The 144,179-nt window shown below is 43.6% G+C and overlaps 1 protein-coding gene across 1 annotated transcript; it reads right to left on the minus strand.

Moving 5' to 3' along the window:
• Positions 1–24,097: 24,097 nt before the first annotated feature.
• KLF3 (Kruppel like factor 3) lies at positions 24,098–86,290 on the minus strand. The gene is made up of 6 exons (XM_040418989.1): positions 86,155–86,290; positions 47,032–47,119; positions 31,531–32,014; positions 30,712–30,859; positions 28,138–28,298; positions 24,098–24,941 (listed from the first exon to the last, which is right to left on the minus strand). The coding sequence occupies exons 2-6, from the start codon at positions 47,086–47,088 to the stop codon at positions 24,760–24,762; spliced, it is 1,032 nt and encodes a 343-aa protein (XP_040274923.1). The 5' UTR covers positions 47,089–47,119; positions 86,155–86,290; the 3' UTR covers positions 24,098–24,759.
• Positions 86,291–144,179: the final 57,889 nt, after the last annotated feature.

Below are 144,179 nucleotides of genomic sequence, written 5' to 3' on the forward strand. Positions count from 1 at the left end.
TGCATATTTTATAGTTAAATGCATAAAGGAAAAGGAAGGAAATCAAAAAGGCAAGCCAGCAAGCATGTGATGCAAACAGACAACAATCCATTCAGGCCAAAAAAAATAATAAAAAATTACCCTGAGATATATATATCTCGTACAGGCTAAGCTTAGTTCAAGTAGTTTTCCATCTTGTCATTTTTGTCATTTCTGGTCATTTTTTCTGTGACTAATAAAAATAAAAAAGGAAAAAAGGAAAAAATCTAATATGATAATTCTGAATGCTGAACAACATCAACTATTTACAAAAATGCTCTCAATTCATACTCTCGGTTGAGACCCTTTGGTTCAAGAGTTTGCAAAGTGTGGATCCAAAAACTTTCCCGTTTTTTAAGCATTAGTAACCTGTTGCCACCTCTACGCGGTTGCTGATCCTGCTCAATAATCTGAAATCTAAATTGTGATACATTGTGAGAACATCTATCAAAATGAAAGGGAATTGGTAATAGTAAATTTTTCTTCCGTATACTGGACTTGTGGTTACTGAACCTGTCTTTCATTCTGGTAGATGTCTCACCAATGTACACAAGGCCACAAGGGCACTTCAACAGGTACACTACATAATTGCTGTCCCAGCAGATTTTTAAGCAGGCCCCCACCCCAGCAACTTAATTGCAACCCCCTCCTCCAGTGCAACTCCCACTCCTGTGGCTAGTAAAGATCTCTCTCAGACCAGGCCCGGCAGCTGCTCAGTCCGGTTCCTACAATGTCACCATATATAATGTCATTGTGTATACTGTTGAGGGGACCCTGACAATAAAATCTTTTAGTCCTCTTCTCATTTTGGGCCCCAAAGCAGCCACTTCCCCTGCTTCCATTATATCTACGCCCCTGGTCAAAGGCTACCTTCAGGTTTCTGTCGAAGATTCTAGAGTGGACAGAGTTTTCATAGAACGAGACAATCTGATATGAGAGATTCTCCAATTTATAATGACTATTGACAAGCGGCATAAATGTCTTTTTTTCAATTTTTCTGTATGGGGTTGTTTTGGTGGCAAGCATATGGACTTCTGCAAGGCCTGGTCGGATGATTAGGACAGTCGCAGAAATGTCTTCAACAGATCTACTTTGTGTGAAATACCCCTTTAGGGAACCTAGGATATAGGAGCATGCTTTTAAAAAATGATACCATTTGAAAAATTTGCTGTTTAATGGCGGGTCAATCCTTTTAAAGGAAATCTGTCACCAGGATAATTGCTATTGAAGTAAAGCCATGGCCTAATAGCACTTAGTACCTTATTTCCAGATGTGCCTTTTTTTCAGCAATAGATGTTTTCTATCTTCTGAAAATCCAGTTTATTTGGTATGCAAATGAGCCAGTAAGGTGCCCAGAGGGGCGTCACTCTTGCAGAAAGGAGCCCAGGCACGCCCTCTGCCACAATGTGTCCACCCACCCCTCCTACATCACATTCAGGCCATAACTCTGCCCCCCTTTTCCCGGCTCCCAGCATGAGGATGGGCTTGGGCACTAGCAGGGGGCTGTTGCCTGTACTCTTTCCTGCAAGAGTGAAGCACATCTAGAAATAAGGTGCTAAGTGCTATTAGGCCATGGCTTTACTTCAATAGCGATTATCCTGGTGACAGATTTCCTTTAAAGGACATCCGTCAGCAGATTTGTACCTATGACACTGGCTGCATTTGAGTATGGTAGCTGACGGCATCTGTGTTGGTTCCATGTTCATATGTGTCCACATTGCTGTGAAAAAATGAAATGTTTAATATATGGAAATGAGCCTCTAGGGGCTACAGGGGCGTTGTGTCATTATTCCTAGAGCCTCTGATCTCTCTGCAACTGTTGCACCCTCTGCACATTGATTGACATGGCCAGGCACTGAAAACATCATCATGCCTCATAGCTATCATGTCACCTAGTTATCCATCTTTTGTATTAAAGTTTTTTTTCCCACTTGTAGAGCAATGCATGCTGGTAATTATATTTCCGTAGTACCATTATTCCCTATAGCTTTTTATACTACTTGGCATTGGCATAAAACCATAAAGCTGCAACCTGGTAAATATATCAAAGAACAAAAAGTAAGACATGACAAGTTAAAGGGGTATTCCAGTGCAAAAAATAGATTCCGATGAGCTGCACATGTTGTACAAAACTAATAGAAGTTTTACTCACAGATTCCCCCCACTGCCATTCCAACAGTGCTGGTCTGACAGGTCCTCACTGTTTTCAACTTATTGCTCCTGTCTCAACATGGAAGAAATGGCTGTGGGCGATGATCAGCCAGTCACCTGCCTCAGCCGGCGATTGGATGAGCGGATATCCCGGTCATTTTCTACCATGTTAAGACAGGAGCAGCAATTGGAATGTATCGTGGACCCTGGCACTGTCAGATCAGCAATGTCAGGGGATCGGTAAGGTGAGTATAAGTTCTGTTTTTTTTTTTAACAGCATGTGCAGCCTATAGGAACACTTTTATGCACTGGAATACCCCTTTAAAGGGGTTGTCCGGGTTCAGAGCTGAACCCGGACATACCCTTATTTTCACCCAGTCAGCCCCCCTGATGTTAGCAGCGCTCCCTTGCCCTGCGCTAGATTGTTTTCAATAACACACTGCCGGGCGGAAACTTCCGCCCGGCAGTGTGTTCGGTAACGTCACCGGCTCTGATGGGCGGGCTTTAGCGCTGCCCTAGCCGTTTTACTGGCTAGGGCAGTGCTAAATCCCACCCATCAGTGCCAGTGACGTCACTGGGCTTCCTGGCAGCCCCATGGAGAGCCCCGGTACGTCACCGGATCTCCAAAAAATGCCTTTGCCCTGCGCGATTTAGCGCAGGGAGAAGGAGAGCATCGGAGCATGAACTGCACGATGCTCAAGTCAGGGGGGCTGCCGGGGTGAGAATGGAGGTATGTCCGGGTTCAGCTCTGAACTCGGACAACCCCTTTAAGTGGCAAATCAGGTGCTTACTTTCTGGCAATATCCCGTACATTTTTATTTCTAGAAATGATAAACAGATTAATGCTGCCACCTGGTGGTAATCACCTTCATCAGGCTCCAAAACTATTTTGATGGTTTTTTTTGAAAGCACATTAAAATTACTTACTCAAACCCCAATCAAAAATAATCCTATGAAAGCTTAATCTAAACTCGAACTACAGGCTGATATTGATTTACAGCTTTTGGAAGGACGGAGCAAAAGTGAGCAGCAGGTTAGGGAATGATAAGGTGTAGGAATAGCAAAGTTGAGGGGAACACATAGTATGGATACAGAGATTGTGTCTATATTTTTATCATTTTGTTTGCTTATTTTATTTTCCTTGTTTTTAGGTTTTAAATATATTGTTGTACCTAAGTACAATTTAAAGGGGTTATCGGATCCTGTTAACACCCCCTGAAATGCCCAGGTCCGTCACTCCAACGCCTACGTCCCTCTGGATCTCTGCATGGCCGCTGCTGCATCTCCCCGCCGTGCAGATCACAACATCCAGTGACAGGGGGTGCAGCCAATAGCAGGCCATGATGCAAGGAGGCAGGTGAAGTTTAATGGTTTTACTTCAATTAACCTGCGATAATCTTGTCATCCAAACAATGTTTGATCTGTCTCTTTTTCTCAAGCAGGCTAAGGGTAAACTGGCAGGTGAGCTTGAATACTTTGCTTTCTCTCTCTCTCTGCTGTGCTAATCTCTGACTTCTGTCTGGTTACTAGACTTTCTAGAGGTTCTTGTACCGTTGAGTGGGGTGTCTTTGGCTGTTGACCCCCTTGCAATACTCAGTCTATGAACTGCAAGGAGTTGGGGTGCTTTGCAAGCTGCCTCCCCTGGAAGACTCCTGCTGCAAGAGGGGAGAATGTCCCCCTCACGGCACCATGTTGACTCCTTCCAGCTCTCAACAACTACAGCTTCCTGCAACCCCTCCCTTGGTAGGAAGCAGTCCACTTCTGACCAAAACGGGGGAGAATGGAATGGTCAGTTCCATTCTGACTAAAGATCTCTGCCAGATAAACTGACACCTGCTGGACAACCAAACACATAACATCTGATAACAGTTTTTGCATATAACAAAATGACACTTTTCTGGTGGTGATACAGTTGGTGGTGCAAACCAATACAATGGCGGCAAACAGGCTAGCAATAGGAATGTAGTAGTGGTAGTGTCCCCCTGGGCCACTGCTTTTTAGAGATTCTTGTACCGTTGAGCCTTTGGCCGTTAACCTAAACATTTATAAGAATAGGTGCACTGTTGTGGTGGATGCAATCAACCAAATCTGACTAAAGGGTTTAGTCAGATTTGGTTGACTGCATCTACCACAGCAGTGCACCTATTCTTATAAATGTTTATTTCATATAGCCAATTACATCCACACATTTTGCTATCTGGTGTAGGATGTTCTTGTGGCACTTGTGGTCCGCTGCGGGCATACTCCATTGTAAGCATTCTTTGCTGGGGTTCGCTATTAGCAAAGGACCACATGTGTAGGATTTGCTCCCCCGGGTATAGATGCACAACTGCATATGGGGTTGAGCATTTCCTGCCTCTTAAGACCACGTTATTTTGTCATGTAGTTTGTATATGTATGGGGAAAAACGCTATTGGAACAACTAATTGCAACTGGTGTGATATACCAGTTGCCCCCCCAAAAAACTGATTGAGGCAGGGGTGTGATTTACCTATATTATACTTTCTATATAGTGCATTTGTATTGTGCCGCAGTTGTGTGCAGTTCTGCTGCGATACCGCATCTATAGAGGGACAAACGCTATTGGAACAACTAATTGCAACTGGTGTGATATACCTGTTACCTCAAAAAACTGATTAAGGGGTTTGATATACCTGCTTCCAGCAAATAATTATTGAGGGGTTCTATATACCTGCTTCCACAAATACTGCTCTTCTATAGGGACTTTGTCACACGGTCATTTTGAAAATTACAGGCAGAGGAAGAGGCAGGCCATTCCACAGGGGTGGTAGGGGTCGGGCAGGTGCACCAAGCCGGAGCCTAAGTGGGAAGTTGCAGAAGGTACGTGCGATTATGTCAAAGGACGCACCAGACTTGGTTGGGTGGCTCATTCAGCCTTCCGCTTTTGCACCCTCCCCATCCTCTCTATCTGCACCCTCTTCACTCTCTGTTGTGTGCACGCTCAAAGACACCACCACCACCATAGCCCCTCCACTCGAGTCAGAGGAATTATTTTCCCATCCATTCCCAAACCTTACTGATGCGCAGCCATTCTTGGCATCGGATCAGGAAGAGGAGGTAGCAACGGCCGCCACCCCGCGGTCTGACGACAGTACCCAGATCAGCCTAAGGACGAAGGTCCTCGCTGTTGCTACCTACTCCGAGATGGCTGAGTAGGAAGATGAGTAAGTCGCAATGATGAATGAATTCCCAAGGGTGGATTCATGCTCCAGTGTTTGAAGAGGGACCCCTGTATAAAAAGCATAAAGGGCAACGTACTTAGACCCCGGGTACAAACACAAAATGGCGGACATATTACCAGCATCACAGAAGGCTGTCAGAATGCAGCATTTCCAGGTCTTGCTTCGAGAGATGCTGCATTTTGCTGTTGCGAGCGCTGGTAGAGGAATTTCCACCCACAGAGAAACAGTTGCGGGTACCAATCCTACCGCGCATGCAAAAAGAGGGCCATTTGAAGATGTGTTGGTCACTTCGGATATAAGATCATTCTTGCATCCAACCCATTGACAGCCGTCCTCCGGATCCAGCCTCAGGGAACGCTTAGACCGACAGGTGTCCCACTGAGAAGCGAGGAACCCCTTGACTACTGGGTGTGCAGGCTTGACCTGTGGCCAGACCTGGCACAATTTGCCATGGAACTCTTGGCTTGCCCCTCGTCAAGTGTCCTGTCCGATAGGACTTTCACCGTGACCGACTCATCTAGCTCACAACAATGTGGACTACCTTACATTTCTAAAAATGATTAAAGGCATGGATCTCGGAGGAATTCAATACTTGTGACGACCACGTTTAATTGAATTTCACCTATTACCATTGTTTTTTTTTTCAAGAGGGGGGATTTTGTAAGCCATGTTTTTAATCCACTTTTATATTTTTTGCTCTTTTAAACATATGTATTTGACATGTATTTGTACTGGCCTGCGGTAAAATTGATATCCAATGACTGTCTAATATACCTCCAGCCACATAATCACTTGATGTTTTCTGTCCGGTGAATGCCTAATGTTTGGGGCCTGTACTCCACTGGCCTGCAGTAAAATTTATATACAATGACCGTCTAATATACCTCCAGCCACATATGACTTGATCTTTTCTGTACGGTGAATGCATAATTTTTGGGGCCTGTAATCTAACTGGCCAACAGTAAAATTGTTATACTGTGACCGCCTAATGTACCTCCAGCCACATTATCAATTGTTCTTTTCTGTACGGTGAATGAATAATTTTTGGGGCCTGTAGCCAACTGGCCTGCAGTAAAATTGATATCCAATGACCGCCTAATATACCTCCAGCCACATAATCACTTGATGTTTTCTGTCCGGTGAATGAATAATTTTTGGGGCCTGTAGTCCACTGGCCTGCAGTAAAATTGATATCCATTGACCGTCTAATATACCTCCAGCCACATAATCACTTGATCTTTTATGTACAGTGAATGCCTAATGTTTGGGGCCTGTACTCCCGTGGCCTGCAAATATGACCTGAAGGTTATTCAGGTGTGCCTGCCATTAAAGTGAATGGGGCCTGCCGCGAACTTGCGGTTCGCGAATCGTCCCGGCCGATGTTCATCCATCACTAGTCAGGAGTGCAATGCAGTTGAGACAATTTCTTGGGACTTTTCCTGATATCCCAATGATAAGGCAAAAAAAAATCAATGTGCTCAATAGGAACGTCCACAAAACGCAGACTATTATTGAATTTGCCTTACAAGTAAAACAACAGAAAAGTCGCAATTTATCTAAAAATAAATACAAAACCAATTTGATAAATCAGAGCCTTTCTCATCATAGAAAAGGATAATATATTGCTAGGATCTGGTTGCTTGGGGTCCAACAGCTTGGATCGCCACTGTTCCTGTACAACATGTGGTCAGGACCACTGTATTCTCAGAAATGGTGGGGGTCCCAGAGGTCAGATCGCTACAGATTAGAATGTTATTGCATATTTTAGCCATAACATTCATTTGTGGGATTACCTCTTTTTTTATAGTGCAGAAATGTTCATCCTGAGGTGTAATAATTAAAAAAAGAATCTGACCTGCGTGTCAGAACTATACTGTAAAATGATGGATTTTTCTTTATCTGACAATAAAAACTTAATGTTTAAAAAAATTATGAAAATAACTAATTGTTGGTGGGATGTTGCAAGATGTAAGAGCAGCGCCACCAAGTGGTCAAATATGAATAAAAGGAAATAATAATGGTAAAAGTGTACAATTACCTGCTAAACACTTCTATTATTTAGTACATAGAATACTATATAATATATAGAATACTTTTTATTCATTTTCTATTTTTTTTTACTTAACCACTTGCCTACCGCCGCACGACTTTACAGGGAGTGCAGAATTATTAGGCAAATTAGTATTTTGACCACATCATCCTCTTTATGCATGTTGTCTTACTCCAAGCTGTATAGGCTCGAAAGCCTACTACCAATTAAGCATATTAGGTGATGTGCATCTCTGTAATGAGAAGGGGTGTGGTCTAATGACACCAACTCCCTATATTAGGTGTGCATAATTATTAGGCAACTTCCTTTCCTTTGGCAAAATGGGTCAAAAGAAGGACTTGACAGGCTCAGAAAAGTCAAAAATAGTGAGATATCTTGCAGAGGGATGCAGCACTCTTAAAATTGCAAAGCTTCTGAAGCGTGATCATCGAACAATCAAGCGTTTCATTCAAAATAGTCAACAGGGTCGCAAGAAGCGTGTGGAAAAACCAAGGCGCAAAATAACTGCCCATGAACTGAGAAAAGTCAAGCGTGCAGCTGCCAAGATGCCACTTGCCACCAGTTTGGCCATATTTCAGAGCTGCAACATCACTGGAGTGCCCAAAAGCACAAGGTGTGCAATACTCAGAGACATGGCCAAGGTAAGAAAGGCTGAAAGACGACCACCACTGAACAAGACACACAAGCTGAAACGTCAAGACTGGGCCAAGAAATATCTCAAGACTGATTTTTCTAAGGTTTTATGGACTGATGAAATGAGAGTGAGTCTTGATGGGCCAGATGGATGGGCCCGTGGCTGGATTGGTAAAGGGCAGAGAGCTCCAGTCCGACTCAGACGCCAGCAAGGTGGAGGTGGAGTACTGGTTTGGGCTGGTATCATCAAAGATGAGCTTGTGGGGCCTTTTCGGGTTGAGGATGGAGTCAAGCTCAACTCCCAGTCCTACTGCCAGTTTCTGGAAGACACCTTCTTCAAGCAGTGGTACAGGAAGAAGTCTGCATCCTTCAAGAAAAACATGATTTTCATGCAGGACAATGCTCCATCACACGCGTCCAAGTACTCCACAGCGTGGCTGGCAAGAAAGGGTATAAAAGAAGAAAATCTAATGACATGGCCTCCTTGTTCACCTGATCTGAACCCCATTGAGAACCTGTGGTCCATCATCAAATGTGAGATTTACAAGGAGGGAAAACAGTACACCTCTCTGAACAGTGTCTGGGAGGCTGTGGTTGCTGCTGCACGCAATGTTGATGGTGAACAGATCAAAACACTGACAGAATCCATGGATGGCAGGCTTTTGAGTGTCCTTGCAAAGAAAGGTGGCTATATTGGTCACTGATTTGTTTTTGTTTTGTTTTTGAATGTCAGAAATGTATATTTGTGAATGTTGAGATGTTATATTGGTTTCACTGGTAAAAATAAATAGTTGAAATGGGTATATATTTGTTTTTTGTTAAGTTGCCTAATAATTATGCACAGTAATAGTCACCTGCACACACAGATATCCCCCTAAAATAGCTAAAACTAAAAACAAACTAAAAACTACTTCCAAAAATATTCAGCTTTGATATTAATGAGTTTTTTGGGTTCATTGAGAACATGGTTGTTGTTCAATAATAAAATTAATCCTCAAAAATACAACTTGCCTAATAATTCTGCACTCCCTGTATACGTCACGGTGGTAGGCTCTTATCTGTAACCCGACATATAAAAGCATCAGGTTACATCGCGATCTGCCGGAGACCCGTGCTGCCGCAGATCACTGTGACCATGGTGTCATTAGACAGCTGTGGTAACAGGGGATGTGCCGTGGGCAGCAGGAGTGGTCAGGGAGTAATAGACGCTTGTAGCATCCAAAAGTCATCAGAGAGCGCTTTTTGTTATGTAAGAGCGCCACCTGCTGGCTATAAATTGAACTGTCAGCCTGCATGCTGGGAATTAACATCTTCCTGCCTTGACTCTGGCAGGAAGGGGTTAATTCACTTTTAAAAAAAATTGAAAATAAATAATTAATACAAAAATGTTATAAAAAAATAATAAAGAGAAATACAGAAAATTAAAAAAATTATAAAGTTATAACAATAGTTACTAGTATTAGCAATAGTATAGCAGACTATGTACACACCCATGCAAACATCCCACCCCTTTTTCGTTCATAAAATATATATATATATATATTTATATTTATTATATTTATATATATTTATTCGTTTTAGCAAGTAGTATAGTGGAATTTCTGCGTAAAATATACAAACGCACGCGTATTTTTGTAATTTATAAAAATAAATTACCAAAAAATCCTTAAAATGTCCAAATTTCCCCAAGATGAATACCTTAGGGGAATAACATAAAAAAAAGTCACTTTGAAGGGGCTTGTAATGTTTTGGCACTGTACAAGATTTTTCTGGCAGTACGGTGCCCTAGAACCAGCAACAGAAAAATAGGCCACTAAAATCCAAAATGCGCTCCAGTCTTTTGAAGTCTTGCGGCGAGTCCAGCCTGTAGATAAATTACATAAATAGCGTCCGTTTTCAGTGTACAAGCGTACAGTAATGGTTTTAGAAATGTTTTGTCTTGAAACCTTTTGTAATAGTTAGAAAAAAAAATTATAAGAAAGGGAAAATATTTTTTTTTCATAATTCAGTTTTTCCTTAAAATAATAATAAAAAAAAATATTATAGCCATTACCTAATGGCACAATAGAAAGGTCTAAGGTTCCCAGAGAAAAATAATATGAAATACATGTAGGCTGGCTCAGAAATGAATCAGTTATTTGCAATTAGATAGGCCCATTGCTACAACTGAAAACTATGTATGGTGCTATCAGTAAACAACAATAATAAAAGATAGTTACTGCCAGAACTTTTAATCTTAATTCTAATATTGATAGGATGTGACCAGGGCCGATTCTGGCCTTTCTGCTGCCTGAGGCGAAAGTTGAAAGGCCCCCAATCCTCCAACCAAATTTTCAATCCAACCCCTCCCTGCAGCCCTACTGTTAAAGAAATATGGTAGATCAACATTACATACAGTGCTATCACACATAAAGTAGACCACAGCACCACATACTTCTTATATCCAGTGATGTCTCTGTTTTCATCTTCTTTTCATTTTCTCCATTGGAAGCAGACCGCCATGATGATTTATTTCAGTCGCATCTCATCTCTGCGAGTTTGAAACACAAACAAATTAGATGCCTCACTTTTCCATCATTCTTCCCACCCTGGTCACCCCTAAGTAGTAATAGTGCCCCTACAGTACCCCTAATAGCAACCTCGTTAGTAGTAATGCCCTCCATATTGTGCCCATTATTAATAATGCCCCCATAGAGCATTAAGGCCCCCCTATAGTGCCCCCAGCAGTAATAAAGCCCCTATAGTGTCCCCTAAATTGATGCAAGTATTTATAATGCGGCCTGTAGTAGCCACAGTATATAAGAAGCCCCCAAACAGTGCCCCTGTAGTTATAGTGACCCCCTGTAGTCTACCCTGTATTATAATGCCCCCTGTAGTGCCAGTATGTATAATGTGACCCCCTTTAGTGCCCACATGTATAATGCCCACTGTAGTGCTTCAGTCTGTGTTATAATGTGCTGAGGTTATGACTAAGACTCGATGCCGAAATGCGTCAACCTGTTATGGCTCGTGTTCCTGTACTTTTAATGTATACCGAATAAAACTTGGATTTTAACAGTGGTCGACAGTGCTCGAGGACAGTGCTTTTTCCCTATAATGTGCTCCCTGTATTGTAATTCCTCCTGTAGTGGTGTGGCCTGTATTATTATGCCCTCATAGTGCTCCCTGAAGTATAATGCCCCCCTGTAGTGGTAGTATATATAATGCTCTCTCTCACGGTAGTGCCCCCATAGTATAATGCTCCCATATATAAAATGCTCTCCTCCCATAGTATAATGCCTCATATATATAATGCTCTCCTTCCGTAATATAATGCCCCATATATATAATGCTCTGCCCCTGTAGTATAATGCCTCCGTATATCTAATGCTCTCCCTCCCGTAGTATAATGTCCTCATATATATAATACTCTCCCCCCTGTAGTCTAATACCCCCATTGCCCCCATACATCTAATGTTCTCCCCCATGTTATAGTGTCCCCACACATATATACAGTCAGGTCCATAAATATTGGGACATCGACACAATTCTAACATTTCTGGCTCTATACACCACCACAATGGATTTGAAATGAAACGAACAAGATGTGCTTTAACTGCAGACTGTCAGCTTTAATTTGAGGGTATTTACATCAAAATCAGGTGAACATAGACATCATCAGATGCTAGGTTTCATCCCTGGTGATGCTCTGCCAGGCCTCTACTGCAACTGTCTTCAGTTCCTGCTTGCTCTTGGGGCATTTTCCCTTCAGTTTTGTCTTCAGCAAGTGAAATGCATGCTCAATCGGATTCAGGTCAGGTGATTGACTTGGCCATTGCATAACATTCCACTTTTGTCCCTTAAAAAACTCTTTGGTTGCTTTTGCAGTATGCTTTGGGTCATTGTCCATCTGCATTGTGAAGCTCCGTCCAATGAGTTCTGAAGCACTTGGCTGAATATGAGCAGATAATATTGCCTGAAACACTTCAGAATTCATCCTGCTGCTTTTGTCAGCAGTCATATCATCAATAAATACAATAGAACCAGTTCCATTGGCAGCCATACATGCCCACGCCATGACACTACCACCACCATGCTTCACTGATGAGGTGGTATGCTTAGGATCATGAGCAGTTCCTTTCCTTCTCCATGCTCTTCTCTTCCCATCACTCTGGTACAAGTTGATCTTGGTCCCATCTGTACATGGGATGTTGTTCCAGAACTATGAAGGCTCTTTTAGATGTTGTTTGGCAAACTCTAATCTGGCCTTTCTGTTTTTGAGGCTCGCCAATGGTTTACATCTTGTGGTGAACCCTCTGTATTCACTTTGGTGAAGTCTTCTCTTTATTGTTGACTTTGACACACATACACCTACCTCCTGGGGAGTGTTCTTGATCTGGGCAACTGTTGTGAAGGGTGTTTTCTTCACCAGGGAAAGAATTCTTCGGTCATCCACCACAGTTTTTGCTATCTCTCTGATGGGTTTGTTTTGTTTTTTCAGCCTAATGATGGCTTGCTTCACTGATAGTGACAGCTCTTTGGATCTCATCTTGAGAGTTGACAGCAACAGATTCCAAATGCAAATAGCAGACTGGAAATGAACTCTGGACCTTTTATCTGCTCATTGTAATTGGGATAATGAGGGAATAACACACACCTGGCCATGGAACAGCTGAGAAGCCAATTGTCCAATTACTTTTGGCCCCTTAACAAGTGGGAGGCACATTTGCAAACTGTTGTAATTCCTACATCGTTCACCTGATTTGGATGTAAATACCCTCAAATTAAAGCTGACAGTCTGCAGTTAAAGCACATCTTGTTCATTTCATTTCAAATCTATTGTGGTGGTGTATAGAGCCAAAAATGTTAGAGTTGTGTTAATGTCACAATATTTATAGACCTGACTGTATATGTGTTTTTATATATATATATATATATATATATATATATATATATATATATATATATATATATCTTATGCTCTCCCCCTGTAGTATAATGCTCCTGTTATATATAATGTTCCCCCCGTAGTATAATGACCCTGTTTATATAATGCTCTCCCCCGTAGTATAATGCCTTCCCTATAGTCCCCATGTAGTAAAGTGCCCCCTTATATAATGCTCTCTCCCTCTAGTATAATGCCCCCATTTATACTGTTTAATACTCTTCCCCAATGTAACCTCCTGTAGTATAGTGCCTAATATATATTGCTCTCCCTCCGTAGCATAATGCCTCCACATGTATAATGTCCCCCCTTACACAGTAGTTCCTTACATATATAGATATAAAAAAACCACAAACATAATACTCACCTGCATCCTGCTCTCCGCCGCCATCTGCAATGCAGGCCACAGTTTTCTTCATGCCTGTAGCCTCAGAGCAAACTGACCTACAAAGACCTGGAAATGCGTCAAGCAATGAGGCCCGTGTCAGGCTGCAGACATGAGCAGCACACAGCCTGCAAATGATTCTTCTGTACGTCATCTTAAACTAAGATGGGAACTGATTTACACAAACACTGAGCTATCCTTATTTTCCATGATGTGAGTGCAGCCAAGAATTCCTGGATAATTGGGTGGGTCATGCTTTGGTTTGCCTTTGATACAGGAAACATAAGAGTCCTATGGCCTCATAACCTTTCTCTTTCACAATCTCCTTGACTTTATATGTATCCTCACATGCACACATCCCACTAAATAGCTGTGGTTCCACTGGAATGGTATCATGTCCCTGGGTCACATGAAGCAATGACATAAAGTGCACATTCCAGCCTCCCGCAGAGATTAGGAGCGTCCTCCCTGCCACAAGCCGCCTCGCTTCTCACTCCTTATCATGCCCTGCTACTGTCCCAAGTGGGTGTTGAATGGCAGGTTCCTATTCCTATGAGATATTTCTAAACTGCAACAATCCAACTGTGACCCTGACATGAGTGTTTACTGACATGTATTTATCACCTTCACATTTCTCTATAAAATGATATGGTCCAGCAATACTGCCCATAAACAGTACATAGCTGAAATGAACAGGCCCCATAAGGAGCACCTATGTTAACCTCCCCAAATAGCCTTACACCCTACACCAAAGAGGGAAACAACATGACACAGGGTTTGGTGGGAATAGAACGCCACTTTATTAATTTGTTACACACCAGCATTGCCACCACTTAGGGGAGCCCGGCCCAAAATGCAGCACCTCAACCAGCTCTGTTGCCAGCCGGACCATGTGTCCAAAACCAGTTTCTCCACACAGTTCATTGCCAGATGGACTGCCTCATCCAAAGCCAGGTTTTGGGTCAGCTGCTGCCTACCTGTGGCTACTTGACCCCCATGGGACATGCTGCCCAGCTGTGTCCCCTCTCACAGACAGCTGGCACGCTCCTCACTAATGCCTAGCCCTGACATGGGAGTATCACCTGGTACTAACTGCCTGGCTGGAGCACCGTGATTCTACCAAGAAAAGTAGGGATTCCAATTGCCCTACCTTTCGGCCAAACCTCTGTAATACCTCCCATACCCTAAAGAGCTCATATGTACTGTTCATTTATATCCTCAGATGGTTTCTTTCCAATGTGTCATGGAAATAATGTCCACACCTATATCTGACAGGTGCACACTGGCAGCCCTGTATAAACCAAGGCAGTTCAGTTTGGCCTTATCGTCCTTGTTAATCTTTATTCTAGATCTTGAGTGTTTTACCATGCTGATGCAGTTTGCCAAAACGTGTTCTGCCTGAGACCTCCTCAGCCTCAACTTTTATACCTTAGATCCCTCCCACGCTACCCCTAGCCAATTGGCTTTCTGCTACCTAAATTACCTATTGTCCCCATGACCTCTCTCCCACCCCAACCTCTCTCGAGCTCCATTTTGTCCTCACTCAACCCTGCTGCTTCCAGACCCACAGTTCCCTCACTCCCTGTAGCTATATCAGGGAATTTCAATGGCTTCTTTATTGCGTCCCTGCACGTCTTGCGCTTTACATTGTAGGGCCAAATCCTATCTTCAAAGTTACAATATTTGGGTATCAGTGAGCATCTACTATAGAGATTGTGGGCCATGTTCTGGCCATCTGCTCAACAGCGCTGTATGGCGTGTGTGCCGAACGCGCTGTCACAAGATTTCAGGGATCGGCATGATTACATCTACACTTCCTGACCCTGTCAGTCAAGGTGGTGTTGGTGGCACGGCCAGCAGTGAAGGTGAGTGGAGCTTCTGGGTGCAACGAGGTGCAATCCCTCATTGGGCCAAGGGCTTCATTAGCACATCATAAAAACATGTTTTTCTCAAAATTGAGAACACGGATCAGGATGGGAGCAAGTACATTGTATTCAGGGTGAAAGTGCACATCTACAAAGTGGCTTCATTTACTGGTATGTGCTGACAGAATCCCTTTGGATAATGACAGACGATTTATAATGTGCCTTAATAATTGGAAGTACAAGCTATGTTACCAGAGAATTAATCTAGGATTTCTTAAAGAATGTTAAAGCCTTAACCCCAGAAAAAGGAGATGAGACACAGAATAGTTTCCTGTCTCATTACCCGCTATCCATATTGCTTAAATAAGATTTCACCCAGTTAAAGGGCTATTCTGGTTATTAGAAGTTATTGTCTAGATTGGTGGGGGTCCTAGCATACAATTGCCTAAAATGCCTCGCTATGTTAAGGCATTGAGATTTCCTTTCACTGGAACTAAGGGGCCTTAACCAACTCTTGAAAAACAACCCCATGGCATTGTCCCTCCTCTACCAAACTACAGCTGGTACAACGCAGTCAGGCAGGTAACGTTCTCCTGGCATTGGCCAAACCCACACTCATCCATCAGACTGCCAACCCCGCTCTGTAACTTCATGTGGTCTCCACTTCTCAGCTAAGTTGCTCTGGTTCCTAAACACTTCTACTCTGTAATATCACTCACAGCTGACGGTGGAATATCTAGCAGGAAAGAAATTTCATGAACTGACTTGTTACAATGGTGACATCATATTACAGTACCAGGCTGGCATTCAGTGACCTCTTTGGAACGACCTATTCTTTCACAAATGTCTGTAAAGGTAGCCTGCATGGCTAGGGGCTGGATTTTATACATCTGTGGCGATGGGACTGAATGAAGTACCTGAATACAGTGATTAAGAACTGTGTCCATACAGATGTAGTCAAGCTAAAATTGACTCTGATAACTCTGATAACACATGTCACAGTGTTATCTCGTGCCATCTTGTGACAAAAGCCATTGAAAGAGTTAGTTAATCTTTTTGTGCCATTTTTTTTCCTAACGCATTAACCATTTTATCGGCTGCATCTGTATATCTTCAGTAATATTTTGCTCTCCTGTCAGTAGGAACTGTCATATTGCTGGTTTAGTAGCTATGTGGGATATTGAAACATACTGTAATATTTTTTCTTGGCAAACAGAAGCAAACTATTGTTTGTAGTCGCTTCCTAATGTGCTTGGTTAGGTAACGACGATCTTTCATGCATAGCACTATTGCTGTGGTCCTTAACATGTACTTACAAAACTCTTATTTCCTATTTCTTTCCCACTAGTCTGTAAGAAGCTGCAATAGGAGTGTTATATACAGTAACTGTATGTAGACTGCCCTCTAGCGGTGGCCACAGGCCCCACAGCGGTATCAAATATATTAGGTAAACTGAAGGTGCACGTTCTTGATAAAACATACTACTACGTGTAACCCTACACTAAATTTTTATATTTACACGTGAATGGATGATATAAGTCTAAAAGGATGTGTTGACATGTGTGATATGTCTCATCCTGCTGTTGTTGCATATGACACGTAGTTTATTCACAATGACTGTAGATATGGGGCTGGAGCTGACATCCTGCTGTAAGGATCTGTGCCTCCTATTTTTACACAAATAAATACACAAGAAGTCAGCTCTACTCCATGTTCTTGGGAGTTATCTACACCTGCACAAACTCTGATACCTAACACCTGTGACACAAGGGTAGAGTACATGCACATGATGCACGGCAAATCTGCGGAATAATATAGGACCAGCTGAGTAGATGAGATACGGAGAAGAATTTTTATGTTTAGATATTGACCCACGGTGCGGATTGTCAATGTCAATTCTTCTTTTGGATTTTCATTGCGGATTTCAATCTTTGCAATGCAAAGGGTAAGAACTGAGACAAATCTGAGACAAAATCCACGTCTAACATATGCATATTTTGACGTGGATTTAGCAGAAAAAAGTATTTGCAATCATCTATTTCCAGCCCCATGAATTTTCTTACAAACGGCTAACAATGGTACAAAATAATAAAAGGAGTAATAATACGTTAATAACCCCATTACCACTCCCATACCAATGCCTCACTGTTTTTCCCAGCTCTTGTGTTGTGCCATATTGATATGTGACCACTGTAGGCAATCACTGGCTGCAGTGTTGACCTCAGCGGTGCTGACATTTAGCCTCTACAGCCATTGATTGGCTGCAGCAGTCATGTCAAGCCACATCAGCTGGAAACCGATGAATAAAAAATGTTAGGGTGCAGGGCAGCATCACCACGGGAGTGACGTGAGATTGGTAAGGTATTACTCCTTTTGATATTTAATTTGTACCACTGATATTTTGTACCATTAAGGGTGAAAAATGTCAGGCCTCCATAGCACATACACAAGAGCCATTCAGACTCAAGTGGCATCCATTTACCCCTTCTTATTTAGGCAATCAGCACTCTGTTTTGTTTCACCTTATGTCTGATTGAATGCAAATGCTGCCACTGATTATGTTTGCAGAATGCTATATCTGTTCTCCATCACTTTGCAAACTGTATACAATGGGATGTACATGTTAGTGTCGGCTTGCACATGTTTCTACTATATTTCTACAGTTGGTGGATCTGAAACAGCAAAATAAATCCTCAGTCAATTCCTTGAGATTTCTCCTTTCCAACAAATTCCGTCTATCTATCTATCTATCTATCTATCTATCTATCTATCTATCTATCATGTATCTATATCTCATCTAGAACAATGTTTATCAACCTTTTCCCTCCAAGTACCCCCTAGTGACAAGAAGCTCCAACTGAATACCCCCGAGGAAGCAATCAGTATTAGCAGTGCTAGTGTTTCTGTCAAACTGACAGATACCACATTTGTACCCATGTAAATTACCTTCAGTGCTAACGAAATGCAGAAGAATACAGCATTACATTCCTATTACACCCAGTGATGTCTCCTCTGGCTAAAGATATTCTATTTCTCATTTTCAACAATCGACCCAGACAGCCATGATGACTTTTTCCAGCCATGTCGCATATCTGCAGAGTTTGCCATACAGACATCTTAGGTTCATCACTTTTCCATCATCCTTCCCACCTTCTCAACTCAGACTCCCCATCCAGGTGCACCTGTATTGTCACCCTGCTGCAAAACCTAATACTGTGCCTGCTGTGCTCCTTAATGCCCCCACATGCTTTATTGCAGAAACAGTGCCCCTTAAAATGTTACTATCAAACATAGCGCCCCTTCAATATTTATTGCCAAATAGTGACCTCAAAAGTAATTTTGCCCAGAAAATAGTGCCCCGACAGTATTATTGCCACAAAAATAGTGTCCCCCAAAAATTATTTTACCAAGCTGATATTGTGCCAGGATTCTCATTATAGTAGTGCTCCCAAAAGTCCTACCAATAGTCATAATTCTCTCCTAGAGTGCCCTCATTAGTAATAATTCCGCTACAGTGCTCCCCCACAGTGCCACTGTTCATAGTAGTGTCCCCATAGCAGTAATCTTTTCCCCATAGTCCCCCCCGGTAGTAATAAAGCCTTTATAGTGTCCCCTGGTAGTAATAATTCCCATTATAATGCTCCAGTGGTAGTAAAACCCACCATAACATGACTTCAGTAGTAATAATACTAATCTTCAAATATAGGTAAAGAAAAAGGGGCGGCACTCACCATTGCTGTCCTGAATAAAATAGAGCTGGGCGGACCATTTCGCGGTTGCGCGCTTCCTCGGGCCAGTGACTTTGGTCAGTAGCCCGAGGAAGCGTGCAAGCGTGAAACGGCCGTCGCCACTCAGCGGTCTGTGTAAAGGTGAAGTCCGCCCCAGCTCTATTTTATTCAGAACATTTGTAAGAATAAAAGAAGTTTGTTACAGCAGTGCTGAGGGCCGCCCCTTTTTCTTTACCTATATTTGAAGATTACATGCATCTCTAACATTGGGCTGTGCACCACGAACCACTGTGGGAGGACTGGGATACGTGGGAACCCACTAATTACTGTACGGACATTAGCAGTGCCGCCTCATTCATCTGATTATACTTAGACAGCAGTAATAATAATAATAATGTTACCCATTGTCCCCCATTAGTAATAATGTCCCCTATACAGCCCCATGTACTAATAACCCCACCATAGTGCTCACCAGTAGTAATAATGCTCCATACATCACCCCAGTAGTAATAAAGCTCATCATCATGGTATCCCAGTAGTAATAAAAGTAAAATAGTTCCCTAAGTAGTAATAAAGTCCTCCTAGGGGGCCCACATTAGTAATAAAGCCCCACTAGTAATAATGTCCCATATAGTGCTTGATTAGTAGTAATCAAGCCCACCATGTTGCCACTAGTAATCATGCCACCCTATAGTTGTTTTAGTAGTTATAAAGCCAACATAGTGGTCCCCATAGTGCCCTGCAATAATAATTTCCACATAGTCCCCCAAGTAGTAATAAAGCCTCCATAGTGCTCCAGTGGGCTTAGTGGCCCATGACATATGGGAGTGAACGGTGGGGCAGGAAGCCATCGGCCCCCATATCCTACGGCAGTCTTCAATGTCCTGAGGATGGAGATACAGTTTAATGTGGCGCAACCCCATTTCAGTGTCCTAGCAACCATTAAAAAGTATGCAAGAGAGTATGCGTACCGCAGGTTGAGAAACACTAATCTAGAATGCTACCTATTCTTGCTGGTTTTATTTCCTTGTGGACATTCTTCATAGGATGTGACTGAGTCGGTCTAAGGACCCAGACTGACAGCATCATAGGGATCTATGATGCTGTCAACTTGGATCACTCGACCCATAGTCAGGCTGGATTTGCAGCTGTAATGCGCTTAAATGTGCCCACATTATGGCCATTTCAATGAGGTCGTAGGGTCCTTCTACATGGGACAGGTTCAGCCAAATAAGCACTGAACAATGATATACAAGTTGATCAGCGCTCATTTATCCACAGCCTGATACATACTGAATGGGGGACGAACGACCATTAGTCAGGATATTTTAGGCAGCACATCCATGTCTACATGGGGCGATGTTGAAAGATGATGCTACATGAAAGATGCGATTTTCTGACAAATGAGAATGTGCTTGCTTATCAGATGATCAGTGACGGATTTACACAAAGCAATGATAGGGGGTGAGCGCTTTTCATTCTCAGTCATCAGCCCTGTAAAATGGCCCTTGATGTACTTGATATTCTTTATTAAAGAGGTTGTCCTACAACAAATATTCTACACTTTTCAAACCAGCAGCTGGATCCGAATACTTTTGTAATGGCATGTAATTAAACATTTAGTTATTCAATGAAATCTCTCTGTATAGCGCCACCTGCTGTTTTTTCTTTTCCTTTTTTTCTCTGTCCACCTCACTGAGGTGGACGCACATGTTCAGTTCGATCCTTCAACTGCCACCAACCATATCTACTGTGACAGTTACAGGGAAAGGCGAAGGACACATCCACTGACAAAGGAAAAAAAAACCTAAGCTGCCAGCCTGAAGATAATCCATCAGAAAAATTGACCCAGGATCCATGTAAGGTACAGGGCAGGTTCTAGCTGTGTTAGAAAGATTGTTATGTAATATGCAATATCCGATTTTCATTTTTTTACATCACGGCATAACTCCTTTAATGCATCGGCAGGCCATAGCGACAAAACATTCCCTAATGATACCAGAACAGTAATTGTGCTGACCTGCTTTATCTTAATTTTGGATTATAAATCTAGGATTCAATATGTTTTAGCTCAACTAATCTTTTCTTTGGATTTGTAAAGTTCATTTTGGGGGATTCTGAGGAGGAATGCAACCACAAGTTTTCGAGTCAGCATAACTACTTTTACATTGTACAGCTATGTAGGTTTCTTTACACTTGCCAACATTCCCTCCATGAAGGTCGATGTTTGGCACTTTTCTAAAATATCCGCCTCCTGTTTAGTAGAATGGACTAGACTGAAATATGTAACTACCATAAAAGTTAGGACATTAATACAAAGCATTCACATCACAGTATTCGGTATAGCAATAGGCTGAAATTCCTAATATCACTTCACCTTGTACCAGTGCAGGACAGTACTTACAGGGCTAAATAGGCCTATAGGACCTTAGATATGGTTGGCGACATGGCAAAATCACCATGTAGATATGGTTAACTAAAATATAAAACCAAAAATGCTTCCACATACTGCTTTTTTTTTTAAACGCCTCAATTTTTGTGTCAATTTTTTTGATGCTCTATTTTTTAAAGCCACAAATCAATCTTTCTTTCTTTTTCTCTTTCTTTCTTTCTTTCTTTCTTTCTTTCTTTCTTTCTTTCTTTCTTTCTTTCTTTCCTTTCCTATGACCACCAACCAAACCATCAGGATAATCCAAAGTGTATGAACAGATCACAGCATTGCCGGTTCCAAATCTTTCCCCAATAAATGGTTTGGAGAAATATTTGGAGCCTGCAAGGCTGTGATCTGTTCATACACTTTTATCTATCTATCTATTTATTTATCTATCAATCATTTGGGCATACTGTAGCTTGGCCCACTTAACAGTTTAATCTGACCCATGGTGTATGGAATGCTTCTATGTGCATTCCTCCAGCTTCTGAGGAGCACTGTCCTATGAGATTCATACAGCTTCTGATTTCTTAGATTGGTGTCATGTACTCTTGATGCATTGTTACATAGATGGTTGATCCAATCACATAAATTTTTCATGCATACACATAGCTCCAGATATCTCATTCTATACCAAAGTGGGCTTTCATAGTCTTTAGGCGTATTCTTTTGGGGTCTAAACAATGTCCTCCTTCCTGCCGCATCATCTTGTCATTGGTTCCAACTTATCCTCAAAGGTAAGTCACTCAAATTGCAGCAAGAGGTCAATGCAGAACCTTTGATGTTACCCTTGGTTTCTTGGAAACTCCTGTGAGCATGTACATGGGCTATATTTAGTCAGTCTGGCCTTGGTAGTTTGCCAGTCCTAAGACTTTCTTTCTGTAGATCACGTATTGTAGAATGCACCGATGAACTTCACATTGCCTTCCAGATGAAAACACAATCTTTCATCTGAGATTTCGAACTTAGGCCATGATGGGTTTATATTGTAAAGTTTAGACCAAAGGCCAGTTTTCTACTTTGTTTGTAGATGTGATTAATAATATGGCAAGTCGGTACTTTCCTAGTATAAAGACAACAAAACAGGCATTACTAGGACTTAATAGGTCTGGGATCAGCAACCCCCGGCACTCCAGCTGTTTCTAAAACTACAACTCCCAGACTCCTCCGTTCACTTTTATAGGAGTTACAAGAACAGCTGATTAAGTGTGCATGCTGGGAGTTGTAGCTTTATAGCAACCGGAGCGCCAAAGGTTGCTGATCCCTGTAATAGGTGGCAGATTATCTGGTATTCTGGATTATTAGATGGCCATAGAATACGTATAATAATAGATAGCCTTCAGAAGGATATTCGTTTCAACAAATTGCAATAAATCCAGCACATCGGACCCATTTCTTCATAATCCAATAGTGGAACAATTCAGTTTGTGTTGGATTTTCAGTTATATAAAAAGTGCTAAAGGATAAGCCCTAAGGAAATTATTGATGGGGAAAAATTAAAGGCATCACCAATGTGACAAGTCAGAACATTATTTAGGCTGCTTTCGCGTCTGCACTTTGGTTTCTGGTTTTGAGACCCGGCAGAGGATATAAAAACCAGACCAAAACTGTTCTATTTGATTTAACTAATCAGGATGAATCCGTTCCATTAGGATGCGGTTGTGTTAAATCGTTCATCGAAACGGAACAAGCCGGATACGTCACTGTAAGTCAATGGTGATTGTTGTTTTTTTGCGATCCTAAAAAAACGGATCCTTTACCCATTGACTTACATTGTTTTTAGTGACGGATCCGGTTTGTTCTGCTTTGATGACCGGACACAATACATTGGCCCTAAAGAGAACTCGTTTTGGCCCGGTTTTGAGATCCTCTGCTGGATCTCAAAACCGGAACGCCAAACGCTGATGTGAAAGTAGTCTTTTTTCACATTTCTTACAGGTTACATCTTTCATATCACTTTTGTATAGAAATATAATGTGCTAGTTATGTTCTGTTCACACCTATGTTATTGTCCCCTTTATGATGTACTGTAAGTTACAGTGCTCTACCGTTGACTTATAATGAGGTACATTGTAGTTCTGCTGAGGTATCTGTCATTGTGATAGAAAAATAGTGCTGAACACAATGCTGTTTTTTCTGCCAAAATATGAATGTGAACATAGCCTTATATTTTAAAGGTATATTTCAGCAGCAAGCATGTAAAGAGGACCTGTCACCTCTCCTGACATGTCTGTTTGAGTAACTAGTTTAATTTCCCATGTAATAACAATTCTGGAACATCTTTCCTAGAACTCATTCTTGAGTTGTTCCTCTGTTATGCCTACTAGGAGTCTATGAATGATATGCCAAACGGGTTTTACCGGCTGGTGGTTGTGTCCCTGCACAGTATGACACCGGCAGTATGAATGGATAGTGTCAGACTGAGCAGGAACATTCAGTTGGCAACTCATTCATAAGCTTCTTGTAGGAATAATAGAGCAATGGCACAACACAAAGTTATAAGAATAGACGCTACATGGACATTTCATGTGAAATACAATTATTTTCTAGACATGTCAGGAGCGATGTCAGGTTCTCTTATCAGGCACTGAATTTCCTTCTAAATGGACAAGATATTTTCTTTAAAAATATATATTTTTAATATTATTCAAGTACATTTCACATCATAATACATGACATAGACAAATTGTACTTTTTATGTATAGGTAGATAGATATGTTGGATACATGGGCTATTTAGAAAACAGGTAGAACCTCAAAATTTATTTCGATTAAGGCACGGACCAAGAGTATAGACCCAAATAACTGTGCATTACAAACCAAACAAATTATTCAACAAAATTAGATATATCTGTGTTTTTCATTAAATTTTTTTTTTGTTTTGTAAAAGTGCACTTTTTGCATTCAGGCATCATGGCATACAATACAAAGACCTGAAAAAAACCTTACTTTTCCATAGCTGTTTCTTTTAGGAAATGTATTTAATCGTGGACAGTAGAAAATAAAAAAAAAGTATAACATTGTAGCACTAACAAGTGTGAGGAATGTGGCAAGACGAAGCAAACTAGGCATGGTGTTTACAATTAAATACAGGTATAAGTTATTTTATATAGATATATGGCTTGAAAGTACATGTGAAGCAGTAAATTGTCCGTTTTCTGTATTTCCTGAGGTGTCATTAAGAGCAGGAAGTTACTGCTAAGCCTCTGTATTACAAAAAAAAAAAAAAAAGTTCACATTCTTAGGTCTGACCCGTGGCGAGTACACTGAGGTTAAGAGAATACAATCTACTGAATGGAATTGTATAGATTCAGGCCAGCTGAATCCAGAATTTTGTGTGTACAAAAAATGAACAAAAAAAAAATAATCTGTTCAGACAAGCATGTGTCTCTTTCTGTGGAGGGCAAGGTGGTCCGAGCGGGAGAAGCTACGGTCACAGTCTGGACACTGAAATGGTTTGATTCCAGTGTGTTTACGGAAATGCCGAGTCAGTTCGTCAGAGCGGGCAAACTTCCACGTGCATCCTTCCCATGTACACTGATAAGGTTTTTCCCCTGGAGAAGAGAACAGGAAGATCAGTTAATTACACGAAGGAGCAGGTTGAGTGCAAGCGATATCAGCTTTTTTTTACTTTTTTTCACATAAACAATAAAAAGAGGGGAAAAAACAGTCACTTTACAAATCAACAACCGTCCTGTGCGAGAAAACAGCAGCTGTGCAGAGAACTGCTGAGGGTTTCAAAAAGTACGGGAACTGCATATTGACATACTGGTTTCAAGATGGAAGCTGCTTATTTTACTAGGAGTTCAGGAAAGAGTTTTAAAGGCAACTTGTCAGACCCTGTCACACTATTGGCTCTTGACTACTGCGCAGACGCATACTTCTGGGCCCTAAAGGGATTCACCACTTTCTGGAGGGGTTGGCAAATGCCACCCTCCTGGGCAGACCCGCGAAGGGAAGTATAGTTACCTGCTCACCAACACTGGTGACTCCTTCGCTCACTGGGTCATGTCAATTGGTCACGTGATGCAAAGGAAGCAGGTCACTGCTGCAGCCCACGATTGGCTGCAGCGGTGTCAAAGTGAACGCCGACAGAGATGGCAGCCAAATGAGGCAGCCAAGACTGGAGAACGAAGAAGCCGGGACCCAATGGCAGGGAGTAGGCGAGTATGCTTCTATTTGCAGGTTTCCGCAGGAGAGTAATTTGCCCCAAAAAACCCCAAAAGGTGGCTAAAGGTTCTCCTGGACCTTTATATTGATGGCCTATCCAGTAGGCAACCTTCAGTACCTGACACCAGACACAGCCTGGTGATTTTTCTAATTTAGAACTTCTATAGGAGTTGACTTGCCAGGCTCCAGAATTTATACAAAACTTAATAATGTGTATACACTCCCAGTATATAATATGTGTATAGAAATATATATATATATATATATATATATATATATATAGAAAGAAACCAAAAACAAAGCTCAGCAGCACAAGACCAAAAACAGCGGGTGCAAGTCCTCTCAGCCGCAGGCTAAGACGGCTATGAATAAGTATAGTTTCCAAAGATGAGGCAGCACTCCAATAGACGTAAAAAAGTGGATCCTTTATTCCCCTCTGTGCGACGTTTCAACCGTCTCAATGCGGTCTTTCTCAAGCATGAGAAAGACCGCATTGAGACGGTTGAAACGTCGCACAGAGGGGAATAAAGGATCCACTTTTTTACGTCTATTGGAGTGCTGCCTCATCTTTGGAAACTATATATATATATATATATATTTACAGTGCTGCCCATAATTATTATTATAAAAATTTTGACTTAAAGTTACTTTTATTCAACCAGCAAGTAATTTTTTGACGGGAAATGACGTATCTGTCTCGCAAAAGATAATAAGATGATGTACATGAGGCATTATTGTGGAAAAAAAACATTTCTCAGCTTTTATTTACATTTGAGCAAAAAATACAAGATGTTCCGCACTGTGGAAAATCTCAGAGGATGTGGTCGGAAGCCAAAAGTGACACCTGTGCTGGCCAGGAGGATAGTTAGAGAGGTGAAAAAGAATCCAAGGATCACCACCAAGGCCATCCTGGTGAATCTGGGCTCTGCTGGTGGCAATGTCTCAAGGCAGACAATCCAACGGACACTGCACAATACAGACCAAGGAGGACGCCACTTCTCCAGATAAGGCATACAAAAGCTCGCTTGGCCTTTGCAAAAGCTCATCTGGACAAAGAAGAAGACTTCTGGTCTTCTGTGTTTTGGTCAGATGAAACTGAAAATTGAATTGTTTGATCACAATGATGTTTCCTTCATTTGGGTAAAAAAGGAGAAGCTTTCAACCCAAAGCCCAAAGAACACCATCCCCACTGTCAAACATGGTGGTGGGAACCTAATGCTTTGGGGGTGTTTTTCAGCCAATGGACCAGGGAACCTAATCACAGTAAACGGCACCATAAAAAAAAGAGCAATACATGAGGATTCTCAACGACAACATCAAGCAGTCTGCAGAGAAACTTGGCCTTGGGCACCAGTGGACATTTCAGCATGACAATGACCCAAAACACACAGCAAAAGTGGTGAAGAAATGGTTAGCAGACAACAACATTAACGTTTTGGAGTGGCCCAGCCAGAGTCCAGACTTGAATCCAATTGAGAATCTGTGGAGGGAGCTAAAGATCAGGGTGATGGCAAGAAGACCCTCCAACCTGAAAGATTTGGAGCTCATTGCTAAAGATGAATGGGCAAAAATACCTGTTGAGACATGCAAAAAGCTGGTCTGCAATTATAGGAAGTGTTTGATTGCTGTAATAGCCAATAAAGGATTTTCTATTGATTATTGAGAAGGGTATAAATAATTTTGGACTGGACACTTTTTGCTCAAATGTAAATAAAAGCTGAGAAATGTTTTTTTTCCCACAATAATGCCTCTTGTACATCGTCGTATTATCTTTTGGGAAACACCTATGTCATTTCCCGTCAAAAAATTACTTGCTGGTTGAATAAAAGTAACTTTAAGTCAAAATTTGCCAGGGTATGAATAATTATGGGCAGCACTCTATATGGTGAATGCTTCTTCAGAAACTTGTAATCAGTGGAGCCTCTAACAGTAAGCCTAATTATTCCAGTCAAATACTCACATCTCTGGAAATGCAATAGATTTACTAATGTATCTGTGTTATTGCACCAAAAATCTGCCTAAATAAGTGGCACAAAATGGTACAAATTGAAGCATCTAGGGTTTCTACGCTTTTTCCCCTGACATGCTTGAAAATTGGGTCTCCAAAAATGTTCTTGTCTGTATATTGTATTACAAATGATGATTGGCAATTTTGTGAACCAATAAAATGTATTTAGAAAAAAAAAAGTAGGAGGAACTTGGCAGAAGTTGGGCAGAGCTTCAATGGAAAGCTGACCTAAGATGCGCCATTTCGCACCAAACTTTCGATGTAATCCTGGAGTAAAAATCTGTACGAATAGTTGGTGTAGAGTCAGTGAAAAGTGTCTATCCCTGCAGCACATTTATCATCCAGCCTGAGCCCCTGTGATAAATCTGGCGCGGGTCTAGACAGCCTGTCTCAAAAGGCCGATCCATATTTCTCAAACTACATTGTGGCTACTATTGCTTCATCTTGTACTGGGATATTTCTCATTTTGTTGCCCAAACTATAACTCTTACGGCATTTTCACTAGCAAAATATTCATAAACTGAGTTACAACTACTGCCCCATAAACCAGACAGATACGGAGTGCCACTGACCTGTATGTGTTCTCCTGTGTGCCTTTAAATGGGAACTTTTGGTGTAAACTTTATTGCAGCCATCATAGTCACATCTGTGTATTCTTCGCTTCCTCTGGGTTTCTGGAGATTCCACGGGTAATGGCCTCTTTCCGGGGTGTACTATAACTGATGGGTGATGTCTGCATAAGATCAGAAGTATGGCAACGTTACCACGTACGTCAAGCAATGAAAACGAGCAGCACTGTAATTGTTAGCAAATATGTAACACTAAGGCCTCATGCACACAGCCTTGAATGGGTCCACAATTCGGAATAGGCCCGCAATCTGGAAGGTCGGTGAGGAACGGATGCACAGAACCCCACAGAAGCACCACAGAGTGTTTCTGTGGGGTTTCTGTCCGTGCCTCCACACCGCAAAAAAGTGTGCATGCACTACTTTTTTGTGGTGCGGATCGACAGATGCGGATTGTGGACCCCATTCAAGTGAATGGGTCTGCGTCCGCATGCGGCAGCCCTACGGTCGGTGCCCGTGCAATGCAGCACGGGCCTGGTTGGCACACCTCCGTGTGCATGAGGCCTAAAGGTTAGTAATTCCTCCAAATTATAAGACATATTAGATATTAGGTATGTCTTTATTTTATTAATTATTACAATCATCTTCACTGTAAATATTCACGCGAGTTGTCCAAGACATTCTTTTGTTGGGAAATCCTTAGGATAAGTCATCAGTGTTAGACCAGTGGCGGACGGCGGTCAACTTGTTTTATGTTTCATTAAGAAATTTAGTGAAATAAAATAAACGATCCAAGGGGACATAATCTTCACTTGATCCGACTATCAATTCTTTGCATACACATAACGGTGGGGGCCACATAGCAAATATCAAACTGGGCTAACCACTGTGGTGCTAGGCTTTGCCAACTACGACACATGAGCCTAGTGATGCTCCTCACCCACCACCTTTCCATGACTCTTGGGCCAGTTTTACATAATTATTGGCAAATAACTCAATTTCTCTGGAGAAGGAAGTCCTGGGTAATAAAAGGAATGGGATGGACCTCCTTCACTATAAAGAACCCATAGCAATCTCATGGGCTACCTACTGTATGTATTCCTTTGGCTGAAGGTTAGTATCACAATGGAAAGCATGCTACTTGTATGAAGTGCATGCACAGATGAGGCGGAGGAGTTTGTTCATGCGCCAAGGAGAAGAATAGTTTTGGCCCTGTCCAAATGCCAACAGCATAAGTGCCATCCCTTCAATAGCCCAGGTGAGAAACCTGGTAAAGTAAGTGACATTGGTGGAAGCTGTATTTTTAGAAGAGGAGTGTCCTGTGACATGGTTCCTAGGAGGCCGATCCATGGAATTATGGAACGGTAAGTATATAACAAACATTCTCCTGCAGGCTAAAGTATGTATAATTAGGGTGGGTTCACGGGACTTGCAGGGTCCTGGAAAACCCAATTAAGCCACTCCCTCATTTATTTAAATTTTGTATCTCCCCTAACAAGAGCCGTCTTCTCTTTTAATGGAAAAAAAGAGATTGGTGCCTCTTAGGGGGAGTTTATTATTTTTAATAATTAACAAGGTCATGCTCCCTTTTCCCACGCAAACATTTTCAGGATTGCAAAACCCAGTTACGTCTCAGTTTGCTTTCTCTAAGAGTGTTTACACAATCTATTTCCTTTAGAAATAATAAGAAACAGCTTTTTCTTGCTCACTGAAGAGGAAAAAAAAACTTTTTTTCCCCTCTCTGTATTTTATAGAATCAGAAGAAATATTTACTATTGTATCAGTCACTCCTTTTTCAGAGCAATTAAGTATTTCCTGTTGTGTTTTGCCAAAAGGAGGGTGCGGTCCCTGACGTCAATTCCAAAAGAGGAGATCAGCCCTTGTGCCCCACCCACGGGATGTTTTAAAATTGGCTCTTCGCATTCAAAACTTATTTGCACACCACAGGTAAAACAAACCAATGACCACATACACATTCTGTACATCCAAGCCTTCTTTTTTCTTTTTACTAAACTAGATTCTTCTGAAAATGCTTTTCATTTTCACTCACGTCATGTAAAATATTATTCAAGAAGCCTTTTTTTTCTTCTAGAGCTTTCTAGCTATGTAGAGGCAAGGGTGGCATTGTAAGTTGTGGTACACAGGGTGTTCTGCTTAATTTTTAAAAACAATTTAGTATTTGCTAAATTGTAGTCAACATAGTTTTCAGTAAACCAGAAGGGATGACCAATAAAAGTGGCCTAGGTGCTTCAAAATACAGATCCAGACTTGGATACAGATGGCACATGAATGTGAGTAATGGTCTTTAGCCCTGGTGAGGCTTATCATATGAATAGGAGTAAAGAAAAACATGAGATGGGCATGTATTGAGCTAAAGCCATGTCAAGGCAACCAAAGTTTTACCATCTTTCCCAAAACTTTTGTTCACATGACAATGGCATTGGAGCAGGAGACAAAATGGATGCCCCCTGGGGAATAGGACTATTTTTAAGAGGACTGTGATTAAAATCAAGGAAGGGGAAATACCATTGTCAATTCTATTTTAATCTGTAAGTCAATTGTCCACATTATGTGACTTACTCATGGAACATTCCCTGTGGAGGGGTACTGATACCAGGTGACATCTCTTCAGGGTAAACTTCGGTCACAGGCTGATCCGTCCCAGGCTCAACTTTGATGTTTTTTATTAGTGGAAGGTTTTCATAACAGTCGGGGATTGTCACTGGTACTGCAATAGAATAAAAATAACAAGTTCAATGAATTAATGTTCATGATCCATTCATAACTAGCCATAATTAGGCTATAAATAATATACGAATATTATCCCCAGGAGTTTTCTTGGGCTTACTGATAACATAGAAGTACAGTTCTTAGTGCTCTTTTTCTCTTTCAGATATATATGTCTAAACTAGGGGTAGTTTATCAACACAAGGATCCGTCAACAGATTATGGTTGGATCGAGTAGCAGAATGTTCCAGTAATGTGACCATTTGAAATTGCAGTGGGGTTGAAATGCAATGGGAACCCACACTGAATTTTTTTCAGAAATAGACAGACCTTCATGGCTACCTTGAAATCCATGGAAGTTTTCATTACAAATGGCTGATAAACTAGGGTTGGACCTGGATAATTTATGACATTGGTGATGGTGCCAGTGGGTGGACCACATCATCACTAAACTTCATTATCCACTGATTGTTACTCCAGTTGGCTAAATTGGCAAAAACATCAGCATATCTATGGCCAACTTAGGGGTTGTCTATCAGGGGTTATCTTCAAGTTTTTATTGAACAGTCTGCTGCAATGTAAGAAGCTGCCCTAAGGAAACGAAGAAATAAGGTCTCTTCAGGTGGATGGACATTCATATTCAATTCTTATGAAAGTATTAAAAGTACTTACTGTGTTTGCTACTTTGATTCTCCAGTTCATCAGCTAGTACCATGATTGAATGCTGAAGATGATGGCTATACACGAAAGGTACAGGCTGTACAACCATCGGCTGTAATATGGGTAAAAGTCCATGGTTCCTATACCCATGTCTTGGAAATGCAGGCAACATTGTGTTAAGGGTTAATGGCATTGTGAAGGGTGGTACAGCAGGTGGTGATGGGGTTAACTTTTTCAATGGTGGACTGGATGAGGGCATAAATAAAACTGGAGAACTTCTTCTCTTGGGAGACGAGTATTTGAGAGGAGATGGAGACCTTCCAGCGGAGGGAGGTGAATTCTTCTTGTGTGTAGTGAGATCCACTGGCTCCATTTGGAATCCAGACAATGTTTCTGCACCGTGGTAAAGTTTACTGTGCAGCATGTTTGGTGTTGGGTAAATGACACTGTATTTAGCATTTGTCTTCAGTGGCTCTATGTAATGTGGTTGATATGACTACAGAGAAAAGACAAAAACAAGAAAAAGACACCTTGAAGTGCAAAATTAAAACAACCAAAGGTAATATATAAACAGTTTGAGATAATTATTTAGGTTATGGAATGCCAGCAGACTGGCCAAGCACGCTCAGATTTTCCGCAAGTATTCAGCGTGATCTATAGACACTGTATTCCAATCTTCAGGAACCATTATATTAACCAGTTAAAGACCACTTGAAGACAGAGGAGGCAACAATATTTTCTGATTATAGAGGGTGCATCCACCATCAAGATGCCTTCACTTGCATCCTCAGGGTCACCACCTCACTGCAGGATCTAACTACCAGTCTCTGACCCTTGCCTTGAAAGCCCATGAGCTGAGCACCATTATATGGGCACTGTGTGGCACTGCTTTTTAGATGTATATATAGTAATTATAGAAATATGTGTGTGTGTTACTAATGTTTTAATAAATTGTAGCTGTATATTTTCATGTTGAGAACAATACCCATGCAATGACAAATCATGGTATTCTGTCTAATGGATATGAATAACCATTTTAACTTCATACAGATGACCAGACAAAATTGCATTGAGAATTTCTGAAAGTATACATAATATTTTGTGAAACAAGAAACAAGAACAAGAAATCTGGTCTGGAGAAGGGGTGGTCTTCTCTTAGAGGTGGATTTTTGGAGAGGTTTTGCTGTAAATCTTTTTGAACTATAGAAGTAAGTTGAATGATTATTTGGATAGTCGTAAAAAAAGCTTGAAAATATACTATAAAGAGTTTAAAAAATGGATAGTCGGTTTAAAAAAAAAAAAAACATTTTGAGATACTCTATTACGGTACTTTAGTAAATAGAGGGGAGCCTATCATTCAAGAGACAGTGAAGAACAGCTGCAAAGAGAATGAAGGTGGAGCACCCAACATGTCCTTGCATTACACGGACAACTCATTGTTTTCATTGTGTTTCCCATGTGATGGCGCTGCAGGGGAATTAATCACTTACTACCGGATTCACTCAGTTATTACAGCTGATTGCTGGGGATCCTAGCACTAAGATATCTTGTGCTCTTTTATTATTGGGGGATCTTGCAAACAAAAAGGGATTGTCCTAAGGAGACAACCATTTTAGGCTACCTGCACACATTAGAGATTAGGGATTTTTTTCCGCACTGATTTTCATGCAGGAAAACTACAGTATAATACAGTGGCATCAAAGTGAACGAAATTAGACAAATCTCATGTACACTTTGCTTTTTTTTTTCCATAAGGAAATTGACTTGTGCGGATTTTGAAATGACAATGCATGTCAATTCTTTGTACGATTGTTTTGTAGGGATTTCACCCTTTTCAAAACAAGGGTGAGATCTGCAAAAAATCCTCATCAAATCCACACCGAAAACTGCAAGTAACACATGCGGTTCTTGATGCGGATTTGGTTTTAACCTAAGGTTACTTATTGTGTAATGTTGAAACAACTTCATTCTCCTAGTGGCTTAATTTGATTATTTTCTGTGCCAAACGATGACATCAAAAATTGAGACTCCTTCTTCCTTTGGCTTTTTATGGACCCACAGGGTGGAGTGATCTCTTCCAGTAATCAGGCTCAATCTTTCAATTTAGGGCAATGATTCAGTGTAACCTAAGCTCAATCATCATCATCATCACAAGCTACTTGTCTTTTGAGGACATACAGTATATACAACCAAGCCATAAAGTGTGGTATGAGCAACCTGCCGTATCCACTTTCTTCAGTCTGCGCTATTCTAATCCAAGGAGTTGGGGTGATTGGTGTGGTTTCGTTATACAAAGGTTCAGACGTAATGTAGAAGTGATAGCAGAAACAGATGGTAGACAAAGCTATAGTTATGTTCTTTCTTAGGCTGGGCAGAGACAGTCTATTCATAATAATAAAAAAAAAAAGAAACACACAGAGAAAAATATGTTCTGTACAGCCAAAAGCCTGCCAAAATCCATGGTGTGGTTCTTGGCACGAACCTTTATATGACTAGATTTCATCCCGTAATAAAACAATTACTGCAACAAACTAACTGTATTGCCATGGAAATATCCATTAGATTATTAAATGTCTCACCTTACTTGGTAAAATTGTAATATGATGAAAAAACACCCCATTCTAATTTCTGGAATAAAATCTCCTGTATTTGTGTCTAGTGCATGGCTCGTGGCGCCATTTGCAGGTCTTTTTAAAACTTTGGCAGAAGAGGACATTGGTGACTTCATGATTGAAAATTTGCAGAGTTTGCTTAAAAAGACTATAAAATAGAGCTGATCCAAGGGAATTTTCACTTTCTAGCCAAATAAACTTGGAATAAGTCTGCCAGGAGGTATTGGAACATGTCTTTAAACAACAGTACTGACCCCACACCTCTAAAAGCTTTGGCAATACATTCGCTGTGTACATGTCACCTTACCTTGAACCAGTGTGACATACTGAGCACTGTTGACTAAAGCAAAGTACAAGGGTAATGTTGTGGGTAGGTTACACATATCCGGAAGAAAAACATATATAGGGAGGTGCCAAAGATAAATCCAGAAGATAGCTTATTTTTGCCACCATATCATTGATGAATATAAGATATGTTATAAACTCAATGAACCAGCAAGCAGCTAGATTAAGATTAGACTGTTTGAGATTTGGCCTTGCTACACTATAGTTCTGAAATTTATAATTTATAGTTACTAGGGCTTAGGACACAGGACATGTATAGTGAGCTGACATCATTATTGTCTCCAACCTATGGCTTTCCAGCTGTTTAGAACCTACAACTCCCAACATGTTGGAAGTTTTAGTTTGAAAATAGCTGAAGAACCTCATAGAGACAACTGAGTATAACAAAAGGTTCCCGACAGGGACGTAACTACTATATCGGGCAGTGGCGGATTACAATAGGGACGTTCGGGTCGGCAGCCCCGGGCCCAGCACCGCTGGGGGGCCCAACGCCGACCCGAACGCCCACACACTGTAGCGGGGCACGCGCTCCCTGTCCCGTCACCGATCAACGCCATAGACTTCAGGCCTAGTAGGCCTGAGGCCTAAGCAGTAGTGAAGTCCCGGCGAGGAGGGCGTGATGACGTCATTGCGCGCCTGTGTCAGGACGCAGCACTGTGACGTGTGTACGCCTGCCTCATCCCGCCTTCCTCTGCGAGCAAGCGGCTGGCCCTGGACATAGGTGAGTATTTAGCTTTTAATTTTTTTTCAGTTTAAATTTTTTTTATTTTATGTGCCTACTTTGGGGGACATGTGGGGGGGGGCACACAGGACATATTAGTGAAGAGACTTCGAGTACATCGGGGGGGGGGGGAATGTGGGGGCTGTGTGGGGCCCAATTTTTATGGGAGGGACTACTATGTGGGGGCAAATTACTATATGGGGCAGTGTGGGGGCAAATTACTATATGGGGCAGTGTGGGGGCAAATTACTATGTGGGGGCAAATTACTATATGGGGCAGTGTGGGGGCAAATTACTATATGGGGCAGTGTGGGGGCAAATTATTATATGGGGCAGTGTGGGGGCAAATTACTATGTGGGGGCAAATTACTATGTGGGGCAGTGTGGGGGCAAATTACTATGTGGGGGCAGTGTGGGGGAAATTACTGTGTGGGGGCAGTGTGGTGGAAATTACTATGTGGGGCAGTGTGGGGAAAACTATTGTGTGGGGGCAGTGTGGGGGAAATTGTTATGTGGGGGCAAATTTCTATATGGGGCAGTGTGGGAGAAATTGCTCTGTGGGGACAGTGTGGGGAAATTGCTGTGGGGGCAGTGTAGGGGAAATTACTGCGTGGGGGCAAACTACTATATGGGGGCAGTTTGGGGGAAATTACTGTGTGGGGTAAAAAATTACTAAGGGGGGATTACTATGTGTGGGCAGTGTGATAGAAATTACTATATGGGGGTGTTGCTATTGGGGAGGCACTGTAGGGGCAATTCTATTATTTTTGGGGACACTATACAGGGATTATTGTCTGGAGCACAGTATAGGGTGTTATTATTACTCGGGGCACTCTAGGGAACATTATAGCTGCTGTGGACACTATAGGGACATTTGAGGTAATTTATCAAACTGGTGTAAAGCAGAACTGGCTTAGTTGCCCATAGCAGCCAATCAGATTCCACCTTTCATATTTGACAGCTCTTTTGGAAATCCAGTTCTACTTTACACCAGTTTGATAAATGACTGATAAATTATGTCTATTAGGGTCACTATTTTTTCAGCAGTATAGTACCTTGGACATTGGGGAGCACAACGGGCACAGTATTGGGGGTGGCAGCAGGATGACACTGTGGGGACACCAGGATGGGGAGGTTGATGGAAAAATTGAGAAATCTAATGTGTCTGTGTTACAAACTGTAGAGATGAGATGTGGCTGAAAGAAGTTGCCATCGTTGTCTGGGTCAAATGGAGAAGAGGAAAGAGAAGGTATACACGACAGGAGATGTCACTGGATGTAAGAGGTATGTGGTGCTGTATTCTCCTCCATGTCTTTTTTCTTATAATTATATGTATTTTAAATTTGGCGACCAAGTTTTTCAGTTTGGGACCCAATTTGGGGTAATTTGGGGTATTTTTTTTAGTCTGAAGATGTCATATGGCCTAGAAAGAGACTGTGGCGCTCATGAAGCAGCCTCTTCATACAAAAAAAAAACTAAACTAAAATGGAAGGAGGGGCCCAAGTTGGGATGACAGCCCCGGGCCTATCATGCACTTAATCCGCCCCTGATAGCGGCAGACTATGCGACTGCTATGGGGCCCAGGGCAAGAGGGGTCCCAGTCTTAGTGGGGATAATTCCCTCTTCTACTGGGGGTGAAAACCTGGTCAGGACTCTACCCTTTAAAGGAGAAACTTTTAGCAAATGAAGCAGTGTAAAAATGGCCCACGGGTCACTGAAAAGGGTTTAGGCAAAAACCCTTCTGTCTTGTGTGGGGGGTCTGGTTTGATCCTTGCTATAGGGCCCTTACTTCTCTATAGTATACCACTGGCTCCCGAATTTAGGATTGTCAAAAATCTCTGGATACCTTGACAAGAATTGGGGGGCCGGGGAGCCAAGGGATCCCAACATGTGCCAAATTTATGGTGACTTTCCATTAGTTTAAATGACGGGGTGGGAAAACAAATTGTATGTATTGTCCACCTTATATGAAAAAAGAAATGTAATCGATCGCATGGCAACAAGTTCTTATCAAACCTCATGGAGCTAAACTCTCTTGAACTGGTATGGCTAGACTGAACCTGCACATTTCCCTGCTGTGCATACCCTGTCCTATTATGGATCAGGTCTTTGGTTCTTTAGAGACATAATACAAGCAGTAGTAAAGTGTGTGTTTTCACTGTTCCCTTTAAGATGTGTGACCTGGAATTTATAGCCTTATATGTAACTTGCTATATAAAATCCCAGGCTGCGAATACATGCCTTCAGGCTAGAGAGACCTTTAACTCCAGTGAGTCAATAAATGAACAGAGGAAGGACTTGTAAATATAGTTCAGACCTAAACAACCAACATACCATAAAAAAGGCAATGTTCCACTATAGTTGTTAATTAACCCCTTAGTGACCAGCCTGTTTTGGGCCTTAGTGACCAAGTTATATATTTTTTTTTTTACTTTTTCCAAGATTTATAACTTTTTTATTTTTCCATTGATGTGGTCATACAAGCGGAACAAGTTGTAGTTTTTGATGGCATCATTTTGGGGTACATATAACGTACTGATTAACTTTTATTAACTTTTTTTGGCGGAGGATGGGAGTTTTTGCATTATGAGTTTTGTGGCATTCATTTTTCAGAATAAATGACAGGATAAAGTTATTCTCTGAGTCACTAGGATAACAGTGATACAAAATACAGATAGTTATTTTTTTTTACCTTATACTACTTTTGCACAATAAAAGCCATTTAAAAAAATGTTATTTTTATCGTTACATCCCATAACTTTTTAATTTCTAATTTTAATTTCTGTGTCGGGGCTTGATTTTTGCAGGACGACTTTTACTCTTCATTGGTGTCATTTTGGGGTGCTTTGATTGCTTTTTATTATGTTTTCTTGTTGGTGAATAAGCAACAAACAGCAATTATTTTTTCTTTATTTACAACATCAACCGTATGGGAGGTGGTGTATTACACTGTCAGTGCTATACTGACAGACATCAGCAGGCTGTGCCAGAGAGGTGCAGCCTACTAGGCATATACTGCAGGCAAGCTTGAGGCTTTCATTAGGTCCCAGGCTGCCATGCTGAGACATTGGCAGCCTGGAATCTCCTTTGTGGGGTGTTGATGGGAGCCACCACTTACATGCTGCAGTTGCCATTGACCGCAGTATCTAAGGGAAGATTGGTGCTTCTACCAGTCAGGGCCGTTAAAGCAGCAAGGCCCTGCTCTTCATTGCACGAGAGACCCGTGCAGCACTTGGACTTAGCCTTTGTTAAAAAAAAAAAAAAAAAGCAACATATAGGTGGTCATTAAGAGGTTAAAAATGAATGTGTTTGTCAAAAGTCAAAACCCTTCATACATGAATCAACAGTTCTGAGAATCCTTATTTTGTCTTGGACGTGTTAATCATATGTTCTTCTGTAGTCGGAAATTCCTCTATTTCTCGGTGTCAGACAGAATCCCATTTTGAACTATGATTTCCTTTTCACAAGAATGTTTACACAGGCAATAAACAAGTGACTGAAGTTATGAATCTGACAGGCACCGGAAGCTTAGTTCATTCAGTTTCAGTTATATATATGTCTAACAAACAACTGAAATCTGGATAATTACCGGTAATACTTTGGTTAGAGGGATTGTCTGTGCTTCAGATACTGACGACTTATCCTCTGGAAAGGTCATCAATTTTAGATCATTTAGGCCTCTTTCACACGGGCGTTGCGGGAAAATGTGCGGGTGCGGGAAAAACATTGTAATGCGTTTTGCACTCGCGTGAGAAAAATCGCACATGTTTGGTACCCAAACCCGAACTTCTTCACAGAAGTTCGGACTTGGGATCGGTGTTCTGTAGATTGTATTATTTTCCCTTATAACATGGTTATAAGGGAAAATAATAGCATTCTGAATACAGAATGCATAGTACAATAGGGCTGGAGGGGTTAAAAAAAAATAAAAATCATTTAACTCACCTTAATCCACTTGATCGCGTAGCCCGGCATCTGCTTCTGTCCCCTTTACTGAATAGGACCTGTGGTGAGCATTAATTATAGTTCAAGGACCTGTGATGACGTCACTCCGGTCATCACATGGTACGTCACATGATCTTTTACCAGCGCTATTTTACTTTGCATTCTGTATTCAGAATGCTATTATTTTCCCTTATAACCATGTTATAAGGGAAAATAATAATGATCGGGTCACCATCCCGATTGTCTCCTAGCAACCATGCGTGAAAATCGCACCGCATCTGCACTTGCTTGCGGATGCTTGCGATTTTCACGCAACCCCATTCATTTCTATGGGGCCTGCGTGACGTGAAAAACGCACAAAGAGGAGCATGCTGCGATTTTAACGCAACGCACAAGTGATGCGTGAAAATCACCGCTCGTGTGCACAGCCCCATAGAAATGAATGGGTCGGTATTCAGTGCGGGTGCAATGCGTTCAACTCGGCGCGGAATACTCGCTCGTGTGAAAGGGGCCTTAGAGTCTGACAACCAGCACCCCCACCAATCACCTCTTTTGGGCTGCCTTGGTGCCGGAAACTATACGGTGTACGAAGCAGAAGGCTCCATATACTGTGTAGTTTCTGACACCAGCTCTCATTCATGAATAGGAGCTGAGCTGCAGCACCACTACACAACGCATGGAGCCTTCTGCTTCCTGTTCTGCACACTGTTAGTTTCTGGTGCCGGCAGATGCTCAAAAGGGTGTGGGAAGCCCACCAATCTGATATTGATAACCTATTCTGAGAATAGCTCATCTATATATGTAGTCTGTAAAACCCCTTAAATTTCTTTCCTTCAAATAAAGATTTTTATAAAGATATTAAAAGATCTTCAGTGCATCTCTTGGTTGGACTTGATGGACATGTCACCGATACTGTGTAACTAAAAGTAAGAAATGATTGCAATCTTCTTTGAATCCCTGTGTCATGCTCTGCAACCTCAGGTTATGTGCATATAACAATTGCTAACAGCCTAAGGGCTCATGCACACAACAGTATTTTGCGTTCAGTATACTGGCCGTTTTTTTAGTTTAGTATGCGGTACATATACTGAACCATTCATTTCAATGGTTCAGCAAAAAAAAACTGAAGTGTCTCCGTGTGCATTCCGTTTCAGTATTTCAGTATTTCCATACCGTGAAAAGATAGAACATGTCCTATTCTTGTCCGCAAATCACGGTGCTTGGCTCCATTCAAGTCAATGGGTCCGCAAAAAAAACGGAACACATACGGAAATGCATCCATATGTCTTCCGTATCCGTTCCGTTTTTCTGAACCATCTATTGAAAATGTTATGCCCAGCCCAATTTTTTCTATGTAATTACTGTATACTGTACATGGCAGACGGAAAAACGGAATGGAAAAATGGAAAGGAAACGGAAACACAACGGAAACAAAAAACGGAACAACGAATCCGTAAAAAACGGACAGCAAAACACTGAAAAAGCCAATACGGTCGTGTGCATGAGCCCTAAAACAAATTCTCACCACCCATTAAGATAAGCAATACAGCCAACCTGGTCTAGACCCTCTTTCTCCAAGAGCTCCATATAGCTACAAGGTCTGCCTCTAGGCACTTAAAAAACATGACGATGGAGCAATCATCAGGAAGGCACCGTTCTTTCCCAATAATTGCCTGCTCATCAGTGGAGGTGAGAGCTACATTTACATGCAGCAATCTCCTCCACTGTAAGGGAATGAGCGATCGCTACTGCAATTGCTTGTCCTTAGGCCTAGTTCACACGAACGTGTGATCAGTGGCCGTATTGCGGCCCGCAAACTGCGGGCCTCAATACACGGCCACAGTTCCGTGTGCATTCAGCATCACGGATGCGGACCCATTCACTTCAATGGGTCCGCAAATCCGGAATAGCGGAACGGCCGCACGGAACGGGACCCCTCGGAAGCACTACAGAGTGCTTCCGTGGGGTTGCGTCCCGTACTTCCTATAGAATATGTCCTATCTTTTTGCGGAACGGGCGGATCGCGGACCCATTAAAGTGAATGGGTCCGCGATCTGATGCGGCTGACCTACGGCCGGCGATCGTGCATTGCTGCCCGCAATTTGCGGGCCGCAGCACGGGCACGGGTCACACACGTTCGTGTGAACGCGGCCTTAGGGCTCATTCAGACGGCCGTATGCTGTCCGCAAAAATACTGAATGCTATCCGTTTTTTTGCGGATCCGCAAAAAAACGGATCTGCAAAAAAACGGATAGCATTCAGTATTTTTGCGGACCCATAGACTTCAATGGGGCCATGTCCTGATTTTCACGGACAAGTATAGGACATGTTTCATTTTTTTTGCGGATCCGCAAAAAAAGGATAGCATTCAGTATTTTTGCGGACAGCATACCGCCGTCTGAATGAGCCCTTATAAAGATTTATTGTTTCTGGGCTGCACAAGCTGCTGTCCAGAAATTATGATTTAATGAGCCGAGTCAAAAATTTATTCAATGATAAATAAGGGTTTTTTACTCCTTCATTGGCTGTTTGACACCACCCTTAAACGGGCAATGCCTGGCAATTATTTGGTGTAAATCCGCCATAAGAATACTTAGTGAACTGCAGATAATGATTTCTTACAGAAGAACTCACACAAAAATGTTTATTCTCTGACCTGCTATAAAGAAATATGATGTAATCTGTAGTGAATGTAATCTTCTCATCAGTGACTGTATTTGTCAGTTATCCCCTCCCTTCTGCTTCTCAGCTGTGTCATGTGACTAACACTCTGACTTTCTAAATAACACAGCAATATCTTATGTGTGGACAGGAAGTCAGTTTCTCTATGTATTCCAATGGGAGCCTCAATGTCAGTCTCATAGGAATGAATAGAGAAGTAACTCACTACCTGTCCTGTGTCAGTTGGAGATCAGAGTGCTGGTCACATGACACAGCTGAGGATCAGAAGGAAGGTTATAAGTCACAAATACAGTCACTGATGAGAAGATTACATTCACTACATTCACAACCTTCCTTCTGATCCTCAGCTGTGTCATGTGACCATCACTCTGATCTCCAACTGACACAGGATAGGAAGTGAGTTACTTGTCTACTTGCAGACCAGAGGTGTACAGTATATAGTAAGAGCACCATACATGCCCTTATCTTTATGTATCAGGACCCATTCTAAATATTAGTAAAGAGAATTCATTCCATGTAGTGCCAGACAAGATGACCTAATGCAGGCAGATCACGGCTATTACTTTTAGAGAATCTATTTAACAGTGTAGTCTGGAGAGTGCCCAGAGCTCCTTTAAGCAGCCCTGAGGAAGATGAGGTCATTGGAAGTAACTGGGTTTGGCAAGAGTAAGAAATGTGCAGTTTGTGCCAATTTAAAAGCCTGCATTACTTTCAGACACAGATAATCTTATGATCGCTCTCATATATGTTGTAGCTGTTGAGAGCATGTCTGGATAATAATGTCATTAGCAGAAGGGGAAGCATGTGATTTCCAGGTCAATCCCCACCCTGGTTCCACACACCTTCAGCATCCTGACTTCATGCGGCTTTACAGGGGGACATCAAAGCTGTAACTTATCTGTGTCCCTACAGAAAATGAGACATTCTGTTTTTTTTTTTTGCTTAACTGTAAAAACTGGTGATTTAGAAGAGTAAGAGATGGTTATAACGTGTCCACCAGACATATGGACTCCTTTGTGCTTGTTGTAGCTATTACACTACATTTATAGCATCAACATATCCTGCTTATGATGCATCCATGTCCACAATGGAGCTTACAGTCTAATTTGCCAATATCAAACACACACATACACATTAAGGGCAATTTCCTAAGAAGCTAAGAAACCTATCAGTATGTTTTTGCAGTGTCCGGAAACTTAAGTACCCAAAGGATTCCCATGCAAAGATGGAGAAAATATGCAAACTCCATGCAGACCTTGCCCCTGGTTGGTTTAAACCCAAGACGTTAAAAGGTGTAATAAATGAGTTTGGTGCAAAAATAAGCTTTCAAACTAATAACATTTGTGCCGATACTATGAATGTACATCATTTAATGACTTTAGAGACGCCCGTGACATATATGGCATGAATAAATCACCTACTGTTAATGGGTATATTAATGTGCTAGGTAGGGACCGGAGACAGCAGTACAAATATACCTTTTGTAAAGCTTTTACTATTAGCAGTAATGTGGATATGAACTTCCATTCTGCCAAAGTCTGCTCCTTAAGTGAACTGGTGGTGGAGCTTCACTGTGAAGTGACGGTTGTAGTGGTCTCCTGGTTGGATGTCGCAGCTGTCACTCAGAGCAGTGGGGCGGGCTTGTGAAGGAACTCAATGCACGGAGCACTTGATAGTGAATCTTTCCATCCTGGGCACTTTCAGGAGCAGATTCTGGCAGAATAAAACTTCATATTCACACTACTCCTGATGTTAAAAACTTCACAAAGGTTTATTTTTACTGCTCTCCACAGCCCCTACCTAGTGTTGTCTAAAGTTTAGCATGGTCAAACCTGTTGACACGGACATGTGACATCAATGGCCTAGAAAGAGGCCGCAGTGCTGCAAACTTCAAACAGCTGATAGACCAGGGTTTCTCAACTCCAGTCCTCGGGACCCACCTACTGGTCAGGATTTGAGAATATCCCACAGAATAAATACCTGTGGTAAGTCCTGATGCATGGACACTAATTATATCACCTGCTCAATACTAAGGAAATCCTGAAAACATGACTGGTAGGTGGATCCCGAGGATTGGAGTTGAGAAACCCTTTGATAGACATATGGTGCTGGGAATTGGAACCCCACCAATCACATACTGATGACTTATTATTAGGATTAGTCATTGGTATAAAACTCTCGGAAAACCAACTCCTTTAATTTACTATATAGATATACAGCGTGTAGGAGCTTCTAGAGAATATGGTTTTTACAGAACATAACACAATACTCCCCCAGCAATGTGGAAACCTAAGAACCATATATATTTATATGTCATACACATTGACGCTGGAAAAAAGTTACATAGCGTCTTGTATATATGAATCCCAGATAAATGCAGCCACAGTTGTCTTTAGAGACCAATGTAAGAAAAATGTAACACTAGCTACTAATAGAGAATGAGTCTAACACCGTAGCATCATCTCCAGACCTTGGCCCACACTCAGTGTAGGCGTTCACTTTAAGCCAACATTTTGGTAGTCTCAAACACAATAGCTGATACGTCTTGTTGGATCACACGTGCTATACGGTAGTCAGAGAAATGTACATGTGAAGGGTTGAAATCTTGACTTCTCAGCATCAGAAAGCCTCTAACATTTGACAAGTCTGCCTCAAATTCATTTTCAAGGATTGTCTCATGTGGAACAGCTATTATTTTCAGGACAACTCAACTTCTTTTCCAAACATTTTCCAGGAGCCGATATATAGAAATGATCTAATTTTATAAGCTCGTCTGTCTTCAGATATAAACCAAATGTTCTTTTGAGAGTGTTTTTCTCCTGCACAGAAGCAAAGTGACATGCAGCTGGCTCCAGTCCCCTCGACTCACAGGTTACACTTACTCGGAATAATGGAATTATCACATGTGGAAAACTCGGCGTGGCTTCCAAGACAAATGCAGTTTACAGAGTGGTATTACAGTCTATTTTTCATTTCATGCTACACATTAAACACAGCAGAGGCAGACTGTCCAGAGTTACAACACACGCCAGTTCTTTCTGCTTTCACAATGTCAGCTGAATTACAACACACACTGATGCAAGTCACACATCAAGTCACAGCTTTACAGCCGCTAAAACTAGACTAGACTGTAGACACTTTTGGCAACGGCAAAACCATACATGAGTTTAAGATCAGCCACAATGTGGCTGAAAACTCAACTGTAATGAACTGGCACATTTACGAAGTGTCAGCATTATGCAATGTATTCTACTTTGGTTTCAAACAAGGGTGAAATGTTGGAAAATAATGAGGGCAGCAGATTTCTCATAAATGGCAGTGGTGGAGAAGACATTTGCTCTTCATCAGGTTCACGCCATCCATATCCTTATTTCATTTCATTGTGCATCTGATTATTTGATTAGGTCATCATATAGACCATGTAATGCCTTCTTAGGTCTTAGGCTAGGTGCACCTCTTGTGGTCAGATTTGTTGGATCAAGCACATACTGCTGATGCCTGATGGATTCCATTCGCTATAATGGGATCCAATAGGTTTCCAAAATGAATGGCAGCATTTTGTAAAAAAAAAATTGACACTGCATGCAGTGTTTTTGGTCCTTTTTTGGCTTTAATCTGTGAAGGAGGCTCTTCCTGGAACCTCTTCGGCAGATGTGAACCTAGTAATAATTGCCAGATCACAAAAGTAATTGCCTGCATGCTGGCTCAGTGATTAGCACTGTTGCCTGCAGTATGGAAGTCTTGGGTCTGACACCAACCAAGGGCAACATCAGCATGGAGTTTGTATGTTCTCCCTAAAATTATACTAATAGGTTAATGCACCCCAGTGAGAATAGGTGAGTTATGACGATCTCTGCATGGTGGTGCAGTTGGAGCTATATAATTGTAGAAAAATATATTGGCATGCTGAAGCAATGTGACCTTCTAGGCTAGGGGTGTACTGAGGGGGACCAGCAGGGCCTGTGTTGGGTAAGGCACTACCATATCCAGGATATTTAGACAGAGGGCAAAGATCACAAAATGAATCTTTCTCCCATAGTGAAGTAAAGCCTACATATGGTATGGCTTTTGAGAGCCAAATAATGAAGCACAAAGTGGTGAAGAACTCCTTTACAGAAGTTTAAAATCTTTGTCCTAGTTCCACACATTGTATCCTTCCATCTTGTGGTCCTTCCTAGGGTTTTTTCTTTAAGTGGCATGGTAGTTCTATGTACATACATGTCCTGGACACTAGTAGAAGAATCCTTAAATAAATCCACACATAAAGCTGGAATATGACAAAGTGTCCATTGAGCAAAGTACATAATAGGCAAGACCATCGTGAAATCAAAGGAACAAGAAAACACCGAAAACATACAATTAAGGTTCTTCTGGGAATAACCATTTTTTTATTCATCTCCTGCAAAAACAATTATTGCTGTCTAAGTATCCACATCCTGCCTTGGGGACAATTACATCCGCTTTGTGAAACTCTCATGTCTACACAGAGGGCAGTGAGAACAGTTCACGAGGTGCTTTGTGTGTTGGGAGCAAAGCCTCCTCTAACTCTTGACTAATTCCTCGTTTTCATCCAAAAAGCTAGACAGAAATGTGAGAGAAGGGTCTGCCAGCTCTGGAAGGAGGCACGGGAGGGAAGCGAGAGAATTAACAGCAGATTTATTCACGCGCTGCCACTTAGCTATGTAGAAAGTCTGCTTCTGGTGCACCAGTGTGTGTGCCTGTTATAACCATCCAGGGAGATGAAGAAACACATACATCATGCTACTCTTGTGAGTTGTGTAATTTAAAAACAGCCTCACACATGGTGATTATATATTTATATATATTGTAGACTGCAGTGGAAAATAGTCTGTCCAGGTAATACGGAGAGGGCCATGCATATACAATCCAAAATCAACAATGACATAACTCGTGGCCCCATAACAGAACATTTACAGAGGTCAGTGGGTTTATATTAAGTTCTAGAAGCAAAAAAATAAATAATTATATATATATATATATATATATATATATAATGGAAACAGCATACACATATAATAGAAAAAATGCTCTTAATATATTTAGGCATTGAGGGATCACATTGTGATTCCCAAGATTAATCCCGTACACGTGCATAAAGTTGGCATGATTTTCAAAATTTCTGGACAGAATTTGTGAACAGAAATCCCCAATAAGCAGCTACCCGTGACATAACAATTGTCCACTTACCATTGACATGGGCTCAATGGCCTCTTGCTTGATAGGAACTGGGTCAAACATCAGCATTATTGCATCAATGCCCCTTGTGAATTCTTGTCTGTAATCAAAGAACAAATAAAAAAAATACGTCATTGCAATGTCCTGATGATACACTGAGCTTCTGCAATACAACCAGCCTCATTGAGGGAGAAAACAATTGCCAGTAGAAAGGTTGCCCCCTCTACGAGCCTGCTCGACAGTCAAAAATCTGGAAAAAAAAGTAGCGGCCCCAACAACAAAACAGAAGGCCATGTGTTGTTCAACCATACAATGTTTAAAGGGCTTTTCTGAGTAGGGATTTTTTTTCTGTGATGGGTTACCATTGAACTGATGAAGGGAAACCAGTGGAAACTCCATGTTATAGCGGTTTGCTTGATAAATTGTTTTATCTTTTGAAATAGTCTTTGCCTGTGTGCCAGGAAATGTCATAGTTACAGACATTGTCAGTTTTAAAGATTTTTCTAGACTTAAGAAGATTGGGTTCCCGTTAATTGACATAAGAGGTATTAATAGTCTTTCATATGAGTGCTCACTTCAGTGCGTAGAATTATCAGCAATCTACTGCTTTGAAGTCCTGTAGACATGTTCAGCCAGGTGGGTAAAGATGGCATAATCCCAAGCTAGATATGTCATCTCAAATGAAGGGTGAAGGGTGGCTGACCGCTATTTTCACGATCAGTATTTAGACTTTTTTTCTTAGACGTGATTAAAGCCTCCAGAGATCCGCCATGACCATACAGCCCGTATAGTATTACTACTACAGTACACCAATTATAGCATTATTTAGACAGAACTGTAATTAGAATACTTTGGTCCAGATTTACTAATGTGTCAGTGCCTAGAATCTATCTAGAATGTGGCACAAATTGGCGTAATTAGGTCTTTTGCAATTTTCCTGGCTTGCTTTAAAAAAATGGGTGGGGCTTAGCAGGAAGGACGTGACATCATGGGAAAGGGGTGGGACTTGCAATGCACCATTTAGTGCCAAAATTGCGCCAAAATTCTGGCATAGCATTCTGTCTCTTAGTAGGCCAACCAATAGTTTGAGTATAGTCAGAGAAATGTGTCTATCCCTGTAACACGATTATCATCCAGCCTGAGCCCCTGTGATAAATGTGGTGCAGGTCTAGACAGCCTGTCTACAGGACTTAGTAAATCTGCTTCTTTATGTATCAAGATTTAAGGGTACTTTCACACTAGCATTAGAAGAATCCGGCAGGCAGTTCCGTTGCCGGAACTGCCTGCCGGATCCGGAAATCGACAAATGCATTGAAATACCAGATCCATCTCTCTGGTGTCATCCGGAAAAACGTATCCGATATTATTTTTTTCACGTTTATAAAGATCTGCGCATACGCAGACCGGTAAACCGGATCCGTCAATGCGGCAATTTCATGAACACTTGGCACCGGATCTGGCATTAATACATTTCAATGGAAATGAATGCCGGCAATCCGGCAAGTGTTCCGGAATTTTGGCCGGAGAAAATACCGCAGCATGCTGCGGTATTTTCTCCGGCCAAATACCGTAAAAGGGACGGAAACGGAAGACATCCTGATGCATACTGAATGGACTGCTTTCCATTCAGAATGCATTAGGACAAAACTGATGCTCAATACCGGAAAACTTTAACGCTAGTGTGAAATTACCCTTATCTGGTCATTGTATTTCGGTATTATTTGATCACTACAGGTAATTATCATTTTTTTACGCAGTGTATGCTGTGTAGCATTTTATCTGCAGAGAACTGTGGGGATGTGTTATTTGGCCTATGTATGGCACTGTGTTTTGGACACCATACTGTATGTCACCTACAAGTAGGCACTTTAGCACTGGTGCTCCTCTGTCTCTTTCCATTTTGTGTCTTTTTGCACACAGAATTGTCTCAGATCTTTTCAGCATTTGAAAATATAAATACCATTTCCTCCTACGATACATAAAATAGGATTTACTGTCCATTTCCTCATTACGGATTAAGATAAACTTGCCCACAGAGTTCATCCAAGAGAGAAGATTTGCTATGTAGCCAATGGACACTTCTACTCTTCACGAAGACTCCATTCTGAAAAATCTACTAGAAACTAGAAAAGCGAATAACATTCCTCTGAATTGTCTCTGTGTTACCAGTGCAGTCAAAATGAAATGTATTTTTATGATAAAGGACAGGACTTCAGAGCCTAATATTGTCCTGTCTATGACCGGCCAGTAGGTGGCGTCTTTTGATGTGCCATAAAAGGCAGCTGCACATCTAGATCTAAAAATTTAGAAAACACAAATCATTTCATTCATAAAGGTTTTTTCACTGCTTTAATAAATGAGGGCACGTTGTGCAATAACTTTCTACCATAGGTAGAGTGAACGTTTGAAACCCAAACAATGATAGAGAATGGTTTGGTGACCTTGTAACAACTACGATACCAATGGTTTCACGTTGCGCAAGAAGCTTATAGCTGTAGAATGTAGCAGGGCTCCTTGTAGGTTTGTAGTGGATCACAAAAACTGAGCAACCCAATAAGCCATGAGAAAGTTGCAGTAGAGCACCACGACACAGTTGTGGACCAATAGAGGTCATGTGATGGCAAAACCAAAGCCATATTGTATGATAAGAACCATGGCCGTCGTATTCATGGCATTATATAGTCTCATATTAGTAGATATTACTCCCTTTATGTAGTGCAGTCTCAACACCACTCCCTGGGCAGAAGCCACCCCTAACAGGGCCCATGTGTACACTGCCAAACATTGAAAAATGTGTCTTTCTGCTGAGTAATGCCCAAGAATTCTTATTTTATAAGCTCTTTAAAGGGACTCTGTCACCACTTTCTAACCCCCCCTTTTCAAAGTATTGTTATCTGCATGGCGCCCCTGTGATTATAAATGTGTTGTTAGAAGTTAAATTCGCCGTCTCCTTTTGATAAAAAGAGCTTTTATCTAACCTGTCAATCTTCTTGATAAGGTGCCCAGGGCGTTTCTTTTCGTCTCAATCTGCCGCCCGCCGCCGCCACCGTTGGTGCCCAGCTCCTCCCCTCATGCTTTCAGCGCCGCCTGAATGTAATCAAATACGCCTCCGGCTCTCTCTCAGTGCCCCCTCCTCCTTTTCAAAGATCCCGCGCGTGCGCACAGGGCTGTGCCTGATGCGCCCGTGCGGACATTTACAATCAGCCTCATTGAGCGAAGTGCGCATGCGCGCACTTCGCTCAACCTCCTCATCAGACGAGCACTGCAGCCAGCCGGCTGCAGTGCTCGTCTGATGAGGAGGTTGAGCGAAGTGCGCGCATGCGCACTTCGCTCAATGAGGCTGATTGTAAATGTCCGCACGGGCGCATCAGGCACAGCCCTGTGCGCACGCGCGGGATCTTTGAAAAGGAGGAGGGGGCACTGAGAGAGAGCCGGAGGCGTATTTGATTACATTCAGGCGGCGCTGAAAGCATGAGGGGAGGAGCTGGGCACCAACGGTGGCGGCGGCGGGCGGCAGATTGAGACGAAAAGAAACGCCCTGGGCACCTTATCAAGAAGATTGACAGGTTAGATAAAAGCTCTTTTTATCAAAAGGAGACGGCGAATTTAACTTCTAACAACACATTTATAATCACAGGGGCGCCATGCAGATAACAATACTTTGAAAAGGGGGGGTTAGAAAGTGGTGACAGAGTCCCTTTAAGACAAACAGGACCAAACAAAGATAGTACTCAAGCTGGGAGATAAAATAAAGAGAAAAGCTGTTAAAAGGGCAATGATCATGATTTTCCTGTGTAAACCTGGTGACCTTTAAACAGATCTGCATAGCCGTCTCCTCAGCTGTTGCATTCCTGGCATTCGGTGGCCCATGTCCCTGCATTGGGAGGGTTGGGGTTCTACTTGTTGCTCGCCTCCATAAATCTTTTTACACAGTCTACTTCCCTCTGTGAGGTATGGCAGGGCTTGGATTTTTTCCGCAAGCTGTTGTTGCCACTGTTGATAACGGAGATGGTGAAAGGTCAGAAGACATCACCGCCTGTTTTCATTCATGGATCTCTGGGTGCCCTTTCATAGACGGATGAATATGGTTGTTATGTTTTAATCTTAGTTGCAGAAAATGTGCCTTTTAAGTCTTGCAGGGCTTTTTTTAGTCATGCAAGAAGGAATCTTGGTTGGTAGCAACTGCAATAAAATAATCAAAATGTCACTTACTCTCTGCTGTCAATGGTTAAAGGGGTTTTCCGGTACTTAGCTACTGATGACCGATTATTATTATTTTACCCACTTATATAGCGCTGACATATTTCACAGCACCTTACACACATTATCATTGCTTGCTGCTCTTAAAGCTGGCCATACATTTGAGATAATGATCAGCCACATTGCGGCTGATCAGTCATCCATGGGATCGTTCGTACGAAGGATCCCACCAACTAAACTGCCTGACCAGGGAATCAATTTTTTTATAAAAACAGACTCCCTGGTGCTTGAGCACAATGGCAACTGTTTGGTTGAATTCAGCCAACCATGCCATCAACATGCAGTTTCACCCGATAAACAGCTGACGTTTTCCAGTACGTCGAATCGCATTTTCGGCAGACAAGGCTAGTTTTTCAAACGACAGTCAGCCGGAATGGTCGAAATCAGCTATTGTGGCCAACTTTAATTCTATGTATATGGCCACCTTAAGTACCCTATCAGTGTGTTTAGAATAAACCGGAGTACAGTGGGAAACCAGCGCAAACACATGCTCCATGCCGATGTTGTCCTTGGTCAGATTCACACCTAGGACCCCAGTGCTTCAAGGTACTAGTGCTAACCATTGACCTATCCCAGGATAGGTCATCCAAATCAGATCAGTGGGGGTCTGACACCTGGCACCCCTGCAAATTAGCTGTTACTGGAAGCCGCCGGACAGTTTACAATGGGCAGAAGCTAGGAAACACAGCTCACATGATGGTGGCACAGGTATGGCATGTCATATCATATATTAATGTGGACTCATCTGATCACATGCCATGTACAATTCAATAGGACAGTGGGGTCCAAAACTCAAATTCGACCAAGTACAGCATACTTCTCCCCATTGTCCTTCCACAGGTCCTACGAAATTTTCCCTGTGTTAGTGAAATAGGAATTGGGAACAGGGACTGATATATGTGGTTGCATTCTGTGTACAGCTCAACGTTGGCGCTACACATCCAATAGAAGACTATGTGGAATTAGGCAATTCAAGACATACAAGACGCCCATTGGCCCGTTGGATATTCCATTGTCTGTTTGAAATGCCTGGTAAAAGTAGGGGCAGAAGTCTTGGCCTATTTTAAAGCATTTTAACCCTTGGTGATATTGTTTGGTTCCCATGTATTTCACATATGAACCAGGAACTGCATCATATCCCATATGTTTTCTAAAGAGAAATGAAATTCTCTGAGCAGAATGACTTATGTCCATATGTTTTCCTGAAGTAATGGAGAAAAACACAGTGCAAACTCTACTCAGAAACAGGATATATTATGGTCTAATCCTATGGGCTGTCGTCGCCCATTCACATAAAGGGAGACCCAGTCCCCGTGAACATGAACAGCTACAGACATGTTCATAAAATCCAATAACACATCTGTGTTTTCCATCAGACATCTCTGCATAGGATATCCGAAATCTCCTTCATTTCATGTAATTGACTCTCTTCCTCCACCTTACAAGGCGAGCACTTCTGCTGGGGATTGCCAGATGTTGATGTGTGGGGGGCGGTGGGATTGTCTGGTTTAGCATACAGACCTTGGAGATCAACAATGAAAAAGGAAGAGGGGGGTATAAACCAACACAATCCCAGCGCTGACCTTTCCAGAGCACTTCCTATGATGTGTTGTAGACATACTGGGCTTTAACCACCTCAGAACAGAAGAGGCCTGTAAATCATTAGAAAAGCACTGCAGGCACCACGGGTGCTGGAGGGTTTAAGGCTGAATTTGGAACTCGGTAAAAAGTGGCCGCTATGTAGCATGACTAAATTAAAGACATAAAAATGTAAAACTTCCATTAAAGTTTGCAATATGGAGAATAGCTGACCAGAAGTTAGATTCAATTGCTCCAAGCGAGAGCTTCACTTTATTACATCAGGAAATTGAATTACTGTGTGCAATTCTTTAATACAGTATGTTTATATAGGAATTAGGCTAGTTGCACATTTGTGTCACAGCATTCTGGCAGGCTGCTCCGGTAGAGAACAGACTGATGGGGTTCTTCAGATCCGGCATTGCCAGATGCAACCGGAATGCTCGCCGGCCCCTATTAACTTTAATGGGGTCTGGCAGAGATCTGGTCGCAACCCGGCAAATAGGCAGAGAAACGGCCGGATAGATAGCGCTGTGCGCTGCGGTTTTTGTCTGGCCAATTCCCGGCACTCTATGCCGGAACAGCCTGCTGGAAGGTGTATGCGAAAGAAGCCTTACCCCATTTGTAAAACTGCACAGTACTGAGATTCCATGACACTACCCTCTAGGCGCCATCCGCAGAATACATGCCGTTTATAGTAGCCTATATTGTGTGCATGGGCTATGGTTGTTGCAATAGCTTTCAGCCTCTATGTCAGTAAAACAATGAAAGGGCCACATGAATCAGGCATTCCATGGATGAGGAATCCTGCGGACCCCCCACTGATGAGTTTATAATAATCCAAGAGATTATAAAATGGGCAACAACCTAAAAGTTTTTTTTATGGTAGATTAGGGGGTAGAGCTGCTCCCTCTACTAGCTAAACCCAAGAGGTTTATCTCACACAGCTTTAAATGCTGGAAGACTACGGGGAGAATTATTATGCCTCTATGCCAGTTTTCTGGCGTAGAAAAGTCACAAATTATGTCACAAGTGCCTGTTTCTTTTAGCTTTCTGATACTGTTGTCCCCAGCCAGACTTATTTAACAACCTGTGCACCAGAAAACTGGTGGTGCACATATTATACTGGAAATTTACTACAGCTCTTGGCTGGAGTAGATCTCAGCTCTGGTGCATGGGTGGGCCAAAATTCACCACAATGAGTAATTGTGATGCATCTCTAACCAGCACAGGACAAATGAAATGGCATCTGTCAGCAGTTTTGTACCTATAAAACTGGCTGACCTGCTACATGTGCACTTGGTGGCTGAAGGCATCTGTGTTGGTCCCATGTTCATATGTGTCCACATTGCTGAGAAAGATGAAGTTCTAATATATGCAAATGAGCCTCTAAGAGCAACGGGGGGCGTTGTCGTTACACCTAGAGGCTCATCGATCTTTGCAACTGCCACCCCCTTTACACTTCGATTGACAGGGCCAGGTGTGATTACATTTTCACTGCCTGTCAATCAAAGTGGAGAGGACGCAGCAGGCGCAGACAGAACTGAGCCTCTAGGTGTAACACCACACCCCCGTTGCTCCTAGTGCTGTCAACATCAAGGGAAAAAGCTGCACCCATCCATCCTGCCACCATACCTCCTTAGCTTGTGCCAGAGAACAACTTGGAACTCCTGTCTTACTGAGGCCTTCTGAATATTCAAGCAGCTCACATAATAATAGCTGCCTCACAAGTCACAGGGAGAAAAATAAGGTTTGGACCTCTGCTGATGTTCATGGACAGCAGCTGAACATCAGCAGAAAGGCATGTCGGACTCAGCCACAGCCCTGCCATAAAGAATAATGAGTTACTCTGTAGTAATTATGGGCAGGGAAGTTTTTGGATAATTGTGCTGCTCATCAGCATTATCAGATAATAAACCTCGCCTTCAGTGCTCAGCCTGTTTGTTTTCTTCATGCGCTTGATTATTGCCCATTATTTTCCTGTCAGGACCAGAGAACTACTGTAAAACTAGCTATCTTGATATACGTCAATGGTTCCACATGGAAGGCAGCCTATGGACTTTACATTGTCGAGACCTGACGTCAATCTACAGTGTAAGGGTAGTATCAGACACCCTCAGGCGTCTCGTCTTGGGGAAAGGAGTTCTGTCGGGTTGGATTGTCAAGGCTGATTTAATTTTTCTCCCTTGATGTTAACTGCACAGGCGATGAATAGTAAAGCTAGGTTCAGGTCCGCAGCGGAGATTCTGGCAAGAGCCTCAATCGTAGTTTCTAGCAAAAAAAGAGCAAAACACCACTGTGGCGGAATTTAGTCTAGGCCAGAAACCAAACGGACCCTATTATAGTCAACGGTGACTGTGGTGTCTGGCGATTCTGACATTCTGTCGGAACAGAAAAATGAAATTTTTCTGCCTATATGAACTTAGCCCAGTGCTTCTCAATTAATTTCTGTCATGCCCCCCCTAGGAAGAAGAAAACATTTCGCGCCCCCCGCGCGACTGTAAATAGTATCATTTGTCTATAAAATTGTTATAAGTACACCTCTGCATAACACTGTATCCTTATTAACGTATAAGAGAATAAAAAAAGAAAGAAATGTGGATCGGACACACACTTATGGGGGGATCTGTGGATGACGGACACTTATGGGGGGATCTGTGGATGACAGACACTTATGGGGGGATCTGTGGATGACGGACACTTATGGGGGGATCTGTGGATGACGGACACTTATGGGGGGATCTGTGGATGACGGACACTTATGGGGGGATCTGTGGATGACGGACACTTATGGGGGGATCTGTGGATGACGGACACTTATGGGGGGATCTGTGGATGACGGACACTTATGGGGGGATCTCTGGATGACGGACACTTATGGGGGGATCTGTGGATGACGGACACTTATGGGGGGATCTGTGGATGACGGAAACTTATGGGGGGATCTGTGGATGACGGACACTTATGGGGGGATCTGTGGATGACGGACACTTATGGGGGGATCTGTGGATGACGGACACTTATGGAGGGATCTGTGGATGACGGACACTTATGGTGGGGATCTGTGGATGACGGACACTTATGGGGGGATCTGTGGATGACGGACACTTATGGGGGGATCTGTGGATGACGGACACTTATGGAGGGATCTGTGGATGACGGACACTTATGGTGGGGATCTGTGGCTGGCACTGTTACAGGGGGATCTGTGGCTGGCACTGTTATATATGTGCCATCCACAGACCCCCCACCCCATAACAGTGCCATCCACAGTGCCCCCCCCAGCCCATAACAGTGCCATCCACAGACCCCCACCCGTTAACTGTGCCATCCACAGATTCCGTGTGCCCGCCGCCGCCATTTAAAGTTATTAAACATGCCCCCCTCACTCCTAATAGTACCATATATCCGAATTTCTTCTGTATAATGCCGGCAGGCGGGCAGGCGGCGCAGGCACGTGACATCACTGAGGGACTCGCCGGCCGCCCGGCCTGCCGGCATTATACAGAAGAAATTCGCACACCCCAAAGGCTGGCCCTGAACGAGCCCCCCTTTATGGAGCCTGGCGCCCCCCCCTGGAAGGCGCGCCCCACTATTTGAGAAGCACTGACTTAGCCTAACATAAATATTTGTCATGTTAGGACAACCACTCTTTGTTTCAAAAGTTCCAGATGAGAAACATATTAAGTCGGGTTCTGCAGAAAGTCATTGACAATTTCTCATTTTCCTTGACATGCCTGGTCTGCCCTGGCTGAGAGACAAGTGGTTTGAAAGAGCAGGCGCAGGAACACCCCTTTACTAATTTAAAGTACCATAATAAGGCATTTAGATGGTCTACCGAAAAAGACAGCTAAGAATCCTTCAATGAAACATGTATTGGCTACCTAACAAACATTAGTAATCTAGGGGGAAAGGAAAATTTTCTATTGAATCCTGACCTAGGCCTCTCACTCAGTTAGGCCAGTACTCTATCCTCTGCTCTGATGAGGTGCAATAAGCCTGAAACAGCCATCTGCAGATGAGATGCTGGCTTAGTTATTTATCCAAGTAGTGTCTCCAGGCCTGTTTAAAAGGTCGTACATTTACTTATAGGATACTTAACTTACAACTGGTGGCATTAGAGGCAAAGCTTACTAAGAGCTCATTTGTATACCCTCTTCCCAGAACTCCAGAAGAGCACTGCCTGGCCTATAAGATTCCTCATAACGTTTAGGTGCTCTCCAAAAGAAGATATAGTATCCCCCGTAACGTAGAATAGGATGTCCTTTTTTGATGCTACATCAGCCATGTCTACTAAAAAAGATTAGTAATATAATATTTAAGATGCTTACAAAATGTTTTGCCTAGATGTAAATTGTGCCTTCCCTGTAAAGGTCTACTCACACCTGGTAGATTTCTAGCAGAAATTTCTGCAACTAGAAATGTGTTAAATACATCTGAATGGGGTCATTTTCCCCATAGGCACATATATTTCTGCTAGTCGCATTCAGAGTTACGGGACAGTTGAATAAATTCTGCAACTGCAGAGACTTAAGAACCTGTCACTACTTTGGTTTGTCTCATCTGCAAAACTGCAGTCACATTGTCTCATACTGTTTAGTGACAGGTGTCATGCAATGCTTTCGCTATATAGCCCCCGATGACATGTGGTATCATCATGCAACACAATTACATCCCATAACAAAGCTAAAAATGCCCTGAAGCCTAATCCTTGCTCAGATTCCTGCTGTGCGTAGGAAACATCTTCCCCCACAATCAAAACTTCATCACAGTTCTCTATTGTTCTAAGTTCCTCTAAATTGTACAGAAATATTTGTGAATCAGTGACTCTTTTATGTAAACTAATGGTTCAAGTTGGAGTTTTTGCAGACCTTGGTCTAGAATAGAAATGGATGCTTCCATGCCAATAATGAAAAGGGCGATGTTCAGAGGAGCACACAACTCAGCAAGTTTGACAGATGGCACCGTTCTGGATAGTTAAGATTGACAGACATAAGACTGGCAGAGTAGACTGTCCACAAAGCCTATAGGGACAATCTTCCTGGGTACATGACTGCACATTAAGAGCTTTCATCACTAGTGAATTGGGTATAAATCTATGTTCTCAGCCGCTGGTGACCTCGAGGTACATTCCCATTCGAGACAATTGCTGAGTAAGCACAATCAGATTGATATAAGAGGCTGCTGAGAGTTACTTCTTGTTTTTGCCGCTGTGACAGATATGAGTTTCATTTAGAATCAGCATCTATAAACCAGCTATAGTGAATTTACATTGTGACCAACATTTTATCCACCTGATCTGCATAGTAATAAAAAATAGTAAGACAAATACCTGCCATAGACAAACAAATCTCCACCCTCCTTTCGTCAGTACTTCACCACCTATCTTCTATGTTATGTTGCTTTTATTTCTTTTGCAATTTTAAATCATTTTGGATTATAGTGCTCTTTGTTTTATTTTACCAGACCCCACTGATAACTTCTTTGGATTTTATGGATTTGGTATAGGACAATGATGAATGTTTTAGGAAATGGCATAAAACAGAAATTTTCTCATACATTATATCAATATTTCTGTTTTCAATCCGGGATGATCCTTTAAGGTTGCAGTAGGTCCAAAGGTCTCACTTTTATCATGCTAATCTGTCTCTAGTCACCAAACTTCTTAAATCATAAAACACCCACCTGAAAGTCTACCTATGGAGTACCAGACACAGACTGTCATAAAACAGCCTAGCGAGAAAAAAAACATTACAAAATTCGCAAGTCTACGTTTTCCCGGACTAAATATTGGATTACGCCTTCTTACAAAGAAATAGGAAAATCTGAGAAATTCTGATAAGAAGAGTATTTTAAGTAACTGCTATTTACAGCGGGCAATCCCCTCTACTTTCTGTCTCCTGCTGTCTGATCTGAGCTGTTTATGTAAGCATCTTCATAACACCTGCGGTCGTCTTTCTTGCCGTTAGTTGCTAGACTTAGATATGTAATACAGCAGAACGGAACTGTACATTGCAATGCTAAATAACAATGTTTTTCTTCCTGGGAAAATTCCCCTGTTTTAAAGGCCATTTACACCTCCCACCATACGCCTCTGCTGTGTTTTGTAATCCTGATTCTTATCCTTTGCGACTATGCTCACCACGTCTTGCAGACACTTCTCTACTTGTATCAATGAGAAGATCATATGGCATAGAAATGATGTCGTTAACATAACATACAGTAAATACGCAACAGCAATTGCAAAGCACAAATGCACGCTTCTCCTCACTGGTGCAGACATGAAACCTGCCTTATATTTTCTTTGAGCCATCTCAAAACTAGTTGGTTCCAATAACCAAGTAACACCAGCTGCTGCCTGAATGATACTGGTATGTACTGTTAGAGTGTGGCCCCATGTCCAGGTTACTTGATGGAGTTATGGAAGACAAAACCAGGAGTGAATTCAAAAAATGAATAAAAAAAAAGAGGGGGTGATGTCAGTCCTTTATACCTTCTCTCCTTTTATGATCCACTCGTGATTTTGACTTCAAAACTGCATTGAAAAACTGATTGTGTGGCCGTCCCCTTGTAGCTCCAATGACTTCAGCAGCAGAATTGATTTGGAGCCTCTTTCTTGTGTATTTCATAAGATTTGGATTAGAGACATTTCTGTGAGAGCCTTGTTGTTCATGGACATGCATTACCCTGCTGGAAAATGCCATTTGGAAGCCCTGCCATGAGAAGCAAAACATGTGGCCACAAGATGTCCTGCACATATCGCTGAGCTGTTGGTGTCCCTTGTATCATTCTAGCCCAGGGATGCTCAACCTGCGGCCCTCCAGCTGTTGTAAAACTACAACTCCCACCATGCCCTGCTGTAGGCTGATAGCTGTAGGTTGTCTGGATATGCTGGAAGTTGTAGTTTTGCAACAGCTGGAGGGCCGTAGGTTGGGCATCCCTGCTCTAGCCCAACTGTCATTGGATCCCAAACAGAACTTGGATTGGTCACTAAAGATGATATGGTTATAGTCCGTAGCAGTCCAGGTTTCTCATTCATAAGACCACTTCAAACGAAAGCGATGGTGGCTGGCTGTCAATCTGGCTGTCAATAGCAGAAGACGTAATGGGCACCATGACCTCAAATTTCCTTCCGCTAAGCACCTGGAAATGGTCCGGGCAGAGACAGGTGGTGTGTAATGAAGGTGCCAACTGTACCAAAAATGTTGGAGCTGGTCGTGCTTGTTACAGAACAATCCTCTCTACCGGTGGTCTGTCTGTGTTGTGTGTGCGTGCCCTTACATAACCACTGCTCCCAATACCTTCTAACAGCTAGGTCAGAACGGCCTAGAGTGGCGGCAATTCATCAGAATGACCATCCTGCTTCTCTCAGTCCAATAATGCGCCCTCTCAAAGTCTGTCAACTAGGCAAAATCTTTGAGTGTGTCGTAGAGGCATGTCTAGCAGTCAATGATCTCTCATCAAGAGATACACTACCCAAAAGTAGCCTCTGAAATTCTAAAATCTATTTTATAGGGAAGCACTTTTTCACCCTCTTGTGGCAACACCAGTGTCTAATCAGACCACTCCTGTAATCATTTACATATGTGCCTGAGACTCAACTGCGTGCCGAGTTTTGCAGCAATCTTACATTTCAACCTGGGTGCGTTATTTTTTGTCATTGAGTGTATTTTCAGATTTTTGCGACTAGGGGTCTGATTTACATGCGGCACAATAAGTTCTGTACATAGCTATATACAGTTTGGCCCTCTATTGGTGGCAGAAGGCACCCAAAATTTGACAGCGATCTAATGTTCACGGGAGCTTCCCAACGGTTCCCCAGCAGATGTAGAAAGAAAGGTTCAGGTATATAGAATGTTAACATGTGTCCACCCTCTGAAACAGAGAGGAGAGGTGAGCATTTATATTTATGGTGGAGTTGGGAGAGATGGTGGTCGGGGGAACCAGCTCACGAGTAAAGCCATCGTAGGTAATCATCGGAGCCATCGGAGGAAATATTCTCAAAAGTTTACAGGGCAGCAGTGGAGGACAGGGCTATTAAAACCCAAAGCGAAGAAAAACCTTGATCAGTTGCCCACAGCAAATTTTTATCATGTTCCCTTTATAAAATTAGATCATCCGTGAAAGCAAAAAAACTCGAGGGAATTAAGCTATGTTCACACACGGCAAATTCATTCCAGATTAATCATGGACATTCAGAGCAGAATAGACACCGAACATCTGCAGCGTATGATACAATGCATGTGAAGAGTGTTTGACTAAACCCCCATGGACATGCTGTGCTCTTATAAATGACTATGATGTGTCTGATAGCATCGTCTTCCAGTTCAAGCCATGCAAGTTGGTAGAATTCACCTCCTACTGTTTACTTAGGGAGCTGCGTATTCCCATATGACCGGATTTAGCTTGGAGAAGTGACACTTATCATTTGCTATCATAGGCATCAAAATTAAATAAAGGAAAATTGAAAGCAAATAAAGATCTATGGTAAGTCTACCTCGTTACTAAACTCACGGTAGTGCCATAGGGCTTAGAGCACTCCTCAACAATACATGGTTCACATGCATTGCCTCTATATGTAACACATTTACCCTCCCAACTATAGATACTGAATGATGTGATCTGCTCGACGGCCCGTTCCACACAACACATAGGATACAACGTCATTTCAATACTTTGTGGCACAGAAAGAAAAAAATCCCTATTTATGCGATGAATTTCTGTCCTTAAAATCAAATGTGGTATCACAATGTCCAGCTGTTTGTGTGCATGTCTTATCAGCCAGGTGGTATGGGGACCAGCTCACGTGCTTCATATTAGATTACCAGTCTAAATTTAAATTAATGACTAATTTTAGTACATATGAAATGAACCAGTGTGCAGCATATGTTCTCAGTTATAGCTGCATAGTGATGATAATCACTTATGCCCCATTTTGCATGTCCTTCTACAATTCCATGTACTGCACATTCAGTTGCAAGCACAATCCATTTCTGGTAAGTAGGTATAACACGGTTTATCCTAGAATGAAATACCAGAACTGCAGTAAAGACTGACACGGTAACAGGCAAATGCTTTTTAAACGACAATAACTTTGCACTTAAAGGGGTCATTCTATTATTAATGTAAGAATGTCATATAGTACATATAGTAGTCTTTCTAACTCTGCTATCTCTCCCTATCACATCCCAAGAGGCAATTGAAGGATGAAACTGAGCATGTGTGTCCAGTGTCCACCTGTGATGTGGACAGAGAAATAAGAAAAAGAACAAACATCATGTCTTATAAAATTCATTGTACTCATATTGGCTTCTGCATGCAGTCCACTGTAATCTTATATTTTAATGATCTTATTTTTATTAATGCAGTATATACCATATTTTACGCCCTATAAGACGCACCTAGGTTTAAGAAGAGGAGAATAAGAAAAAAATATGTTTTATTAGACCTCAGATCAGACCACCAATCAGACCCTAAATGTTAATTAGAACTCAGCTCAGAGCCCCAGACCCCCAATGTTTATAGGACTCTCAATCAGACCTCACCTCAGACCCCAATGTTAATAAAACCCCAATAAGACCTCAGATCAGACCCACAATCAGACCTCAGCTCAGACTCCAATGTGAATCAGCCCAATCAGACCTCAGATCAGACCTCAGCTCAGACTCCAATGTGAATCAGCCCAATCAGACCTCAGATCAGACCAAAAATCAGACCTCAGCTCAGACCCCAATGTGAATCAGCCCAATCAGACCTCAGATCAGACCTCAGCTCAGACCCCAATGTGAATCAGCCCAATCAGACCTCAGATCAGACCCACAATCAGACCTCAGATCAGACCCCAATGTGAATCAGCCCAATCAGACCTCAGCTCAGACCCACAATCAGACCTCAGATCAGACCAACAATCAGACCTCAGCTCAGACCCCAATGTGAATCAGCCCAATCAGACCTCAGATCAGACCTCAGCTCAGATCCCAATGTGAATCAGCCCAATCAGACCTCAGATCAGACCCACAATCAGACCTGAGATCAGACCCCAATGTGAATCAGCCCAATCAGACCTCAGATCAGACCCACAATCAGACGTCAGCTCAGACCCCAATGTGAATCAGCCCAATCAGACCTCAGCTCAGACCCCAATGAAAATCAGCCTAATCAGACCTCAGATCAGACCCACAATCAGACCTCAGCTCAGACCCCAATGTGAATCAGCCCAATCAGACCTCAGATCAGACCCACAATCAGACCTCAGCTCATACCCCAATGTGAATCAGCCCAATCAGACCTCAGATCAGAGTCCCAATATGAAAAAGACCCCCCCATTAAAACCTCAGATCAGACTCCCAATTTAAATGACCCCCAGACCTCATATATGAGCCCCAATATAAATAAGGCCCCCCATTCAGTCCTCAGATTAGTATTCGCCCCATAAGACACACTTTGGGGGGTGCATTTTATAGGGCGAAAAATACAGTTAATGAGTATAATGATTTACAGTAGTGCCAGCATTGATATTTCAGCTAGAAAGACAAATACTCTAAAATGTATAATATGTAGCTCACATGTATGTGTGGGGACATTCTACACAAGAATTAATCATTAAAGGGGCTGTCTCACTTCAGCAAATGTCATTTATCATGTAGAGAATACAAGGCACTTATTAATGTATTGTGATTGTCCATATTGCCTCCTTTGCTGGCTTCATTTTTCCATCACATTATACAATGCTTATATCCAGGGGTTATCCAGCAGTGTGTACTATAGAAAAAAGCACTTTATCCTATAGTGTGCAAGCACGACCACCACTGCTAGATTGCAGGGTGGTCATAACCATGGAAACGAGCAGTGTATAATCTGATGGAAAAATGAATCCAACCAGTAAAGGAAGCAATAAGGACAATCACAAAAGTGCCTTGTATTAACTTTCTATACATGATAAATGCCATTTTCTGAAGAGAGACAGCCCCTTCAACCTTCTGTCTCATACATATGTGAATGGAAAATGGCAGAGAGTAAACAACAAAAACAGAAAATGACCATGTCCTCAGAGGGTTAAGGGAGCAATTACTAAAATTACTTTTTGTGTATTTTTTCAACGTCCGTCAGTACCCAAAAGTCAAAGAGGGAAGATCTATATGCTGTTCCACTGCAGAAGGTACAGCCATATACTCGGAATAAGAGACAGTGTTTGTATCTGCATGAAGAACAGGTGTCGAAATAGAGGGAGCTCTGTAAAGAAGAGCATAGGCTGGCAAGACCCCCAGGAAGAGGAAAGAATCATGTTCACTAAGAGGAGATTGAATATCTTCTTATGTGATACTGAGCTCATTGTTACTTCCCCTGCCATGACCCAGTTCTCCAGTGAGGTCATATAACTGGGCCAGTTCTGACTACTGCTGAAAGTACAATATAATAAATATTGCAATTTTAAAAAAATAATAATTTTATGTTGACCATATAGAGATTCAATGTTTTTATTTTAATGCTAATTATAAATCATATTAATATTATTAGTGTCCCCAGTTTTATATAAAGAGATTTTCCGGGAGCACAATATCCTCAGGATAAGTCATCAATATCTGATCATGGAAGGCGACTCCCGACACCCTAATCGATCAGCTGTTTGAAGAGGCCCCGTTGCTTTTGTGATTGCTGTGGCCGCCTTACAGCTTCCCATGCACAGCGCCATACATTGGATAGTGGCTGTACCTGGTATTGCAGCCCTGGCCCATTCACTTGAAAGGGACTGAGCTGCGCATAGGTCATGTGACGGAAGAACGTGATGTAAGATCACAGATCTAGGATCATTCCCTGGCTGGTGAATTAACCTGTGCGCTCTTCTGCCCAGCTCAGCAGGCGTAATGTGACAGCAACACATCACCCCCTGCTGCTGTGGCAAGTGGGATGTGCTCAGATCATCAGAGTAACGGGGCTGGATGAGTATTACTTTATTTTATTAACACAGAGGGGTTTCACTACTGTAAGGGGCATAACTACTGTATGGGGCAGTAAGGGGGCATTCTACTGTGTGGGAGCACAGAGAGGGCATAACTACTGTGTGGGGGCACCAAGGGGGCATAACTACCGTGTGGGGTCACAGAGAGGGAATAACTACTGTGTAGGGGCACCAAGGGGGCATAACTATTGTGTAGGGTCACAGAGGGGGAATAACTACTGTGTGGGGGCACAGGGAGGGCATTACTACTGTGTGGGGGCACTAAGGGAGCTTTCTGCAGTGTGGGGTCAGTAAAGGGGCATCACTACAATATGGGGGCACTAAGGTTGCATAACTACTAGGGGGGCACAAAGGGGGCATAACTACTTTGTGGGGGCACAGAGAGGGCATAACTACTGTGTGGGAGCACTAAGGGAGCATTCTGCAGTGTGGGGGTCAGTAAAGGGGCATAATTACAATATGGGGGCACTAAGGTGGGATAACTACTGGGGGGCACAAAGGGGGCATAACTACTTTGTGGGGGCACAGACAGGGCATAACTGCTGTGTGGGGCACAGAGAGGGCATAACTATTGTGTGGATGCACTAAGGGAGCATTTTGCAGTGTGGGGTCAGTAACGGGCATAACTTCAATATGGGGACACCAAGGTGGCATAACTACTGGGTGGGGGCACAAAGGGGGCATATCCTAGCTGTTTGTCTCTTCTGAGACTACCCCTTTAAATCTTACTGGCATATTGTTCTGTTCTACCAGGCAAATTATCTGTAGGTCTTTCCTGCTTGGTGTATTGTTTATTCACACCTTCATGTCTGTACCATGTAACTGGACCATACAGTATTTGGTGCATATTTCCTTTAACAGAAATCAGATTTGAACTTCTTTTACATAGTGCAAATGGAGGTCAGAGTTGAGTAGGACATATTTAGGGAAGGCAACGGGGCTCTTATGCGCCCAAGTTGTCTTGCGGTATGCTATGTGGACGTACACTGTCAGGGATGTCACGTCAACCACAAATATGGGCACTTCAAGTTTGCAATGCAGAACTGGTTAATACAAGTCAATGTGGCTCCTGCATGCTGTCAGGGGAAAGGGAGGGCTGGTTACAAAGAAAATAGCCCTGGTCCCCTCCCTTAGACAATGCCATCCCTTATCAGAGCAGACTGCTGTCTGGTTTCCTGTCTCAAGCTTCTGCATTACCGATTTGGACAAGTGAAACAGGGTAGGCTAGTTAGGGAAACAAAGTTGATATCAGATCCCACTGCAGAAAGTATGCAGACTAGTTCCCTCCTCCAAGGCAAACTACACTGACTTAAGGAACAAGGGGCTCTCTTGTCTACAGGGATAGTGCTGGAAAATGTTCCCAAGCACATCTGAGCACATATGAATACGTGTCCTGAAAAAAGAAAACAGGGTTCCGTGCGGAAAATTAAAAGGCACAACTACTGTATTTTACTGATCGCTTCATTGCTGAAATGCAGCATGGTATAATAATTGAGATGTACAGGGACTAGAACTGTGATATTAGGTCAGAGGACCCCTGAAGTGGTAATTGTGGTATAAATGCTAGGTATGCTACTTGCATATACTACATGATCACTTTTCTTTATATATGTTTTAATGATTTTAACAAAAAATTTCCTAACAGACAAGAAAAAAAGTCTTTCACAAAAAAAGGAACTTACAGATATTTGCTTAGTGTGTGTCTGCTTGATTAATATACCAGAAAAGGGGCGGATGAGGAAAGGGTAGAAAACGAAGGGAAACATAAGAAAAACCAGAAACATTCCTCGCTTATCATCTCATTGTACAGTCGTGGCCAAAAGTTTTGAGAATTACATAAATAATGGAAATTGGAAAAGTTGCTGCTTAAAGAGGACCTTTCACCTGTATAAACTATGGTAACTGAGTATGCTGACATGTAGAGCGGCGCCCGGGGATCTCACTGCACTTACTATTATCCCCGGGCGCCGCTCCGTTCTCCCGTTATAGGCTCCGGTACCTTTGCTTCTTAAGTTATAGTAGGCGGTGTCTTCCCTTGTCCTGTGGGCGTCTCCTTCTCCTAGGCTGCAGCGCTGGCCAATCGCAGCGCACAGCTCACAGCCTGGGAGAAAAAAACCTGTGTGGGGTTGCTTCTCATCCAAGGGAGTGGGCTCACTCACAATTTTGCCCAAAAACACAGCCATTAATAAAGAATGTTACCAAAACACCCTCCAACAGCAACTTCTTCCAACAATCCAACAACAGTTTGGTGAAGAACAATGCATTTTCCAGCACGATGAAGCACCGTGCCATAAGGCAAAAGTGATAACTAAGTGGCTTGGGGACCAAAACATTGACATTTTGGGTCCATGGCCTGGAAACTCCCCAGATCTTAATCCCATTGAGAACTTGTGGTCAATCCTCAAGAGGCGGGTGGACAAACAAAAAGCCACTAATTCTGACAAACTCCAAGAAGTGATTATGAAAGAATGGGTTGCTATCATTCAGAAATTGGCCCAGAAGTTGACTGAGAGCATGCCCAGTCGAATTGCAGAGGTCCTGAAAAAGAAGGGCCAACACTGCAAATACTGACTCTTTGCATAAATGTCATGTACATGTCGATAAAAGCCTTTGAAATGTATGAAGTGCGTGTAATTATATTTCACTACATCACAGAAACAACTGAAACAAATATCTAAAAGCAGTTTAGCAGCAAACTTTGTGAAAACTAATATTTGTGTCATTCTCAAAACTTTTGGCCACGACTGTAGGTAGCTCGCTGAGCAGTAGTGGTTCTAGTCACGCACGGGATCCTCAAACACCTCTAGTAAGTGGTGCACCTCAATCACACCATGGCTGAGGCCAAAAGAAGCCCCTCCTGATATCCAACTTTGTCATTATTCTTGTGGGAGCATTGTAATAAAACTTGATGGCAATTAATAGGCGCCCTAATTTAAAGACCCCCAGTGTTGAATCTGTTGTTGCCCACAATGTCAGTTTCCATGTCTGCTTTACATTGAACCCTTCTAGCTCATTAGTGCTAGCTTCCTTTATTAGGGAAAGATGTCATTCTGGATAATAATATCAAAGTACAGCACAAAGATAACGTAACACCAATAAAAACACCAATATAGCAGCAACAACAAATCAATGGTATGTCAGACGTGCGGGATGACTGCTGGTTACACATTTTCATTTCAAATCAAGTTTACTACTAGGCATCCCTACCATATGTAAGCTGTAAAAGGCTTCCCCATACACATAGACATTCTGCTTGGCCGAATGTGGCTGTGTATGCTATGGCGATTGTGGAGAAAGCCGCTGCTAGATATTTCTGAGGAGTCTTATCTTCCCGGAGAACAAAAAGATTGGGTGAAAAAATGTATTTCACTCGATCCTTGTCTCCCACAACATCTTCTGTCAGGGGAGAGTTGGAAGCTTCCCACAAACATTAGTGTGATGGCTGAACCCTCAATTCTTGGTGGCCAGCTTTATGGCTGTCAGATCAGAGGGTATGTTTCCTTTATGGGACTCAAATTCTGTATCTACCCAACATAGTCAAACAGGTTTTAAAAGAAAGTGAGAACCACAAAAACCTCATAGGCTCAAATCCATGCAGTAGGATCTGGTGGAACATAATATATGACACCATATCACAGCATGAAATGATGGTTGAGGTGTTGCTTTGTTGCATAAAAGGTTGCAAAGGGTTGCATAAGATTAGAAATATGTGGCCATTTTCTTCCAAAAACTTGTCACTTTTTGCACAGATCTATTATTTGGCACCTCTGAGTGCTCTGGGTGTGATGTACTCCATCATGAGGAGCTGTCATGCCTCCTGACATGACTGTTTCAGTAACTACTTGCATTCTCCAATGTAATAACTATTCTAAAGCATTTTTTCATCTTTAGAGCTTTATACAGTGTCTGTATGCCTCCAACCTATATAGGTAGATAGATCCTTAGCACTACAGATGGTCAGACTACAATCAGAAGGAAGTATGTATCTGACATGCACAGCTCCTTCCTGGAGGCCACATTTCTAGACTGCTTTTCCAGTTGGCAGCAGTTCTCTCAGTAGAATCATTACTAGCAATAGAGTTCAAAGGTTGAGTTACTAGCAAACTCACTTCTTCCTCCACCAAACCCAAACTACTTTACACCGAAAGTCCAAGATAATACCCAAGCCTGTGAACGGGAGATTGCACAGCAGGTGATCACATTCAGTCAACAAAAGGTTGGCACTGGACTAATGATTCCCACAGATGAAAGATACAGTATCCACTTGAAAATTGTTATTATTTCTTTATCAGTCAATATAAGAAATGTACAGCTGATTATTAAAACCAGGGATGATAGCTAAAGCTGGCCGGCAGGGCAAAAGACTGCTTTACATGGCTGTCGGACAACAGCAAACTGTTTGGACCCCACCGCACTCCCGCTCACACATTCATGGCCAACTGTGCATAAAGGAAAGGAAAAGTAACTGCCTCTGGTGGCAGGGTCTCTTTCGAGAACAAAAAGATTGGACAGGTTGAAGTCCAACAGCTCGATTCTGGTCTGGGTGCTGGTGTAGGTGCCACAAGGTACTCTGTCTTGGCCACAGTATTTAGACACAAGGATATGGCAGCGATCTGACTCTATGCCTTGGTGAAGGAAAACCTAGTTCAACTCTGGTTTAAATAATTTTAAGAAGACTTGTAGGACGAATTACTAAATTGGATAACAAAACTATGGGGGAGAGTTATCAAAACTGGTGTAAAGGAAAGGCGGCTTAGATGCCCATAGCAACCAATCAGATTTCACCTTTCATTTTCTAAAGGGGCTGTGAAAAATGAAAGGTGGAATCTGATTGGACCAGTTTTGATAAATCTCCTTTGATAAATGTACAGTTAAGGGATCTTCCTTCTGGACTATGTCCACCATATCATCTTAAACCTCACAGCACAAATTTAGGAAAAAAACATATGGAGTCTAAGACTGGAACGTAACATAAGGCCCATAGGATGGAGATATAACATTCGGACACAAGGGTTGGCTCCATTAGTGTGGAGCAGGCTTCCATCCTTTAAAAACAGTCCATTGTGTCCAGGGGCCAACTGGGAACTTAAAAATGGCCCTGGAAAAAATACTAAAAGTGGCCCCGTTTTTTAGTTGGGTCAAATTGATGGAAAGCAGGGCCAGCAAAATACCATATTGTGGCACATTATACCACCCCAACAGAGTCAAATACCAGTGTCCATCACAAAATACTGCCAGCAGCACAAAATACATCCCCAAAAACTTCCACTGGCTGGCCGTGAGAAGGGCCCAGGACCCCCCTGGGCATCGGCCGCCCACCGAGAAATTTCCCTGTAAGGTCTATGGCCAATCCGCCCCTGATTGTGTCACCATATTATCCAACTTCTCTTCTGCTCTCTGTAAACCAGAGAGTCTTCCTTTAACATAAGTCCTGCATGTGCCTCATTGGGAACACTTCCATGAGAAAAAAAGTTATGTACTAAAAGAACTAAAAAAAACCTCCATGTTAATCTTTCCAGATGTTCAGAGACAGCGAGGCTACACAAAGACGCTCACAGAAGCATCAGGTCATGTTGACTAATGCTGTATCACTGGTTAATGTTTCACAGCTTTTTTCACAACTATTGCGCAATTCTTAAGTAGTTTAAAAGGAAAAGAGTCCAGTGTTAAACGACACGAGATTAGCTAATCCTAATCAAAGGTACAAAGCACATTTAAAGGAAATGGCATGTGAAGCCAAGGTGTGTCCACGGATCAGACAGTCAGTCACATTTATTCTCTTGATGCTTTTACAATATGGAGCATTAGATGAAGTGGCTAAAGACGCACAGATTGTCTGATTATGCAAACATTTTCCACAAGGATTGGACAATCAGCCTGGAAATTTGCTGATCTCAGCAGGTCCAGCCTCAGAGAACAGCTGGTGTGAGAGATAATGTGGAATTACATGCTGTCCAAAGGACCGACTATATAATATATGGACAGGCCTGGGACCCCCAGAGCTAGATCCGCTCTTTGATAATGGCTCATAGAGGTGTGGTCCCCCTCTCCAGACCTTTATATCTCCTAATAGAACATGTGGTAAGGGACTGTCCTCAAGAGACAACTCCTTTAGGGTGTCATCAGACTAGAGCTTAATTTATCAAAACTGCCTTCATTTATCAAAAGTTGTCCATCGCAACCAATCAGAGCTCACATTTCATTTCCTAAAGAGCTCTGAAAAAAAAAGCGGAGCTCTGATAGGTTGCTATGGGCAACTAAGACAATTTAACAAGTGTTTTTTTTTCACTTCACATTTTGCTGGCATTTTTTCCAGAATTAATTTTATAAAAAAATCAAGGGGAAAATGGCTGAAAAAATTTCCACACCCAGGATGTACTGGTGTTTGAAAAAAACTAACAAAAAACAAAAAAAAATGCTTATATGTTTATAGGGCGTTTTATATTTTACCCCCACGTGACATCTGGGTGGAGCATTTATTAGTGCTAAAAAACACTATTTGAAATGTGATGTTTTACAGAAAAAAGGGTTCTTAGTATCTGTAGGGTGCAGATTCACTTTAAAGGGATTTACTACCTGCTGTGAACAAGATTTGTAGGTTCCTGCATAGTAGATAAAGTGACCATATGGAAGAGCTCCCTGGATATGACACAAGATGATGAGTGACCTTGTATGTGTAGGGGGTAGAGATAATGTCAGTTTGCCATTGCATACAGATGGTTTCCATCATGCCCATATGCCTATGGCACTTCAGATCTTTGGACATATATATATTACCCACACATCCACTCATCTATGGCCAGGCTTAAGGTCCCTTTAGACGGGACAATTCAGCAGGCCATTGGTGGGAAGGAACGCTCGCCGGCTTGTCACATGCAGGGATCTCCTCCACAGTATGAGGAGGAGCGATCGCTAATGCCATTGCTCGTCCCCATACTGTCTCGTTTGTCTACACAGCACGATCCGATGCCAGCAAACGCCGATTTAGGTGCCTACACAAACGATTCAATTACCCAATGAACTAGCATTTCACTTGTTCTTCGAGTAATCATCTGCACCTTTACACCACCAGATAATCGGTAACGAGCGTTGCTATGACTGGTGGATTTTCGGCCTGTATAAAAGCCCCTTCTTCAGTCCATATTTACAACGCTGTAGTCAGTTTATATAGAATCCATCAGTCAGCCATGACTAAAACACACATCTGCAGCAACTACAAGGGTTAAAAGCACAAGGATATTGGTCGATGCAAAAAACAGAGCTGCGGACTGCACAAGTCAGCTTTCTTAAATCTATATTCTTCCTCTTTCTCCAAAGTACTTCCTCATGCCCTTCACTGGTGAACGCTGTCTTCTCCAGGGGAGGTGAAGGGGCAGCTCTGGAGGAGCCTCGCCCAGGTTAGGAAAACAAATGTGGAGCCTTAACAGCAGGGAGTATGAGACATTTCCTGAAGAATCCAGGCAGGATTTTTCCTTTCCTGCTCAGTTACACTGTTACCTTTTCCTCTTTCCTCTCCCACAATGTTGCAGGGTCACATCTTGGAAGAGCTGCTCTGTTTAACCCAATCACCTCTGGGGCGAGAATGAAACTAATTTAGGAAGTTTTGATTGTTGAATGCATCACATAGAGGTCTATGTTGTGTGCAGCAGGAGGGTCCTTGTTCTCCTATGTACAGGCTCCATACACACGTTGCTGTCAAACATTGACTTCAGATGTGTCCCTCACATCCATATGAAACACACCATAGTTGGTGATTGATTGCAGTTGTGATGTCACTACGGCTCTTCAGGTTCATGGTGGTACATTTGCAGTGATCTCTAATGGATGGTGACTCATGCATCGTGTTACTTGATGCACGCTATTGCCCAGCCAAGAGCGCCACATAGCCCAGCCTTCAACTCAAAGCTAGATGGTGGTTGTAGTAAACCATCCAACATGGCACAGTCATTACTTTAGGTAACTGAATTCAACTGTGCAAATTTGCACTTGACTGCAACTGGAATATCTTGGCACAATGGCCACATTTGCAATCCAATAGAAGCTGAAGGGGAACCACAGCAGGTGTGCAGCTTTTGCTATTAATTTCTATTGAAACTCAAGGGAGAAAGGTCACATATCGGGAGTCCATTTCTATCAAGCAAGACACATGCATTTATAGTCATGTAGCCTTGGGTTAACCATCAAAAGCCCACATGAATTACATTGACTATCTGGTGACAATGGCACCTTGTCATGAGGGGGGATACAATAAGGAACAAGTCAGTTATTGAAGTTGTTTTGTTAGAGGTAGGTCAGGTGTGAATGCGTAGGGATCAAAGTTACTTTGACAAGGACAAAATTGATGATTTGGTCATAGGATCTCCAAAAAGGCAGGGAATTCCTGGTACGCAGTGATTAGTCTCTATCAAACAAGGTCAACCGGTGAACCAGCATGGACACCCAAGACTCACTGATGCCCATCCAATCCATTAAATTCCCATATGGCACCTTACAGGACTTATGCCAGATACCACAGGGCACCTTCAGGCCTTGTGGCGTTCATGCTATTTTGGCAGCATGAGGGTACAACCTAAGTGATATTAGGGAGAAGAGTTTTAATGTTATGCCCTTTTTGATGTATGCTCCTATTTCATTGCAAATATAAAATGTCAATTTTTTGGTTTGATTCTTCTTGTTTGTTGCTTCCATCAAGCAGGCCACTTGAGATTTGTATGATGAATGAGGCAAGGAGGTCAACTGGAGTTTTCATAAATTACTAAACTTTTATATCAGGCAAATGCAATCTTTAATGAATCATGGTTCTATCTTTAGTACTCGCAGGATGGATTTGATCTCAGAGTTTACCAAGTGTGCGCTGTTGGCCCACAAGCCATGTTTTCTTGTATATTTTATGATAAAGGAAAAAGTTGGGAGTTTATTTAGTGCGGCAGGTGATAATGCAGCCATTGACTGAAGTATTGCATGGTTAGCAGATTGAAGGGAGGGTCGCCATTGATCAAGGCTGGTGATGGAAAGTTTTGGTCTAGACTTCCGCTTAGGGCAAGTGGGTTTCTAGGGATCAGTAATGTGCCCGACTGTCAAGTTAGGCTACTTTCACACTGGCGTTTTGGCTTTCCGTTTCTGAGATCCGTTCAGGGGTTCTCACAAGCGGTCCAAAACGGATCAGTTTTCATTCTAATACTTTCTGAATGGAAAAGGATCCGCTCAGAATGCATCAGTTTGCCTCCGTTCCGTCTCCATTCTGCTTTGGAGGCGGACACCAAAACGCTGCTTGCAGCGTTTTGGTGTCCGTCAGATGAAACTGAGCCAAACGGATCCATTCTGACACACAATGTAAGTCAATGGGAACGGATCCGTTTTCTCTAACACAATCTGGCACAATAGAAAATGGATCCGTCCTCCATTGACTTTCAATGGTGTTCAAGACGGATCAGTCTTTGCTATGTTACAGATAATACAAACGGATCTGTTCTGAACTGATGCAGATAGTTATATTATCTGAACGGATCCACACAAAATGCGAGTGTGAAAGTAGAAAACACCGGTAAAAACGTAGCTGTGGTTTCACATATCAAATACTAAACAGGCTATTGAGCAATTTTTTAACTGGAAGCTGGGATGGAAATCAGCTGATCCTAGGGGATATAGTTTCTCTAACCCCTCATGATCAGCTGTTATCAGCAGGGGGTGCCACACTTAACCATACAGCTCCTCTCCATCTGTTTTTGTAGAATGAGGAGGGTCACAAATGAACCATTTGGACAATGATGCCCATATGCCCTAATAGGTCAGGGTTGTCTTCAATACAACCTCTTTAATTACACTTGAAGAATACTAATTTTGTCAAGTTGTTCAATTCTATTCAAATGTTCGTTTTCTTGTTACACCGGTTTCAGGGACAGCTGGATTACAACCAGGGCCGGGCCCACACAGAGGCTGGGGAGGCTCCAGCCTCAGGGCGCAGGCCAGCTCCCCAGCCTCTGGGCGGCAGGCAGGCCACTGACCACGTCGCTGCTGCTGCCGCGCTGGAAGACGGAGGGAGTAGTGAGCACTTGGCACTGACTTACGTGCTCCCTCCCCGCTCCGCCTCCTGGCTCGGCCGCTCCGCTGGTCTTTGCTCAGTCGCTTGCCTGACTGGCTGCGTACAGCGCGCACTTTGACCTGACGCGCTGTATGCAGTCAGGTCACATGTGCGCCCTCTGGAGACCAGGAGCAGCGCGGGCAGCAGCACAGCACTGTGTCACGACCTAGCCCAGGCCCCAGCAGGGATAGAGCGTAAGAGTCTACCCTGAAGTGAAGTAAGATAGTTCTTAAATAAAGATAATATTCTTTTCCGTCTGATCTGAGGTCTGATGGGGTTCTGGATGGGGTAAAATTGGATGTCTGATTAATGACAAACATACATATCTAAATGGCGGGGGGGGGGGGGGGGGGAGCGCACTTGGGCAGCTCAGCCTCTGTTGGTGGTGGACCTTGTCCCAGCCCTGATTACAACCACCCCAGGTACATTAAGAGGCAGACACCAGTTTTCCCAGACTCTGGATTGGCAAATGTCTCCAGTTATATAGAAAACCTAGGGAAACATCACTTTGCAAGTAGATGTGTCTGAAGCTTCTCACAGTTGGAAATAAAGTAGTGATCGTGGGGGCAAACTTTTTACTGAATGTCCTTTAGGGCCCTTTTAAAATGACCAATAAAGTGGGCAGTGATTGGAAATGAGGAATATTGATTCTGAATCATTGCCCACTCTTTAGCTCAATTATTGCTGCTACATGGGGATGAATGATCGCTACCATGATTGTTCATCCCCAAGCAGTTTCATTGTTTGTCAGCAGCACATCCCTGTTTACACAGGACACAAACAATATTTTTGTGCTGCAAAAATGATCGGATCATTTGGCAAATGGTTAATCATTGGCACATTTAGGCCCTATGCACATGACCATATCTGTTTTGTGATCCACAAATCAGGGATCTGCAAAACATGGGTTATGGACATCTCACCCTATGTTAAAAATGCCTATTGTTGTCCGCAAAGTGGACAAGAATAGGACATGTTCTATTATTTTTGTGGATGCCGCGGAATGGACAGCACATGGTGCGCTGTGTGCATTTTTTTTATGGCCCCATTGAAATGAATGGGTTTTTTGGTGATTGGATAAGGATTAAAAATACGGTAGTGTACATGGGGCCTTACACAGACCAATTATCAGAAGCCCTTAATGTCCAATGTGTAATTTTCCTGCAGCGTACCTCATTCTAATTTAATTACAAATAACACTACGAGCAACAATAAGAATATTGCAGATCTGGAGATCACAATAGTAAAGGATGTCCTAACTGTGACTGTGGTGGAAATGACTACTTTCAATAAAAAAAGGGCAGCCAAACGCCATTGACCTGGAAATGTGATCAGACTTTGTTTTATTGTCCTGGACATTTTCACTTTCTTATTATAAATGAGCAATGGTAGATAAACTGGTAGTAGAGCAGGAGAAGGTGAAAACTCACATCTACTCAATACCCGGTCGTTTGCCCCTAATTTCCTGGGTTTCCAGGGAAAGTCCTTGGTTATGATGTTGTTTCCTCTGAATGTACAGTTTCCATTTACTACATGTGGCAATTTCTACGTTTCACTGCACGTCTCTTACTTGTCTGTTTTTCATATTTGTGAATATTACATAATAGTCTCATGCCCATTGCTTTTCTCACACTGACAACAATATTTTTATTTGCTATAACTCCCCCAATACATGACGTTACTAAAGTACGATTGTAGAAATGTACTTGTTAACTATTACACATACCATATCAAAAGTCAATGGAATCAGAAGGCTAGGTTCACACAGGGCAGTTTTTGATGCACTTTGTTTAGCCAAAGCCAGGAGTAGATTCTAAAATATAAGTTAAGATGTAGCTTATCCATAGTAGCAATTTGTGACCCAGCAAGGGGAGAAGCAGGGGTGTAACTACCATAGCGGCAGACCATGCAACTGCTCTGGGGCCCAGGACAAGAGGGGGCCCAGTAGGGATCATCCCTTTTTTTTACTGGAGGTAAAAACATGGTCAGGACTCTACCCTTGGTTTAGGAGGAAACCCTTCTGTCCTGTGTGGGGGGCCTGGTTTGATCCTTGCTATGGGGCCCTTACTTCTCTATGTACGCCACTGGGGAGAAGTATAACTTTCCTTTACCTTTAAAGCTGTCCTTTATATTTCTTCTCTCAGGAACCAAGCCCAGTCTTGCCATATAACGTGCGTATCAATATACTGTCTGAACCCAGCCTAAGCCTGATCTAAGGCCTCCATATCTCCCCAGAGGATGATAAATGTCTGCCAGAGAGCTCTGGCACCGCTTATCTTGGAAAGAAAAACAAATGACTGGATGCTATGAAATCCAGCATGTCCAGTTCTTGATAGGAGGTGTCAATGGGCCCTTAAAATAACAGATTATTGGTGAATTTGTATGCAGTACAGGTGTCACAGTATGGCATGGCACCATGTTATCCCCTAGAAGCAATACCCTCCAAAATATAACATCTGGTGGAAGATGCCGCCATGTTTTTCTTGGGGATTCTCATGGAGTCCATCAGAAATAAGGTTCTGTGTTGTCCCATAGCAGACTATGGATGCCACATTACAGATCTGCACAACAGGTAATGGACATTACATGATGCTTGGTCCCATCATCTTATAGTCTTTGTGTCTTTTGCCACCATCACATCCTGCAGATTGGTGGAGCTTGTCGTTACACCTCTCTCCGATTGACAGGTACGGTCTATAAAATTAATTTCTCCCTCCCTCTGCGTGTTAAGGAGTAAAACTAATTCCTAATAAAAGTGTTTTATATTGTAAAAGCTCTGAAGAAGCGGTATTACTGGCCAACCTTACTATATACCAAACAATGTATATAAGCGAAATGTTCAGAATCCAATTCCCTAATGTCTTATGTAAAGTGGCTCCTTCACAGCCTCCTAAGATCTGATTCTAAAAGCTGAAGACTATTGTTCCAGTGGGAATGACGGTTTCCATCTGTAGTGATAATTAGACCTCATTCAGATGGCCACAAAGTGGAAGCATTTTAGCAGTCGTATTACAGCCACAAATCCCAGCCCAACCGGTGGTCTAAGTAACAGCAGCATCGGGATGTATGATGCTGTTCGGTTTTATGGCTGCAATACAGAAGCTAAATGCATCCACATTATGGTCATCAGAATGAGGCCTTCATCTGGGTTTCAGGTGGTTGTTTTATTGTTTGTATTATTGGACCACCCTATGCAACAAAAGTGACCAAAATGTAGATCACCGTGAAACCCTAGAACCACAGGGGTCTGGGTCCCAAAAATGCTAAAAACCAAAATGCTGTGTATGGAGAATTAAAATCTTTTGCTATAGGTTTTAAAGGGTTCTCCTGGCATCTTCTGACCTGTGTAGGAAAGATAGCTTGGTCAGCACTCACCCATGTCTCCACTGTTCTCACATGGTATATGCAGCTGAACAGGAAGACTCAGGAATTCATCCCGTCGGGACCTCAGCGGTAGAACCCACAGCCGGTGTGAGCGCAGTGGAGATAGTCGCATCGACTGAGCAATGGATGGGTTGGTACTGACCACACTATCTTTCCTACAGTGGACAGAAGATGCCAGAATTTTATGAAAAGCCTGGAGAACCCTTTTACAATAACATTTGGCAGCAGCGTTTTTTTGCTGAAATTAAAAATACTGCAAATTGCATGTATGAATCTAGCTTTAGGCTCTGTTCACATCTTATTATGTGAACAGGTTTAGCGTACAGATCAGGAAGCCCCTACCCTAAATGTATTCATAAGGCCCCATACACCTGGCATATGAGATGTCCTCTGGGCATACACTGGACAGGTATATTTCAGAAATTTATATTTTTTTTACTGTATAGGAAAGAGTCAGGGGCGTAGCTAAAGGCTCATGGGCCCTGGTGCAGGAGTTCAGTCTGGGCCTCCCACCATCGCCTTCCCTCAGTGCTTTATGGCAAGGGGCAGGGGTGCACCTAGCCTTTCTGGTGCCTGAGGCAAAAATTGAAACAACCTAACCCATTCCCTCCAGTCCTCTTTTTACTACTGACGACCTATACTACAGATAGGTCATTAATATCAGACCAGCAGGGGTGCCGGGAGATCAGCTGTTTGAAGAGAGGGCAGTGCTGATATGAGAGCTGCTTTCTCTACTCTGTTCACCTGCTGGCCGCAGCAATTGCAGTGATGAGCAGGTAAACAGAGCAGAGAAGGCAGCGCTCGTACGAAAAATAAAGTGGACAACCCCTTTAAGGACATAGTTGGAAAACATTACATACAGCGCTACAGAAGATACAGGGTAATATCCCCAATACTATACTGTAGATACAGTCCCCCTGAAAATACTGGTACCACACAGATAGTGTGCCAGTACAGAAAAATACCCCCTTACCTTTCAGATCAGACTCCCATACCAAACCCCAGATAAGACCCCCCCTATCTTAGACCAGGCCCCTTTAGACCTCTGTCAAACCCCATATCAGACCCCCATTAGACCTCAAAGTCAGACCACGCCCCAATATCAGACTGACCCCCATTAGACCTCCAGACCCCCATTTGACCTCCAAACTCCCATATCTGACCCCTATTAGACCTCTAGACCCCACTCAGATCACCATTAGACTTCCAGACACCCATTCAGACCCCAATTAGACCTCCAGACTCCTAAGCGGACCCCCATTAGACCTCCAGACCCCCAATCGGACCCCCATTAGACCTCCAGACCCGCAATCAGACCCCCATTAGACTTCTCTAGACCCCAGTCAGACCCTTCAGACCCCCAATCAGATCCTTTAGACCCCCAATCAGACCCTTTAGACCCCCAATCAGACCCTTCAGACCCCCAATCAGACACTTTAGGCTCCTAATCACACCCCTAATCAGACCCCCAATCAGATCCTTCAGACCCCCAATCAGATCCTTCAGGCCCCCAATCAGACCCTTTAGACCCCCAATCAGACCCTTCAGGCTCCTAATCAGACCCCTAATCAGACCCCCAATCAGACCCTTTAGACCCCCAATCAGACCCTTCAGACCCCCATATCAGACCTCAGATCAGACTATAAAATAAATAAATAAACTTACCTCTCCTGCTGTGCCACTCCTCTTCAGGTCACGCTGTCTCCTGGGCTCTCATCTTTTCTCAGGTCCCGCGCTGCAGTCACCTGACCTCCTGCAGCATCAGGTCAGAGTGCGCTATGTACGTCCTGACGCTGCAGGCAGCCAGGACACAGCAGCGCTGGCCCCGGGAAGAGCGAGCAGGAGGAGGAGTATGTACTGTACAGCGCTCACAACGCTTCTCTCCCCCTCCTCCTGCAGACTAGTGAGAGCTTTCGTTATGGAAGCGCTCACTAGTATTCCCTTTATAAGATGCGGTGCATCTTATAAAGGGAAATATACAGCACCACTTATAGTTACGCCAGTGGAAAGAGTAGTTTCCTGCACTTACCTACACAGTATAAAAGTAACATGTACCAGGTGGTGTACAATTTCTTTTACAACTGGAGCCAATGGACGACATATGCCCCTCTAGAGGTATATTGTAGCATATGTTGCTGCCAACCGTTGGAGAAATACATCAGGGATTAAACCCGGTCATGTACCTCTGATGGAAGGAAATAATGAAATCTCAACAGAGCCTTACACAGTGGTTGAGGTTCAGTGTAACAAATTCCTTTAGTCGTTTTTGGATCCAATCCCAATTTTGGCAAAAACAAGCAGAATAATATTCAAAAACACTTATTTATTGCAAGAGCAGTATCAAACAGCTTAAATAATCGCTGGACCAGCTCTGTCACACTATTACAATGGCCTGACGTGTAAAAAAGAAGTGGGATCATGTACCTGCTCCTAATTGGTTGATCACCACAAGACATAAATGAGCTTTAAAGAGGCTTGGAACATTGGCTGAACCCCACAACTGAAGTGGGAGCAGTCGGCCATCTAATATGTAGAGGGCCACCTGACTCTACCCCCACGGCAGATGTCGGGGAAATAAGGATTAGGCCTCATGCACACGGCCGTTGTTTTGGTCCGCATCCGAGCCGCTAGTTTTGGCGGCTCGGATGCGGACCCATTCACTTCAATGGGGCTGCAAAAGATGCGGACAGCCCTCCGTGTGCGGTTTGCATCCGTTGCTCCGTTCCGTGGCCCCACAAAAAAATAAATAACCTGTCCTATTCTTGTCCGTGCTTTGCGGACAATAGGCAGTTATAATAAAGGCTGTCCGCGCCGATCCGCAAATTGCGGAATGCACGCGGACGCCATCCGTGATTTGCGGACCGCAAAACACACAACGGTCGTGGGCATGTAGCCTCAGGCAAATATGACCCAATCCTTTTGTACTTGGGGAGATACACTGCTGGCACCAGCTTCTTCATACTCTTCCTACTGAGAACACATTGCTTGCGTGTGAAGGGATCCCAAGTGATACGTTGTCTCATGTGTAGTCAACCTCAGTCAATGGTCACACTACTGCCATTGGTCTTCTGAGCGGAGCCATGACCATTATGACAGCATAAATCCTGATGGATTTTTTTTTTTGCTGTTGCTTAAATATCGCCAACATATTCCATAGCACTGTACAAAGATCGGCACCATTCCCATCTGACCCTGTCCCCTAGTGGGCCTCACATTTCCCTATCTCAAACACGAGAGTTAATTAGCCCAACAGCAAGTTTTCGGAATGTGGAAGGAATCAGCTAAACGCGAGGAGAACATAGAAACTCCACTCAGATCCTTGGTCGTATCTCCAGATCTTGCAATTTTGAAGGCCCAAATGTCGTCACGCACATGGACAAAGGGTTAAAAGCACTGGTGAGCAGAGGTGTTAGCTCTCAGGGTGGAGACTGGGAGTTGCTGGGGCAGTGGCAGAGGTTTGGTCAGGACCTGTGATCTGAAACAGGAAAGAGCACACATATGCCACTTGGAATGTATGACGCAAACTCCAGCCTTGAAACAAAGAAAAGGAAACAGCTCTACTGGCTGAGCAAGGGAGAAAGCACCGAGAGACTGCCGTCAGCCCAGGCTGAGCCATATTCATGAGCAGCTGCTCTCATGGACTGCAGCGGCGGCGGGTGGAGGTGTTTGTTCAATGGGTGTGAATAAAAACAAGGGCTTTATAGGCAGGTCCTGCCCTGTTTACAAATACACGAAAGGTGACCGGCCGGCATCTGCATTAAATAGTCGAAATGAGTGAATGACTAATGATCAGGTCACTAGTCTTTAGGTGAAGCAACGCCCTGACCTATATTTTATCAACTTATTGGGTTTCATCCAATTTATATTTGAAATGGGAATCTGACACCATTTCTATCGTTTTACATCGCGGTGTGACTATATGACGGTAGTACGCCAGTACAAGGCTACACCGCCGAAACAAAGAGATCACTGACTGCTGGTTTTTCTCTATGTTTATCTATGTCTGTAGGGTTGTACGGAGCATAAACGTACAGCAGTCACCGGTGGGCGCTCACAATGGGTCATTGATCATCACCGTGCATTAAACTGTACAGAGACACGCGGGGCCCCATCATATGGAGCCTGGAACAGTGCCGACTTATTGGGTCATCTTCCCCTAGCAAAATCAATTAACTGGATCCAATGGAACAGGCCACACATTTCATACGCTGTGTGCCCGTGTACAAAATCAAAGGCATACAGTCGTGATGTTTATGGCTCCGTATTCTATGCCCTTTATAATAGGGTCCTGTCCTGACTCCTATAGTACATCATACATCATCATCTATAATAAAAATACTACTCACTATAGATTGTACGTCATCCATCAGTCTAAGACTATAACGAAACACGGAGGTTTATCTAGACGGCGCAAAAGTCGTCTAGGTAAACCTTGGCGGTAAGGAAACACGATTGTGGCGCATAGACTTCGTATTTGGTGCAGCAAGCTTGCTCCACTCTTTCTGAAGAATCGAGACGTTTTCCAAGCGCAGTGACATTGATATATCCGTCCCATTGTATCAAGGTAATACAATTCCCGATGTATCATTATGGCCTACCAGCTATATACGTATACTGTACTGTATACAGCGTGGAGGTTTAAGTTGTCACAGCTACATCCACGAAGCAAAGCATTGCTGTAGCCTTAGCAACTAATCACACCTGAACAAGACCAGTTGGAAGGCGTACATAAAGGGCGTCCTCCCCTGTGGACAAAGACTATGCTAACCTGCTTTCTGGACAATGAGTTATATGTTAATAGGACTCAGGGCTTATTCACACCATGTGTTTCTGGCCCAAGTTTCATCGTGGATTCAGTGCAGAAAACAACGCTGAGTCTGCCATGATACAGGCCCAAGTGGTTTTCAATGGGAATCTACGGTGCAGATCATGGACTGCGGTTTCCCAGACCACGCTAAGAAGGTACACGTCCATTCTTGACATGGTGGGGACGGACGGACGGGGGGACATCACAGAAAGCCGCAGCGGGATCCTTAGTTCCATACAGTGGAGCTAAAACCAACACCATTCAAAGTCAAAACCCACCGCAGAAACCGCAGCGGTCAAATTCCGTTGTTTGAACCTACACTCGGGTATGCAGAGAAGGCAGATGCTCCAGATCAGGCTGGATTCACACATGCAGCTTTTTAAGGCTTCGTTCACATGTGCCGGAGGTGCGAATGAGGCCGAATGATGTTTTTTTTTTGTGGTGGTTACAACGGAGAGAAGTACATTATCAGTCCTTACTGGTTCCATTTCTGAGTTTGGCTAAAATACTTCATGTGTGAATCCCGCCATCGCCCCCTATGTAGCTGCAATGCTTCAATGTACATGGGTGGCTTTCAGTGATTCTGTTGGAGTTATGTTTTATTTATTTATTTATCATAATAGGCAACATTGTATCTCACTGGTCAGTTATGCTTAGGAATCGCCTTTACTATTCACATAAAATAAAGACTTCAGTTCTATATTGCAAGACAGGGGCTCAAACTTTCCGCAGGTCCTGCCAAAATAATGATCTCGTCTCCAGCTTCTTGTCCTTCCTGTGCTACTGTTTTCAAAGCCATAAAAACGAATTTGGCTGTAATAAAATAGAGTTACCATTCAGGGATTGCTGGGGTGTAATAAAGCGGCTCAGAAGGTGTCTAGCAACAGTTGTTCTGTGCCAGCCGGGCAGAGACACTATGTGCAAAAAGTGGAGGCTGCGGCAACATCTGTTCCCACCACTGTCCTGCTCGTGCAAGAGTGAAGGGCAGGCCGAGGGCAAAGTCTTCTTTTTTTAGTCATTACAACACCGGGCAGACAACAACTCCATAGTGGTGTGACAGCAGGGACACACAAGATGGGGCACCCGGGGTCGCAGATTTCAGGGGGGGAGGGGGGGGGGGGAACGCGGGTCACTAGAGTTACGACTATCTATATAATGTATATAATGTATGTTGATATGCACATACAAAGCACAAGTCATTCACACTCGCGTTTTGTGCAGATCCGTCATGGACGTTCTGAACGGATCCGTTTGTATTATCTATAACATAGCCAAGACGGATTCGTCCTGAACTCCATTGAAAGTCAATGGAGGAAACGGATCAGTTTTCTATTGTGCCAGAGAAAACGAATCTGTCCCCATTGACTTACATTGTGTGCCAGGACGGATCCGTTTGGCTCCGCTTCGTCAGGCGGACAGAAAAACGCTGCAGGCAGAGTTTTAGTGTCTGTCTCCAGAGCGAAATGGAGACTGAACGGAGGCAAACTGATGCATTCTGAGCGGATCCTTATCCATTCAGAAAGCATTAGAATGCATACTGATCCGTTTTGGACCGCTTGTGAGAGCCCACGACGGATCTCGCAAACGGAAAGCCAAAACGCGAGTGTGAAAGTTTTATCTGTGAACACACGGAGCCGGAACATGTTCTGCACAGCTGTGCACACACCTATCAATCTCCAGTTATCAGGGGCTACATGTGAATAAACGTATACACGATTACAGCTTGCAGATAACCTTCCAAGGGAGCTTTTTCTGTGGCTAAATGCTTTTTCCACTGTCATGTATAGATGTAGCAGAGCCGATTTTCTTTGCTGCAGCGGAGCTGGGTTTATCATTTGGCACAACTCCGTTTCTTATCATAGCGTGTCATCCCTCTCGCTTTATAAAGCGCCACTCTGAACGTTCTCGCGGCTCACACACAATGGAGCTCCCAAGAGCGAAACGACAAATTCAGCTCTGCTCCATCCGTACAGAAGCGTGCAACATCCTTTTATAAAACCCAAGCAGAAAACAAAAGACAACCCTTGGTCGTGCCGATTGTTAAACCCGCCGTAGGTACAATCACAGTAGATAAAACCGCCAAGTGATCGGATACTTTTTCATTGACCCAAGATAACCGATGATAACGACACAAGTCCGATTGCCCGCGACTCGTCTGTTCAATGTCCCATCGTGTGGATCATGGCTCACGACTCATCAGATTACAAAAAACTGTCTCAATCATGATAGCACTAAATAAAAATAAAAAATTCTAATGACTTCAATTGAGCGATTCCGAAGGTGTTGGCAGCATGGATGCCAGTATAACGGGCTCCCCGTCACTGCCTCCGCGACCAGCTGTATACAGTAGTAGTCATACATACAATAGTACAAAAAGGCAAATAAACCACCGATCCGTAAAGTAAACTGCAGTTATAGGTGTTGCTATTGGTATCCAAGAAAATGTATAAAGTTTCGATAAGTTTCCTATAAATGATGGGTCCTCCCCCCCCAACATTAAAATAGAGGCGCCCCCCCCCCCAGAAAAAAAAAATCATAAAATAGATCCAAAACCCAAAAAGTGCTGTTGTGAGATCTCCCATATCTTCCACTGTAACTTTACTACAGTATAAAGAGAGCTAAGAAAAGCAATCATTGGCAGTGCCACCGTCAGATGCCAATCATGGGTGACAAGGGCTGTCTGTGCCTCCCTCCGGAGGGTCCACTGGCTGGCACTGTGCTCCCATCAATCAGCCTTTCTGTTCAGACAGCCCGGTGGAAAATGTAGAGACCAATGTGTGGCCAGGGCTCAATCAGCTGACAGTAAGTTTAACTTGTCCTGGGAATGGTGCCCACCACAGCCAACCAGGTGATCGGTGCCAGCACAGACTCAGCTCTTCTTCTCATTATCCAAGCAGTGGTGTCTTTTATCCAGAAAGCAAAAAAAATAAAAAAATCGCCCATGATCCAGCCGATAACCCATTCCCCAATGGTGCCCAGGTTCACCCCAGCCGGGCACCTGCAGCCTACAGAGTGGCAATACGGACCAAGCTAGCAATGTGCTGTAATAAAGAAGTGGAAACTTACTGTGATCCCGGCCGGAGGGGGGCACAGGGGGTCTCGTCTATGACACGTCGGGGTCTAGGTCCTCTCTCAGCTCAGCTGTGTCTCACATGAGTGTGTGCTGCTGCAGCCTGGAGGTTAGGGACGAGCCTCTGAGGGATGGGAATTCAGGGAGGGAGGATCGGCGGCGGCACTCTACACACCAGGCAGGGTGGGGCAGCTCCTGCCCACAGGGTGGATTCGGGTGGAGGCTTGGACCAGTCAACATTGACACTTTCATAAATCTATATTTACCGAGCAGTCAGCCTCTCCCCTGCCTCCTCCTCCTCCCTCCACACACAGGACCTGATCACTCTGTGACCCCACACACTCCTAGGAATGCAAATCTCCAGGAAAAGGTCCCACAATGGGCTGCATGTCCTCGATTTCTGCTGGGATATCATTTTGGGATAGGAAGCACTTTTTATTTTTTTTTGTGCTCTATAGCCAGCAATGAACCCCCTTGTAACGATACAAAGAAATGAAACAGCGGCGCAGCTGGGCTGAGTTTGTCACTTGGCGCGACTCGTCGTATGATCGCGATAGATTATCTGTGGTTTTCCATAGAACTGCAAGTCAATCGTAAGGCTTTATCTCACGGCGCAACCCAGAACAATGAAAAGACAAACACAGCTCTGCTTCATCTGAATGATAATGCGCTGTAAATAACCTACACTCGGCTGCGTAGGCTCCTGCTGTCGGTTTTAAGTAGATCATGACTTGGCTTTGGGTAATTTAAGAATGACAAAACTGATTACTGATTATTGTTTAGGCTGCGTTCACACTGTCAGTTTTTCATTTCTGCGTATATTCATTTTCTTGCCGTTTGTCCATTTTTAACGGACACTTTGGATCAGTTTTTTTCCTGGCTGGTAAAAGCAGCCATGAGAAACAAATGAATGTCTTTATTTTGGGATATCCCAAACCCCTGCAGTTCTCCCTGTATATATTATACACCCCACAGTGACCCCAGTATAAATAATGGCCACCATACTGCCCCCAGTATCTATAATGGCCCCAGTGTATATACCAACGGCCCCCAACAGTGTCCTCTGGATATATAATGCCCCCTAATCGCACCCTCCAGTATAAACATTACCCCCTGATAGTGCCCTCCAGTATAAATATTGTCCCCAATAGTGCCCTCCAGTATAAACATTGCTCCCAATAGTGTCCTCCAGTATAAATATTGCCCCCAAGAGTGTCCTCCAGTATAAATATTGCCTCCAATAGTTCCCTCTAGTATAAATATTACCCCCAATAGTGCCCTCCAGTATAAACATTGCCCCCAATAGTGCCCTCCAGTATAAATATTGCTCCCAATAGTGCCCTCCAGTATAAACATTGCTCCCAATAGTGCCTTCCAGTATAAATATTGCCCCCTATAGTGCCCTCCAGTATACATATTGTCTCCAATAGTGCCCTCCAGTATAAATATTGCCCCAAATAGTGCCCTCCAGTATAAACATTGCTCCCAATAGTGCCCTCCAGTATAAATATTGCCCCCAATAGTGCCCTCCAGTATAAATATTGTCCCCAATAGTGCCGTCCAGTATAAATATTGCCCCCAAGAGTGCCCTCCAGTATAAATATTGCCTCCAATAGTGCCCTCTAGTATAAATATTACACCCCAATAGTGCCCTCCAGTATAAATATTACCCCCCCATAATGCCCTCCAGTGTAAATATTGCCCCCCAAGAGTGCCATCCAGTATAAATATTGCCTCCAATAGGGTCCTCCAGTATATATATTGCCCCCACTAGTGCCCTCCAGTATAAATATTACCCCCAATAGTGCCCTCCAGTACAAATAGTGCCCCAATAGAGCCTTCCAGTATAAACATTGCTCCGAATAGTGCCCTCCAGTATAAATATTGTCCCCAATAGTGCCCTCCAGTATAAACATTGCCCCCTATAGTGCCCTCCAGTATAAATATTGTCCCCAATAGTGCCCTCCAGTATAAATATTGCTCCCAATAGTGCCCTCCAGTATAAATATTGCCCCCAATAGTGCCCTCCAGTATAAATATTGCCCCCAAGAGTGTCCTCCAGTATAAATATTGCCTCCAATAGTGCCCTCCAGTATAAACATTGCTCCCAATAGTACCCTCCAGTATAAACATTGCTCCCAATAGTACCCTCCAGTATAAACATTGCTCCCAATAGTACCTTCCAGTATAAACATTGCTCCCAATAGTGCCCTCCAGTATAAACATTGCTCCCAATAGTGCCCTCCAGTATAAATATTGCCCCCTATAGTGCCCTCCAGTATACATATTGTCTCCAATAGTGCCCTCCAGTATAAATATTGCCCCCTATAGTGCCCTCCAGTATACATATTGTCTCCAATAGTGCCCTCCAGTATAAATATTGCCCCAAATAGTGCCCTCCAGTATAAACATTGCTCCCAATAGTACCTTCCAGTATAAACATTGCTCCCAATAGTGCCCTCCAGTATAAACATTGCTCCCAATAGTGCCCTCCAGTATAAATATTGCCCCCTATAGTGCCCTCCAGTATACATATTGTCTCCAATAGTGCCCTCCAGTATAAATATTGCCCCCTATAGTGCCCTCCAGTATACATATTGTCTCCAATAGTGCCCTCCAGTATAAATATTGCCCCAAATAGTGCCCTCCAGTATAAACATTGCTCCCAATAGTACCTTCCAGTATAAACATTGCTCCCAATAGTGCCCTCCAGTATAAACATTGCTCCCAATAGTGCCCTCCAGTATAAATATTGCCCCCTATAGTGCCCTCCAGTATACATATTGTCTCCAATAGTGCCCTCCAGTATAAATATTGCTCCCAATAGTGCCCTCCAGTATAAATATTGCCCCCAATAGTGCCCTCCAGTATAAATATTGCCCCCAAGAGTGTCCTCCAGTATAAATATTGCCTCCAATAGTTCCCTCTAGTATAAATATTACCCCCAATAGTGCCCTCCAGTATAAACATTGCCCCCAATAGTGCCCTCCAGTATAAACATTGCTCCCAATAGTACCCTCCAGTATAAACATTGCTCCCAATAGTGCCCTCCAGTATAAACATTGCTCCCAATAGTACCCTCCAGTATAAACATTGCTCCCAATAGTACCCTCCAGTATAAACATTGCTCCCAATAGTACCTTCCAGTATAAACATTGCTCCCAATAGTGCCCTCCAGTATAAACATTGCTCCCAATAGTGCCCTCCAGTATAAATATTGCCCCCTATAGTGCCCTCCAGTATACATATTGTCTCCAATAGTGCCCTCCAGTATAAATATTGCTCCCAATAGTGCCCTCCAGTATAAATATTGCCCCCAATAGTGCCCTCCAGTATAAATATTGCCCCCAAGAGTGTCCTCCAGTATAAATATTGCCTCCAATAGTTCCCTCTAGTATAAATATTACCCCCAATAGTGCCCTCCAGTATAAACATTGCCCCCAATAGTGCCCTCCAGTATAAACATTGCTCCCAATAGTACCCTCCAGTATAAACATTGCTCCCAATAGTGCCCTCCAGTATAAACATTGCTCCCAATAGTACCCTCCAGTATAAACATTGCTCCCAATAGTACCCTCCAGTATAAACATTGCTCCCAATAGTACCCTCCAGTATAAACATTGCTCCCAATAGTGCCCTCCAGTATAAATATTGCCCCCTATAGTGCCCTCCAGTATACATATTGTCTCCAATAGTGCCCTCCAGTATAAATATTGCCCCAAATAGTGCCCTCCAGTATAAACATTGCTCCCAATAGTGCCCTCCAGTATAAATATTGCCCCCTATAGTGCCCTCCAGTATACATATTGTCTCCAATAGTGCCCTCCAGTATAAATATTGCCCCAAATAGTGCCCTCCAGTATAAACATTGCTCCCAATAGTGCCCTCCAGTATAAATATTGCCCCCAATAGTGCCCTCCAGTATAAATATTGTCCCCAATAGTGCCGTCCAGTATAAATATTGCCCCCAAGAGTGCCCTCCAGTATAAATATTGCCTCCAATAGTGCCCTCTAGTATAAATATTACACCCCAATAGTGCCCTCCAGTATAAATATTACCCCCCCATAATGCCCTCCAGTGTAAATATTGCCCCCCAAGAGTGCCATCCAGTATAAATATTGCCTCCAATAGGGTCCTCCAGTATATATATTGCCCCCACTAGTGCCCTCCAGTATAAATATTACCCCCAATAGTGCCCTCCAGTACAAATAGTGCCCCAATAGAGCCTTCCAGTATAAACATTGCTCCCAATAGTGTCCTCCAGTATAAATATTGTCCCCAATAGTGCCCTCCAGTATAAACATTGCCCCCTATAGTGCCCTCCAGTATAAATATTGTCCCCAATAGTGCCCTCCAGTATAAACATTGCTCCCAATAGTGCCCTCCAGTATAAATATTGTCCCCAATAGTGCCCTCCAGTATAAACATTGCCCCCAATAGTGCCCTCCAGTATAAACATTGCCCCCTATAGTGCCCTCCAGTATAAATATTGTCCCCAATAGTGCCCTCCAGTATAAACATTGCTCCCAATAGTGCCCTCCAGTATAAATATTGTCCCCAATAGTGCCCTCCAGTATAAACATTGCCCCCAATAGTGCCCTCCAGTATAAACATTGCCCCCAATAGTGCCCTCCAGTATAAACATTGCCCCCAATAGTGCCCTCCAGTATAAATATTGCCCCCAAGAGTGTCCTCCAGTATAAATATTGCCTCCAATAGTTCCCTCTAGTATAAATATTACCCCCAATAGTGCCCTCCAGTATAAATATTACCCCCCGATAGTGCCCTCCGGTATAAATATTACCCCCCAATAGTGCCCTCCATTCTGCTGGATCCAAAAAAACTAACAAAAAAAAACGCCAGGGAACACTCGCTGTGCACTGGAGTGAGTTTGTGATGTGTACGGAGGAAGCAAGACCTGATGTTCCCAGCGTTGTGATGTCACATATGACATTTTATTTTAATTGGCATTTTTACCCGTTTTTATCAAGCGTTAGACGGGTGCATTCCTGTCTAAACGTCCTTTTAAACCTTGATTTCAATGGTGTTTGTTTTGCTGTGAAAATGGCCAAAACTAGGACACGTTCCCAATGGGCAAGTGAAAAGTCTTGTAGACTGCGATGGTTCTGTAAATAAGGTCCAGTAAGATTAATTCATTAAACTCGTTGGTTAAAGGGGTTTTAGCAACTCAGACTAAGGGCTCATTCACACGTCCGTTTGCTGTATTGCCGTCCTCAAATTGCGGATCCTCAGAACATGGATACCAGCCGTGTGCGTTCCGTATTTTGCGGAACAGAATGGCCAGCCCCTAATAGAACAGTCCTATCCTTGTCCGTAATGCAGACAAGAATAGGACATGCTCTATAATTTTGCGGACGGCACATGGAGTGCTGTCCGCATCTTTTGTGGCTCCATTAAATGGGTCCATATCCGGCCCACAAAACAAATGCGGATCGGATATAGAACCAAACCGCGGTCGTGTGCGGGAGCCCCAACTTCTCACCATGTTCTGTGTTTACATTTGGCGGGACAGATTTCCCAAATGGTTCTGCCGAACATATAGACAGACGTATACAGCTATACATGTTTACCGCGCCATGGACTGCATAAAAAAACAAAAAACTGTTCAATGGAAAGTGCAGTAGATAACACTTTACATTACAGTTAGGAATGCGGAATCCCAACATGTACCTGCCAAACATTCAGACACACACCTACCTGTTCAGCCATTGACGCCTCTTTCACACGAGCGAGTTTTCCGGCAGGGTGCGATGCGTGAAGCAAACGCATAGCATCCGGACTGAATCCTGACCCATTCATTTTAATCTGTTTTATCACACATCATTTTTGCGTTCAGAAAAAAAAATCGCAGTATGTTCTATATTTTACGTTTTTTCACTCAGCCCTGTCTCCATAGAAGTGAATGGGGCTTGTGTGATAAATGGATTCCACTCCGCATGTGCTTTTCACTGATGGTTGCTAGTATTATCAAACTGGTGTAAAGCAGAACTGGCTTATTGGCCCATAGCAACCAATCAGATTCCACCTTTCATTTTTCACAGCTCCTTTGGAAAATGAAAGGTGGAATCGGATTGGTTGCTATGGGCAACTAAGCCAGCTCTACTTTACACCAGTTTGATAAATGACCCCAGTAGTTTATAATTCTTCAGTTTTTTTTTTCACTGATCAAAAACTGATTGCATCCATGCGAAAAAAAAAGCTTACAACTAAGGCCTCATGCACACGACCGTGCCGTTTTTTGCGGTCCGCAAACCGTGGATCCGCAAAAAAACGGAAGCCGCCCATGTGCCGTCCGCAATTTGCGAAACGGGCGGCCCATTGTAGAAATGCCTATTCTTGTCCGCAAAACGGACAAGAATAGGACATGCTATATTTTTTTGGCGGGGCCTCGGACCGGAGCAACGGATGCGCACAGCACACGGAGGGCTGTCCGCATCTTTTGAATGGGTCCGCATCCGAGCCGCAAAAACTGCGGCTCGGATGCGGACCAAAACAACGGCCGTGTGCATGAGGCCTAATCCTTATTTTCCCCGACATCTGCCGTGGGGGTAGAGTCAGGTGGCTCTCTACATATTAGATGGCCGACTGCTCCCACTTCAGTTGTGGGGTTCAGCCAATGTTCCAAGCCTCTTTAAAGCTCATTTATGTCTTGTGGTGATCAACCATAACTACGGTCGTGTGCATGAGGCCTCAATACAGCAAAAACTCCATGGAGGACATTTATCCAAACTGGTGTAAAGTAGAACTGACTTAGTCGCCCATAGCAACCAATCAGATTCCACCTTTCATTTTTCACAGCTCCTTTGGAAGATGAAAAGTGGAATCTTTTCTTTACAATTGTCTCTATGCTGTTAACCACTTAAAGGGCTGTCTCACTTCAGTAGTGTAGCATTTATCATGTAGAGAAAGGTAATACAAGGCACTCACTAATGTATTGTGATTGTCCTTATTGCTTCCTTTGCTGGCTGGATTCATTTTCCCATCACATTATACACTGCTCGTTTCCATGGTTATGACCACCCTCAAATCCATCAGTGGTGGTCGTGCTTTCACACTATAGGAAAAAGCGTCAGACTCTCTGGTGGCCGGGACCATGGGAGCTCACATAGGCTAGTTTTTTTTCCTATATTGTGCAAGCAAGGCCACCGATGGGGGTGGTCTGTAACCATGGAAACGAACAGTGTATAATGTGATGGAAAAATAAATCCAGCCAGCAAAGGAGGCAATATGGATAATAACAGTATATTACTAAGGCTACTTTCACACTGGCGTTTCTGGGTCCGCTTGTAAGATTAATTTCAGGGCTCTCAAAATCGGCCCAGAACGGATCAGTTCAGCCCCAATGCATTCTGAATGGATACGGATCCGTTTAGAATGCATCAATTTGGCTGGGTTTGGTCTCCGTTGCGTTTATTAGGCGGTCACTAAAACGCAGCTTGCAGCGTTTTGGTGTCCGCCTGACAATGCAGAGCCAAACGGATCCGTCCTGACTTAGGCTCCATTCACACATCCGCAATTCCGCTCCGCATTTTGCGGAACGGAATTGCGGACCCATTCATTTCTATGGGGCTGCACGATGTGTTGCCCGGATCCGGAATTGCGGACCCGCACTTCCGGGCCTGCAATTCCGATCCTGAAAAAAATAGAACATGTCCTATTCTTGTCCGCAATAGCGGACAAGAATAGGCATATTCTATTAGTGCCGGCAATGTGCGGATCCGCAAAACACACACGGATGTGTGAATGGACCCTTACAATGTAAGTCAATGGGGATGGATCCGTTTTCACTGACACAATATGGTACAATTGAAAATGGATCCGTCCCCCATTGACTTTCAATGTACGTCAAGACGGATCCGTTTTGACTTAGACTTTTTTTTTAATGAAAATTGCAAACGGATCCGTTATGAATGGATACAAGCGTTTGCATTATCGGTGCGGATGGATCCGTCTGTGCAGATACCAGACGGATCCGCACCGAACGCCAGTGTGAAAGTAGCCTAAGCTGTTCGTATTAACTCTCTCTACAAGATAAATGCAACTTACTGAAGTGACACAATCCCTTTAAGGACAGCTTGCCATACATTTACAGTGCATAAATCCTAATCCTTGAAGAGGTTGTCTCACTTCAGCAAGTGGCATTTTATCATGTAGAGAAAGTTAATACAAGGCACTTACTAATGTATTGTGATTGTTCATATTGCTTCCATTGCTGGCTGAATTGATTTTTCCATCATATTATACACTGCTCGTTGCCATAGTCATGACCGCCCTGCAATCCATCAGTGGTGGTCGTGCTTGCATAGGAAAAAATAGGAAATAGGAAAAAATGTCGGCCTCTTTGGTGACTGGGACCGTGGGAGTGCACATAGGCTGGTGCTTTTTCTATAGTGTGCAAGCACGACCACACTGATGGATTTCAGGGCGGTCGTAACCATGGAAACAAGCATCGTATACAGTGAGGAACAGAAGTATTTGAACACCCTGCGATTTTGCAAGTTCTCCCACTTAGAAATCATGGAGGGGTCTGAACTTCACATTGTAGGTGCATTCCCACTCTGAGAGACAGAATTTTTTTTAAAAATCAGGAAATCACATTGTATGATTTTTAAAGAATTTATTTGTCTTGCATGGCTGAACATAAGTATTTGAACACCTGAGAAACAGCAGAATTCTGTCTCTCAAAGACCTGTTACTGTACCTTTAAAAAGTCCACCTCTACTCCACTCATTAATCTAACTTAGTAGCACCTGTCTGAGCTCTTTAAAGACACCTGTCCACCCACAGTCAGTTAGACGCCAACTACTACCATGGGCAAGACCAAAGAGCTGTCAAAAGACACCAGAGACAAAATTGTGGACCTCCACAAGGCTGGAAAGGGCTACGGGGCAATTTCCAAGCAGCTTGGTGAAAATAGATCAACTGTTGGAGCAATTGTTAGAAAATGGAAGAGGCTAAAGACGACTGTCAGTCTCCCTCGGACTGGGGCTCCATGCAAGATCTCACCTCGTGGGGTATCACTGATGATAAGAAAGGTGAGGAATCAGCCCAGAACTACAAGGGAGGAGCTGGTCAATGACATGAAGAGAGATGGGACCACAGTTTCAAAGGTCACTGTCGGTAGAACACTAAGCCGTCATGGTTTCAAATCATGCATTGCATGGAAGATTCCCCTGCTCAAGTCATCACATGTCCAGGCCCGTCTGAAGTTTGCCAATGACCATCTGGATGATCCAGAAGAGGCATGGTAGAAAGTCATGTGGTCAGATGAGACCAAACTTTTTGGTCTAAACTTCACTTGTCGTGTTTGGAGGAAAAAGAAGGATGAGTTGCATCCCAAGAACACCATCCCTACTGTGAAGCATGGGGGTGGTAACATCATTCTTTGGGGGTGCTTTTCTGCGAAGGGGACAGAACGACTGCACTTTATTAAGGAGAGGATGAATGGGGCCATTTATTGTGAGATTTTGAGCAACAACCTCCTTTCCTCAGAGCATTGAAGGTGGGTCGTGGCTGGGTCTTCCAACATGACAACGACCCGAAGCACACAGCCAGGATAACCAAGGAGCGGCTCCGTAAGAAGCATATCAAGGTTCTGGAGTGGCCTAGCCAATCTCCAGACCTAAATCCAGTAGAACATCTTTGGAGGGAGCTGAAACTCTGTGTTGCTCGGCGACAGCCCCGAAACCTGACAGAACTAGAGGAGATCTGTGGAGGAGTGGGCCAAAATCCCTGGTGCAGTGTGTGCAAACCTGGTCAAGAACTACAGGAAACGTTTGACCTCTGTAATTGCAAACAAAGGCTTCTGTACCAAATATTAACACTGATTTTCTCAGGTGTTCAAATACTTATGTTCAGCAGTGCAAGACAAATACATTCTTTAAAAATCATACAATGCACCTACAATGTGAATTTCAGACCCCTCCATGATTTCTAAGTGGGAGAACTTGAAAAATCGCAGGGTGTTCAAATACTTCTGTTTCTCACTGTAATGTGATGGAAAAATGAATCTAGCCAACAAAGGAGGTGATATGGACAATCACAATACATTAGTAAGTGCCTTGTACTAACTTTCTCTACATGATAAATGTCATTTGCTGAAGGGACACAACCCATTTAATGGGTTTGTCCAAGATTTTGTTGAAAGTGACTATGAGTAGTAAACCTTATAAAATAAAATAAGCTATTATGACCTCTTAATAGTTCTGCCTGCTCCAGCCTGGTCTTCACCATTTCCACTCATGAAGTCCTGCTCTTCTTCATGTGAACACTGCAACCAATCACTGGCCTCCACACATGACTGAATAGCCTTGGCAGTCATGTGTTAGGGTACGGCTACATGGCGACATGCGTCACAGAACAACGAGTTGTGCCACCCCAAAGGGTATGGCTACATGGCGACATTTGTCATGTAACATGAAATTCGCCTGACATTTCTTATAATTATTTAAATAGTCTCGCAATGTAATGCGACAGTTGCAAAAAAATCTGACTTGGTGGACTTTATGTGACTGTCGCATTACAGTCGCAGCATGTCACATTGTGAGACTTTAAAGGGGTTCTACGGGAATTAAGAAAATTTAAATACTTAAATATTACTTAAATAAAAAATATATTGCCAAATACCTTTCATTAGTTATAATGGCTCGTTTTGTCAGAGGAGCAGTCATTATGAAAAATAAAATGGCCGCCATCCTACTAGTCCACACAAAACCTGTCCTAATCACACAGGAGGACAAGTTAAAGATCTGTGCCATCTTCCTCTCTTACTTATCAGGGATTATGATCCTGAACACAGTTTAATATGATCTTCAGATGAATCTCTTCAGGAATGGAGTTTATTAGGAGACATAAAGTACAGAGAGGATAGTGGTGATGTGGATAATGAGCAGCAGCACTTGTATGCAGTCTCCATTACCAGTCGGTCCTGTCCGTCCTCTCTGTACTTCATATCTCCTTATGAACTCCATTCCTAGAGAGATTCAGCTGAAGATCATATTAAACTGTATTCAGGATCATGATTCCTGACAGGCAGAGCAGAGAGGAGGATGAGGCAGCACTCATTGTGGTGAAGTAACTTGTCCTCCTGTGTGATTAGGACAGGTTTTGTGTGTACTAATAGGATGGCAGCCATTTTATTTCTCCTAATGATTTCTCCCTAGACAAAATGAACCATTATAGCTAATGAAATGTGTTTGGGAATATATTTATACTAAAGTAATATTTAAGTATTTTCATTTTCTTGATTCCCAGAGAACCCCTTCAAATAATTATATGAAATGTTGGGCGACTTTAGCAGCTAGGGGCCTGCTGAAGGCCACCAGACCTGCCATGTTGCCTCTGGCAGGGTGTAGTAAAATGCTGGCAATTTTGCTATTCACAGCAATACAGAAATATTCCAGGGTATAGTACAAGCAATCAAACGTTCACAGGTTCAAGTCCCCTAAAGGAACTTAAGAATAAGTAACACTCAATTTAACTTTAAAAAAAAAAACATTAAATGGAATCTGTCAGCAGTTTTCTGCTGCCCTTGTTTTTAAATCCTAACAGCTCCAGTACATACCAATGAGTCCACATATTCATGGCTTTCCCTGCCCACGTGCCTCTGATTGACAGTTTTTTTCCATATGAATCAGCAGCAGGTGGGCGGGGAGAGGCGGGAGCTCATGAATATTCGAGACTCATTGGCATGTGCTGGATTTTAGCAAAGCAGATGGATCAATTAACCAAAGTGACTCAGCATTTTGCTAAGGGGACCTGTCACTAGTTTATGCTGCCCTTAGTTAGGACACCATAAAACTGATGATGGATTCCCTTAAAAAAAAAATATATACATGTTTTAAAAAATCCATCCTTTCCCATTTCTCTTGTATAAAATAAGGTAGGAGGAAACAAAATATAGTCAGAATATAGTGAAACAATACAATTTTATTTTTAGAAAAGGTTTCTTAATTTTTTAAAAGTAGTAAAATATAATAAAAACAAAATAAAGTTGGCATTGCCGTAATTGTAGTAACCCGCAGATTACGGCCTTCATGTCATTTTTACCACATAGTGAACGGTGTAAAAAATTTAACCCAAAGAGGAATGTTTTCAAAAATAAAACCCAAAGGCCCCTTTCACACGGGCGAGTTTTCAGCGCGGGTGTAATGCGTGAAGTGAACGCATTGCACCCGCACTGAATCAGGACCCATTCATTTCTATGGGGCTGTGCACATGAGCGGTGATTTTCACGCATCACTTGTGGGTTGCGTGAAAATCGCAGCCAGCTCTATTTTGTGCGTTTTTCACGCAAAGCAGGCCCCATAGAAATGAATGGGGCTGCGTGAAAATCGCAAGCATCCGAAAGCAAGTGCGGATGCGGTGCGATTTTCACGCACGGTTGCTAGGAGATGATCGGGATGGAGACCCGATCATTATTATTTTCCCTTATAACATGGTTATAAGGGAAAATAATAGCAGAATACAGAATGCCTAGTAAAATAGGGCTGAATGCCTGTTAAAAAATAAATAAAAATAATTTAACTCACCTGAATCCACTTGTTCGCGAAGCCGGCATCTCTTCTGTCTTCATCTGTGAGGAAAAGGACCTTCGATGACGTCACTGCGATCATCACATGGTCCGTCACATGATCCATTACCATGGTGATGGATCATGTGACGGACCATGTGATGAGCGTAGTGACGTCATCAAAGGTCCTATTCCTCAAAGAAGAAGACAGAAGAGATGCCTGCTGCGCGAACAAGTGGATTAAGGTGAGTTTAATAAAAAAAAAAATTTTTAAACCCCTCTAGCGCTATTGTACTATGTATTCTGTATTCAGAATGCTATTATTTTCCCTTATAACCATGTTATAAGGGGAAATAATACAATCTACACAACACCGAACCCAAACCCGAACTTCTGTGAAGAAATTCGGGTCTGGGTACCACATTCAGTTTTTTATCATGAGCGCGCAAAACACATTGCACCCGCGCAATAAAAACTGAACAACGGAACGCAATCGCAGTCAAAACTGACTACAATTGCGTACCTACTCGCGCGGGTTTGCCACAACACATCCAGACCTTATCCGGACACGCTCGTGTGAAAGAGGCCAAAGAGGGGTGTTTGTTTCAAACTACAAATAATGTTTTCATAATACAAATAATCTTTTTACAGCTTTGCAATACATTATATGGAATATTAAATGGTGCCATAAAAAGTACAACTCTTCCTGCAAAGAACAAGCCCTGAAAACACTGGAAAAGTCACTTGAAAAGGCAAGGAGGATAAACTGAACTGGCTACGTCATGAGGGGGGTAAAAAAGTGAATGTAGCTTATTTCATTATTTTATAAGGTTTCCTGTTTTTAGCCATATAGTGCTAAAAATAAATGAATAAAATAACAAGCTCTCCCAAGGGTCTTCTATGAATTTGAGGGCTAGACCATAAAAAAAATAAAAAAAAATAAAAAAAAATTTTATGTAGAAAATTAAAAGAAGCCTACATTGTTCATGAGGGAAAAAAAATATGCAAAAATCACATATTGCTGTGAAACTAACGCGTACCAAAAGTCACCAAACGATATGTGGTCCTGAAGGCTAAAGAACCCTGGACCTGAAACGGTTAAAAAGTTGCCTCTAAAAATAAATGTTGCCAAAATTGCAGAAAAGGTTTGCAACATTTGTATTCTTACTTTTATAATATAAACAGATGAGAAAAGCAGGTGTGGTCCGGATGTAAATGTACTTTGCGTATGTTTACACACGGCAGTTACTGCAAACATTTCTGGGACAATACCCTTCATCCAAATAGGACTTGTAGAAATTCACCAGCTTGCTGCCTACACAACTGCAGTCAGAGGAAGGGAGTTGATTTTCGGGTGCAAATCATTTTTGGAACAAATCTTTCATGTGTGAACCTACCTTAAAGCTTATATTAGATGTGCAGATAATCGTGCAGATCATCACTAACGAGGGTTCATAGGAATGTTCATTAGCGATGATCTGGCAGTGTAATACTGCCGCAAACACTCATTCATCAGGCAACTGGAATCTTTCAGCAGCTTTACGCTGGGTTCAGACCTGAGCGAACTGGATGGAGCGCTCTGTATGCGCGATTCTACGGGCGTCTCACATACGCGGCTCCTGTGCAAGCGAACGCCCGTTGTCGCGCGTTCCCGGAAGTCTATGTACGGGAACGCGCGACACTACGCTTCAAAGAAGCTCCTGTACTTCTTGGGGCGTGGGGCGTAGGGTGTTTTACACGCTGTAAAACGCTCATGTGAGAACCATTCCCATAGGGAATCATTGGTTCTTGCCCGTTGAGCGTTTTACAGCGCGTAGGAACGCGCTGTAAAACGCTCGGGTGTGAACCCAGCCTTAAAAATCATTGTTCGCTGGCGGCAGATTATGGTGTTTAATCATGATCCTGCTGCCGGCAAACAATGATTCAGTATTGGGACGTTCGATGGCATAGCAATCCCTCCTCCCCATACTGTGGAGGAGATTGCTACATGTAATAGTAGCAGTTTCCTCTGCTGACAAACAGGCGATTGCCAGGAAGTAAAGCTTCCCTTCCGAAAATCGCCTGTGTGATTGCCTGCGTTTGCTCATTCATCTGGCAATCAGCGGCAGAATTACACTGCAAGATGATCGCTAACGAGCATTCATGCGAACACTCGTTAGCGATTATCGGCTGAAAAATCAGCCAATGTAATACAGGCTTTAGACTCATTTATCTAAGGGAACAGGCGGTGCAGTTGTAGCAGCGGTTACAAGAAAGTCAATAGTCGGGCAATTCCTGATGCTTTCGAAGAGGCAGGCCCCCATTAATAAACTAGCTCATTGAAGGGACAAAGCGGTTATGGAGATCAAGCAAACCAGAGGTACCCATCTATAAACAGAACTGCTTTGGGGCTCTTGCCCCTCCTTACTACAGAGCAGGGTACCGGACCCCGAAACAGTGCTGTCTACAGACGGGTGTCTCTGGTTTGTCATCCAACCAGTACTCTGCCCATACTGATGAGGGGCAAGACCCCCAGAGAAGCTGTCTTGACGGGCGTCTTTGATTTGGATGTTATGAGCTAATTTGCATACATTCAATTAGTTGCAATTCTTACTCCTTTAGTCATTTCATTAGAGTTAAACTAGCCTCTTAATAATAAATGCAGACCAATGTGTATGGAGAACTTCAGGTTTCCCACTGAAACAGAAAATACAGGTCTGCAGCAATTTTGCGGGAAAAAAAACCTCAGAGAAATTGACCACCACATATATTAGAAATGAACTGAGAGCAGTCACAGCAAAAAGTGTCACTTAGTCACCAGTTTTTCGTTTATCAAAATTGGCACAAATTTTACTAGACCTGTGGCAAATAGAAACAGTCACCTGAAACGTTCCTCAAATGTTACCTAAGAAATGATAATAATTGATCTATCTATCTATCTATCCATCTATTATCTATCTATCTATTTATCATCTATCTATCTATTATCTATCTATCTATCTATCTATCTATCTATCTATCTATCCATCTATTATCTATCTATCTATCTATCTATCTATCTATCTATCTATTATCTATCTATCTATCTATCTATCTATCTATCCATTATCTATCTATCTATCTATCTATCTATCTATCTATCTATCTATCTATCTATCCATCTATTATCTATCTATCTATCTATCTATCTATCTATCTATTATCTATCTATCTATCTATCTATCTATCTATCTATCTATCTATCTATCCATTATCTATCTATCTATCTATCTATCTATCTATCTATCTATCTATCTATCCATCTATTATCTATCTATCTATCTATCTATCTATTATCTATCTATCTATCTATCTATCTATCTATCCATTATCTATCTATCTATCTATCCATTATCTATCTATCTATCTATCTATCTATCTATCTATCTATCTATCTATCTATCTATCTATCTATCTATTATCTATCTCCTATCTATCTATCTATCTATCTATCTATCCATTATCTATCTATCCATTATCTATCTATCTATCTATCTATCTATCTATCTATCTATCTATCTATCTATCTATCTATCTATCTGTCCCTTTCGCACACGATCATCTCACTGGTGACATATGAGCAGCAGCAGCAGGGATGGAATGAAGCGTCTGGGTGATTTCTCACATATGATATTTTAGTTGACCGAGTCTTATGCCAGTTCCCCTTTCTCCTGCCTAAATACACAGCTGGGCAGAGACAGGGCTAACCACAGGAGCGAGGAGGGACGGGAGGGACCGCATACTTGTTTTGGGGTTTCTGGGAGGGAGAGGTGTGCATCTGGCACAGCTGCTTAAAAGTACTCCACCTTAAAAATGCAACAAAAACAACAGGCAGTAACACCCAGGGCTGAAGGGGAAGGAAGGGAGGTGCTCCGAACCCAGCACTGCAAGCCTTCAACTACATCTCTGACACACCCTTATCACTGGCCTCTTAACCCCTTAACTGCAGGTGTCCGTTCTCCTCATCTGTCCAGTTACCCCTACACGTTTCCCATTCCTAGCAGGTCCGGCCACAGCTCAGGAGGACACTTCAGAAGTCTCTACTTAGCCATTAACCATAGGAGTGACGGAGGTATACTAAAGAACTGCTCTGGTCAGGAGTTGCCTTATAAACCATGAGCAGAACTGCCTCAATTACCTGACACAATCTACCGGCAATTATATCAGAGCAGGGTTCTAGTTGTTGGGACAGTTCAGCCTCCAACAATCCAGATTTACTGCAGTTTTTATGATCCCATTAACAGAATACAGACTACATTCAACAAAAGTCTATGGTGTAGTGAAATCAGACATTCCCAATGAGCATTAGAAGATGGAAACTTTAGAACCTTGCGTTAGTGTAAAGTGTGAAGTAACTGCTTCGATTTATTCTGATTTTAGAGGCAAACACCCGAGGACAGTCCGCCATCTGCTGCACTTGGGTTTGGGATCATCTTCTGGATCAACATATCAAAAAACAATAGCCTGACGTGGTGACCTCAGCACAGGTCCTGCTGAATGAAGATAGAAGATCCTTCTACTATATCTTCATTCAGTAGGACCTGCGCTGACGTCACCACGTGGTGAGCGCGATTACGTCATTAAAGGTCCCTTTTGCAGGTACTGAAAGAAGAAGAAAGAAGACTATGCCGGCTGCGCGATCAAGTGGATGAGGTAAGTAAATTTTTTTCATTTTTTAACCCCTCAATCCACATTTTAGTTAGCATTCTGTATTAAGAATGCTATTATTTTCCCTTATAACAATGTTATAAGGGAAAATAATACAGTGAATAGACTTTAATGGGGTCCGGAGTCGCTCATCCCTATCATCTCCTAGCAACCATGCGTGAAAATTGCACTGCATCCGCACTTGCTTGCGATTTTCACGTAGCCCCATTCATTTCTATGGGGCCTGCGTTGCGTGAAAAAGGCAGAATATAGAGCATGCTGCGATATTCACGCAACGCACAAGTGATGCATGAAAATCACCGCTCATCTGCACAGCCCCATAGAAATGAATGGGTCCGGATTCAGTGCGGGTGCAATGCGTTCCCTTCACGCATTGCACCCGCAAGGAAAACTCGCACCCGCGTGAAAAGGGCCTTACTGGTAGTGCTCCAGGATATGCAGGTTTGTTGGTAATACTCCATGGGAAACGAATATGCAAAGAGGTATCTCACCAGTTTCCCATGGAGCATAGCCAATAAGTCTCCATGCTGGACTGGTCTCTTTAAAGGGAGTCTGTCACCTGTTTTTCCCCAATATAACTAAGATTGCAGACACATCCCACGCAGACCTGTGTGTACTATGTCTGTACTCCATGTCCAGGAAAAGCACTTTTATTAAGTGGCCAAAGCAAACCAGACTGAGGAGAGGAGGGCGGCTTCAGCTGCTCATATCTTAGGATTGGTACCAGCTAGAAATATGAACCTGACCTTGTTTGATTGAAAGCCGGCAGTCCAACCTTTCAAATTATACCAGAACCACAGCATTATACCCACTATATCAGAAGATATAGCCATTAGAAATCGAGTCTGGAGTGAAAGCTGTTTTTACTTTCCCTTTTAGCGGGACACTTAGGAGCTGTTTTCCAGCAGAATAAAAGTGCTTTTCATGTATTTCATGGAATACAGACACATAGTACACACAGGTATGTTTGGGATATGTCTGAGATCTTCTATTGGGCAGTGCTCTTAGTTATATTGGTGAAAATTAGATGACAGACTCCCTTTAAGGAGATTCAGCACCCGGCCTAAGCCGCTTCCAAGGCATTGCACTGAGCCAGCCAGAATCCTACTGTTCACCGATGAGGGGCAAACAGCCCGAAACAGCGGTCTACGGATGGATATCGGGCTTGGCTATATTCCATTGTCATGTCCCAAGGTTTGTTGGAAAGCCAGATTTTGACTCATGGGGGAGCCACTTTCAATAGGTGGCGCTGGGGAGATGGTTCTACCTCTTTGCATAAAATCCATAGTGGGCAGCACGGGGGCTCAGTGGTGTCTTGCAGCGCTGGGGTCCTCCTAGGTTTGAATCCGACCAAGAACAACATCTGCATGGAGTTGGTATGTTCTCCCTGTGTTTGTGTGGATTTCCTCCGGGTTCTGCGTTTTACTCCCACACTCCAAAGACATACTGATAGGGACCTTAGATTGTGAGCCCTTCCGGGGACAGCTTGATGCTAATGTCTGTAAAGCGCTGAGGAATATAACAGCGCAATATAAGTGAGTAAAATCAATCAATAAAATAGTGAAAGCCTCAAAACAGAGCACATTTACTTGTTCCATGTTTCCATACTACTTGCTCCCTTACTGTCAGCAGCTGCGGGAATTCACAAGTAAGGCTACTTTCACACTAGCGTTTTCAATTTCACTATTGAGATCTGTCATTGGATCTCAAAAACGGAAGAAAAAGCTTCAGTTTTGTTCCTATTCATTGTCAATGGGGACAAAACTGAACTGAACAAAACGTTCTGTTTGGTTGCGTCCCCATCGCGTACAGAATAACGCTGCAAGAAAACGGATCCGTACCCCATTGACTTTGAATAGTATTGATGACGGATTTGTCTTGGCTATATAAGACATAATACAACCGGACCCGTTCATGACGGATGCAGATGGTTGTATTATTGTAACGGAAGCGTTTTTGCAGATCCATGACGGATCCGCAAAAAACGCTAGTGTGAAAGTAGCCTAAGGTATGCTGCAGTGCAGATTTGTTATCGCAGGGTCTGACAATGTAAATGATATTAGTTGTCCCAGAACATTTTAGAACCATGAGTCGATAGAGTATGTTTATGTTGTTGCTGTCACTTTAAGACTATGGGCAGAAGTGGTAGACCTATTATCATTCTGACCCAAAAGGGAGGAGAGAGGAGTATTACATCCACAAGGGCATAAAGTTGTATAATAAATGGGCAGTTTGTATGTCACAGGAAAAGTCTTAAAGGGGTTGTCTCACTTCAGCAAATAGCATTTATTATGTAGAGGAAGTAAACACAAGCTACTTACTAATGTATTGTGATTATCCATATTGATTCCTGGATTCATTTTTCCATCACATTATACACTGCTTGTTTCCATAGTTACGACCACCATGCAATCCATCAGTGGTGGTCATGCTTGCACACCATCAGAAAAAACACTAGCCTATGTGCGCTACCAAGGTCCCGGCCACCAAATAAACTGATGCTTTTTCCTATAGTGTGCAAGCACGACCACCACTGATGGATTGAAGGGTGGTCGTAACCATGGAAATGAGCAGTGTATAATGCGATGGAAAAATTAATCCAGTTAGTAAAAGAAGCATTATGGATAATCACAATACACTAGAAAGTGGCTTGTATTTACTCCCTCTACATAATAAATAATATTTGCTGAAGTGAGACAACTAGGGGGGCCACTGGCTTCACCCCAGAAAGCCGAACCTCACCGGCCTCGCCCCCAAACCTATAAACCACACCCACCTCTGTGTAGCCACGCCCCACCTCCGTGAAGCCATTCTGCTATCTGAGTGTGAGCTACTGCAAGGGTGGACATCCCTGTGTCCGTCCAGGCCCTGCGCCGGACGGAGGACAGGGAGCCAGAAAACCGGACTGTCCGGCCTAAAACCGGACGTCTGACCACACTATCCCTAGGTTTAGCAACCTTTGGCACTCCAGCTGCTATGAAATTACAACTCCCAGCATGCACACTTGCTTGGCTGCTCTTGTATCTCCCATAGAAGTGAATGGAGCATGCTGGAGTGCTGGAGGTTGCTGATCCCTGATATATGATCTAGAGCGTTGACTGATAGTCCAAGTTCTATTTTAATCAGTTCACATTGTTTTCCACGTTCGCATTGATTATTTGTATTGGGAATCATTGTCAGACTATGAAGAAAACAGTGCAGGTACATTCAATTTTAAAATAGTAACAGAGATTCATCGAAATAAGGCGAGTGGGTGTAGGGTGGGGCTGGAAAACATGGGAGAGGACATGGTAAAAAATAGAAAGTAGGGAGGATGCGTCTCGTTGCAGAGTAGCTTGCCAGGTTATGTCATCCTCGCAGATGAATAGCTGGTTTGGAATCACACAGGGACAGAAGAGTTGTATCTTCAGATATGGACTCTATTCATGCAACATACTGGAAACATGAGTAATATTCTCCCAAAAATATGAAGCCAACATCATTCCTCATGTATGACTCTATAATAAAGACTCTAATATGCAATATGAGGGGTACAATCTAGTGTTGATCAAGCACCAAAGTGCTCGGGTGCTCGAGTAGAACACCTCAGGATGCTCAGGTTCTCTACCGAGCACCTGAGCACAATGGAAGTGAATGGGAGAACCCGAGCATTAAACCAGGCACCCCCTGCTCTGAAAAGGGGAGGGTGTCTGGTTCATAGGAAAAGGTCATAAATTGATGGAAACACCACCGAAATGGTTCAGGAACAGCATGGGGAGGATGTCTGGATGCATCTTGGACTCCCAGGTCGCTGCTGGGAACGATGTTGTCCGAGTAGTACGGCACTTTTACAGACTGACACTAATACACACAAAACCGAAGATAAAATCGATTTTAGAGGAAAAATTGTTAGGAAACATATTTTCCTGTATATTTACTTGTATATAAAGTGCAAATGCTGCCAAAAATTACAAGGAAGAGGCACTCCGATACAACCTGTATATCACATAAAGGAGGGCCTCATTCACATTGTGGTACAATTGTTTAGGTAGTGGGACTCCCACACTCATAAAGCCTATGTACTAAGTGAAAGGGCTGTGTACTAAGTGAAAGGGCTGCCAAAAATTACAAGGAACCGGAACTCCAAAACATCCTTTATTACACATAAAGGAGGGCATCATACATCCTTGAAAAATTATGATTGATGGCCTGCTGGTGACCCTCAAAAACATTAGAAGCAAGGGCCTGCTGGTGACCCTCTAAAACAATACGGGCGAGGGCCTGCTGCTGAGCTGACCCTCTAAAACATTAGGGGCAAGGGCCTGCTGCTGATCTGACCATCTAAAACATTAGGGGTGAGGGTCTGCTGCTGAGATGACCCTCTAAAACATTAGGGGCGAGGGCCTGCTGCTGATCTGACCATCTAAAACATTAGGGGTGAGGGTCTGCTGGTGAGCTGACCCTCTAAAAGATTGTAGGTGAGGGCCTGCTGGTGAGCTGACCCTGTAAAACATTATGGTTGAGGGCCTGCTGGTGAGATGATCTTCAAAAACAGTATATGCAAAGGCCTGCAGGTGAGCTGACCCTCTAAAAGATTGTAGGTGAGGGCCTGCTGGTGAGCTGACCCTGTAAAGCATTATGGTTGAAAGCCTACTGGTGAGCTGACCCTCAAAAACATTATATGCATGGCCTGCAGGTGAGCTGACCCTCTAAAAGATTGTAGGTGAGGGCCTGCTGGTGAGCTGACCCTCTAAAACATTACATGCGAGGGCCTGCAGGTGAGCTGACCCTCTAAAAGGTTGTAGAAGAGGGCCTGCTGGGGAGCTGACCCTGTAAAACATTATGGTTGAGGGCCTGCTGGTGAGCTGACCCTCAAAAACATTATATGCGAAGGGCCTGCTGGTGAGCTGACCCTCTAAAAGATTGTAGGTGAGGTCCTGCTGGTGAGCTGACCCTGTAAAACATTATGGTTCAGGTCCTGCTGGTGAGCTGACCCTCAAAAAACATTATATGCGAGGGCCTGCAGGTGAGCTGACCCTCTAAAAGATTGTAGGTGAGGGCCTGCTGGTGAGCTGACCCTGTAAAACATTATGGTTGAGGGCCTGCTGGTAAGCTGACCCTCAAAAACATTATATGTGAGGGCCTGCTGGTGAGCTGACCCTCTAAAACATTATATGTGAGTGCCTGCAGGTGAGCTGACCCTCTGAAAGATTGTAGATAAGGGCCTGCTGGTGAGCTGATCCTCTAAAACATTATATGCGAGGGCCTGCAGGTGAGCTGACCCTTTACAACATTAGGAGCGAGGGCAGACCAATAAGCATGTTGATATGATGGAAGAGGAGGAGGACGAGAAAAGGAAGCTTGAACCATATACCCTTTTTTGTGGTGGAAGGGGTGCATGGGAATACATTGTATTCAGTACATTATAAAAAAAACACATTTAAAGTGCCTTTATGTTCAGGCGCTTTCTTCTGGTGGAGTAGAGAAATTAGGGACAATCCAGGCCTTGTATATTTTTATAAGAGTCAAGCTGTCAGCGTTTTCAGTTACCGGCGGATGCGCTCATCAGTTATTATGCCCCCAGCAGCACTAAATACCCACTCTGACAAAACGCTGGCGGCAGGACAGGCCAGCACCTCCAAGTCGTTGAGCGCCAGTTCGTGCCACGTGTCCAGCTTGGACACCCAGTAGTTGTAAGGCACTTGATCATTGAGGACGCTGACATGGTCTGCTACGTACTCCTTCACATCTTCCAAAATTTTTCCCTCTTTGTGACACTAGGCCGCGCATCAGGGTGAGGGTGCTGGCGGGGTGTCATGAAACTGTCCCAGGCTTTGTAAAGTGTGGTCCTGCCTCTGTTGGAACTGCTGTGTTTCCCCCTCATCTCCCCTCCTCGGTTGCCCAAGGAACTACGTACTCTGCCGCCAGCGTTGTCAGCTGGAAATTTTTGGAGCAATTTTTCCACAAGGAGCTTCTGGTATTGCACCATTTTGCTCGTCCTCTCCACCACAGGAATGAGAGATTAGAAGTTCTCTTTGTAGCGGGGCCGAGAAGGGTGAACAACCAGTAATCGATGTTGTCCAAAATGCGTAAAACGCGTGGATCATGGGAAAGGCAGCCTAACATAAAGTTAGCCATGTGTGCCAGAGTCCCAACAGGCAAGACTTCGCTGTCGTCATCAGGAGGATGACTCTCAATCTTCTCTTCCTCTTCCTCCTCTTCTGCCCATCCACGCTGAATAGATGGAATAAAACTTCCATGGGTACTACCCTCTGTAGCGGAGGCAACCATCTCTATCTCCTCCTCATCATCATCCAATTCAAGCTGAGAAGATGAACTGAGGGTGGTCTGGCTATCACCCTGCGTACTGTCTTCCCCCATTTCCACCTCTTCCACATGCAAAGCGTCGGCCTTAATTGTGAGCAGCGAGCGTTGGAGTAGACACAGAAGTGGGATGGTGATGCTGATAATAGCGTTATCGTCGCTCACCAACTGTGTTGATTCCTCAAAGTTTCTTAAAATCTCACAGAGGTCAGACATCCGTGCCCACTCCTCACTTGTGAAGAGCGGAAGCTGACTGGAAAGGCGACGACCATGTTGCAGCTGGTATTCCACTACTGCACTCTGCTGCTCACAAATCCTAGCCAACATGTGGAACGTGGAGTTCCAGCGCATGCTCACGTCGCACAACAGTCGGTGAGCTGGCAATTGTAAGCGATTGACAGACCGGCAGAAGCTGTCGATGACTTGCGGAAATGGGCGGCACACCTTCACCAGTAGCTCAGAAAAATTGGGGTAGGTTTTGAAAAACCGCTGAACCACTAGGCATGGTATGTGTGTGAGCTTGCCTAGCTCCAAAGCCGCCACCAAGTTACGGCCATTATTAGACATAATCATGCCTGGTTCTAGGTTGAGTGGAGAGTGCCACAGCTCAGTCTGGTCTCTTATCCCCTGCCACAGCTCTGAGGCGGTGTGCTGTTCGTCACCTAAGCAGATGAGCTTAAGCACGACCTGTTGCGGCTTCCCTCACTGCAGTGCTACACTGCTTCCAGCTACCGACTGATGGCTGACTGCAAGAGGATAATTCTGAGGTGGAAGTGGAGGAGGAGGCGGAGGAGGAGAAGTGGGGGTTGGAGCCACTAATGTAGGTGGTGGCGGAAACCCTGATGGAATTAGGGCCCACAATCCTTGGTGTCAGTAGCACCTGTGCCATCCCACGGTATGGCTCGCTCTCTGCCTCCACAACATTCACCCAGTGTTCCGTCAGGGAAATGTAGCGTCCCTGGCCTGAAAGCACTTGTCCATGTGTCAGTGGTTAAGTGGACCTTCCCAGCAACTGCGTTGGTTAGGGCACGGGTGATGTTACGGGACACATGCTGGTGTAAGGCGGGCACGGCACACCGTGAAAATGGTGGCGGCTGGGGACTGCGTAACGAGGGACGGCCAACTTCAGGCTGCGGAAGGCCTCAGGCGCTTGCGTTCAAATTCCTGGGTTAAGGACATTGATACGCCGCGCTAGGACATGGAAGTGTATGTGGTTGCTGATGGTGCTTGCGAAGGTCCAGGTACAGGAAGGCATCCGGGCCTGCACCTTCGACAGGGGATTGACCAGCACGTAACACAGGGGAAGAGGAGGTAGTGGTGTGACCCGCAGACACAGATTGTGGACCCAGACGTTCAGCCCACCTATTACGGTGCTTTGATGCCATGTGGCAGATCATGCTGGTGGTGGTGAGGTTGCTAGTGTTCACGCCCCTGCTCATTTTTGTATGCCACAGGTTGCAAATTACAATTCTTTTGTCACCCGCAATTTCCTTAAAAAAGTGCCAGACTGCGGAACACCTACCGCTTGGCAAGGGAGATTTCCACAAGGGTGTGCTCTGGGGATGCGGGGCTGTTTGACGTGGCCCACCTTCTCCCTTTTACCACCCCACTGCCTCTTCCAGCCTGTTGCGGTGCTGCGGATCCCTCCCCCTCTGTACTGCTGTCTTCGCTCAGCTTGCCACCTTCCCAGGTTGGGTCAATGACTTCATCGTCCACCACCTCCTCTTCCACTTCCTCACTCTGCTCATCCTCCTGACTTGTTTACCTAACAACAACCTCAGTTATTGACAACTGTGTCTCATCCTCATCATGAACCTAATCATTAGCATCCACCTCGTGAAATACTAATTGCCGTTCCCCGCCGTCATCTTCTTGTGACTGTGGATGCTCAAGAGTTTGGGAATCAGGGCACAAGATCTCATGTCCCTCTTCAAGCGGGCTTGTCGAGAGGCAAAATGAAGAAATGACGCTAAAATAACTCCTCGGAATATCCGAGTGTGGGATCACTCGTTTGGCAAGACTCTGCATGGTGGGAGGAAGGAGGATCAGGGTGAGGATTGTGTTGACCAGACTCTTGGCTACTGAGACTAGACTTGCTGCAATCCAACCGAGCACCTGGTCGCCCTGGTCTGACTTCGAGAGCGTTGTCCTGCGCCGCCCTGCAAACTGGGACATTAAGCTAGGTATTGTGGATTATTGTTTTTCTTGTGCTCTGGCAGCAGGCACAGTTTCAACGCGCCCAGGGCCACGGCCTCTTCGTGCACCATCAGCATCAAGGCCACTTCCCTGTCCCTTACTGCTCGCCTTCTTCATATTAAATGTGATAAATGCTTAAAAAAAGTATGTCACACGTACAGTAGCATAGGATTTGTAAGTGTATGCGCAATAAAATTAAAAAAGGTATTTGGGATGTGTAAATGTTACACAGGACATGTACCCTAGGTAATGTCACTGTCCGCAGCGGACACCGTCTACGGAAAAAGTACACTGGATGTCACTGATATTTTTTGGATGTGCACACATTACACAGGAGATGTAGCGCAGCTAATATCACTGTTCGCAGCGGACACTGTCTATGGAAACAGTACACTGGATGTCACTGATATTTCTGGGATGCGCACACGTTACACCGGAGATGTAGCGCAGATAATGTCGCTGTCTGCAGCGGCCTAACTATTGCACACTATTTAGCACAGGATGCACTAAAAATAGATATTGCTGCCACACACAACAGTCCTTGAAAGGACTTTTGGGTCTGTAAAGTTTTAGCAATTTAGCGCAGGTTGCGCTAAAAATAAATATTGCTGCTGCCACACACAGCAATAGTCCTTAAAAGGACTTTTGGGTCTCTGACAAGTTTTTAAACTTACAAAAAATAAATTTCACTCCCTGCACTATTTTTCCCTTCCTCAGCACAGCTCTCCCCGACTAACACTGAGCCAAACACGTGTCATCGAGGAGGAAACTGCAGCGCTCACCGGCGTGCCTCTTCAAACACCTGAGAGGGGGTGCCAGGAGCAGGACCCCACCGATCAGATATTGATGACCTATCCTGAGCAGAGGCGTAGCTATATTGGAAGCAGGAGAAGTGGCTGCTACGGGAACTCAGAAGGGGTCGACCTGGGAGGAGGACTGAAAGATTTTATTGTTAGGGTTCCCCAACAGTATTTTTACACTACAGTGACAGTATATTCAGTGACTTGACATACAGTATATACGTGTAGGAAATGGACGGAGCAGTTGTCTGGCCTGGTCTGAGATAGCGATCTTGACTAGCTGCAGGGGTGAGGTTTGCATGGGAGAATGTTTTTTTTTCAAAGGGAAAGGGGCCCAGTTAGTTCTAGTTATGCCACTGATCCTGAGGATAGGTCATCAGTCATTTATTCCAAAAATAAAACCTTGAAGGGAAACCTTTCAAACAAATTAAATTTAGTAAAAGCTGTGTAATCAGCAATAGCCACTCTTCTGGTTATGGAAATAGCTCAACACAGATATTGGTGGCATATTGCTACGATATACCACCAATGTGAAAATGCAATGCCATCAAGAAAGAGCTGGCTCCTGTTGGCCTTGCTCGGCTTTCTGTTCGTGGTCGGATGGTCGTCCACTAAAAGCATCTCTTCATGACTTCTTGACTCCACTCTTCTTTATTACGATGACCACATTGACTATAAAACTAGGGAAAAAACAAGGGACCAAGAGGAAATAAGCGCCCACTACCAATCACACATTAGTGGCTTATTTTAGCTATAACCCCTTTAAAGAGAACCTGTCACCACAACATGCAATGCAATCTACAGGCAGCATGTTATAGAGCAAAAGGTTTTGATGATTAATTGATATCTCTGCTTTTCACTGTTTCTAACTTAAGACCTGCCCCCGTGAACAGCTCTCATTATTCAGGGGAAGTATTATAAGTGACTGAGAGCATTCTCTGTGTCAGTGTGTATACAGAGATAGCTGATAGTTGTACATGGGGGAGGTGTTATCAGTGATTGATAGTGGTCTCTGTGTAAGTGTGTCTACAGAGATAGCTGTCAGTCACTGATAGCTGTACACAGTAGGTGTTATCAGTAATTGATAGCATTCTCTGTGTAAGTGTGTATACAGAGATAGCTGTCAGTGACTGATAGCTGTACAAGAGGGAGGTGTTATCAGTAATTGATAGCATTCTCTGTGTAACTGTGTATACATAGATAGCTATGTATGTATGTATATGTATGTATACATACATACACAGCTATCTATGTATACACGGTTACATAGATACATAGATAGCTATGTAACAGTGTATACATACACTGCGTGCAGAATTATTAGGCAAATGAGTATTTTGACCACATCATCCTCTTTATGCATGTTGTCTTACTCCAAGCTGTATAGGCTCGAAAGCCTACTACCAATTAAGCATATTAGGTGATGTGCATCTCTGTAATGAGAAGGGGTGTGGTCTAATGACATCAACACCCTATATTAGGTGTGCATAATTATTAGGCAACTTCCTTTCCTTTGGCAAAATGGGTCAAAAGAAGGACTTGACAGGCTCAGAAAAGTCAAAAATAGTGAGATATCTTGCAGAGGGATGCAGCACTCTTAAAATTGCAAAGCTTCTGAAGCGTGATCATCGAACAATCAAGCGTTTCATTCAAAATAGTCAACAGGGTCGCAAGAAGCGTGTGGAAAAACCAAGGCGCAAAATAACTGCCCATGAACTGAGAAAAGTCAAGCGTGCAGCTGCCAAGATGCCACTTGCCACCAGTTTGGCCATATTTCAGAGCTGCAACATCACTGGAGTGCCCAAAAGCACAAGGTGTGCAATACTCAGAGACATGGCCAAGGTAAGAAAGGCTGAAAGACGACCACCACTGAACAAGACACACAAGCTGAAACGTCAAGACTGGGCCAAGAAATATCTCAAGACTGGTTTTTCTAAGGTTTTATGGACTGATGAAATGAGAGTGAGTCTTGATGGGCCAGATGGATGGGCCCGTGGCTGGATTGGTAAAGGGCAGAGAGCTCCAGTCCGACTCAGACGCCAGCAAGGTGGAGGTGGAGTACTGGTTTGGGCTGGTATCATCAAAGATGAGCTTGTGGGGCCTTTTCGGGTTGAGGATGGAGTCAAGCTCAACTCCCAGTCCTACTGCCAGTTTCTGGAAGACACCTTCTTCAAGCAGTGGTACAGGAAGAAGTCTGCATCCTTCAAGAAAAACATGATTTTCATGCAGGACAATGCTCCATCACACGCGTCCAAGTACTCCACAGCGTGGCTGGCAAGAAAGGGTATAAAAGAAGAAAATCTAATGACATGGCCTCCTTGTTCACCTGATCTGAACCCCATTGAGAACCTGTGGTCCATCATCAAATGTGAGATTTACAAGGAGGGAAAACAGTACACCTCTCTGAACAGTGTCTGTGAGGCTGTGGTTGCTGCTGCACGCAATGTTGATGGTGAACAGATCAAAACACTAACAGAATCCATGGATGGCAGGCTTTTGAGTGTCCTTGCAAAGAAAGGTGGCTATATTGGTCACTGATTTGTTTTTGAATGTCAGAAATGTATATTTGTGAATGTTGAGATGTTATATTGGTTTCACTGGTAAAAATAAATAATTGAAATGGGTATATATTTGTTTTTTGTTAAGTTGCCTAATAATTATGCACAGTAATAGTCACCTGCACACACAGATATCCCCCTAAAATAGCTAAAACTAAAAACAAACTAAAAACTACTTCCAAAAATATTCAGCTTTGATATTAATGAGTTTTTTGGGTTCATTGAGAACATGGTTGTTGTTCAATAATAAAATTAATCCTCAAAAATACAACTTGCCTAATAATTCTGCACTCCCTGTAGATAGCTGTGTATGTATGTATGTGTATACATAGATAGCTGTCCGTCACTGATAGTTGTACACAGGGAGTTGTTATCAGTGATTGATAGAATTCCCTGTGTAAATGTGTATACAGAGATAGCTTTCCGTCACTGATAGCTGTACACAGGGGAGGTGTTATCAGTGATTGATAGCATTCTCTGTGTAAGTGTGTATGCAGAGATAGCTTTCAGTCACTGATACTACCTCCCCCCAAAAAAGCTGATATATAAATGTATAAGTAACAAATTTATGCTTGCATTGTGTTTTACGGTGACAGGTCCTCTTTAAGACATCGCTATACATTTTATAGTTGATAACCCTTAGAAAACAGCCATCAGCAGAACATGCAAGTTCTTTAAATAGGCTGATGTAGATGAAGGGATGCCAGATAACCTTGCAAAGCCAACAGGCAATATCCAACCTGCGTGATCCCTGCTTTTCCTAAATGGAGCCCTCAGGAGATGATCAGCCAAGTCCTACAGCAATTATTTCAGTGGGCTCCTGCAGTGTCTATGGGCAGCTTTAGTGGTTGTCACATCCTGCTTCTACAATGAAACGAGCCTCTTTTTGTATTCACAGCCTTACTTGACCTGCTTCTATTTTCCCCAGTCTCTCCATTTCCTTTATTTCCTTCCACATTGTTTGTTTAATTAGGAACATCGTCCTGGTGGGAGAACCAAACTTCTTTACAAAGTGAAAAATGGACATTTATAAAAGCCTAAAATGAATGTCTGCCAGTTGGTTCGAAGTTCTGTGCTGATTTATTTCGTAACACTCCTTCTACCGATTGAGGTTTTCTTTTTCTGATACAGGGCTTCAAATAATCTGCAAAGCCATAAATTAAAAATATAATTTCACATGCTCCTAGAGGGAGAGTTAAAGCTCAGTGCATACTGTTTATTCAAAGAACTCAATAATGATAAAGTATACCCGGGGGTCCTATGTTCCCTCTATTACAAATCTATACATTATTCAATAATTATTATTTGTATTAAAGCACCGTCATTTCCAGGGCGATGTACATATGAAAAGAGGCTTACATGCAGTACATAATACAAAAGCAAGTACAACAAGCAGGGACTAACTTGGTTACAAACCACTACACATGGGTCGAGGGCTCTTCCTGTGAGGTTTACATTCTACAAGGGAGTGCACGGGGAGAAGTTGCTCAGATGATAGTGTAGGGGCAGCAGGGCTACTGTAGGTTGTGGGCTTTTCTGAAGAAGGGGGTTCTTATGGTACTTTGAAGGTTTGGATGGAAGTGGGGAGTCTGATGTGCTGGGATAGTGAATAGCAATGTATGGGAGATGCAGTGGAGAAATCTTGGAGACAGCTGTATGATGAGCAGGTGAGAGGTGAGCAATGAAGAATGTCTTGTCAGGATTGGAGATTACAGAGATCGAATGAGGTAAAAGGTTATAGACGGTGCAATTGTTGATATTTTGTATAAAAATTACTGGGAAATGGGGAGTCAGTGAAGGGATTGGAAGAGGGCAGGGGCAGAGGGGAACCAGGAGAGAGGCGTATTAACTAATAGGGTTAGATGGAACGATTTTGAAGAGAGATAATGAAGGCATGCAGTAGTATTTTAGGCTACTTTCACACTAGCGTTAATATTTTCCGGTATTGAGATCCGTCATAGGGTCTTAATACCGGAAAAAAAATGCTTCTGTTTTGTCCCCATTCATTGTCAATGGGGACAAAACGTAACTGAACAGAACGGAGTGCTCCAAAATGCCTTCCGTTCCGTTCTCATAACGGAGAGCAAACCGCAGAATGCTACGGTTTGCTTTCCGTCCTGGGATGCGGATCCGTCCCCCATTGACTTTCAATGGAGTTCATGACAGATCCGTCATTGCTATATTAAAGATAATACAACCGGATCCGTTCATAACGGATGCAGATGGTTGTATTATCCGTAACGGAAGCGTTTTTGCTCAACCCTGCAGGATCCAGCAAAAACGCTAGTGTGAAAGTAGCCTTAGTTGACTTGAGTTTGAAGATAGAGTGAATATGTGAAATGAGAATAGCAAAACGATGAGGCTGATAGAAAGGAGAACGACATGACTACAAGACATGGCAACCTCAGCTGTAGGTCTGCCCTGCAGCCATAGCTACATATTGAAATAAAAAAAAGGGGTATTACCATCTGGGACATTAATGGCTTATCGCTAGGATATGCCATCAATGTCAGTTAGGTGCAGGTCCCATCTCTGGGATCTGCTCCTATCTCGAGAATCTGGCCCGCGAAGTGAAGGAGAGTGCAAGTGGCGTGTGCGCTATTCCTCGCAATGGGAGCTCCGAAAATAACTGAGTCTATTTTCAGAAGTCCCATAGCGGTGAATGGAGAGCTCTCCGTGCAAGGACGGCCTCCTCTCCATTCACAGCTATGAGACTGCTGGAAATAGCTGACCCAGCACTCAGCTATGGCAATGAATGGAAGTGGGCTGCGCATGTGCAGCTGCTCCCTGTTCACTTCGGGTGTGCCGTTCTAGGAGCAGCTCCAACACATGGGACCTGCACCTATCTGACATTGATGGTATATGCTAATGATATGCCATCAATTTCTCAGGTGGGTATAACCCTTTAATGGTTTGTCTTATTTACCACTAAACCTCCTAGCGTATAATCTTCCTTTAAAATGAAGAATGCTCTGACACTCATTTTTGAGCACTGCTCTTATCCAGCCAATATTCTCAATTTCATTTATTTTTTTCATTTTTTTTACCATTTGATATTTGAAGATTGCTTTTGGCAGAAACTATCTTGCATATTGTATTTTTTTTTGGTTTCTAAAATACACCCATTCCTTTTTTACTACATTTTGAACTGTATTTTTTTATTTTATTTTCTGAAATGTATTTTTTGTAGAGATTTTCAGATTCACTATAAAGAAGCCTATGGGAAAAACGTTAGAAGAAAACACCATACATAGTGCAAGCCAGGGGCGTAACTATAGGGGAAGCAGGGGAAGCGACTGCTTTGGGGCCCTGACCCAGAAGGGGCCCATCCAGGAGGAGGAGGACTAAAGGATTTGGTCAGGGCCCCCTCAACAGTATTACACAATGAAATGATACAGTATCATTATAGACAGTGTATAAAACGGATGGAACAGCTGCCGGGCCTGGTCTGAGAGAGCAATCATTACTAGCCACAGGAATGGGGAGCGGCATGAAAGGAAGGGGTTGCAAAAAAATTACTGGGGGAGGGGGGCCCCATTCAAAAATCTGCTGTGGGGCCCAGTCATTTCTAGCTACGCCACCGGTGCAAGCTGTGTTCATCTAAAACTAAAAATGGCAAAGACCCTGAAATGCAACCCAAAACCGTCCCTTATAAATGCTTTGCATGTAGTGCATTTCATTCTAGCTATAAATCAACATCTGGCTGCATACAAAAACGCTGTGACAAATAACAAAAAATGTGATACCACGCTATATCTGGTGCCACATATGCTCCATATGGATTTAGCCTTACCTCCCTTAACTGGGTCTTTGGCAAGGATGTGCAGACAGTGTGCTATATGAAGGGCTTTTCTGACTTTTTTTAGATAGGCTATCAGTATTATATTGAAAACCTGGGCCCCCGCCGATTAGCTGTTTGATGAGAGTGCCGCTGCCGCCTCACTTCTTACCAAGCACAGCTCCGTACATTGTATAGAGGCTGTGATTAGTATAGCAGCTCAGCGTCAGTCACTTCAATGGGACTGAACTGCGCCCAGTGGCCCATGAAAAAAAAATAACACTGGCCCCATGTTGTAGGTAGGTTCAAATTGATAGAAGGTGGGGCACCATGTAGGCTGGGACAACAGAAGTAGGCGGAACCATCAATACGTTAGTGCAGCACAAAATACCGCCCCAGCAGAACCATATACCATAGTGCTGCACTATATTCTGCCCCAGCAGATCCCAGTACCACAGTGCAGCACAAAATACTGCCAACTACGGTGCAGTATCTAACTGTATCACCGTACTGAGGACAGCAATACAGTTTAATTCAGGAGGGTGCCTGCTGCAACAGGCCAAGTGCACAAGTACTTGATGCTTCTACCATTAATTAGGATCAGATAGTTATGTACCTGGCTGGCAGCCATAAAGAAAGCCCAGGTGGCCCCTGGGCATTGGCCCACTGGGAAATTTCCATGTAGAGTCTATTGCAATCCACCCCAGGCTGTGCCTAGGCCATGTGACTGATGAATGTGACGTCACTGGCCTAGGGAGAGCTGTGAGAACGCCGCAGCTTTCTTGAATAGCCGATTGGCGGGGGGGGGGGGGGGGGGACCCCACCGATCAGATGCTGATAACCTATCCAGAGGATTGGTCATCAGTACAAAAAAGGCAGAAAGCCAATTTAAAGTGGCATTATGATTTTAGTAAATAAAAGGGGTTCAATGTATAATTAGAAATATACAATTTACCAATATACTCTCTCTATGAATTCTTCAAGCTTTACAAGACCTCTACCTGTATTCATTTAGTAGGAACCTTCATTGATTACTTCCAGGGCATAAGAGTCTGTTCTGGTTATGTGACTTGACACACCATGTGCATCAACTGTGTTCATCGCATAATCATTCATATGCAAAGCCACCATTGACTCAGCACTCCTGTACGGGACGGCCATATGGTCAGGTTTCTGCATATACAGTTTTAGAAGCCAAAACCAAGAGTGCATTCAAAGAAGAGGAGAAGTTGTATCTGTCCTTTATACTTTCTCTTCTTTTATGATCCACTCCTGATTTTGGCTTTCAAAACTGCATCAGGAAACCTGACCATGTGGCCGTACAGTAATAGACGTAGATTAAGGAAAGTAATCATTGTGCAAGAGAAGGGCAGACGTGCTCCTGGACTGAAAAATCTGTAACAAGGCCCACATCTGCCACTTGTTATTTATACCGGTGGCCTTTGAACCCTCTCAGGCACTAGGGCACAGGTGTGACTGTCACCTCTGCACCTCCTATAGTTAGGCTTCTGTTGGTGCAATATAACCATCAGGAAATTCATAAATATCCTAGTAATCCAGGTTGCATATGTTGAGAGGTTCAGGAAGCCGTTGTGCGGTGGAGTCCTCACACTAGTTCATTGTCAGCTGTCCCTCTCTGTAACATAGTAAGGCCTCATGCACAAGAACCGTATTTTCTCTATCAAGGTTATCTGCATTTTTGGCGGATAGCACACAGACCCATTCAATTCTATGGGTCCACAAAAATGTCATCCATGTGCTGTCCGCATCCGTATATCCCTCCCACAAATTATAAAATATGTCCTATTCTGGTCTGGATGAGAATAGCCATTGATAGGAGTGAGAAAAATGAGGAGCACACATGGAAGCATCCATTTTTGCGGATTCATAGTTGCAAACTGAAATACAGATACGGTTGTGTGCATGAGGCCTAAGAAATGTGAAAACCAGAAGTTTTTCTTACCCTGTGCAATGTTTGTTCCATTGCTCCTCTTCTCTGCCCCTCCTCTTTATGTCTTTTTAGACACTGTTCATGTGTATATAGAGATTTACAGAAGTATTACTTCTGCACTGTGTTCATGCTTATAACACCAGCATGTATTATTTCAGAGCTTAGGTGGAAAGTTTCTTCCATTCCTGTCCTTATTTGCAGCAGTCCCTCCTCTGATTTATAATGGTTTCCAGCATATGGATTCCATCTCTCTTGACACATTTGGGAAGAAAACTCTCTTTTTGTGTCATGAAGATCAGAAAGAGTGTGGTTGAGGAATGACATACTATACTATCTTAAAGCCTAGTTGGAACCTCATTTAACCCCAATGAATTGCAAATAAACCTTGGGGCAAATATTGTTAAGGGTTCAAAGCAAAGATAGAGCGTGTTTTACTTCAACACATAACAGGCTTCCCTGAGGATTGGGAGGAGAGTATGACCCAACAGCATCCATTACTGCTTGCTTTTCCAGCCCAGTATATCAATTATGGGAAATAAGTCTGAGGAGCTTAGTTGGAGAACATTCTCTGTACTGAAGTTCAAAGAAGCACACAACAGCTGTATGTCAGACTTTGTGCTTTGAATACCACACAGCTCTTAGTTAATACTGGAGTGGGCCATTTGCAAAATGGTGGTGGATTCTCACCAAGAATATCCAAGAGTATCATCTCTACCAGTGATTCCTAAGGGGCAGACAGGTCTACGTTTGTCCGATGTGTGATCTACAAGGAAAGGCAAATTCATATGCTGCAGTTGCCTTCCTCAATATTCATGCATGCGTGTGCTGCCCGATGGGTACACTGTAGGATTGTTCCCATCTCCAGAACTTTTGCGTGTGTTCATTTGCATGGCTCAGTGGTTAGCATTGGTGCCTTGTAGCACTGTGGTTGTGGGTGTGAGGCTGACCATGAACAACATCTCCATGGAGTTTGTATGTTCTCCCCATGTTTCCATGGGTTTCATCCCACACTCCAAAAACTAGCTTCCTGCTAGTGTTGGATAGGATCAGACTGTGCAAGGATGCACTTCCAACTGGTAACACCTAGCTGGATCTTCTTTGAAGACTGCTGGCAATGCATAGGAACAATTGAGGAATGCCACAACATACAGACAGATGATCCAGGATTGTTATTACAATAGAAATGCAAGTAGTTCCTAAAAGTATTATTTTGGAGAAAAAAGCTGGCCACAGGCACTTTTGTGTTAAAACGTTACAAAGTGTAACTGTGCATACCCCTTTACCCAGCCTAGGTAGTACACTGCTCAAAAAAATAAAGGGAACACTTAAACAACACAATGTAACTCCAAGTCAATCACACTTCTGTGAAATCAAACTGTCCACTTAGGAAGCAACACTGAGTGACAATCAATTTCACATGCTGTTGTGCAAATAGGATAGACAACAGGTGGAAATTATAGGCAATTAGCAAGACACCCAATAAAGGAATGGTTCTGCGGGTGGTAACCACAGACCACTTCTCAGTTCCTATGCTTCCTGGCTGATGTTTTGGTCACTTTTGAATGCTGGCGGTGCTTTCACTCTAGTGGTAGCATGAGACGGAGTCTACAACCCACACAAGTGGCTCAGGTAGTGCAGCTTATCCAATATGGCACATCAATGCGAGCTGTGACAAGAAGGTTTGCTGTGTCTGTCAGCGTAGTGTCCAGAGCATGGAGGCGCTACCAGGAGACAGGCCAGTACATCAGGAGACGTGGAGGAGGCCGTAGGAGGGCAACAACCCAGCAGCAGGACCGCTACCTCCGCCTTTGTGCAAGGAGGAACAGGAGGTGCACTGCCAGAGCCCTGCAAAATGACCTCCAGCAGGCCACAAATGTGCATGTCTCTGCATAAACGGTCAGAAACAGACTCCATGAGGGTGATATGAGGGCCCGACGTCCACAGGTGGGGGTTGTGCTTACAGCCCAACACCGTGCAGGACGTTTGGCATTTGCCAGAGTGTAACGGTCGCGTACACACACACACAGGGGGAAGGGAAGTGACCACTGCGCTCCACCCTTACCCCTGGCCCTGCCTACTTGCCTCGCGAGTCCTAATGACAGGGGACAACTGGACGGCAATCCCTAACTTGGAGTAAGTGCAGGGATGACAGACAGACAAACAGGACGTGCATGGACCGAGTCAATACCAGGAAAGCTGCAAAGTACAAATGGAGCAAGCAGAGAATTGTCAGGAGAAGCCGGGGTCATAAATACCAGGAGAGCAGAGAAGTACAAGAGGAGTCCTAAGAGAGTAGTCAGGTGGGAGCCGAGGTCACAATACCAGGACGGATGCGCAGTACAGGAGGATCAGGCAAAAGGATGGTCAAGGAACAGGATCAGGTAAGTATTTAGCAGTCCAACAAATACCAGGAACCTAGAAATTAACAGGCAACCTGTAGCCAGCAGGCTGCCTGTATTTATAGTGGGGAGTGAGGGTCATGTGACGTGGCCAGCGTCACATGACCGACAGACCAACCAGTCGAGCACCGAGTGATCAGCTCGGCGCTCAAGGCAGACTTAGGAGCAAGGAGCCACCCAGCTAGTGAAGCCGCCCTGGGAATGAGGTCAAACACAGAACCTTCGGAACCCCGTGACAGTACCCCCCCTTTTACGAGGGGCCACCGGACCCAAGACTTCAGGCGATGACTTTTCAGGGTGTTCTAAATGAAATTTACGAACAAGTCTAGGAGCATGAACCTCCCTGGCAGGTACCCAAGATCTCTCTTCAGGTCCATACCCCTTCCAGTGAATCAGGTACTGCAAGGAATTACGCACCTTCCTGACATCCACTATTTTAGACACCACATACTCGACAGCATCATTAACAAGAACTGGCGGAGGCGAGGCTTTTGATGGTACTACCGGTTCAAAATATTTTTTAAGCAGAGATTTATGGAACACATTATGAATGTGGAATGACTCAGGCAGCTCCAACCTAAAAGATACCGGGTTAATCACTTCCGTGATCTTATATGGTCCAATAAAACTAGGAGCAAATTTTTTAGAAGTTACCTTGAGAGATAGATTCTTGGAGGACAACCATACTTTATCCCCAACATGAAAGTTTACCCCCCTTGAACGTCTCCTATCGGCCTTGAGTTTTTGAGAACATTGAGCCTTTTCTAGGTTCGATTGAACCCGGGCCCAAACTGTGCACAGTTCGGAGGAGAGTTTATCAGCTTCAGGGTTAGAGGAGGAGACGGACGACCCAGAATGAAAACGGGGATGAAAACCATGGTTACAAAAGAAAGGGGAGACCCCAGCAGAAGAATTGACACGGTTATTCAGAGCAAATTCAGCCAATGGAAGGAATTTGACCCATAATTGCTGGTCATCAGCAACATACAACCTCAGGAATTGTTCCACAGACTGATTAAGGCGTTCAGTCTGCCCATTACTCTGAGGATGGTAGGCGGAAGAAAAAGACAACTAAATTTTACATCTTTGACAGAAGGCTCTCCAGAATTTGAACACAAACTGCACACCCCTGTCCGAAACAATATTTTCCGGGATACCATGCAATCGAACAATTTCTTTCACAAAAATAGACGCCAGGGTTTTGGCATTCGGGAGTTTAGACAGGGGAATGAAATGGACCATCTTGCTAAACCTATCCACCACTACCCACACTACAGTCTTACCCTCCGCCAGCGGTAGGTCAGTTATAAAGTCCATCGAGATATGGGACCAGGGTCTACTGGGAATCGGTAGGGGTCGTAGGTTACCAGCAGGGCGAGTCCTAGGTGTCTTGGACCTGGCACAAACCTCACAGGCTGACACATAGGACTTGACATCCCTAGTTAGAGTGGGCCACCAATAAGATCTAGAAACCAGATCCTTAGTGCCCTCAACACCCGGATGTCCACAAAAGGCAGAATCGTGACACTCACCCAACAGCTGGAGACGAAATTGTACGGGAACAAACAACTTATCTGTTGGGGTGGATACCGGTGCCAGATGTTGTTCCGACCTAATGCGAGCCAAGATATCCTGGGTAAGAGCTGCTAAGAAGATTTTTGCTGGTAGGATGGATTCAGGTGGTACCTCAGTAGGTTGAAAAGCCTGGAAGCTCCGAGATAATGCGTCCGCCTTCACATTTTTGCTTCCCGGCCTGAACGTGATGGAAAAATCAAAACGAGTAAAAAACAGAGCCCATCTGGCTTGACGGGGATTCAACCTCTTAGCAGACTCGAGAAACATAAGGTTTTTATGGTCAGTGACAACAGTTACACAATGCCTTGCCCCCTCCAGAAAATGCCTCCACTCCTCAAATGCCCATTTAATGGCCAGCAGCTCCCTATTCCCTATGTCGTAGTTTCTCTCCGTGGAGAGAATTTCCTGGAGAAGAAGACACATGGTCTCAGATTAGTGAGGCTGGCAGGACCTTGTGAAAGGACTGCTCCTGCGCCGTCCTCGGACGCATCCACCTCCACAATAAAATGTTTCTCCTGATCAGGCTGGATCAGAATGGGAGCGCTACTGAATGCCTTTTTTAATTTTTCAAATGAAGAAATGGCCTCAGTAGACTAATTCTCCAAATCCGCCCCTTTCTTAGTAAGGTCGGTCAACGGTTTAGCAATTACGTAAAAATTCATAATAAATTTACGATAGTAATTGGCGAAACCTAAGAACCGTTGTAAGGCCTTTAAGGATGAAGGTCTTACCCATTCCTTAATTGCTAGTACCTTACCAGGATCCATCTTGAAGGCGTGAGGAGTCAGAACATGCCCTAGAAACAGAATCTCCTGCACACCAAAGACACATTTCTCTTGTTTAGCGGATAGCTGATTCTCCCTCAACACCTCTAATACTTGTCTAACATGAGACACATGGGATTCGAAGTCAGGAGAGAATATCAAAATGTCGTCAAGATAGACAATAACAAATTTACCTAAGAATTCCCTAAGAATGTCATTCATGACGTTTTGGAACACAGCTGGGGCATTGCTGAGTCCAAAAGGCATCACCTGATATTCAAAGTGTCCTACCGGAGTATTGAACGCCGTCTTCCATTCGTCTCCCTCCTTGATTCGGATTAGATTGTATGCCCCTTTCAGGTCAATTTTGGAAAACCAGGTTGCCCCCAGGACCTGGTTAAATAAATCCGGAATCAATGGGAGGGAGTATCTATTCTGGACAGTGATTTTATTTAATCTCCGGTAATCGATACATGGCCTAAGACCACCATCTTTTTTCTTAACGAAGAAAAACCCCGCCCCCATAGGAGAGACAGAAGGTCTAATATGCCCTTTACCAAGGCTCTCCTTAATATAATCTTCCATGGCCTTGCGTTCGGGCATAGAAAGATTATAAATTCGTCCTTTAGGAAACTTGGGCCCCTCTACTAGCTCTATGATACAATCATAAGGTCTATGGGGGGGTAGAACTTCTGGGGTTGGTGATGAGAATACATCAGAATATTCTCTAACAACAGAGGGTAAAGTATCAGACTTTACTGAGACCCCAGCCTGTACCACGGACAGGCACGAGTCACACTTAGGCCCCTATCTCACCAACTCCCCATTGGACCAATCTATAGTGGGGTTATGTAGTCGGAGCCAAGGCAACCCTAGTACCACCTCAGCAGGTAGGTTCTCCAGGACTAGAAGCGAACATCTCTCTGAGTGGCACACACCCACGGTTAGAGAAATCTCCAAGGTACATAAGCTCACCGTACCACCAATAAGAGGAGTAGCATCAATAGCCATGACATGGATAGGAGTTGGTAAGGCAAACATAGGAATACCCAATCTAACAGCATACTCAGAGTCAATAAAGCTAGCCGCTGAGCCAGAATCAATAAAGGCCTTACCCGCCCATTTATCTACTCCCAGAGAAATCGTAATGGGTACCGAAAGCTTACATTTAGAAAATTCAGGGTGTACCTGGTCTTTAGGTTGCCTTGCCTTAGGAGACTTGACAGAGAGGACCTTCTTAGGACACTGGTTGATCCAATGGTCAGAATCTCCACAGTAAAAGCATTCTCCACGTCTGCGGCGAAGATTCCCTCGGGTCATGCCAACCTGCATGGGTTCCTCGGTGGAGACCTCAGCATTGTCTCTGGGATAGGCCTCTGGCTGGACCACCATCTGGGAAGAGAACTGTTGTTCCTGTCGTCTCTCTCTAACCCGTCGGTCAAGTCGGACAACAAGGGTCATCATCTCCTCTAAGGTCTCTGGAAGTTGATAACTGACCAGAAGATCCTTTAATTTATCAGACAGACCTGACCTGAACTGACTCTTCAGGGCTGGTTCGTTCCATCCTGAGGGGACACACCACCTTCTGAATTGGGTGCAATAATCCTCCGCTGGTAAATTGCCCTGAACCAGTGCCTTTAGAGCCGTCTCGGCTACTAGAGCCCTGTCTGGTTCATCATAGAGGGTACCTAGGGCCTGAAAGAACCCCTCCACAGAATATAAACAACTGGCGCCAGCAGGTAAAGAGAACGCCCAGTCCTGGGGATCACCCTGTAATCGGGAAATGATAATGCCCACGCGTTGACTCTCGGGGCCAGAGGACACGGGGCGCAAACGGAAGTAAAGTTTACAACTCTCCTTAAAAGAGAGAAACTTCCTCCGGTCTCCAGAAAAGGGTTCTGGGAGCTTAATCTGGGGCTCAAAATGCGGACTGGAGGCCTGAGGAGTGGAAGAGCCTTGCCCTAACTCAAAAGAGCTGAGTTTTTCCCCTAGCTCCTGCACCATCTGCGTCAGATTAGAGACATAGTCAGTCAGGGTCACCAGAGGATTCATAATACAGTGGTTATTGGGCCTGTTAATCTGTAACGGTCGCGTACACACACACACAGGGGGAAGGGAAGTGACCTCGCGAGTCCTAATGACAGGGGACAACTGGACGGCAATCCCTAACTTGGAGTAAGTGCAGGGATGACAGACAGACAAACAACAGGACGTGAACGGACCGAGTCAATACCAGGAAAGCTGCAAAGTACAAATGGAGCAAGCAGAGAATTGTCAGGAGAAGCCGGGGTCATAAATACCAGGAGAGCAGAGAAGTAGAAGAGGAGTCCTAAGAGAGTAGTCAGGTGGGAGCCGAGGTCACAATACCAGGACGGATGCGCAGTACAGGAGGATCAGGCAAAAGGATGGTCAAGGAACAGGATCAGGTAAGTATTCAGCAGTCCAACAAATACCAGGAACCTAGAAATTAACAGGCAACCTGTAGCCAGCAGGCTGCCTGTATTTATAGTGGGGAGTGAGGGTCATGTGACGTGGCCAGCGTCACATGACCGACAGACCAACCAGTCGAGCACCGAGTGATCAGCTCGGCGCTCAAGGCAGACTTAGGAGCAAGGAGCCACCCAGCTAGTAAAGCCGCCCTGGGAATGAGGTCAAACACAGAACCTCATTCCAAAAGCTAAGCAACAGTTCTGCGGGTAATGGGGGACCGAGTGCACCTTCGGAACTCCGTGACACAGAGAACACCAAGATTGGCAAATTCGCCACTGGCGCCCTGTGCTCTTCACAGATAAAAGCAGGTTCACACTGAGCACATGTGACAGACATGACAGAGTCTGGAGACGCCGTGGAGAACGTTCTGCTGCCTGCAACATCCTCCAGCATGACCAGTTTGGCATTGTGCCAGAGGTAGCCTGACTGCCATTAGGTACAGAGATGAGATCCTCAGACCCCTTGTGAGACCATATGCTGGTGCGGTTGGCCCTGGGTTCCTCCTAATGCAAGACAATGCTAGACCTCATGTGGCTGGAGTGTGTCAGCAGTTCCTGCAAGACGAAGGCATTGATGCTATGGACTGGCCCGCCCATTCCCCAGACCTGAATCCAATTGAGCACATCTGGGACATCATGTCTCGCTCTATCCACCAACGTCACGTTGCACCACAGACTGTCCAGGAGTTGGCAGATGCTTTAGTCCAGGTCTGGGAGGAGATCCCTCAGGAGACCGTCTGCCACCTCATCAGGAGCATGCACAGGCGTTGTAGGGAGGTCATACAGGCACGTGGAGGCCACACACACTACTGAGCCTCATTTTGACTTGTTTTAAGGACATTACATCAAAGTTGGATCAGCCTGTAGTGTGTTTTTCCACTTTAATTTTGAGTGTGACTCCAAATCCAGACCTCCATGGGTTGAAAAATTTGATTTCCATTTTTTTTATTTTTGTGTGATTTTGTTGTCAGCACATTCAACTATGTAAAGAACAAAGTATTTTGGAAGAATATTTAATTAACTCAGATCTAGGATGTGTTATTTTTGTGTTCCCTTTATTTTTTTGAGCAGTGTATTTGATATGCAGCTCTATGATTGGGACAAGGGACACATTTAAGTTCCCCACTATGTGTTGGACTAATCATAACTGATCTAGACCACAGAGTATCCATGGTTCTCTCCTTTTTCATGTGGTTATTCTTAGCATGCAAATGTATAAGCCACAAACCCAATGTAATAGATACTTTAAAGGGGTTGTCTAATGAAGACAACTTCCCTTTGCATGGAGGTTGATCGGGTGATTACCAGATCACCACAGTTCTGGTTGATCTAACCTCCGGTGATCTGCTGTTATTACAACAGAAAACTGTCTCTAGCATTACATTCAGGGGAAAGGCTGACCATGTAATACATGGATGCATCAGGTTTGAGTCACTCTTACAGAGCACCCCCCTATAATAGCATCATGCTCGGTATGAGAATATGTACAGGGGTTATGTTCATGAGATAATGCAATCAATTTTAAAACTGACCTAACAGGTATTAGATTATCAAGTATTAGTGTATTATCTATAGGAATAAATTCACGGCACTCTTAAGTAATTTGCAAGATGAAATTTGAGTGTTTATTCAAGCCACCAATGGTTTTCAGTTTTTTTTGGGCCAACGTTTCGGTCCCTTCCGGACCTTGTTCACGGCCTCGAGTATAGTGCTGACCGGAAGAGAGGTGGCTTTCTATGAAATTGCCCCTAGTGTGCGTTGTGTGTTGGGGTAGTGCACCTATATGGTAGCCACTGACTTCCCAGGACGTCGCCCTGGCCACACAGCTATCTCTATGCTTTGAGTACCTGTAAGAAAAGGCCATTGCATATGTTTGTCATTTATTACAGGAAAATCTATAAAACCTAAATCAGAAATGTCACTTTTCTGTGACGCTCCAAAATATTTGATAGTTCTGTTTTTTAAATAACATTGGATAATGGGATTACTGGATTACAGAAATTAGACAAAGCCTTTTTTATCACCACCTTGAGATACACTGTGCTGTAAAGCATTGAGGATTTTCTGCTCACAATTTCGTAGTGGAAAATCTGTGCTGTTTGCGCCCCGTGTGAAGGTACCGTTACAGTCACCAGAACAGACTTTCCCTTAGCAAATACAGAACCAAGAACAGTCCCCTGACCAGACCCCCTTAAGTGGTACAGACCCCCAAAGCAGATCCTCTAAATACAGACCCAGACCAGACCCCCTAAATAAATACAGACCCGCAAACCAGACTCTCGAAATAAAGACACAGGGCAGACCTCCTAAACAAAGTCAGACCCTGGACCGCTAAATACTGATCCAGGGAAGACACTTAGTAAATTCATACCCCTAACCCCCTTATAGATATCAGATCCCATACACTTTGCATCAACTCCTCCTCGGCCTCTTCGCTGCTCTGTAGCAACTGCAGAAAGTGTTCTCAAGTCAAATTAAAACTGTGAAATAAATGCTATGTGCTTTCAGGCTTGGTGCAGGGATGAATGTACATTGTGCAGTTTTGTCACGGTTTTCATATGCATCTATTGTCTCCTTCCCTTGTAGGCTACTTGCATGGGGTGCTGCTGTCTTGCAGAAATTCCACACAAGTTTCCATGCGTAGTTCTGTGCATTTCCACGAACTTGCAGTTTTTGATGCGGCTGTGATGCGGATTTGATGAAGCTCTCACTGAAAAGGGTGGAATCTACATAGTAACATAGTACATAAGGCCGAAAAAAGACATTTGTTCATCCAGTTCGGCCTTTTATCCTGTAAGTTGATCCAGAGGAAGGCAAAAAAAAAACTGTGAGGCCAATTTTCCCCACTTTAGGGGAATAAAAAATTCCTTCCCGACTCCAATCAGGCAATCAGAATAACTCCCTGGATCAACGACCCCTCTCTAGTAGCTATATCCTGTAATATTATTACACTCCAGAAATACATCCAGGCCCCTCTTGAACTCTTTTAGTGAACTCACCATCACCACCTCCTCAGGCAGAGAGTTCCATAGTCTCACTGCTCTTACCGCAAAGAATCCTCTTCTATGTTTGTGTACAAACCTTCTTTCCTCCAGACGCAGAGGATGTCCCCTCGTCACAGTCACAGTCCTGGGGATAAATAGATGATGGGATAGATCTCTGTACTGACCCCTGATATATTTATACATAGTAATTAGATCTCCCCTCAGTCGTCTTTTTTCTAAAGTGAATAACCCTAATTTTGATAATCTTTCAGGGTACTGTAGTTGCCCCATTCCAGTTATTACTTTAGTTGCCCTCCTCTGGACCCTCTCCAGCTCTGCTATGTCTGCCTTGTTCACAGGAGCCCAAAACTGTACACAGTACTCCATGTGTGGTCTGACTAGCGATTTGTAAAGTGGTAGGACTATGTTCTTATCACGGGCATCTATGCCCCATTATCTTATTGGCCTTGGCAGCAGCTGCCTGACACTGGTTTTTGCAGTTTAGATGGCTGTTTATTAAAATTCCTAGATCCTTTTCCATGTCAGTGTTACCGAGTGTTTTACCATTTAGTATGTACGGATGACTTGCATTATTCCTTCCCATGTGCATAACTTTACATTTGTCAGTGTTAAACCTCATCTGCCACTTATCTGCCCAAGCCTGCAATCTATCCAGATCCCTCTGTAGTATACTGTCCTCTTCAGTGTTAATTACTTTACACAGTTTAGTGTCATCTGCGAAAAATGATATTTTACTACGCAAGCCTTCTACAAGATCATTAATAAATACACTGCTCAAAAAAATAAAGGGAACACTTAAACAACACAATGTAACTCCAAGTCAATCACACTTCTGTGAAATCAAACTGTCCACTTAAGAAGCAACACTGAGTGACAATCAATTTCACATGCTGTTGTGCAAATGGGATAGACAACAGGTGGAAACTATAGGCAATTAGCAAGACACCCCCAATAAAGGAGTGGTTCTGCAGGTGGTGACCACAGACCACTTCTCAGTTCCTATGGTTCCTGGCTGATGTTTTGGTCACTTTTGAATGCTGGCGGTGCTTTCACTCTAGTGGTAGCATGAGACGGAGTCTACAACCCACACAAGTGGCTCAGGTAGTGCAGCTTATCCAGGATGGCACATCAATGCGAGCTGTGGCAAGAAGGTTTGCTGTGTCTGTCAGCGTAGTGTCCAGAGCATGGAGGCGCTACCAGGAGACAGGCCAGTACATCAGGAGACGTGGAGGAGGCCATAGGAGGGCAACAACCCAGCAGCAGGACCGCTACCTCCGCCTTTGTGCAAGGAGGAACAGGAGGAGCACTGCCAGAGCCCTGCAAAATGACCTCCAGCAGGCCACAAATGTGCATGTGTCTTCTCAAACGGTCAGAAACAGACTCCATGAGGGTGATATGAGGGCCCGACGTCCACAGGTGGGGGTTGTGCTTACAGCCCAACACCGTGCAGGACGTTTGGCATTTGCCAGAGAACACCAAGATTGGCAAATTCGCCACTGGCGCCCTGTGCTCTTCACAGATGAAAGCAGGTTCACACTGAGCACATGTGACAGATGTGACAGAGTCTGGAGACGCCGTGGAGAACATTCTGCTGCCTGCAACATCCTCCAGCATGACCGGTTTGGCATTGGGTCAGTAATGGTGTGGGGTGGCATTTCTTTGGAGGGCCGCACAGCCCTCCATGTGCTCGCCAGAGGTAGCCTGACTGCCATTAGGTACCGAGATGAGATCCTCAGACCCCTTGTGAGACCATATGCTGGTGCGGTTGGCCCTGGGTTCCTCCTAATGCAAGACAATGCTAGACCTCATGTGGCTGGAGTTCCTGCAAGACGAAGGCATTGATGCTATGGACTGGCCCGCCCGTTCCCCAGACCTGAATCCAATTGAGCACATCTGGGACATCACGTTTCGCTCTATCCACCAGCCACAGTTGCACCACAGACTGTCCAGGAGTTGGCAGATGCTTTAGTCCAGGTCTGGGAGGAGATCCCTCAGGAGACCGTCCGCCACCTCATCAGGAGCATGCACAGGCGTTGTAGGGAGGTCATACAGGCACGTGGAGGCCACACACACTACTGAGCCTCATTTTGACTTGTTTTAAGGACAATACATCAAAGTTGGATCAGCCTGTAGTGTGTTTTTCCACTTTAATTTTGAGGGTGACTCCAAATCCAGACCTCCAAGGATTAAAAAATTTGATTTCCATTTTTTTTTTTTGTGTGATTTTGTTGTCAGCACATTCAACTATGTAAAGAACAAAGTATTTCAGAAGAATATTTAATTAATTCAGATCTAGGATGTGTTATTTTTGTGTTCCCTTTATTTTTTTGAGCAGTGTATATTGAAGAGGATAGGGCCCAATACTGACCCCTGAGGTACTCCACTACTGACAGTGACCCAATCTGAGTGTGTACCACTAATAACCACCCTCTGTTTTCTATCATTGAGCCAGTTACTTACCCACATACAGACGCTTTCTCCCAGTCCGAGCATTCTCATTTTATATACTAACCTTTTATGTGGTACAGTGTCAAATGCTTTGGAGAAGTCTAGATATACAAAATGCATTGATTCGCCGCTGTCAAGTCTTGAACTTACCTCCTCATAGGAACTGATTAAATTAGTTTGACATGACCGATCCCTCACGAAGCCATGCTGATATGATGTTATTTGCTTATTTTGATTGAGATCCTCCAAGATAGCATTTCTTAGAAAACCTTCAAACAGTTTACCCACAACAGATGTTAAACTTACCGGCCTATAGTTTCCAGGCTCTGTTTTTGGACCCTTTTTGAATATTGGCACCACATTTGCTATGCGCCAATCCTGTGGGACATTCCCTGTCAGTATAGAGTCTGCAAATATCAGAAATATGGGTCTGGCTATGACATTACTTAATTCCCTTAGGATAGAACCAGACAAAAAATTGACATGCTGTGGATTTCAAAATTCACAAGGCAGGTCAATTTCCTCATGGAATGAAAAAGCTAAGTGTACGAGTGATTTGTCTAATTTAATACATTCTGCTGGTGGTGTATTATGCTGTGGTTTTTCTCCATGAGAATCCACACGGAAAAACTGTGCATAATCCGCAATGTGTGCAGGTAGCTGTAGATGGTAAACCCTCGCCCAGAATCCTCTCCCTTGCTGTACCAGTCTGTCACTCACTCCATGCACATCTAAGCCATTCTCTCCTTTTGTTCTAGCTATTGAGTTTGTCAGCGCTCAGTCCCCCACCAATCAAAACTTTTGATATGTCTCTATGACAAATCATAAGTTTTAAAAAAACTGACCCTTTGAGAATAAAGTATCTCCCACATACACTTTCTTAAACCACAACCAGGGGCAGACACGCCATAGACCCTACAGAGAAATTTCCCAGTGGATCGATGTCTCCTCACTGTCTATCCTTTATCTACACAATCGAGTCACATTATTATGACCATCAGTTAATATCCAGAGTAATCGCCGTGTGCTCCGTTCCCCACTGATAGTGCTCCAATCACCACTGATAGTGCTCTGTTCCCCACTGATAGTGCTCCAATCACCACTGATAGTGCTCTGTTCCCCACTGATAGTGCTCTGTTCACCATTGATAGTGCTCCAATCACAACTGATAGTACTCTGTTCTCCACTGATAGTGCTCCAATCACCACTGATAGTGCTCTGTTCCCCACTGATAGTGCTCCAATCACCACTGATAGTGCTCTGTTCCCCACTGATAGTGCTCCATTCACCACTGATAGTGTTCTGTTCACCACTAATAGTGCTCCAATCACTACTGATAGTGTTCTGTTCACCACTAATAGTGCTCCAATCACCACTGATAGTGTTCTGTTCACCACTGATAGTGCTCTGTTCCCCACTGATAGTGCTCTGTTCACCACTGATAGTGCTCTGTTCCCCACTGATAGTGTTCTGTTCACCACTGATAGTGCTCCAATCACTACTGATAGTGTTCTGTTCACCACTGATAGTTCTCCAATCACCACTGATAGTGTTCTGTTCACCACTTGATAGTGCTCCAATGACCACTGATAGTGTTCTGTTCACCACTGATAGTGCTCCAATCACCACTGAATCCTATCACCCCAGTAGGAGATTCTGATATTTTCCTCCACTTTGACCATAATAGTTCCATGTGATAATGTAGCTTTTTAACAACATAACAGATTGTGACATGACTGATGTTGTTCTCTGCATTCATGCACTTAAATTAAACTTCTGTTTGTGTAAGTGACTCGTCTAATCTTTTAATGCACTGATATGGTTCACAGCATCCATATTACGCACTCAACTTTCAGGTGACTAAGCATACTTAACACAGAGAAGAACATGGAACAACCCTCTCACAACGAATAACAAAGTATAAAAGTGTAATAGCAATAGATGTATACCGGCACTCACAGTTTATATCGCCCAAACAATCCAGGTCTCCAGGGTGCTCCGTGGTAAAATAGCAGATAAATAGTAACACAGCAGCAGAGGAAAAATTTACTATGGCACTCACTAGTCCATAAAATATATTTCCTAAAAAAATAGCAGCATGGCAAGGAGCATACATTCAAAGCTCCGGACAACAGAATGTTTCCCACTATAGGGACCAGGAAAAACCATGCGTCTGTAGTCCGGAGCTTTGCTTGTATCCACCTTGTTATACTCCTATTCTTCTAGGAAATATACTTTATGGACTGGTGAGTGGTGTGGTACATTTTTAAAAGTGCAATATGTATTGCTATTGTGAGATCTATTAACATAAGAATTGCCGGAGGGGGAAATTCTCTTGCATATTGCATTAGTACTTCACCCACTTTTTTGTTCCCAAGTTTTTAAATTTATTTTTTTAATATTTTTTCTCTGTTCGTATTCTTGAATTTCCCTTTATAACTTGGTGACCATTCCCACTATAATAATATGTCCTATGCAGTATGCTTGGTCTCTGTATTGAGGTTAGAGAACCACTGGATGGTCAGACTCATTACTGTCCAGCCACCAAGAGCACGTTGTGATCACATGAAGAAACAAACACATTTGAGCCGAGTAAATCATTACTTTACTCACCAAACTTGGCGCCTACTTGTGATATTTATCTCCTTTTCTCGCTGCCTCCAAGAGTATGCTATTGGACATTACAGGTAGGAAGTATAAAAGGAGAGAACTACAACTCCCAGCATGCCCAGGCTGATATCATGTGATATCTAAGGACATTACAGGTAGGAGGTATAAGAGGAGAGAGCTACAACTCCCAGCAAGTCCAGGATGTTATTATATGCTATCAGAGGACAATACAGTAAGGAGGTATACAAGGAGAGAACTATAACTACCAGTATGTCCAGGCTTTTATTATGTGATATCAGAAGACATTACAGGAGGAGGTATAAGAGGAGAGAACCACAACTCCCAGCATGTCCAGGCTGTTATTATATGCTATCAAAGGACATTACAGTGAGGAGGTATAAGAGGAGAGAACTACAACTCCCAGTATGCCCAGGCTGTTATGTCCAGTATGCCCAGGCTGTTATGTGATATCAGAGTACATTACAGTGAGGAGGTGTAAGAGCAGAGAACTACAACTCCCAGCAAGTCCAGGATGTTATTATATGCTATCGGAGGACATTACAGTGAGAAAGAGAACTACAACTCCCAGCATATTCAAGTGGTCATTACGTGATATCAGTGGACATTACAGGGAGTAGGTACAAGAGAGAAGTCCCAGCATGTCCAAGCTGTTATGTGATATCAAATGACATTACAGCAAGACGTTATAAGAGGAAAGAACTACAACTCCCAGCATTTCTGTGTTTCTTGCACTGAATCCATCAGTTTTTAACTTTGTTCTCTTTCACACAAAGCTCAGCACCCTCATTGCATATGATATCATCATAGCTCCTTCTAGGTTGGCCACTGGCTTCACCTCAGAAAGCTGGACCTCACTGGCCACGCCCCCAAACCGATAAACCAGCCACCTCACTGAAGCCACGCCCCTCATCGCTGGCCGGGAAAAAAATAGGGGGAGGAGAGGGAAGAACTTTCTGAATGGAAGGTGAGCTGGGGGCAGCCGGGTGCTTCTCTTTCTCTCAGTCAGCCGCAGGGAGCCATGTCTGCGGCTCTAGTGACCGACTGGGGGTGAGAGAAGCCTCAGTCAGTGGCTGCAGCTCACGCTCAGACAGCGCAGTGCTGCTGTCTGAGCGTGAGCTACTGCAAGGGTGGACATCCCTGTGTCCGTCCAGGCCCTGCGCCAGACAGAGGACAGGGAGCCAGAAAACTGACTGTCCGGCCTAAAACCGGACGTCTGGCCACCCTAGCTCCTTCCCACCACTTTTCTCATCCACTGCTGAGCTCCACCCCTTATCACATGAAAGTGACATCATCACAGATCCCTCAGCTATTCCTAATGTCCTATCCTTGTTCTCAAAAGAGACAAGCAGTGTCGTAACTAGAAATGACCGGTCCCCACTGCAGATTTTTGAACGGGCTCTCCTCCCCCAGCAACTTCTTCGCAACTCCCTACTAATACTATAAAATCTTTTAGTCCTCCTCCTAAGTTGGCCCCTTCTGAGTTTGGGCCCCGAAGCAGCTCATTCCCTTGCTTGCCCTATAGCTACACACCTGCAGACAAGAATAAACCATGTTTGATTTTTTTGCAGGCCGGTGGAATGGACAAACGGATGCGGACAGTGCGTGGTGCGTGGTGTGCATGTGCATCAGATGCGGAAAAAATATACGGTCGCGTTCATCAGACCTACACCATACTTTCCCTGAAAAAAAAGGAGACCTCCTGTAGTTGACCAATCTCCCAGGCACAGTATGGAGGTCTGCTTTCTCCCAAAAAGTGTTCTGGGGCAATGTTTATTTTGACGTTTTTCATTTTTGTTTCCTCAATCTGGTAAAAACAATTAATTGCGTTATCAGATAAAAAAATATCAAAGATTCTCACAGTTGTCCATTATCACCTTGTGTGTAAAACTGATATTTATGGAGATACGCCATTATCCCTCACATTCTCCATGCGCCATATCATTCTATTAAACTGACATCACTAGCAGCTAGAAGGAAGTGACAGACCTTCAGAGAATTGCCTCGACATAACCCAGAGCACGTTGTATACGTGACTTGTTGTCTCCCTACATGAATATTTTTCATAATTTAGATGACAGCATGTTATGTTTACTTGCTCCTCAGCATTTTGTGTCATTATATAATATCTTCACATGGATGTTGACTGAACACTTCTCCAAGGTCCACTCCTTCAATGATTTCTCATATGATGTTCTGTTACTTAGTATGCATGAAAACAAAGAAGTCAGGTCACTTTTATAGTAACATGGACATGAAGGCTCCCTTTCGGTAAGTCCAATAAAGAAAAAAGTCCATCATCTCATAGAAAAAAAAATTCTGGCTTTTTTTTAGTACATCTCCATAAAATTCATCACAAATACTACTTGGTCACCACTTACGCATTTCAGGCAAACTTGCTGCCTTTAGTCACAGCGTGAAGGTGCGTGCAAGGGGAGGGAAGTGTAACATAGTAAATACTAAAACAACAGACCATAAGAAAATGCAACGCTGAATAACGACTGACAAGGCCTATAATAACATGTGTCGCATAAGGCACATTCAGTAATGAAGGATTACGCCGTGCCTACGCTTCATGCCTTTCGGTGCACATATCTCAATGTGCACAGATATCTCAAATGTTTCCTTGTTTAGAAGCTTGTGCCGATGAGCCCTTAAAGAGGAAAAGTCAACCTGTGTACCTGCAGTAAATAGAGAGACAGTGGACAGTCCAAGGTTCATTGACATGTGGCTACTTTCACACTAGCGTTTTGGCTTTCCATTTGTGAGATCCATTTAGGGCTCTCACATGCGGTCAAAAACGGATCAGTTCAGCCCTAATGCTTTCTGAATGGATAAGAATCCACTCACAATGCATCAGTTTGCCTCCGTTCCGTCTCCATTCCAGTCTGGTGGTAGACACCAAAACGCTGCTTGCAGCGTTTTGCTGTCCGTCTGAGGAAGCGGAGCCAAAAGGATCCGTCCTGGCACACAATGTAAGTCAATGGGGACGGATCCGACACAATAGAAAACAGAACCGTCCCCCATTGACTTTCAATGGTGTTCAAGACGGATCCGTCATGGCTATATAAGACATAATACAACCGGATCCGTTCATGACGGATGCATGCGGTTGTATTATTGTAACGGAAGCTTTTTTGCAGAACCATGACGGATCCGCAAAAAACGCTAGTGTGAAAGTAGCCTAAGCGTTTAGGGCCCTTTTACCAGGACAGATATGCAGAGGAACGATCGGGTGCTCGTTCCCTTTGATTGCCAGTTCGTTCAGCTGCATTTATGTGCAACAATCATCCCCATACAGATTCATTGTGTGCTGACAGCACAGCCCTGCTTACTCAGGCTCATATACTACCGACAAAAAGAGGATTTTATATGGCACCTAAACAATGGACCACCCGGCAAACAAGCGTTTTGCCTGTTTGTTGGATGATAGGTGGCACATTTACATAGGACAATTATAGGGAAACAGAATTCATAAGAACATTCCCAATAATTTTCCAAATAATTGGGCCACATAAATACTGTAGATGTCTGTCCACCAAATGCTCGTCTGGCCAACAGCTATCTCTCCCAGTCTCGTTGTATATGGAAAAGCAGAGAAAAACACTGCCAGACAGGCAATGTTTCTGTCCAGTTGCTGTCAGAATTTAGAATGGACAGTATAAACATTGACCAATTCAATTAAATGGGTACATTCACATGGGTCCATGCCGAGAATATATCGGTGTTACAGGGATCTGGACTCCATTGCAGGGGAACCACCAGGCCACTACCTCTTGGAGTAGTCCATGTGTGGTTGAAAGCTGACTCACAGGGGTCATGAGACACTGGTGTGGAACACTGAGAGATCAGGCAGAACCAAGGTCAGGGCAGGCAGAGTATGTTCAATCTGATGAACAGTCTGAAGTCAGGGCAGGAACCTAGGAACACACCAAGGTCAGGGCAGGCAGAGTATGTTCAATCTGATGAACAGTCTGAAGTCAGGGCAGGAACCTAGGAACACACCAAGGTCAGGGCAGGCAGAGTATGTTCAATCTGATGAACAGTCTGAAGTCAGGGCAGACAGATCAGGTCTGTTTCGCATTTGTGGCAGGAGTTCCAGCAGGCTGTTCCGGCATCATAGTCAGTGGGGCTGGCGTACATTTCAGTAAAGTCTGGCAATGCTGGATCCAGAGAGCTAACGGAACCTCAGGGTCAGAACAGAGATCAGGAAGAGGTCAGGTCAGGCAGTGAAGGTCAAATCCAGGAAATAGAAGACGATACACGGGCAGATAAATGTAGAAACAGAGCACCTTTGCAGGACAATAGCAAACTAGAACCTATTGCTCAGACACTTTCCCACAGGGAAAAGTGCCTTAAGAACCCCAGGGTGACCATCCATTGCATGGAGAAGATTAAGGTGTGGGCCTCTGGCCCTTTAAGAGCCAGAGGAAGAAGGTGCCCTACAGGTGAAGAGAGGGAGTTCCGGCAAGGAGATGGCTGCAGTCTGTGAAGGAGTACAACACTGCTGCTCCAGCGGCTGGACCCATCAGGCAGCAGATGAGTCCAGACCCGTGTGGAATCAGGGAGCAAATACACAGAGCGGCGAGGTTAAAGATGGTGGCAGCTATGGGCCGCCGTTATAGCACTCAGTATGTTCTATCTTTGTCCATTTTTCCTGCAAGACTCATTCAGGCCTCCTGCACACGAACGTGTGCTTCCCGTTGCCGTATTGCGGACCGCACTTGCGGATCCGCAATAAACGGGCACCGTTCCGTGTGCATTCCGCAATCACGGATGCGGACTCATTCACTTTAATGGGTCCGCAAATCCGGAGATGCGGAATGGTGCGGAACGGAAGCACGGAATGGAACCCTACGGAGTGCTTCTGTGGGGTTTCTTCCTGTACTTTCGTTCCGCAAAAAGATAGAACATGTCTTATCTTTTTGCGGAACGGCCGGATCGCGGACCCATTAAAGTGAATGGGTCCGCGATCCGCTGCGGCTGCCCCACAGTGGGTGTTGGTGCATTGCGGCCCTCATTTTGCGGGCCGCAGCACGACCACGGGGCGCACACGTTCGTGTGCAAGAGGCCTCATTCAAATGTATAGGTCTGTGGGGAATTCAGACATGAAGACTATTTATTTTAAAACGTGTCCCAGTTCACTGTTCGGAACACGGACAAGTTTCTTATCATCCATCTGAAAGGGGCCAAATGCTGTTTACTAGTGGTTCCATCCTTACATTTTGTATTGATATAATACAGCATTCCTATGCTGGCTTACAAATGTCTATCTATTTTGGATTTCCTAGTATGTTGGTGAGCAATCTTTTGACTCATGGGTTATGTCATATATTTAGTACGTTCACAATAGTAGGTGGGAAGGAGGTTTGACAACGTAGGTGTTGGTCCACAATCAACCATGATTGTTGATATTTATCTTTGTTATTTTTGTATTTATTTCATTATTAGATGTTTGTTTCTTCACATTGTTTCATACTCGAACCATGACGGTAACTACCAGGGTAGCATATAGCAGGGTCCATTGGGCCCACCAAATAATAGGGGACTACCTTATACATACAGTTAGTGATAAAGTATGGATTATGGAATGGGAGAGTTGATAATCTATTTCAGGCCACTAGGAGATCAAGGAAAGATCATACATTTTCTTGGACAGAGGTCCCCAACCACAAACCACAAATATAACACATAGGTCCAGATTTACTAATGAGTGTGCCTCAAAAATCTCTCTAAAAAGTGGTGCAGATTGGTGCAATTAGGGTTTCTACACTTTTTCTGACATGCTCAACAAGGGACAGTGCTTAGCAAAAAGGGACGTGGTCCAAGATGCTCCATTTTGCTCTAAAATTGAAAAAAACTGTCTCAAAGGTAGGTAACCAAAAGTTGGTATAGAGTCAGAGAAAAGTGTCTATCGCTGCACCACATGTATCATCCAGCCTGAGCCCCTGTGATAAATCTGGTTGAGGTCTAGACAGCCATCTACAGGGTTAGTAAATCTGGGCCATAGTGTTGAACCTTACTAATTATTAAAAGGAGAGACTCTCTATTAAAAGATCGGAAGAGAAGACATTTGGGATCTTACCCTAGTATTACTGATATGGTTTTGACCTAAGTGATAAATCTAGAATGAAACTCATTAACATAGCTTACTCTGCCCACTTTCCTATCCATTATTCAACACTGGAACTGTGTAAAAATAAAAAAGTCATAACATTTTAGTGCAAGTATGCCCAAAAAGTCTAAAACTCTGAATTTGGTTAATTCTCCTTTTTTTTTTGCACTCTCAATCGAACAGTATGGCCCTGATTTATCATGTCTTCACTTCCGAATTCTGGCGTAAAAAAATAGGGCTTTTGCAACTGTTTACGCTCGCCTGCCTTGCGCAAAATTACACGATTGCCCAAAATTTTGCAGCTTTTTGCATTCTAGTTTTGTATTGTAGGAGGAAAAGTGGTTGTGGTTAGCTATGTTAATGAGTTTCACTCCAGATTTATCATTGAGACTCTTAGAAAAAAGTCACAATCTCACTCCAGGAGGAGGGTCGAGTAGGAAACTGGAGGAGCTTCTTTAGGGTCCATTCACACATCAAAATGCGGAACAGAATTGCGGACCCATTCAGTTCTATGGGGCCGCACGATGTACTGCCCGGATCCGGAAATGCAGCCCGCAATTCCGTTCCCGAAAAAAAATAGAACATGTCCTATTTTTGCGGACAAGATTAGGCATTTTCTATTAAGTGCCGGCGATGTGCCGTCCGCAAAATGCGGAATGCACATTGCCGGTGTCTGTGTTTTGCGGATCCACGGATCCGCAAAACACACACGGACGTATGAATAGACCCTTAGACCAGTGTTTCCCAACCAGTGTGCCTCCAGCTGTTGCAAAACTAAAACTCCCAGCATGCCCGCACAGCCAAAGGCTGTCCGGGCATGCTGGGAGTTGTAGTTTTGCAACAGCTGGAGGCACACTGGTTGGGAAACACTGCCTTAGACAAAAGTGTTAGGGCCCTTGCAGACGAGTGTGTGTCACGCTGCGAGTCTGCAGTGCAGCACCCGTCCTGACCTCCCAGCACTGACGGGGTCACATAGCATTATATTGATTTATGATGTTATGTAACCCTCAGAGGACTGGAATGTATTGGATACCAGTGACAGCATTATGTCAGTACAAAAAACAAAATAGCTGCACACCATTATATATACAAACAATAGAGCTAAGAAATGGGGGTCATTCTAGATAAAAGTAGTACAATACCGACTATAAATGAGTATACATGAATAATGGAAGCTCTTAGCGCACATATGTTTCTTTAGTGATAGGGACCCATCTGCGGAAGCCACCTTGACGCCTGGTAGATGGGCCCGACACGTATGTGCACTAAGAGCTTCCATTATTCATGTATACTCATTTATAGTCGGTATTGTACCACTTTTATCTAGAATGAGCCCCATTTCTTAGCTCTATTGTATATATAATGGTGTGCAGCCATTTTGTTTTTTGTAATTATGTTTGCCTCATGTATATGCACCTGTGATCCTGAAGGTTTTAGTCAAAATTTTCTTGCAGCATTATGTCAGTGTTATACAATACATTCCAGACTTCTAAGGCCCCTTTCACACGGGCGAGTATTCCGCGCGGATGCGATGCGTGAGTTGAACGCATTGCACCCGCACTGAATACCGACCCATTAATTTCTATGGGGCTGTTTACATGAGCGGTGATTTTCACGCATCACTTGTGCGTTGCGTGAAAATCGCAGCATGCTCTATATTCTGCGTTTTTCACGCAACGCAGGCCCCATAGAAGTAAATGGGGTTGCGTGAAAATCGCAAGCAAGTGCGGATGTGGTGCGATTTTCACGCACGGTTGCTAGGAGACGATCGGGATGGAGACCCGATCATTATT

Source organism: Bufo bufo, chromosome 2, assembly GCF_905171765.1.
Source record: "Bufo bufo chromosome 2, aBufBuf1.1, whole genome shotgun sequence".
NCBI lineage: Eukaryota > Metazoa > Chordata > Amphibia > Anura > Bufonidae > Bufo > Bufo bufo.

Excerpts from the sequence above, each read along its gene's own strand:
- KLF3 (XM_040418989.1), bottom strand. The coding sequence starts at position 47,088 with ATGCTGATGTTTGACCCAGTTCCTATCAAGCAAGAGGCCATTGAGCCC. Across the intron at positions 32,015-47,031 it reads CCATTGAGCCCATGTCAATG|TCATATCAACCACATTACAT; the intron begins GTAAGTGGACAA and ends TTTTCTCTGTAG. Across the intron at positions 28,299-30,711 it reads CCACAGGGAATGTTCCATGA|ACATCACCCATCAGTTATAG; the intron begins GTAAGTCACATA and ends GATCTTATGCAG.